At 39.4% G+C, this 144,179-nt stretch overlaps 1 protein-coding gene across 1 annotated transcript; it reads right to left on the reverse strand.

Moving 5' to 3' along the window:
• Positions 1–18,714: 18,714 nt before the first annotated feature.
• hs3st4 (heparan sulfate (glucosamine) 3-O-sulfotransferase 4) lies at positions 18,715–108,397 on the reverse strand. Its single transcript, XM_071518656.1, has 2 exons — positions 107,781–108,397; positions 18,715–19,369 (listed from the first exon to the last, which is right to left on the reverse strand). The coding sequence occupies exons 1-2, from the start codon at positions 108,395–108,397 to the stop codon at positions 18,715–18,717; spliced, it is 1,272 nt and encodes a 423-aa protein (XP_071374757.1).
• Positions 108,398–144,179: the final 35,782 nt, after the last annotated feature.

Raw genomic sequence — 144,179 nt, forward strand, 5'->3', positions numbered from 1 at the left:
GACTTTACCACTGAAAGCTATGCATGTAAATTATAATTGGGAGATGCACACAGTGTATCCCTGAAAACAATCTGCCCAATTGTTCACTTATTCCAGTGATAAATGAATCTGCTGTAGTGGAGTTTTCACCAGCCGCCTTTACATGCATCCCATGGATCGCACAACTTGCCTTCATTCCCCTACCAGGTTTCTCCATTTGCATTGTCTTACTATCAGACCTGTATGGGACGTGGTTATTTTGTGTCTTTGCCACAGCATGCCTCATCGTACTATCTCTGGTGATTTCATATGCTGTCAATTTTCTACGCAATTAAATGATAAGCCTTTCTTGCCACCATTCAAACGATGGTAGGGACCAATCAATTTTTGGGAATAGAACACGGTGGTGACTCTCACGGTTATTCTAGTATAATTTAGGATCTTTTGCTCAGAATATCTACCTTTAAAGATTCAAGTAAAGAACATTGTGACTTCTTCTTACCTGTGATGAAAGGTATCGTGTCAAATCTGTGGTACTGTTTGTCTCGAGAAAAAGTTGAATTCATATGTTTGTTAAATCTATACAGTAAATATCTCGGAGCACTCCATATGGGATCTCTGGTATTACAAATACACTTAATCTTTCTTTTCTGACCTTTTGGTTGATTAGAAAGTCAGTTTTTGAGTACTGGCTTCCACTGTAAAATATACAAATTGGTATATCTAGTAGACAGGAGATGGTCTTATTTGTTGAAGACATTAACATATTGCAGGTTGTTTGACAGCATGGACAGCAGGCTGGGAATACCGGCGCGTTGCAGTGTAATCCCAAGAAGGTTCATTACACTAAATCTACACAAGCCTTATTCCCAAGAGGACTCGCCTGAGGAACACACACACACACACACACACACACACACACAGCTACTGGATATTTCAAGTTGTGGTGTCTTTAGATTTCCCCATGTTTATACTAGAAATTTTTGTTGACTGTGTATAGTCTCTTTCTTATTGTCATTCATTCTGTACCTCACATTGCAATCCATGACGGTTTGCAGAGAAAACTGAAATGTATTTTATAAAGTAGGATGCTGGATGCGGTAAAAAAAAAAAACAAGTCTAAAGATAAGCCAGCATCGCAGTTGATGTGGGAGTCACTGATGACGTTGTTGTTGTTCACTGACCATACTTTTCACCTTGGTGTTGGTCTGTTTTTCTTTGCAGTTGGATTGCTTGAGGCACAAACCTGACGTGACTTTGACTACTGCATCATTTATGCATTGTCAGCATCGGGGTGAAATGGTTGCAACAGACTCAGTCCAGTGAACAAACGTATTGACAAATTGCCACCAACTAAAAGATTCAATCAGGGCCATGATTTCTCCATATCATTCCAATAAAATCAAATCCTATTTATTTAAAGTGCATTCCACACAAGTGTTTCAGCACACTTTAACCACAGAATGAAAACAATAAAGAAAGCAAAGTGACGTTAAAGTAATATCATAAAACCATTAAGAATAAAGAATAGAAAACAGGAAACAGGAAAAAAAACCTAGCAACATCCAGACACAAAAATAGCAGTGTAGTGGGGGAGTCTGTGTGTGCAAATGAATGCATCTGTGCATGTTTATAAGTGAATGAGGCATATGTAGTGGTTGCGGTTGTGTATGTGTGTGTGTGTGTTTGTGTGTGTGTATAATCAACCATAGTCCACACAATGCATTGGATCATGTTTGTAGCAGTGATTACATGGAGAAATTGATCTCCGGGAAAAGAAACAACAATGCAAACAGACCAGACTTTCACACCAGTGTGTTCTGTAGGAGAAAGTCCAGGTGAGTCTTTTTTAAAACCCCGAAACGGCTAATAGACTAGTATTCTATGACTGTAGAGTACGAATGGGCTGTCATCATACCATAAAGCTAGGAATCTCTGTCTGTATGTGTCCTTCGCATATCTCGAGAACCGTTCGTCCGATCTACTTCACACTTGGTGGGTGTATTGCTGGGGACCCAAGGACGTACAGTGTCGGATTGGACACGCGGCACGTTCAATATTAATAAACTTCGAATAAACAAGCGAACAGTTCTCTGTGCAGCAGCGGGGCTCAAAGCAAGCGACTGACAGCCTACGCCTATTGTATGTTTTTTTTGTGAATGGGCACTGGACTCGTTTATGTATAACGGTGCAAGGTCAGTATACATAATGGGTTAGGAGAAATACCTTGTCGTCGAACAGGAAGCCAGTGTAGAGATGATGAGGATAAATTGTGGCAAAAACTTCCTTTGAGTCTGGTGGCTGCATTCTGAACCAATTGCAGCTTTTAAGAGCAGAGAGTGGAGCATTACAGTAAAAAGTCTTAGTCTAACAAAGGCATGTATAACTTTTTTTGAAACCATCGAAGGAGAAAGAGCTCCTAAGCACGGGACGTCACTGCAGTTATGTGCACTAGGAAATATGTCAGGCGTTGAGTTTCTGCACTTTTTGTACTATAGTCTTATTTGCATTCAAGAGTGAGAAGCTTTTTGTCATAATACCAATGGGTAGTTTACAGTCGCTAAATTTACATGCATGGAGTAACCCGGCTCTTGGCCATACGCCGCTTATGGTCTTATTCGGTTTAAGCTGTGTACATGCGCCTTTGATAGCCTGCGATTGAGGATCCGTGTTTCCATAAATAAACCAGGTGCCAGAATATTCCTGTCTACCTGAGGTGTCCGCCCACAGAGAGAACAGTCCGCCAGCAAAAAATTTGTATGCAATATGAAAAGATGCGGCCGTCAGCTCCCCCCTCCCTCTTTGACTGAGCATACTTATAATACAGGGGAAATAAATGAATAGTAACAGTGATAGTAGCAATAGTAAGTACAGTTCGCTGCCGTTTTTTCAAAATGTAATGTTGTGCGAGTGTGAGTTTGCGAAGACGGTGAGAACCAAAAGTGAAAGGAATAAGATGTTCACATGCTAAAATAACCCATTTAATACCGTAACTTGGAATATGAGCTTAACTGAGTTACTATGACATTTACATGCACTGACCCAAAACGAGAAAGAAGAGAAAGAAGAAACAGGGGGACGGCATGCAGCAATCTCTAGAAGTTTTCAGTCATATATTATTACATTAGCTTTCCTTCTGCCTTTTAAATTTTTGCCAGTGTAAACAGGCTTCCCCTCCCTTTGGCTATTCCTGGAGCTCTACTCTACCACATAGCCATCATTCTCCTCCAAGTAATTATCAACATCAAAGTTTTACCCCCACTATACTATACTTCCCCTGGTCCTACCCTATGGTATGTTATTCATGAATATATTTACTTTTATTTTGAAATTCATGAGATACATTATAGATTCCAGGACACATTATTCATTAATATTTTACCATTATTAAATATATTAATTAATATTAAAATATATGAATATTTGACTAATCCCAGGATAAATTCTACATAAGTATGTTTACTTATAGTTGAAAATATAGACTCTGTGGTGTGTGTGTACATATAAGCAGCAGCATATGTATGTGTATATGTATATATATATATAGCACATGGGAATTTCAATTACACTCATTCTTCCATGACTTTTCTTAAATATTTAATATTTGGGCTTTGCATTCCTACATTTTCAGAATTTAAAAAACATATACTTGGAAAATAAATGTGGACAGTTTTGACAATTTTTTCCACATAAAGTACCCTCATTAGTGCCACACAATGGGCCGCTGGGTGTTGGTTCCCCGAAGTGTGAAAGTCTCTGCCTCCCTTAGCGTTCTTGTAAAGCAACACACTTTGGTTCTACCTCCACAAATTATTCTTCCTCCAACCAAACTCTGTCATCTGATTTCTAACTTTTCTAACTTTTAACTGTACAAATACTTGGGGACACGTGATATTGTTCATCTCCTCAGTGCTTTGCATAGTTTGTGATATTTTTTTATTGCTTATTATTCCACATACACATGAATGGTTGAATGTTCAGGTGAACTACAGTGGAGGAGGTTGATGACGTCACAATTCAGTCATTATGGAGGTCAATGTTCTAATACAATTCCATTCTAAAGATGATAGAGCCTTTGAAATTGTGATGCTCTTCCATTGGACTTCAGATCTGTGGACTCTGCTGACACTTTCAAAAAAGCAGTAGTAATCCTGAATTACTAGATAATTCATTAATCTTTGGCGGTTCATTGTTCTGAAACCACCGTAAGGAGATATAAAGGATAAGTTATTTAGTGCCATCATATGTATTTCAGATATTTACAGGTTAGTACTGCTATATTTGTCAATAAGGAAACAAAAAGGTGATAGAAAGCATTGAATAATTTTCAGATAAATTTACAGGCAGTGAATATGTACTGTAAGTAGATCTGTAACTGCAGGTTAAACAATAATTAATTTAGGACAGTGTTTTACAGTCCAGTCCTCACACATTTGTGCTAGCCCGGTTCAGGTAGATTTGTTTCTACTGCTCAACCAATCAGCATTAAGACCTTAATTGGATCAGGTGTGCAAAAGCAGAACTGGAACCAAAACTTGCAGGACAGGAGTTGGGAAACACTGATTTAGGATAATGATACTGAAGTTTACGACATTAAAGTTATGTTCTACAATTACTTACAGTGACATTAGTCGCTTATAATAGAGTGATTTCTATGACTGCTCAGCCTACTTTTCACAAACCTGCTAGCAACCTGCCTTAGATGATATCAGATATTATGTAGCAAGCAGCCTAACACAGTATAGACTACCTACATTTTGAAGGATTTACCTCTCCACCGCCCACTCCAGCCCTGCAAAAACAGTGTTTTTTGTAATAAATAGAAGAAGAACTGGGTAGTTAGCATGAGCAGTGATAGCCACCATGGCTGAACAGACAAGGAAAAGAGCGCCACCTACAGAAACTCAAACTTCATCAACAGAAAAATCCAAAGAAAAACACATAACAGTACTGGACACACTGTTTGATTGATCTCTGGGAAGTGCAGTGCAGAAACATCACAGCAATGAACCAAAGATGTTGCCAAAATAAATAAAAATACACAGATTTTGCAGATTAGTACGTCAAGCGTACTTTATACTTGTATACATTTTAACTACACTACTTTTTACACTAGATACATAGAACTCCATCATATATATACTATGAGTGCAAATAATTTGGAGCTCTTTAAAAATTCAGATTTGAAAATCCATTCCAATTACATGTTGCTATGTATCTAAAACATATTAAATTATATTACAATTGGAACTCTATTCAGTTCCATTGATTTTAAAATGCCTCTCTTTTTTTTACCCCTTTTCCCCTTTTTTTCCTCAAATCATACCTGATACCTGCATACTATGCCAACGCTTACTAAACTTGACAGCACCATACACATCAACAGCTACAAAGGTCCTACCATCCTGAGCACACAAATATACACATTTTCTTCTGGAAATTCACCATCGTCTCGTTTGTTTTTGCATTCCAGTCGTCTTGTTGTGGTTCCTTATGTCTTGTTTCTGTAAAACTCCCTTTTTGGTTGTGGATTTAGTGGCCCCCATAGTGGGTGTCTTTCAGAAAAGCCAGTAAAAATGAATGAGTGGGATGTTCTGGTGTGAAGGCCTATCCACTGAAGTGGGGATCGTGTGAGGAGCGCTGACAGGCAAAGACAGGCGGATGTGATTCACAGTGGATGTATTCACGGTTATTGTATACTATGTTTTAATATTATTTTCAATTGCAGGTGGCTACAGCAGAATGATCTCACAATTCCACTTGATTGATGACTGATTTGCAGTGAAGTATGGTTTGTGAGCAAAGATGCACACTGCAAGCACTTATTCACTCGGGTATGCAGACAGAGGATTAGCCTTTGCCCAAGCTTGCTTGGTGTGGCAGCCATTCTTATCTAGCAACGTGACCCTGTGGCTGTTACACACAGGCCACACACACTTGGGCTCTTTATAGAGTGAAATGAGTTGGCAGGGAGAGAGAATGGGAATAGATGTGGACAGAAGGGGAATTTCACGGAACTCACTGTAGTGACTTTGGCAACTGTAATTACTATTACTTTCAAAATCACTTGCAAACCATTCTGTATCCAGAATATTGATGTAGTGACAGTAAGCAAAAGTAATAGCATAGTTTGAAAGAACTTGTATACAATTTTGAGAGTAAGGGATGTTTATTGAATTACATTATTGACTTGCAGCAGCATTGCTGACAAGTGCTAAGAGGAGGCTGGTGGCAATTTTTCAGAGAAACAGAAACTCTGGTGTGAAACTTTTTGGAACATCCTGAGATGGAGCTTTCTGAAAGATAAGTAGGCTCGGCCTCTAAAAATCCTGATCCGTCCCTTTAAAGCATTTCCTATTTTCATATTAATTTACTGTGGATTAGAGCAAAGTTGTTTTCTGAGGAGATGAATAATCACTTGAAAAACTGATCTGTATAATTCTCTTTAGAGATGAGGAATGAACCTGGGAAAACAATTTTGATGGACCTGATGGAAACGGATAGAGCTAATAGCACAAGATTGATATGTGAAACCATGAAGATCATATGTCCAGTAGAGACTGTAGAGTAGAGTTTTGTGGAGATGAAGAAAGGAAAATCAAAACTTTTTCTTTTTGAGTTCTATCTTGAAAACAGCCCTTAGTGGGAGTTCATTCAGTCTATGTGGCATGCTGGGAAGCAGTGACCAGGTGCTACACAGTAATCCCTGATTGCCTGCTATAAAGTTATCAGTATTCAGAGCATGATAATTGCCCTCAAAATGCATGCATGACTAAACAAAACAACACAAATAATCCCCTTTGCCACTTTTGGGGCAAAACATAGTTTGTGTGAGGTGAGAGATTAGAATCGTTCTGGGGGAGATCAATGAATTGATTATTTGAGTGTAAGAAGTCAGCTGGACATCATGAAGGACCTCTAATGTCAGAAGTCTATTAATTGTTTTGTTTATGTAGCTCCAATCACAACATACACATGCCACACCTCTCTCACAGGAAAATTAATGATTACTGGCAAAAGGTTAATATCCACTCAGCTGAAAATGAATCAACAGTGAATTAATGAGACCATTACCTGCATGGATTGATAACGAAATTAGTCTTCTTTAGCGGGACTTACTTGGATGTCAAGGTATTGATTGGAAAAATCCTGCATATTTTATTGAAGCCCTTGACTAGATGGCCTTTGTTGGGTGATCCTTGACTGTGAGGGTCACATCCAATGTAACGTTGTCAGGTTGGAATCAAAGTGAATCAAAAATAAGACTCCACGCAATAGTTAATATGAAATGTGCATACCTCTTGTAAAAATATATTAAAAGTAACATGCTTTGCATTCTGATGTACTCGGATGAGCTTTTACCTTAGTAAACAAAATGTTAATGCAGTGTTATGTCCAGTCATGTCCAGATTTGAATGAAATTGTTCTGTTTTCTGTAATGTTAGAATATAAATAGTATGTGACATGTTTTGAAGAAATAAATTATAGCCTCATAGTAATTAATATCGTGATTTATAAACATGGAAAACTGTCTCCATGGACTGGAGACTGTACTGGATTATTGATTCTTAGGGAATGGGACACTATTTAAGTTCAGACTCTAGTGATGGGCCAAGTCACGTATCAATCGTTCATTTGAACGACTCTTTCAGGTGAATAAGTCGAATCGGTTCGCCAACAGAACTAAATTGAAATTTCAAATGGGTTCAGTGTCTGTGGTTGGACTGAGTTCTGTTCTATGTGAGCCGACACGCCTGTAAACCCAAAGCACGCGCCACAAATGCTTTGTGTTCATTTGGTCATCCTTACCTGTGCACAGTTACTGGGAGTGACTGTTTTCTTAGAGCAAGGTGAGACCCGTTAGCTAGCACTAGCTCACGCTCCTGCCGATCAGAATTTAGTTTACTTGTCCTGTTTTCCAGGTCTGTGTGCACCTGTTCATTCATGTTGGTCATGTCTGTTTGGGCGAGAGGGAGTGAACAAATGAGTTCATCTGCTGTGTGTACGGGTGCGTCTCCTATCTGTTTCGGGCAGTGGCTGCGGCTGGACAGTGCTGGCGTCCTTGTGAAATAAACAAAGACATAGCACAACAAATTCTCCATGGTTGTCTGGTGCAGTACCAAACAGATCTTGTCTACACAAGTCTTTCTTTCTGTGCGATGTATGAGTGTGTGTACATTTTCTCAAGACCTGGGGAAACTATGTAAGACTACCTGTCTTACATAGGTCTGCCCCACTTTCAAGGTGAAGAATTCAAGGTGACAGAGGACCGGCTTGTAGGAGCTTTGCTCTTGCCGCCAGTCATTCTTGTCGCGCTGGGCTTTGTAACCATTTAGCCTTGAGTATCACATAAAACAATTATTCTTAATTTCTCCCTGAAGAGTATGCACTTCATTATTGATAAGGTTTCTGTTAACAAAAAAATGTGGCCCTGTGCTGTTAATTGTTTTAAATCAAAATATTTAGGTATTCTATTTAAATGTTTTTTAATCCAACAGAGAAGGCAGGATTAGGGCAGAAGACAATATATTACATTCATTCATTCAAGATCTTTTCTCCTTATTATGAGATCTTTTCTCGTTTGTGTAAGACAAGAATCACAAGGCTGGCATTGGTTTCCAATTCACAGCTTCTTATTTGCAAGTGGGGGCAGTGAGGAAGATTACTGCAGCCCCATAGCACAAAATTACCATAATATATCTGGGGGCTTGATAGGGTTGTTGATCAATACCAATAACTCAACCATTACTTCACCAGGTACTGAGATTTCTGGCTTGAAAACTCTTTTCTGGCCTGTACTTTGTTTTGGAGCTGCTCAACAATGGACAGTGCTACAGGTGAGAGACTAGCATCACAAACCTGCCAGATACCTGTAGATGTTGTTGCAGTTTCTACTAGTTGTCAGATGAGGTCCATAGAAGTCATACATTAGCCTACTTAATGTAGCTTTAAGGAAAAATTTAAGGGACACCTAAATCCACCTCTATCGTCACACATTTTTAAACTTTATCTATGTAGAATATCATTGCCATTAATGCCCATGAGAAGTCTAAACCCACCAATATATTTGCCACAGTCAGAAGCTGCTACTGTCTGTTCTGCTGCAGGTTTGCTTCTGGAAGTCAAAGGCTCCCATTGTTTTCATAGCAGTTTTTCCAAATATGACTTAATTATTTATTATATAGCTAATTATCAAGTTTAATGGGGACTATTTTCACTTTTTCCATTACTGCACACTTACTTATTCTGGTGGCAGTGAAAAGGCAAAACGAAACTAGGAAGCAATACGTGCAACGATGATGCTAGTTTGATCAGGAGAGACACAACTTGTGATGCAAGAAATAATTCTTAATTTAGAAAATTGACTGAAAACATTGATTAGATTGTGGTGACTACTTATGTTATAGTTATTGATATACAGTATAACATAATCATGAACTGAATCATGTTAGAATATGTTGTCATGGCTGAAAAATTTTACAGTAAAAAGTTTTACTGGGTTAGAAATGGATTTATGTTTCCCCATTTAAGTTTTCCCTTAGCTTGCGAATAAGAAGCTTGAATGCAGTATGCTTATGTACATTCACAGTAAGTGGATGGTAAAGCCTTTTTGTGCAAGGAGGGGAGACAGAGATGCCTACAATCCTCTCACCAGGTCAAAGATATGGTGGAAGGTGAATCGCCCCCCGTTTGGTTTCCTGTGGTCCCCTGTATTCGATGTATTTTTCCTGGGCCGCGAAAAATCTCCTCTCCTTTGTAGCTGGGGCCCCTCCCACCCCTTTTAACTATTCAAACAAATATGACTACATTTGTTCTTTCATATTTTTCACCTGCAGGGGGTGCTACTTCACACAATTCTTACATAGTATACCTTTAACCAGCCATTCCCAAACTTAAGAATGCCGCGGCCCTATAGCTAATGTAAGATGCCAATAATCACCATGTAAAGCAGCTTTGTACGTTGAATGATATTTATACTGTATACTGTATATGTTCTGTACGTGTCCTATTTTTTATTTCATTTTTTTATTTATTTATTTATTTATTTTTTTACTGTGTGTTTGTGTATACACACTTTGTACTGTTTTTTTTTAAATACTTTATATAATTTGTATACACTGTTTACTGTTTGTTGACTAAAATACCAATAAACAGACGTTGAAAAAAAAAAGAATGCCGCGGCCCAATTCGAAATCTGAAAATCTTTAATCACAACTCTGATCAACACATGAAACTAAGATGAAGTATTTCCCTATATATTTTTTTATTTCATAAACAGAACATGTGAACGTGGGCATACGGCAATGCAGTGTAAATTAATAATCCATCCACATACACGTAACAATTTGTAAAGCAACAAATTGAGTACAATAGCTACTCACTTGAGTACTTTCTACGAGTCCTTCGTTTTTGTTATCACGGATTCATTTTGATCTTCTTATGATTCACTTGTGGAGGTTGATTCTCCATTGACAGCTTTCCTTTTGCAACCTGATAGCTACCGCTCCATTTTTACTCTTCCCCTGCCAATGATGAGGTATTCCCTCAATTACAATTCCCCGCCAATGACGAGATATAAGATACGTTCCGGCCGGGACAAAAGCAGGTCAGATAAATGAAGAATAACACGTAATTTAAATCCCATGGCTTTGTTTTATTAGTTCTGATTACATTTTTTAATGCAAATATTTAATCAGAAATATTTTATGGTAATTTCAAACTTAATTACAATTACAAATAAACTTTTTATTTATTTATTGTGAATGACCTCTCGCGGCCCACCTGAAGTACCTTCACGGCCCACCATGGCCCACACTTTGAGAATCACTACCTTTAACATTGTGATAATACATTTTGTAGGCTTTTACATTTACACTGTGGCAGCAAGTATTAAATATGGTTGTTTTCTTTAGACTCAGACCAAGCCTTTTGTGGCTTTAAAAGAGATTCTGAATTTATGTCAGCGAATGACTATTCTTGAACTCTGTTAGGACGTGCTATGTGGCAGTTACTACAAGATTTTCTTAAAAAAAACAGAACATTGTTATTTTTCAGGACTTTACAACCCAAAATGTTTTCTCATGGGCATGTCTTGTCATACCTTGGCTAAAATGATTTAAAAAAATAAATAAATAAATAAAAACAACCCAACAACAACTAATGGTATTACGATTTATACCAAGCAAAAGCCCCCAGTCCCTGACCTGTAGGCTCACACAGTGATGTGGAGGAGGTGTGTGGTGTTCTGGCACATTTGTATTGCAATTCAAGCACTGCAAGACACATATTGTTCTTTTTTCTGTAATATTCATTCTGCTTCTTCTTTAGGACCAATCTGTACCAGACACCTATTATTTTTTATATTTCTTCCAATGTCTTCTTCTTTTTCTTAATAAATTAGCCTTCATAAGAATACAAATGCAGTGGTCCTGCCTCAGCCCATATTCCGGCAATGGTTGAAAGTTCAAAATATAATAAAAAAGCAGTAAAAACAGTGTATGTACAGGTCTGTAATTTTCAGAGCATAAAGAAACTGTCTTGCACATATACCTATGGGTAATATACGTCCACCAACCTGTCAGTTAAAAACAGCTAATCCAATTAAGATCAATTCCTCCCGGACTATAAGTTCAATCACCATAAAAATCCATTAAAAGTTGCTGTTATGTTCTATTTTTCCTATTTCAAAAGTTGGACCCACACTGTTTATGAATGTTACTGCAATCTGAATGAAAATAACTGTTTTTTGTGGATGAAGGGTGATTTTTTTTTCAGAATGTTATCTGAAATTATTAAACTGATAAATCTCAAACTTCGCACCACATTGAAGATGTGAAATAATGTGCATTTCATGCCAGAACCTAAGGCTCTTCAAAGGCTGAACAGATACAGTGCTACATTTTCGTTTTAAGCGTTTAGCTGCTGCTCTTATCCAGCTCATAATAATTCTTGTGTCCCTAGTAAGTGATTATGCAGAGAAACACTGGTTAAAGAAATAAGAGCCAAAGAAAAAGGGTGGACAGTACTGTATGTATTTTTTCTTTTAACAAGACAGAGGTGGAATAAGGTGAGAGCAGAGGAGGAACATAGGTGAGAGGGGCAGTGTGATTTAAGGGGGAGAGAAAGGCGGGGGGGAAAGGGGGGAACATGAAGTACAGGATTTCTTGGAGAGAAGAGTTTTTAGGTTACAGCAGATGACAGCATCCGGCTCTGCTGTCCTGACTGGAATGGGAAGGTGATTCCACTGCTGGGCGACCGGGAGGGAGACGAGTCAAGGTTGGCTGGAGTGATGGCCGTGTTGCTGCAGGGAGAGGAGAGCTAAGCACTCGGTAGTAGCAGATCACAGAGCTGGAGTGAAGGGCTAGACCGGGGCCTGGGGACATGGGGGCGCAGCTCCCTTAGCGCCTACACACGGGTTTTACACCATTAAGAATTGAGCTGTTTATATGATTTATTAAGAGTCAACCTCCAACATTAGCTGCCCTCTTAATCTGTAGTTACAACAGGAATTCTGTTTTTAGTGTCTCATTATCACGTATTACCCACTCATAGTTTGTCTGTTTGACTAGGCTATGAAAATGAAAGCAAGTGAATGACACCACCATCGATTTCCGGGTCAACTAATATAGGTGGGTGACCAAACTCATAAAGGTGCATTTGTGCAAAAACAAAAAGAAAATCTTGAGCAGAAGTGAGCTTTTTTTTGTTTAATGACACTTTTTTTCATGTAGGGATGAAAACATTCACGAAATCAGCCTCAATCACCCCATGTGCCAGAAATTGAATCTGAGAGGTTTTTGACAGACTAAATATAGTGAGTGAATGAAATATTAATTGCAATGTGCTAATATATTGTGGACCGGTTCCTGTAGTTTTAACACACCTTAACCAATCATGCATGAGAATTGTCTGAATGGCTGATTCGCATCCCGGGAACTCTTCCTTCCCACGCAACAAAAGTAGGCGTACTCACAGCAGCAGAGTCAGTTCCTCTGTGTGTGTGTGTGTGTGTGTGTGTGTGTGTGTGTGTGTGTGTTTGTGTGTGTGTGTGTTGGTGGTGAGGGGGAGGTAGGGGGGCACTAGTAGTTTAATATTTGGCGGTTGTAACTGCACATTATCATAGCATAGTTTGGGTAGCCTATGTGATTTTCTGCCGATTTCATTACACACGTTTACTGCTTTAATTATGTATGCCTAATGTATTGTTGTACATTATCAGCATGTTTATCTTTCAGTGATTACTGTTTAATTGGTGATTAGATGGTAATTGTGAGCACTGACACTGATTGACTTTTTTTTGTGTTTAAAATAATCTTTGTCGAACCGGCCCTTTTAATATTGCACAGTCCCTGCATTTAACACACAGTTTCTCATAACCAAAATGGAGACAAGCGAATTGAGAGTAAACAGCCACAAGCAGGCTAAAAATAGCATAAAAATGCAAATACTTAGAGAGCTTGATTTTTCTGTGGCAACATTCACTTTCATTAACGACCCAACTTGTATTTCAGCAAAATTGTTGGCAATCAAACTGGTATGTCTTACTCATTTAGCTATTTTAATCTGAACACTAACCTCTTCATTGCTAACATCAACAACAACAGTAATTATAATAATACTAATACATTTGTAGAGTGCTCTTAAAGTGGCACCTCAAAACACTCAAGCCATGGCAAGGGGTTAGCAAAAACAAACACACAAAACTACTTAAAGCTTCCTCACTGCACAGACTAAAGAGGTGTGCACAGGACTGTATGATGGAGAAGGCAGGATCCATGGAGTACAGCGGGGCAGGGGAAATGGAGAGTCACGCTAAAAGCACAGAAGATACAGCGGGCTTTGAGTCGAGATTTATAAGGAGATGCTTTGCCTTTCCGGAGGTGGTTGGGGAGGAAGCTCCAGATTCAGGAGGGAGCGGCAGAGAGGGAATGATTGCTCGTGGTACTGAGTCTGGTGTGTGGGATGAGGAAATGGTTAGAAATGGTAATACTGAACTAGTATTGAGGTTACAGTAAAACTTTTTTGATCACAGTGTTTTTTAAGTATAGGTAGTGGTGTCATTATGGACTTTGTAATATTTATAATAGCAACTTTTGTAATATTTGCATTCATCGATTGGCAGCCAGTGAAGAAATGTTAAGTTGGGTGTGATGTGATCCTGTTTCTGTTAGGCTGTGTTTTAGTCTGTGGTCTGCTGCTCCTGTTTGCTACTGCAACCCTATCTTCAACATCTTATAAGACACTGAAATTGAGTGGAATATCATTTCTACTCCGCAAAGCAGGGCAACACTTGAATGAATTGAAGATTCATGGAAAAGGTGGGGAATGTGAAAATGAGGGTGTTGGTGAAGAACCGATAGTGTTTATGTTTGGGCTTAGAGTCTCAATATGTTCAGTCACCAATGTACGTGTTGTCCTGGGCAACCAGGGGATGCATTGTCCTCAGCGACTGACCCCCTCCCCCACCCCCACCCCCCCCCGGTTGACTTGGAGACAAAGATATTGGAAAATAGAGAAAAAGGGATTGCAGACAGGGAGGAGAGGATTGTGACTGCAAAGGATCCTGAAACCTATTGGAGCATATTGTGAATTTTGTGATTAATGTGGTAGAGATGGGCAGCAGCTGGGTTCAGTGAGTGACTAAGGTGCAGTCGCATTGGGTTCATTTACATGCACACAATATTGAGATTATTGTGAATAAGGGGAGTATGGCAATAGTAAACCAGTTTACATGCATTTATTTGATAGTCTGATTAGTTTACAGAGAAGGATGTGATGCAGTGAGATCCAGCCAGAGCCATCAGTGTTGCCAAATAAACTGAAAGGTTGATATAGGTGATATATGTGTGTTAATTGGGTTATAGTTACACTGATTATGACCTTACTCTGAGTAAGGTAATCAGACTAAGGCATTTACATGATTTTTACTGTAATCTGTGTATTGCCTTAATCAGGCTAAGATTGGACTATTGGCTTGTAAATGTACTGAATGTAGTAGTATCACTTACAAATGCCCAATCCATAATTGCAGTATTGCGTTACAAAATCACTGTTTACACAGTAATTTTGTGGATGAGGACATTTTTTTTCACAAGGACTTATAGTATGAGACTGAGACTACATACAGTATATTTAGAAGCTGTTTCTGTATTCATAGTGTTGATAAACAATGACATAATCACGCATCTGTTTTTAGCCTCTATACGTACCGTTTTCTGTTTATAAGAGGGAAGTGTTGGACTTTTTTTTTTTTTTACTTGCTTTACCCATCAGAACTCACATTAGCTTAGCCTCAATATGTACAGTTCTCTCTTTTTTCTCTTAATTGGGTGAGAATGTCTTTTTGGAAATTATTGACAGCACTGCACCTCTTTACACAGCTAGTAATCAATCAAGTGGCATTCAGATGAAGTGACCAATCAGACGATTGGCCACGAGTTTTGAGCAATCAAGACTTATGCCGTGTTCATGTCACATGGGAAGAAGCATAAGAATGGGTGACATCTCGTTGCTACAGCTTGGAAGCGGCCACATCCAAAATATTTTTCTAATTATTAATTTAAAAGCAACCATTACCGAAGTGCAGCAGTCATTACTCACTTTTTGTACATACAATCACAGTAATAGCATCAAGTAGACTTGATGCTATTACTGTGAAAATTACTGATAATTTTGTTTTTTATTGTCTTGGATTGCTGACATGGGTGGATGTGCTGCAGTGTTTACCACTTGTGTTGACACACAACAATTCATGATGCCAAGTGGGAGAAATCGGAGCCCGTGAAACAGTCCCATCGTATTTACGGTAAATCTGATATGACATGAATGCAGCATCAGGCTATGAAGTTCTGAACACTTTGTTCCCAGAGTCAAAATGTTCTTACACAACCAACTTTGGTTTGGTTCAAACTTTGCCTATTTTACTGTATGTTTTCATTATATACTTAAATATTATATGAAGGCATGTTTTTACCAGATATTTTTTTTAAAACACTTCTCGTTGCACAGACTCTACCCCACCAACCAATATGAAAAACCTAGGCTGCAATCGCACATTGCCAATACTAGGTAAATTCAGGCATCTTTTGCCAGTGATTAGACATGAATCACTGTTTCAACTCGTTGCCAGTAATGAGTGACAAACATTAATTTGTACATGAAAGTAAAACAATGGCAGTTCACTAATGATAGTTGTTGAGTGGGTGATCTTCTTTTGTCATTTGAATTTTCTTTTCTGTATGCTGAAACACTGATGAACCAGGTAACACCGCGTGACCCCCACTGGGAGACACATGTGGAGGACAGCTTAGCATGTCTTTCATGCGCTGAAACTCTCGCAGGATGTATCAAAGGACTCCACCTATAACGGTGTGTACCTGAAACAAGCAGGAGGTACAAAAGAAAAGGTGTGTGAATCTGTTAATGAGGTTGAATACAAGGTTTAACTTTGGCAAGGAATTCCCTCATGCGTGTGTTCTTGGAAATGCAAATGATGCCACTTTGGTGCACAAAGTGCATATTCATAGACGTTTGGCACAGAGGAAAATGGAGTCTTCAGCTGTCCTAATAACATTATAAGGTGTCTTCTGTGAATTCCTCTCAGCGTCTAAGCACAGTGTGTGTTTCAGAGGTGATTATTATGCATATACTAAAGCTTTGAAACTTATAAGAATTAGTAAAAAACAAAATAAATAAATAAATATTAACAAAAGACTTATCTTGGATGACTGGTAAGTTTTTTTCTTGAATGTATGATTAGTATTTATTGTTTGCAATTCAGACATCTTTTTAAAGAGCACTGTACTGTTTCATATTGTTGTGAAACCGCCTCTCAAGCACACCGCATCAGCTCAGAGGATGAAATGAAGTGTGATGTAGAGAGAGAGAGAGAGAGGGGAGAGGGGGGGATAGGGTAGAGAGAAACAGAGAGAGAGAGATTGTCAAGAAGACACCATGGGATGGCTGCACACAACCGCCTCAAAGTGGAAGTTGTGACTCTGGGATGGTGAGACTCAGCGGTAAGTGTTCAGGCTTGGTGCTACAAAGGGCAGCATAGTGCTTACTTTGATTGAATCAATTGCTCTGTGTAAGTAGCTGCTGGTGCCGGCTTCCCCAGGGTGACAGAGAGGTCTGTAGAAAGTGAACCAATCCAGCCTTCTGTGGCCAGAAAACAGGGAAGATTAACAGTGCAATGCATCATAGCTGTAGCAACCACTGATGTGTAGCAGACTGTGTTTATTGACTCATTGACTGTATTGATTGTCTCAATTGATGAAAAGTCCAGAGACAACAGACAGACGCACAGCGAGTTATGCAAAAAGATGATCGGTCATGTTACTCTTGTCATTTCATTGGATGAAACATGAATAAAGTAGGATTTCTAGAAAGGAGCATTTAACTGCAAAACCCTGTTATTTTCAACTATGCTGTAGCATGTGTATCAACCCAGTTAGTACTGCTGGTCACAAGTAGCAGGTAATAAACCTCAGGTACAGCACATTTCCCTGGCAGACATCAACTGATTCAAGTTAAGGACATACAGTAATGGCTTGGCAATTTACCTGGGCATGTATGTAGCTTTCCTTGACAAATTCTCACTATGACATTGACATTGTTCCGGCGGCAGGTTTCCTCAACAAGCCATTAATCTCTAACGACAGAAGACTGCGTCGCAGCAGATGTTTGTTAACAAACTTCTGCTCGGTCCTTCTGCGTATTCTTCACCCCCATTGACATGTATTACTCTGACAAGAGGAGGGTCGCATGGCAAACAGTTGAGGACTGTAAGATTTATCTAATCTGATATTTGAGTGTTTTGGCAATTAGAAAATTGTTTTTGTCAGGATGCAAAATTATTAAATGCACAACTAACCTTTGATATTTGCAGTACATGGATTCATTTGTCATATTATGCCAAAACTACTGATACTGTACCGCATCTGACTGCTTGGTCATCAGTATGCTAATTTAAACTATGCAGTGAAACAATCCAATTGTCGAAGTTGATTGATGGTCACTGTACATCCATTTTGTTATTGAATGTGTGTGCAATTAATGAGCGCAGAACAACTGAAATATTGATACTGAGTAAATTAACACTTTGGTAAACTTAGATTGACAAAAAAAGGATTGTCTCCACTGAGAATACAAACACTGACAACTTAAAAGATGAGTGCATGTCAAGGGATTACTGTACTATACATCTATCATTTTTCTCTTTTCTTTCTACAGCAGCAGGACAGTGTTAAAAAAAATAATACATAGCACTTCATGGCCTTAGCCATTTGAATAGAATGTCTTTTTGTACTGTATGCTGGTGAGTGGGTGTGAGGGCAACAAACTGCAAGGAAAGTAAAAGGAGAAGAAACAGGCAGAGTTTACCCTTAGGGCTCATGAGGTAAGGACACTTAACTCATCGCATGCATTGCCATAGTCAACATGATTTTTATATCAGCTCTATGCTTTAAAAACAAAAGGAATAAATCATCTCCTTTTCACAAATATAAATATATTTTATGTATAATATATACAGTAATGTTTTGCCATCATCAACAACATTAGTATTGAAGGAGAGAAAAAGCATGTCAGTAAACTCTTGCTTATGGGTACAGACACTGCAAAGACAGCCATGATTGATTGGCGTGCTCAAGCACTCTCTCTGAAGATGAAGCGAGACGATATTTGTTTTATTGAGAAGGCTGGTGGTGTGGCTGTGCTGTGCCATGCCGCAGTCTACTAGTCCTGAGAGCTACGAGATTCACTGCCCTCCTCCAGCTCCCATTCAAAGTTCTGGCCAGTCATTTGGTAGAACATCATGTTAAAGGGTTTGTAGAACTTGTGCAGTCGCCGAATCACGTCGGGGTCGATTTTAGGATGAGTTCTCCCTTTCGACTTGCCGAGGCATCGGGGAGTGCTGCTGTCCTCTGGCTTCTTCAGACAGGGAAATCCCTTTGTTTTATTAAAGTAAAAGTGTTTATCTGTGACGATCCGCTTGAGTCCCAGGAAGTCCTGCACTTTGGCCATCTCACCTGCAGGATCAACAATAAGCCTCTCCCCGCTGACAAAGTGCATTTGGGAGAGAGGGAAGTACTGCATCCAGCTCTCCAAGTGGAGTGCATATATTCCGATACGCAGAGCGCTCCACGAGGCGTCTATAAGACCCAGCGTCCGGTTCTTAAAAGCCAGCACCTCGAAGGTCGGGATCTCGGGTTTCTTGGACAAAGTCTGTGTATAGTCTGAAATGGCTCTAGTGACAGGATTACGCACCACAATAATAAGCTTGATGTCCCTGGCCATGGAGTGGATGCGCTTTGGGGCATGGTTAGTTACAAAGTAGCTGGGTGTCTTCTCCATGGTGATCTGTCCCTCCAGCGTTGAAGGCATCAGGTCTCTGTGAACAGAAGCAAGCAGAAACAGCAGCTTAGCACGGCATTGTGCTCAACACCTATTGCAGTGCGAATGAAATACCCAAGGACACGGTACAAGCAAATTCGGTACATTTATTAAGCAGTACATTATTTGAAATTACAAGTGAAAATAACTGTTATTATCACTGGACATTATGTTGCGAGGAGAAACATACAGCTAATTACATCCATGGAGTAATATGCAAGAGATAAAAGAAAGAAGATGAAACGGCAGGCAAGCAAGTATGCTCATTGCTTAATTGACTCCATCTGTGTTACTCCAGGAGCTGTTTTGGAACTTTAATAATGAGTTCACTGCATATCATTAATACTGGGGTGCCTGGGGTATTGTTTTGTCATACATTTATTATGCGCGCTAGGCTCCACACTCAGTGCAGGCAGTTTTTATTTCTTAGTATTCGCATGCTCTTCCCCAGCATTGTGTACAGGCACCTCTTTTCTCCTCCTGTCTGTACTACGTTTAAGGTTAGAAGCTGTTCATTGAAGGGGGCAGTGATTAATTATGAGATTCAAGGTGATAATTTGCAGTAGAATAGAAATGTCCCCGTCTTGAGAAATTTATCTCGGGGATAACGGGAAGCCATTTGCCATTGCCACAAATATTATGTTCAGCTTGGTCACGAGTTGTGGGATAAATCAATGCAGTGGCAAGTATAATTCATACGCACATAAGCGAGTCTTGTTTCTACAGTTTCTATTTTTTGTATTGATAATAAAGCATAGCATTTGCCTGAAGCAAATCCTTATCAAATGCTTACACTGATGTTCATTCCAATCCGTGCTGTTTTCTTTGTTTATAAGCTATGTGATTCTGTGCTAAATTGGTACATTAAATCCTCTGTGAGACATGACATTTATTTACTTACTGGCACAGGAACTCTGAGATATAATGTAAAAAGGAGTAGAATCCAAGCATGCAGAGTGTTTTTCCAAAATTAAGTAATCTTTGCTTGGAAATAAAGTTATTAAACAAACAACCAAGTCCAAAATGATTCCATTCCCAGGCTTACACAGTTAGTGCACAACATTCCCTATAATTCTATGATAAAAGCAATTTCCTTCCCTTTACAATATTTTTTCCATTAAGATGGCCGGCACAACAAACCTACAGTTGTAACAATATAGTCACATCAATCATTTGCATCTTGGACATATTCTAAATTAACTGTTCTCCGCAAAGAATCCAATTTAGTCTGCAAAACTGTTACGCACGTATCGACCACCCTCACACACATGCACCCATGGATACTGGGCTGCAAGTCTCACAAGTGGCCTGGTAATTGCATCTCAGTAACAGTATTGCATTCCTGATGGGTAATTTCCCTCCGGATTATGTTTGTCTCTAGACGCTATAGAACTGTGGTTACTTCTTGGTCTGTAATGGGATATTAAACATATCTACAGATAGCATAGTGACTGGAAAGAGTATTAGTTTTCATTATATTCCATCACTCTCCACACTTCCTCACTTACAGTAATGAATGGCTAAAGATTTTTCTAACCTTTCAAGGTCTTCAGCTGTTTTGCGATTTAAGCCCAAATCTAAAGTATGGTAGATGGTACAAGAGTGTAACATCAGCGTGTATGGGAATAAAACAAGTCAGAGGGCGATCTCGAAAACATACCACGACGAATCACCTTGAAACAACCCATGCAGCGCACATTCAGTGCAGACCTACTGTACGAGCAGGAGCTGGAGTGTCTCAGTGGTAATGTGCTGTGCATCTTTGGAGCATATCCAATTGACAGGACAGATGAACAATGTTCAAGGTTACCTTTTTGAAGGCTTGCACATAACAAGCTATTGTCCTCATCAGGCTCAATGCTGCTCATTATATGTTTAATTATAAAAAAATGGAAATTGCACAAGCCAGATACTTTCCTATGTGATTGAGGTCCCATTTTGATTGGGAATCAGTCATGGATCACGTACATCTAAAATGTCAGTGGGACGGAGAGGCGGAACAAAAATCAAAATGCTGATAAACAAGCTAATTTCCCTGTGCATGGCAAATGACTCCTCTGGCCTTGCAGTCTAGTGGAACTGGAGTAAACAAGAGCAAACGGTTAACTCTCGCTCCTCTCCGCATCAGCTGTTCAGCTCAACACAGGTCATTCAGGTGGGTAGGTAAATAAAATGCATAGCGCTAAAGAGGCCCTGCTTACCATCTGCTGTTTACTGGCTCAAACCAACAAATACACCACATAACATCTACTTCCTGTATTTTAACACACATCCAACCCTTTATTTACCTAGAAAAACAGAAAAACAGTGTGGAAATAAAGTTGCCTTGTACTTCTTTCAACTGTAGTACGGAGTAAGTCATAATGACCACTACTATGAAAAGCATGCTAAACTACGCTTGAATGAGAACTAACTTTGTTGTATGGAGAGACATAAATGAGTAAATAACATGGACTAATATAGCGACTCGTTTTCATGCAGAATGTGACTCTATGGAGCAGCCTATGTTTCACAGAGAACAGTTATAATGTGTTCTGTGTAAAGATAAACATAATCGGATATATTCATTTGAATCATTTAAATTTCTTTGGGATGCTTTGAAGCAATGCAAGCTAATTGGCTCTCTATGATTTAACAAAAGACGACAATAATCCCTTTCAACCACATGTTTAGAACTTAAAGCTGTTGATCAGAGACTGCTTAAATCTGAATTTAAATGGATTTTCTATATGAAGACACTACATCCAGAGGGTCTTAATGAAGAGTTGTCTCTCTCGTGCTTTCTGTAACCCCTTGACTATCTCTCTCTCTCCCCAGGGCCTTATTCTGTAGCCGTGCCCTCCATCCTTGTGGATTTGTCATAGATTATTTTGTATACTTGTAATGTATAGCTGCCTATTGTAATATGTATTTATAAAGTAAGTCCTGTCTGTGAATTGTATCTGACAGTCTTCTATAAGCCAATGTTTGATCTATTCTTAATCTATGTATATATATTTTTGTATGGGTTGTGTGTATTTCCTTGTAGGCCTCTTGGCCACAATCTGGCTAATGGGCTGATTGACTGATTGATTTCACCCATCAGCCTCATTCCTATTGGCTACCGCTAATAGGCTGGTTGCCTATTTAGAGCCAACATGAAAAACATGGAAATAGTGCTGATGATGGTCTGAGGACCGAAATGTTCACCTTTTTTCTCACTTAGTCACTTTTTTTATGTAAATAAATCATCTACTTTTGCATCCAATGAGCCTCAATAGTTTTGTCAGTGTGTGGGCTTTTTCCTAATTTAAAGCTAAAATGTTATCCAAGCCTTCCAAATAAATAATAACAGTACAGATTCAGCCTCTAAATCTACCTTTTATCCAGTTGTATTTAGGTCATTTACTATTGGGAAGGAAAGCCATTTCACAATGCAATGTAAAATTCAGATCCAGAAGATGGCCAGTTGGCTCCCAAACTTAATGCATCGTTCAGAACATGCAGTATACCAAATTAGAGTGAATTTTGTGTTTGTTGTGAGAGAAAGTAATCTTTGCAGATAATCACAATTCTTCATGCCACTGCATCCTAAATGCCCACTGCAAAAGTGCTCTGGAACATGCCCAAGCATTTAACTCAATGTTTCATTATGTTCTGTCAAACTAGTGAAAGGGGAATATTTTGAGGCATGATGAGGTGAGGGATCATGGTAATTTACATTCCAGATACTAATAGGTCTGAGCTGTTTCTTGAAGCATAGAGAGAACCTCTCCAGAGAAGCTTAGTTGTTTCTAATAAACACTGGCAGAGAAATAAAACTTCCCGCAATCTCTCATTTGGATTGATCATGGCTCTGTTGCAGAGTGATAATGCATTCAGCTTCCTCCACGTCATTTCAAATCCAATCAATTATTCTGGAGGAGGCTGCATACAAAAAGCTCCTGTGTCCAGGGAGGACAACTTTTGGAGACACTGGCAGTGATGGGGGCACTGGGCACTGTGCCCATCTAAATAATGTAGTAATGTAATGTAGTAAAATAATATTATGTTAATAATGTGAAAATGATGTGAAAAAGCCTCATTTTTTGTTCTCTGTCAAAATTAACTCAGTGACACAGAGCAATCCTACTGTCTTGGAGGTGTAGGAATCTTTTCCCTTTGCGGCTGGAAATTCAGTTTAAATATATTTAATTGTTGTAGCAGTCTCTTTCAATTCTATAAAACAAACACCGAACAATGCAAGCCTACAGTATAAGGACTAATGTGCTTCTTTCAGGGAATGTTTTTCACTGATCCTTTTCACTAATCACTGTAATGTCATGGAAATATATATTAAATTAAATGCCTACAATGTTATATTGAAATTAAAAGTAGAACCCTATAGCAGGTTTTTTTAACAGCTTTTTGACATTGTCGTGTTCGTGACATTTTGGGTGACAGCTACATACTCACTGGAATTGTCTTAAATGAGTGCCTTAACTGCCGGTGTGAACAGACAATGGCAACTGAAAAGTAATTGTATTGAGGTGTTCGTTTGTAATCCAACAGCAAATATCAATCGAGGGCGTAAGCAGCTAGTTTCAGCAGCAACGATCCGTCAAGACATTTGTAGTGAAAGATACTGGGATCAGTCCGCAGTGAATAATCCCCCTTATTACACCTAGAATGACATGTTTGTGATTACAGCCGGTGCAAAGAACACAGGCAGCGGTTTACTGAGAAGTGGAGAAAAGTCACTTGGTCAAATGAGTCATTCTTCACTCTGCTCACAACAAGTGGATGCGTATATATGTTTGGCACACTTGAAAATCAAGCCTAGAGGCCAGAGCAAAGGGTACTGGTGGGTCTGTTATGGTGTGGGATGCATTGTTCTGTCAGGGTTTAGGTGCACCTCTTACAAGGAGCGCAAACACAAACACAAACAAATACATTTCCATTGTATGATGAGCAGAAAAATGATATGAACTCTGCCAGAGGACACACATCCGGTGATTGACTGGTCGATGTTGATGTAGGAATATTTGCCTAAGGGCATGTCTGGATGCTAAAGATCCACCCATCTGTGTACAGATGGGTGGATTTTTTTTGACTGCATCACACTTTACCATGGAGAGCCATCTTCCCTGCCTTCCATGTGTATTGATAGGATCTATCGCCTAACCTAGGTCAAATAGTCATTTTTTTAGTGTTTATTTTAACTTTCATGGAGTACAAGATGGGTGGATTTTACTGCATAGACAATTAATATAGTGTATATAGAGTAGAAAACTGAATTTCAAATGCTATATGACTGAGCTCTGGCTGGTCACCGGTTAAAGCCGATCTTTTTTCTTTGGCATAAGTGGGTGATGACATGGAAAGGAGCAAGGACACAAAGCAAACACATTTAATTGTGATTCTTCCTGACACGTTTCTATCTTTGGAATCTTAGATTAGATATTTCAGATTTAGATAGATTTTAACGATGAGCAAAACATGACTGTTGAATGGCAAGTAGAATAAGATGGCGAGTTTAATTAAAACATAACACAGTCTCCCCACTGCAAACAAGCCTATTATACTTCTGCAGAACAGTGGGTTTCAACAGAATAGTTGAGGACAGAGCTGACAGCTGGTCCTGATCAAAACCCTATTCCCCACTCTCTCCCTGAGATCCCCTAAAGACCATTTCACTTCCAACAGTGGGCGAGCCAGGTACTTCTCTACCCACATCACCAGACTGCAGTGCTGAGATCTGAAGCTATGTTCATATGCCCTTTAGACATAGAACATCATGAAATAAAGCAAAGGCAAGGGGGAAAACTATGAGCATGTTTGGAATGCCATACTACACTGCAGCGTTAGTCTATAACAGTGTAGATCGACTGGAAAATTTGTCTATTTTTAACTGTATTAAAGCCCAGGGAGAAAATAGAGGCAATCTTATCTCAAATCAAAGATTCAAAGGATACCTGCTATTTTGAAGTTCAACAACTCTGTCAGTGTTTTAGACATTATTGGCTACAAAAAGGGAAACTACCCCTCCTCACAACCTAGAAATAAACATACAAGCCCCATACCAAAAATAATAATCTTATATAATGGCTCATCTGTGCTCAAATAAAGAGAACAGCAGTAGCAATCTGCCACTCCTCTGAATAATGATTTTGGTATTTTTAATGTTCTATGCTTGTTTGTTTATTTTCCTTTGGATGAGCTGATGAGAGTGCTTCAGGCTACACTCATACAATTTGATCACAATTGCCCTCAATATTCTGTTATTGATGTTGCCACTACAAAAACAAGCAATCATGATGCGCTGTGCTCTCCTCTACAGCAATGGCGAACAGACTCGTAAAAATGATCACTCACCTCCATGTCTTTCAGTGTCATTTATTTGCAAAGTTGGAACACTGTCAAAAAACTATTACCTTAAACAGAACATATAAACCGCGCGGCAAAAATGTTCTGATGCCACATTCCATCAGCGTTCAAATAGATAGGATAGCAGTAGTAACAGGCTACTCTTTGGAATATTATCGCTAATGCTCTGTGCTTTTGTTTATGTGCGTTTGGATGAGCTGATGAGAACATTTCAGACTACACATAAAATTTGATTACAATTGCCCTCAATATCCTATTATTGGTGTTTCAGTAAAAAAACAACAACAAAAAAACAAGTGCTGCGCTGTACTCGCCTCTATAAAACAATGAAATAATTGTCATTCACCTCTGCATCTTTCAATATTATTTACTCTGTGTTAAAGCACTATCAAAAATGTATTAGCTTAAAGAAAAGCACAAACAGTAATTGGAAGTCACACCTGAATACATCAGAGGCAAAGGCTAAAATTTACATCCAGGAAATGTTGCAGATTCAGTTCAGTTAAGCAGAACCAATTAATATGACAGTTTGAACATGATAGATTTCCTAGGCTGAGAAAAATGGCCAGCACTTATCCAATCACTTCAGGAGATTTTACTGAAGTTGACCACAGATACAACTCCACACTGACTGTAGTGCATGAAGCAGGACTTTACATGAATCCTGTTTTACTGCACATTCATAACGGTTACATGGCATATTCATGAATACTGATTCACTCCATATGTAGTTTTTATTAGGTGTTCATGTAATAGTTATGTTGTTTGAGACATAGCAGTGCAACAGTGTGCAATTTATTGAATACAATTTTCAAAATGAAAGCCTGCCCGGCAATTGCCATTTTTAATTGAAAAATATGCTGTATGCACCAACCCTGCGGTAATACCACATCTGACAAGATGACAAGAGTGAAGGGCATCTATTATTATGTGAATAAACATGTGGGCATGGAAGACATAAACTGCTTTACATCAGAGAAAGCCCATATGGCCAAAGCCATCCTCGGAAACAAGTGGCATAAAACCAGCCATTAAAAACATCGAATTAAAGAGCATCTGTGTCTGAATTCATTCTCTACAACAGTGTAGCAAGAATGGCTGTTTAGTTTTGGATATTTAGATTCTTTGCAGGTATAGAATGTATAGAATGGACCTCTGATATTGCTGAACTGGTTGCATTGTGGCAGCATATACATTTTTTGTTATGTTTTGGCAGCACTATCAGTTAAACACCTGAACATGAACATTTCCAGAAAATTACCTATCACAGTCATTTCCTTCCCCCCATTTTTTCCAATTCATTATGGAGCTGTAGGTCAGTGTGACACCACAAAGAAGGAGGCTGCACAAACTCTCGCCTTTGTCTATGAGAGACATTAGTGGATATTCAGTAATACAGACAGAACCTGACACAGAGAATGAGCTGAAATTCAGTGATATTCTCCTTTGAGAGAAATTTAGGGTAACTCACAAAATGTCAGGATGAATATAAGGGGGCAATTACAGGAGGCAAACTTGTTATTGTTGCCATTTCTCATATAGTAAAAACTGGACTGTGTGCCATAAAAACTGCTTAGAAATGTCAATGCCTGTCTCCCTCTGCCTAAAGCACATGACTGCTGCTGCTGGCTATACATATTATATCAACCTTTGGGCATTTACAATTTCCACTAAGGGAGGCCAAGCATTGCATTTTTTTTTTTACATTTACTGGTTATTCATTGGCTTTGATTGTACTGTAAATGCACTTAGGTGGCTACCGACATTATTTAAAGCTATCTTAACGTAAACTACTACAAATCAATAATGCAAAACATATAGCTGGCTGGCTGCTGTAAATGGAAAAAATTAAATCAATGTCAATGAAACATAAAATACAGCAATGCCACAAATGTAGTTACTGTACCTTGCCAAATGGATAATAAATATCCCAGGATAGGTTTTGAATAATACAGAATGTGCTTGCTGGGGTTTATTAGCCAAATGGTGACACTGAAGTCCAGTCTTGGAGGTCTGTGTATGGTGTTTGTCTCATTGTTACTGTCAACAGCTAGCTAGCTTAGCTAACTTGCTAACCCACAACTTTGAGTTCCAGCTAATCCTCAGCACATGTTGCTTCCAGAGTCTCTAGCTACTGTCTCCTCTAGACATGTGTCCCATTTACTGTATATAGCTACATAATAGGTTGTGTAGCCCAGTGGTTCTCCATGTGAGGCCCAGGAGTCTGCAGGTTTTCATTCCAACCAATCAATACAACAACTGATTTCAGTGATTAGCACACCTTCAACCAGAGAGGAGGAACTAATCGGTGAAACCAGCTCCTGTAGTGTTTGGTGGAATGAAAAACTGCAGACTCTTGGGCCTGAGTGGCACATGGTTGAGATCCGCTGGTCTAGCCATTAGTTTTAAAAGTCTGCCTCCTTCAGTGGATGTGACTAACAGCCACGGTGTTAAATGACCATCCTCAGCACTGATGAGAACTTGCCTCTAGCATGTAACTCTTCTCTCCTGAGCCAGTGAGGAAGAGGTCAAAAGGTAACAACAGTTTTGGCCTTGATCAGCTGCAGATTCTACCACTGCAGGCAAAGGAAAGTCCTGGACAAATTTCATAATGACTTGTCTGTTACCTTGTTGTTATGCATACATCGCAGTCATTAAAAGATGGGCCTATATCTATCGCTTCCTGTTTTTAATATACCACAATTTATTTCTATTTTATTTGCTTTCTTTCTATTATGAATCGATGAGGTGATTTAATGGAGAAGAGTAGTAGACTACAAACGACGTAAAACATTTATGGAATTGTAATTCCTCTGTAATTCCACTGCGATAACTGCCCATCACCAAAAGTGCAACCAGTGCGTTATGATTCATGTTTGACCCCTTGTTATAATGGGTGCATCTGCAGAAGCCCACTGACATGGAATAGCAGTGGAATATATAATGATCCTGCTGGTGAAAAAAGTGGTGTAACTCGATGCTGCATGCGGAGGGCTGGAGATGAGCTTTAAAAAGCAAAACATGAAAAAATGTAAAGATGTGATGGAAAGGTAGGTAAGCCACAGTGTTTGGTCAGCAATTAATGGCTGCAGCTGGCCACAAACTAAAGTCAACGTGACAAAAGAAAATTATTTTCTCTCTTGAGGAGGGCTGTACTTATCTATTCTAGAAGGTGAGTGTGGCAGCCTACTGGTGTGTGTAATCTTAGTCAGCTGATTTCATGCTATTCAAATTTTCTCAGTCATCATCATATTTTTTTATGATGCTGAGATGATAGTTCATTCTAAACAGAGTATTACAATTCAAACACGGTGTAAATCATGTATGATAAATTTTAGTATTGGTGTATTGGTGCCGTCAATGAATTGCTGGACTGTTATTATTATTTCTGATGCCATCCTCAGTATTGCAGTGCATTGCCGTGTATTGCAGTGTGAATATACTGTATGTAAATCAGGTGTTTTTCATATACAGTCGTAGCTGTATATGAGGAGTATGTGTGTCCTCCACATGTGCATGATTGAGAATATGTAAGTATGTGTGTATGTAGGCTGTGGGTCTTTGCATTTGGAGGTCTTGTGATATTTTTGTTGCTAACAGTAAAAAACAATTATGGGGAAATGCATGAAATGAAAAATTAAATTAAAATGAATGAAAATGAGATGCTTGAACTTCAAATGAACACTAAAATGGTTCAAAACGTTTTACGAAGTAGAGACTAATGGGTAGTCAATAAATAGTGTATTTTTTGCCTTTATGTGAGGGAATATGAGCAAATTTTGTAGATCTGTCTCCACCTCTTTGATGAATATGTCTCGCATACTGTGTGATACACACACAGGCAAACTCCTCCAACTGCAGTGTTTCTCCCAGAGTTTGTTCTTGGTGGAGTGCAAAGGCACTGTAAATACCAATCAGACACTGTGGCAAAAGTTTTTTTTTTAGCTGGTGTGGCAGGTCATCTGGGCAGGTTGGCCCACTATTCACTATAAAACATTGATGATGGCTGTAGCAACAGAAGAAATAAAAGGATAAGCAAAACTGGAAATTGATGAAATGACAAAAACGTGACAAAAATAATTGACTTGAAATATTAACACTGCAACAAAATCAGACAGTGTTAACAGAGTTCACACATTTAACACAAATGTCAAATTAGCCTGAAATGCAATTCATCCATCAGTCAGCATGAAACATTCGGCAATAAAGTATAAACTGCAGACTGTGGTGTTTCTTGTCTTCCAGCAAGGAAAACATTACCTCCTCTCTGGACAACATGCCGATAAAACTGATCAGCTATGCTTTGGGGCCATTGAGGAGGTGATGCTGAATCTGAGGTGGTGGCTCTCCTCCTGTCTGATGCACACCACATTCGCCTTATTTCACATTTTATTTATACATCATATTGTTGGCAAAAAGGCTAACAGTGATTCATTTGTCATGAAAAGGTTAGCTAGCTGTTTAGCTCAGCCTTGAATACAGACAAAAACTCTTCAAGTAAATCTTCATTCCCTAGAAGGTCTTACTGTAATAACACATATGGTGTTAACAAACAAACAAACAAAAACAAACTACATATAATACATACATACATACATATATAGTACATACTATATATATATATATATATATATATATATATATGTATACTACATATATACATTATTTTGTTATCAATTTTGTTTGGCATAGGTAGAAAAAATTAACAGCCTATAAGCTAGCTAGGAAGTAGGTGATAGATTTCATGCCATTTGATCTATCAAGCACCTTGCAATGTGAGGGCAAACTCTTTTGACTATCATCATATTTCCATACTAAGATCAAATGAATCCAACCAGGCTTTATGTCTCAAACAGGTCAGCAAAGTTTCAAAAGTAAGCTGACTACTGCAGGGGTCTTCAAACATTTTCATGTCACAGAGCCCCACACAGAGGAAGGTTTTTGTTGGTTTAGTATTGAATTGTATAACTGTCTGCACTGCATGTGGTGAGAGTGAAACCTGTGATCAGAATACTCATATCTCTCTACTTTCTATTGAACTATTACTATTGAATTAAATCATAGTGAAATTAAAAATGTTTCTGAGGTCCCCCTGGAGCCCCTTCAGGTAGCACTTGGAGAACCACTGTACAACAGAGCAGCTGCTGAATCTCAAACTGGAGTTTTCATTTGCAAGAAAAAAAATCTGAAAATATAACTGATAAATGGATTTTTATGGTAATCTACTTATTAAATAATTTCCCTCATTGACATTAACACTGCGGTCAATAACTTTTTCTTGACCTATAGCACGTTTATTGATTGATTCTCTGAGAATTATGCCGTGTACAATTATTGATGACTCAACGTTGATTCTTAAAGTGATCACACTGAAGTTTACACGCACACAATCACACAAACATCAGTAATATCCATGAAGTGGGAGGATAATTCACTTAATGCTCAATGTGTTTCATTAGAACAGCTGGAACAGTCTAGAGGGAGCTCTGATTCACAGTGCAGCAATAGAACTGTTGAAAATGAATTGCCATTGAAAGGTTTGGGAAATACTCTAGTTTTGAAGTAGTATTTATGGCAATTTACATGCACACAGTGTGCAAAATGACTGAGCCGCTAAATGTCAATTAACTAATAGTCATTCTTTATATGCCAACATCTCACCATAAAGTGGCAGTGCGGAAATGTCTGGTGTATCTGAAGTGGATAAGTATGTTTTTGGAGTAGGCCTTGGGGCGCTCTGATTCAGCGAACAAATGAAACATAATAAAATCATGTTTGAGGTAATAACATTTACAAAAGATTAAATGTGGCAAACAAATGAGCAATAAATAATATTGTTGAAATTACTAAGCATTATGTTTCCTCTCAAAACATATTTTATACATGCAAAAAATAAGTAAATAAAAAAATAAAATGGTGCATCATTTTATTTTCATGTCATAAAAAGATTAAACTGGTATCGGGTTTAAAGGGGGGAGGCACTGATGTTTATACTGGAACATCTGGACCCAAGGAAATAGGCTGCTAAGAATGTTATAATCATGCAGACAAGGCCTAAGCTGCTCCATTAACGGCTAAGCTGACCTATCAGTGGAGCTTTTGCTAATCCAAATTGTGCTTTAGCTGGCAGAGATTGCTCAATTCAGACAGTCTGCTGGAAAAAAAACCCCGCTAAAATAGTTCACCTGGCTTGTGAGCAGCTATCATTTATAGAGATATTTATCTCTCAATATCATGTGTGCACAAAAGCCGAGCTTTTAGTTTTTTCTTTTAGAAAAGCTTATTTTTTATAGCGGATATTCCATTTGCTTGCCATATAAATGCCAGCTATGACCAGTTTAGAATGCCTTAAGCATGCTTTCATTTGACACAAGCTTAATAGCCCCAGCTGCTGCACTTACATCATGCTCAAATGTGCTGAGTGACAGTTATATTTACAATTGTAGACGAGGGCAAGCGCAGAAAAGGTTCTCTTATGTAAGAATGATTATGTTTACTTGTATAAGCACATGAATGCTTTATGTCAGACAAAGAGCTCTTTGAGGGTCCTGCTTTAAAGCGTGTTGTTTCAAAGAATGCAGATGTACGGTTAGGCTACTCAAATTTCTTGGAGTAGCCTCATTTCTGTGACTGCTGTATATGGACTAGAGCACAGAATGTAGCTCTATGGCTGGTATGAATATGGCTAATATCAGCACCACAGAGTTGACTCCAAAGATACAGATGCTGTTTTGGAAGGTTCTGACATGACACGGGGAATTAATTTGCTTCGGTCATATAATGGTCGGTTATGTGAACGCTGTTAGATCCGATCCAACACCAACATCCCAAAAGGTTGCTTCTCATTGCTTCTGGGATTCCATAACTGCAAAAGACTGAAGGGATTAGATAGTGTATACTAAGAAAAGGGCCCTTGTTCCATAACATGAGGGCAAGTGGGCTGACAGCATTGTCAAAAAAGAAAACTGGAAAATGGCTACAACACAACCACTCCATTTAATGTCTCTCTCTGTACTGCAGAGGCTTTACATAACTGCATCTAAGCTTTTTTCGATGTGGTTTCTATTGTCATGTATATTTGATGATTCTCAGGATCAAAGCATGGCATGTGCCTTTCCACTTTCACTGTCCCAAAGAACGGTACTTGCAGCCATGATACTGGAAGAACTCCAGCCAACGATCTCAACCCTAACCCTCACTGCATCGAACGCTTTCACAGGACCCTCTAAACTGTTTACTGTGGATGCTCAGCATTATTTCTGCTGGTTGCAGTGCCAAACCAATCAAATATATTCTTTATCTTTGAGGAAATGGACAGACAACACCTCAGCAGTGAAATGGCTGTCCCAAGTCATTGAACAACTCACTGGTTTTCAATACTCAAGATGGGTGGAGATATGAGTGTAATCCTTGAATGGATCTTGGTGTAGCCCTTAGAGGCCTTGGAGCAGCTTGTTTAAGCACTTGCAGTAAACCCCTGTACACACCGTTAATCTCCCCAGCAGAGGTAGTCTGACACCGCAAGTGAATCTGCCGTAAACACACATCACAAATGCAGGATAATGTTTCTGAGATATACAGATTAACTTGTGTAATCCAAGCTGCCAAAGGGAGAGCTTAAAGAGAAATGTGTCAAATGTTTATGGGTGGAATAAAACCAAATATTAAACCTTCATCTCCAAAGGCTTCTTCTATTGTTGTACTCGCAAATTCTGCGCATATGAAAGATCACAGTTATTCTCCCTCTCACCAGGTCACGATCTTTCTTGTTGATAACAGGATAGAAAAACAGAGATATCTGAGGAAATTTACTGACAAAGGACACAATGTCCGAAAAAGTTACGGTGAAAAATGAGACAGTGAGTAAAATTACTCCTCTCAAGCCAATTTGACTTAAGCTACCATTCATTCATCAGTACACTGCTGAACCACAGAATATTCTTCATTCTCATCATCAGGACTTGATGGATTTCAATTTAAATCCGCACAAAGAGACAAAATGAATCTTTTCGAATGAATGTCGGTGATAAAAGGACGTTCCGTGAATAAAGCTACGTCACCCAAGTGATTTTTCCAAACCATTTTGTGCTCCAGTATCACACAACATTTCTTAATTAATTTAGCAGGCAATGGGGGGTTTAAAAAATGCCTGCTAATCAACACCGCCAACACTGCCCTAAACGCATAAACAGAAGATATTCTATTGGGAGATGTATTGCCTCTTCACAGCAGAGTCAGCTGTACGACTACTCAGTTTTCCAAAATGCATAACAAGAGGCACATACTGCAATGTAATGTGACAATGTTTGTTTCATATTCGGTGGTATATTAGGTGTTTAGTATTTTAGTATTTAGTATTCTGCATAGACCATTTGGGACAGGGCATGGGGCGGGGAGGGGGGGATGAATTCCAAAATATAACCAATGATTAACTCCTTGGCTGAAACGGTCACACTTCATTGATCCCACAAACTGCTTTGAGCAGTCATGAGGTTCCATTTCTCTGACAGCAAGTCAGAGGAATAAAACTCTGACTAAAAAGTTTCCTATTGTGTTCTGTGATGTTTTGTCTAAAAATATTAATCATAGCTGAGACCGGACACATTTTTTGTTTTCTCTGCTCTGAGGTATAATTTGCTTTTGATACTCTGGTCCAAGTGATGTGTATAGTCTATTGATTATTGCATGTCTTTCACTGCCCTATTGTACTGAGTGTGAGGTCCTGTGTGCCTATATTTACTGTGTTAAAGTATAAGATGACAGTATTTCTCTGTACCAAAGCCACCAGACAAATTCCTGTACATTTATTGTGCTTGGATAATAAAGTGGCTCTGATTTTGATGTAATGTACCTGGCTTAAATTGTTATCTGTTGTAGTAAATGATTCACTTTATTCACACCCTCTGCCACATTGGTTGACTCAACCAGGGTGGTAGGAAGTGGAAGCACCCATGCACTACAGTGTTATAAAAATACCACTCCAAGAACTGAAATAATCAAAACAGCAGCCAGACCACATTACTGTAATTATAGTCCAGAGTTTTTAACCATTGTGGTTTTCATGTTTTGGTTTTATGGTCAGTGACTTCATACCAAAGGGGGAAAACACCAACAAAATATTTGACTTGTGACTAAATGAAACAGTGACCAGTCTGCATGTAACCAGTCAGGTGGCATCAGCCCCATCAATATAGATCAATAGGGGCCTACTGCACCTACTAGTAGATTCAGAGGGCTGCCATCATCCATTCGTATGCTCGTCTATGGTTGATGTCTATGGTGAAATTAGTTTTAAGTTTAATATTGGCCAGAACTTTTCAGCTTCCATCCTCAATAGCGTTGTGGTTGAAATCTCTGAAAACTAGTAAACAATTCAACAATTCAGGACTGAGAGTCTGCAGGTTTTCATTCCAACCAAACACAACACCAGGTGATTTCACTGAGTAGCAGAACTTCAATCAGAGAGGAGGAACTAACCAGTTAAATCACCTGCCCTGTTTTCAGAACCGGATACTAACCTCCCACACATACTAATCAGTATGTACTGCATCCTGTACACTCAAGTGATGGTTGAATATACTGTTACCAGCTGAGCGTTCAGATTGCTGTATACTCAAACAGTACATCACATGACCAGGCCACGAAAAAAAAAAAAAAAAGAAAAAACAACAGATGAAAATCTAAGTTCGCCTACTATCCACTAATATGGTATGTGATTTAGAATGAGTATGAGAATGACCACTTAATTAATTTTCTATATTTAAGTCCATATTTGTGCAATGCTGACACACTAACCTACGTCAGACTTATAAGGTCTATGTTATACACCTAACCATACATTTATATTTTTTCGGAAATACTTGTTTGCAAATTCCACATTAATGGTGAATATAAACTACTATACGAAAAGAACGGCAGGCTAACTAATCGCTAATCTCTATGGTGAATTAGCGCAAGCAGGCTAAAAAGCTAGCAAGCCTGTGTAGCCTGTTCTGAAAAAACTGTGAGCGTTTTAATAATATCTGATGACACACAAACCATCTTAGTGAATTAAATATTGTTTACTTACATTTGTAGTCCTTTGAAACTGGACTGTCACCAGCATCAAGCACTTTCTTGTCCGCTGCTGAAAGTGGCGCACAGCCACAGAGGTTACACAGCAGCTGTGCATTATGGGACATCTCAGCATGTCTAGTAACACCGGGCAGCATACTCAGAAATCTTGCCAATGTACTATACATCCAGGCATCTTTCACGCACACAAAATCAACATACTATGCAGTGAAAGCACACTACAGTTACACTTAGTATGTTAAGTACGAGTAGTACCTGGTATCGAACACAGCACTGGAGTAGAGTTTGGTTGGAATGAAAACCATTCATGACAGTTTGCAGGTTAGTGAAAAACTAGTTTCTCACTAGGTCACATGGTATGAGGACAGGGAAACTACTAATAGTCAATCAGAAGTCAAGTGTATGACGTTTACTTTTCTTGCTACAGGAGAAACTCCCTAGCTATATTTAATCACTACCATTACGGAGAAAAGTTAACATCCCAGTCAACTGTAGACTGAGCGTTTCCTCAATATTTAGTTGTTTGCAATGAAGGACATCTACATGATGATGTCATCAACCTACCAAAAACATCTCAGAAAACAAGAAAAAATAAATCTGTTGTATTCAAGCCACACAATGACTGCGACCGATGCATGAGCTGCTGTGAGTTACCTGAAAGTAATTAAGCGGGAGGTGCAGCACTTATCACTTTGTCACCAAGTCTACCTGCTTAACCATAGCTCACTGTCATCTGCATTGCTGCATAATTCTGTAGGCTGACAGGTGTGTATTTGTGTTCCGAGACAGTTTAACACTAGTTAAACACAAACGTATCTCTGACTATAAGCAACACACAACAGGTGCACTTCCAAAAGGATTAAATGAGTAAAAACAAATGATTCATATGGGCTGAGTAGTATGTTTTAATTACTTGTGAAACCTGCCTCACTATCTCTAGCTGTCTGCCTTTCACATCAGTATTCAATTAAGCACTGTGATCAGATGATTTGGCACAGCAAACTGCATTGCGGCTTTCTGGTGCCTCTCCTAGTGTAATGTGAGGAATCTTACACTGACGCTATTTCAAAGACAGCACTTTTTATGATGAATTCAGAGGGAGGGACCTGATATGTGGGTACTTTACCCCCACCTGAACCCAAAAATCAGTTTCTTTTTGAAACATGCCCTTATCTATAATGCATGGCATAGGCTGTATTTATGGTTAACATGATGGTTTTGATTCTTTTTCTGTCTGTTTTAACCAGAACTATAAAAACATGAAATAGAAATACTAAAATCTCCCATAAAGAAAGAAACAGAGGAGCTTTTCTCTTATCTCTGTCAGTAACCAGGTCTCCTCCAGCATTGTAGTAACTCTATACATCATTAACCACTATGAGGTCTTTACTGATTTATCACCCGTGGAAATCAGTCTTTAGTCTGTACACAAGCGGAGCTGACCAGTTTTTGCACTAGCAGACTGCATGCTACGGTGCTGTGGACTTGGACCCACCCCTTACATGAAAGAAATGGTAAATTCATTGGAAGAATATAATTTCACTATCAATCCGCCCTCATAAATCCAATTGGACACCGGGGTGTGAAACGTTATACAATAAATTAATTGCCTAATGACTCTTGCACATACAAGCAATATATTCTGATGAGTGCAGCAGCAGCATAGCGGGCTTCTGAAAAGCTATACAGATGCTTTAGTAGAGGACTTACAAAAGCCGTGAGCAAAAATCCCTTAGTAGCTCCCAGTTAACAAGCATGTCTTGTAATCTTGCAATGACGGATCTGATATCAATCATGACAACTAGTGATGACTTCTTTTCATCAGTAAGGATGTGTTGAGGCAATAACTGCGTGAAGAATCCCCAGAAGAACCTAGCCGGAGGCCCTCTCCAGTGACTTCATCAACCCATTCAAATGTCTTAGCACCTCGCAAAACAGTTTGTCTCATAAAGTGATGTATGATTATCTCCACCAGTCAAAAATTTAATCAAAATGAGGCTCTGGTGTGAAGTAGAAGAGTCGGGGCAGGAATACACAGCTGTGCCTGTTTCCCTTGGCTGTGATAAAATGCTACTTCTATTTTTCTTTGGAAACCAATTTCCAGGAAGGCTTATATCAAAAATTTTGAATTGTTGGTGTAATCATGAAGTTTTGACTTATTTCCTATGTATTTATTTGCTGAATCAGAAAATATTATTGTGCACAGACACAGACATGTATTAGTGTGTCAGGTACTGCGGTATATTCAAAAACATTGCGTACACAATCCTACCAGTAACTACTATTGATACTGCCTGCTGTCTGCTGTTAATACCTACTCTTTAGAAAGATTATGCAATATATGGGAAAAGTGCTACATGAAAATTTCAACAGACTACATTCCTGTCTGAAGCCCAAACTGATGCATGTCTACATCACATTTGTTCTTTCACTGCCATAATTGTTGAACTTTACTGTTAATCATCATGTTGCAAATGTTGGACTTTAATCTCCATCCTACATATGTAAGGGGTTCTGTTCCAAAACGCTTTTCAATTATTCATTTTGGAAAATAAATAATAAATTTTACCATTACATATCTCAAAAATATAGAGGATCCAGCTTCGTCACTCATTCGTGTCACTTTCTTTCACACAGTGGCTCTCATTTTGGAACAAAAGTCTCACTTAATGCATAATTAATACAAATTGTATAGACATATCTGGACACGCCTCTCACCTGAAATGAATGCCAGTTATTGTTATAAAAAAAAGAAACATTGACTTTTGTTAAGATTCGGGGTAACAGGTAATATCACAGTTTATTCAAGTCACAGGTAGGCGTTTAAATATTACAAAGCAACTCTCCCTGGACTTTTCATACATGCAAAATATCTTGACTGACATACAAATTGAGCCTGTTGTATTTAGAGCCACAGACAAAATTTGATACCATACAGCGTCTCCAGCCAGCCTGCCTCTAGGTGCTTCACACCATCATTATACATCTAACATGGTTGTAGTTGTTCCATTTTTAGCAGGAGGTTTCTAAAATCACGGTGCCTTCGTTTTCGCGAGTTCCGGCAGTTTCTTAGAACAGATGGTATGGCGATGAATACGATCGCATCATCCTCCACACAACAAGGATCACAAGGATCTATGTTTCATCGTTTCAATCGGAAATATCAAATTGTTGGTCTCTCCAACCTCTTGGATCTTGAAGAAATTATGCAACGAAAACAGGTTTCAACAGGGATAATCTCAGATGAACTGAACTGGTTATAGTTATTAATGTTTTTAATGGACAGTTTTTATATCTGAGCACAGCACTTAAAAGCCTGTTGCAGGGAATTTTCTACTCAATTAATCCTCCGCTCGGTTGTTCACGTGATCGCATTTCAAATATGGGTGTTCAAGTCACCGGGCAAAACTAATCTATACACGCCAGCTGAATGTCGTATGCAAAACCTTCGTCAATTTGCATGATTCGTGTTAATATCCACACACTGCATAAGCATGTAATGTGCTGTTGGTTTTTCCAAGAGGTGCAGTGCAAAATGAGGTTAGGAAGAGTTCTGGTGCATGTCAGGGCAAGGTTTGTGAGCAAACAGTTTTACAGGGCATATTATGAGTAACAATATTATCACGAGGCCCAGCTTATGATTGCCTCATTATAAATGGTCTCCACATCGACTTTTACCTCACGGAGGCAGCAGGCTATTAAAATATGCTTATTTCTCCTCCTGGTTGTTCATTATTTCTCACAGCAAAGGATGTTGACATCTCAAACAAAAACCCTGAAGTGACCAGCCTCAGGCCTGTCAGAGTGAGTTGAGATAAGCCTCATATACTTACAATTTTTTCCATGTCTATATTTCATACAAATGGGCAGTAATGGTGAGGTACCATTCATTAAAATATCATTTTCAAAAGCAAGAATACAGTGCTGCAACTCATCACATCTTCTAGATTACAGTATAGAGGTGTCTTTCCATTTCATCAAGCTGACCTTTGATTGTCTAACCTGGCAGTGAAGAGGGAACAAAGTTCTCTATACAGCTGCTTCAGACATTTCTAGGACAATATGATGCAGTCATTTTGGGAAGTCAGAGAGGGACTTTTTATTATTGATAAAGATATGGCACAAGTCCCATTTGGACATCTCTGTAGTCAAGAGGACTTAATGTGCAGCTTGTGACAAGCACACACAATCTCGTGACCATGTTGTCAGACCATCCGAACAAAGCCTGTAATTATTCATGTTGCTTAAGTGCTTCAAACCAGACATTGGAATAATTTGGTAGGTGGAACTTGCTTTAGTGAGAGAAGCAGGGACTGTTAGAAAAGGATTTTTTTTTTTTTTTTCTCTTTGCAGTCAGAATCCTGATCCATTTGAAATTGCTACTTGAGACAAGACCCAAAGAGAGGCACTGGCAAGTTCAAGATGTCTAGAAAGGGATGAGGCGACGCCCCCTTTCCACTGAGGGCCAAACCTGTTGCTTGAACTTAGTTCCAGAGCTCCTGACCCCTTTCCACTGGGTCGACCTCGGCCAAAACCAGGCCAAAAAATTTAAATATTTAAATTGTATTAAATTGGATAGCATTTTTAAACATTAGACCCGTCTGTCTCTCTACTATACTTTTTCTATCGGCCATCTATCCGTCACAGGGTTGAAAAGGTGTTTGATTGATTCATAATGGATAGCCAATAGTGAGAGTACGGTTAGCAAAAATGGGTTTGATGTTTAAAAAAACATACTCGAGCCAACTACTGTCGGGGTCAGGTAAGCTTTTTACGAGTAGTAAGATATACAGTATGTGCAGGTTAATTCTGCTCTGTGTCTCAAATGAGGCTGGTCTGCCACACACTTTTGCTTATATAAGACTGTTATGAGTTTGAAACAACTTTTGTTTTAACCTGATACTGTACATTAAGACCGACATTGGCCTTATTTAGCTCTATAAAATGCCCCAATTACTATCACTCGCTTTGCAAGTTTGACACACACAGTAGCAAAGGAACAAACGTTAAAGGAAAAAAATGCCTTTGCCTTCAGTAGGCGTTTAAATCGTTGCCCAGCGATGACAGTTTGTTTTCTTGATGTTGGCCTCATCCTGGAACCTTCTTCTCTTTTTTAAAACTTCCCACAAAGTAAATAAAACTAGTGTTAATGCATATACTGTACAATTGGCAGCAGCCTTGTCTGTCATGTTTGATGACAAGCACTTGTGTAAGTTAGTTGTCATGGTTACGCGGGGACGAGGTTGTTCAGTGGAAACACTTTAACAAGTTTAGCCCAAGTGCTTAAATTCCAGAGTTCCTGGGCCAAAGTGCTTGGGCTTTTGGTCTTCAGTGGGGCAAAGACCCCTTTTAAGGGGAGCATGGTATATGACGTACTCCAAATGTTCCCAGGCAATTAAAATTTCTAAATACTGTGTTTGTACACATTAAAGGTTAATTTTATTAACCTTGGCTGTGTTTTTGATGTCCCTGACATGCTAGTAATCAAATCCGACACTTATTATGTTGATTGGATTAGTATTTAGCAACTTAGTGCACCCATGATACTTCCCTGTTATTCTCAGACCAGATGTTCAGTGCAATCTGATGTGGCAACCACAACAGAGTGAACAAAGCCTCTAAAACAAATATGTATTTTTTTTTTTAAATGAAAGAGCTGTTCTTTTAAATGTCTGTAGAGGGTGTGCTGTGCATATGAAATACTGACAAACTATATCTTTTGCATATAACTTTTATCAGTCTATGAATCTATGAAGATCTGTGCAGCTTTTCCCCATGAAACTACAACACATAAGAGAATCAGACGTGACTTGTCAGCATTTTATAAAATGTTCAAAATCTAAAGGGACGGGTTATCCAAGCTCAAAACGAATAGATATCATGGTTTTTGAGGCTTTATATATGAATTTGATTGCACCCTGTCAAATTTCATTATTGCCATATTATTTTTTACAAGCAGAATATGAGCTACATATTTTCAGTTGTAATGCTGAGACACATTGCAGTGGATGTCAAAATTAGGTACAAGAAGATTTACCAGGTTTCATTCATAAGGTCTCTGGCTCTAGTCCAAATTTATGTGATCTCACACTTAGAGTCAAGCCCGTTTTGTCTTCACCATGTGTCCGTCTCAGCCACTGCTCAGTGTTATTCAATTCATTTACATATTTATTTATTACATGGAATTAATACATCTATTATAAAAAAACAAAACAAAGTATATCCATATTTCCTCCATCCAGTGTATTAGGTTATCATCCTAAATATTTTAATTGGAATGCAATGTAATAATGTATCACACCGAATAAATACTGTTGTCTCAACTCTCATCACAGACTCAACTAGACTTGTCTAAACTTAATCTTTACTACCCATTACCTAAAATAAAACTAAACACTCCCTTTCCTGGCCTAGCCTTGACCTGACCCTAACTAAATAGCCATTTTACTTGCTTAACCTCAAATTAAATAATTAGATGTTTCGAGTTGTCCATAAGGCTAAACCAGCAAAAACCGGCGCTTTACCATGCAAAGTTTTGCGATGTTTTGATGATATGACTCTCCCTCCTGCAGTGTCTTCAAGTGCGTGTTTCTTGGCCTCAGACGTATCTCCACTGCAAGCTGAGTGACAGAGAGTCCCGTCTGGCTGTCATTCGGCCTGACCATGACAGAGAGGCACATGGCTGGGGGCTGTGCACACAGTCCTCTGCACCGAATCTGCCTAAAACACTGACACTCTATCTCAGCTGGAATGAGCTGTGTTTGAAGGCCCTGAGAGCCAATGCTGCTGTCTGTAATAGAGGTACTTTTGAGGAGGCTCTGAATACCTGTCAAGCCGTATCATTGTTGTTCCTTTTGGCAATTTTAGGCGACTCTTAACTAAACCAGCTACAAAAAGCACACGAGGCTAACAATGAAAACTCATACAGCCCAGAAAGACCCCCCTCCCCTCCTTCCTCCTCCCGCCCCCGCCCCACAACTGACAGACTCAACAGCTAGAAGTTTGATGGTTGTATTTTTTTTCTTATAGCAATAACAGTCACCTTCATGCCAATTATCTATATGTCACTAGAATTGTGCACATCTGAAATATGCTGGACATCTTAGCACAAAATCCAACTTAAAAACTTTCAAAGCAAATTGTCAGATGAAGTGCAAACTAATGTCATTCCCTTGCTTGAGTAATAAAAGGTGGTAGTCATTCTGGACCGCAATATTTTTATGTTTTCCAGAAGGACAAGCATCCACAGTTCTGATGTCTCTAAGAGCTTGTAGTATTTTCATTAGGTCCTCGATGAACTGCGCATGTCTGACATGCCTGTGGTAGTAACCTTTATTGGCCCGTACGATACTGCTCCTGGCGCCGAGTCTATTTTTCCATTCAGCTGCATTGGAAGATTGCTTTTTCTGTTTCAAATTACTCTACAATTCAAATTGCTTGTGGAAGTGTTGTGGAAACTTGCCAATAGAAGATTCATTTCAAGTTCTCTGGTTTCCTCACAAGGAAATCAGACAATAGATTGAACTTAGATTGTCTGATTTAGGTTTGCATGTTGTTGTTGGACTTCTTCAGTGTAAGTGGGCTTAATCCTTTGTTGATGATGTAACGTTACCATAGTAGACATTGCTAAGTTTGTGTTAGCAGTAATATTAGTTAAGTTGTAGTAGTAAGCTATTATTGGTGATTTGATATTAATACATTATTTGCCAAGACGCCTTGCAGTTGGCAAGCAACTACTGCTAAGCTAGTTGTCACTTTTTTTGTTTCAATTAACATAAACTGGCCTAAATATGCTGAACAGTAGCCTTCTTCAATACCACCCCAGGGGCAATGCCTTAGAGAACAAAATAATTAACAGCTGTGCTGACACTGATATCTGTGGTGTTTTACTCTTTTCATTATCTGTGTCAAAAACATTTAGCTGTGTCATCTCCACTGAGAAAGAACAGGAGATTGTAAACATTTAACTATTTGGAAATGGCTTATATTATTTTGAAGATATCTATCTTGACACCGTAGTTTGTCTCATCATTATCAGTAAGCTGAAAGGCCTTTGTCATAAATGAAACATCCACAGCACAAGATATGATTGGGCTTGGGATTTTTGTCTCAAAAGTGAAAATATAACACACCTGAAAGACATTGAACAGTTAGAACATACATCACTGCATAAACACGACCTCTTGGTATGGAAACACATTGATTGGCTTTAACAGGTTACATCCAGTAGGCTACCTTTGCCTAATATCTCTCACAAATAATCAACACACAAGGTAAAACAGAATAAATTGTATTTTGGTCTAAAGTCAAATTGAGAAAAACCCATGCAACAAAAACTGACGAAACATTTGCAAACTATTATTACTGCAGTACAAGTTATTAAGAAAGTATACCAAGAAATACTTGTACTGCCACACTCTCCAAATACGTTAGTGTCAATATTATGAAAGCCCTTGCAGCGGCCTCTGTCCAGTGTCATTTTGATTACACATGCATGTTTCGGTATAGCAGTTAAAAAGACCTCCCAGATCAATTTCATCAGTTGTACTTAAACAGCCAACTGGCACTCATTCAGAGGCTAAACGTTGTAAACATCTTCCCTGGTTAATTGTAGAAGAGAGAGTTGTCATGCCAAAGCTAAGAGTTGTGCACAGCCTCATTTTCCCTGCTCCTATAGTTATTTCAGAGGATGGACTGCACTTGTCGAGGAGTCTCATAATCATAGAAGAAAAGCCAGTGAGACAGATCTACAAATTCAGGATCCCGGTAGGGAATAGTACTATAAAGTTGTGTAAAGGTATCTGAAATAGGCTTGCTGTTCCACTTCAAAAAATGTAATCCATGAATATTTTTAAATCTGTCAAAATCTGTCTGGTTAAAGGAAAAAAATACCCATCGTTATGCTTTTGTTTTAAAACCATGTGTTTAAGTGTATTGACCATTGTTTTGCTTGTCCTGTACATGTTGTCTCGTGTTTTGTCTCTCTTGTGTATTAGAGGAACACAGCGGAAAAAAAACTCTGACTTTTCTATCTTTTTATTCTGGAAGGTTTCATCATTTTATTCTGGAAGGTTTCATCCCTGCACTTGCATGAACGACTTGTTGTATTTTAACTTAAGAATAAATCTTATCTAAATGGCTGTCATTCCCTCGGAGCAGAGCTATTTCAAAGGTTGCACAAAGGAGATGGTGGGGCTATTACCCACATAGGCAGCAGTGTTTTGATAGCTGTCTCGATAGGGTGGCCTTGCAAAATCTTGTGAATAAAAATGTGAAGAAAATGTCAGTCAAAGTAGTTAAATGTCATCTAAAATATAGCACAGATCAGGGCCTACGACGTCATTGCACCCAATTAAAGATAAATATGCCATGGATTGATATGAGAGGCGTTAGGTTATCAGGTCACTTCCATTTTACAGCAATTAGTCTGCTAGAGAGTCAAAGTTGCTCTGAAGGCTGAGCTGCACAGCGCAGTGTGAACAGTTCTGCGGACCTGGCACATGACATCAGTTAGCTGGAATCAAAGTGTCTGACCTTTGCTGCCTTAAAGATTGTTGAGTTTTCTGTGGAGTACTTCCTTGAATTGTAGTGATTACATATCAAAGCTAGGGGTGAACCTGTGACCTCTAGGCCAATGCACGGGCCACTTTATCCCTTGCTTATTGATGCCCTTCATGCCCTACGTCACATGCCCTTTATAAACTAGAAAAATAAAGAAATGCTTTGTATGACCTTTTGGATGTTCTACCATTACTATTAAAATTGACCTGCAGGCCTGTTATTCCCCTCCTTGCCTTCCAGCACATAAACAATTCCATTATCTGGGATGATAACAGGTTTGGGCACAAACAGCAGGTTGGGGCTTATTGTGTCAATTGATGTACAATAATTACAATAATTGTGCATTTCACAATAAAAGCAGCAAATTTAGCACAATTGTTATTTTACGTAGAAAAAAATATCCAGACATCACAACTTTTTCCAATATGGTTATGCACTGATTTCAATAGTAATATGACATGTTAGGCATATTTTTTATCAAAGCACATTCGATTTCACCTTGTAGTTTAGCTGTCGCCTGTGCCAGTGCATATAATTAACCTCTATTCCTGTTAAAAATATAATGTTAACTTTGCTAATATAAATACAGCTGAATGAAAACAGTACTGAGTAGCAAGTAACACTTCTTTCATGCAGAATTTGTTCCTTATAGTTCTCACATAACTTATGGAACTGAATGCCATAAAAGTGATCAGATATTTACACTGTTGTACCACCACATCACTGGTAACTATTACTGTTCTTATGCTATGAGTATATGCTAATTGATGGTTCCATTGAAATGCATTGGCCCCAGTACTTTTCATTGGACCTATCACCTATCATCAATGTGTCATGACAGTTACAATTTTTGTGCCTGATTGCATGATATTTCTCGGCCTCTTCTGGCCTTTATGACACATAGGTCAAATCTTTCGCTTCAGGGTTTAATTATATACTTGACCCCTTTATTCAAGCCTGTGGTTGTCTACAGAGCAATGTCTTTGGTGGGTTCCTGCAAAACACTCTACTTTTGGGGCGCTCTGAATGCTCTAGATGTAGCATAAAATACATTTTTGCAATTTTTTGTGTCATAAAACCTGGTCTTCCCTGTGTTATATCGATGTCTATGTAATAGCTACAACCAGGCAAAGAACACTGTTAATCTCCAGTCTGTAACAAATCTCCAGGTACTGAATTATTGACAGCTTTTGTCAGATTTGTGAGCCAGTCATCCCACTCTTCTTGTGAGTTTAACAGGTTGATCGCTCGATCACATTAAAGCATGTTCGCATACAAAGAATCTCACAGATTGACCCATAAAAAATGCAGTCGGAGTTGAACGATCTGATGCCATACATACTGCAAACTAACTGAGATGGCACTCTAGAGAGAAAGAGGGATGGAAACAAACAATATCATTAAATATGGATGTTTGTCTTCTCTTCTAAAACAGTGTATTTGACCAAGTAATGGATTGTTCACATGGCAATCCAGAGAGATACAAAGAGAAAGGCCATTCAAGCAAAACAATACAGAGCGGCCCTTTGAGAGGCTATGATCACAGTGAAACATCTATATCTTAAGCATTTACTACTGTTACTGCACAACAGAGGTAAGGCGGTGAGAGTGCCTGGGCTGTGGGAGTTGGGCTGTTGTAGTCTACAGCTGTTACAGTTCTGATGTAGTTCTGATATATCTTACAATAAAAGAACAACCCCGTGTTCATGGAGTCTACTGCTCAAAATCATCCTTCACATGCTGTAGCTTGAGCTTCAGAGCATTTCGGACGTTTGATGGTTTGCCGATGGTTGTGTCAAAGGGACCTGGATGCTGCAGCCTTTCAGCTCCTTAGCAAAGTTGTAGGTAGACTTTGAGTGCCAATCACTAATAGGAATAAGTGAATAATCCAGACTGATAGATGTGAATAGATTTTGAGTTACTGTAATGACAGTAATAGGTGTGAGTCTGTGATGCCTGCTCACTTGATTGAAAAGTAGAAAATACCGGCCAGTTTGGGCTGCTGTAGCAAAATAAATTGAAAGATATTGAATGTGTGTTTCTAAGAGCTAGTAAGGGATTCTGTGCACCACTGTCATGATGGAGCCTTGCTGAAATTCACACCACATACATTCAAAATCATGTCTGTTCAAATGCTACGCCATTGAGGTCAAAAGTCAATCGTCTCACTTTGAACAAGTCAATGCTCCAGTATAATTTCTTTGCAGGTTTGTCCTTTCTACATAACACTGTAACTGCTATGGCCTTCATGCTATTGGGCCACAGTAGCTTGAATTGAAAGAGGCTCAAACTGGATTATTTATTACCATTTTAGCCAACAATTACCCTGGAAAAATGATTATCATTCACATCATCCACATGTAATAATAATAATCGCCGACATGAATATGAATTTATCCTCTATTGGTTATCAGCACCATCCATAATACTTGTTTGTGAAGTCTGATTTCTGTCTTCCACAATGCAATTTAATATGCAGTAAGGAACAAGCCATATTCCCCCATCAAGTTTAGCTATAAATATTCCTCCTTTAATTTAATTTCTTCGTGTCAAGACAGAAAACAATGGTGTTCTTATTTTGCATTTCCTAATTTTATGATCAGCATCACACAGTTTGATGCGATATTGTTTTTATATAACATGTTTCCCAGACAAAATGAAGACTGGCTGCTTTCATCTCCGGGGGAGACGTAACCTCTGTTCAATTCTACTTTCAGACACTGTCTGAAGTGCATAGAGCTGCGGGGCTTATTTACTCCTCTCGTCCATCATCTACATGTCAAAACCACTTTTAAACTCTTATCACTTAATCTGGGGGAAGAGAAATGAAATGGCGCTGTAAAATGAAAAATGTGTTTGATAATGACAGCTACGGCAACCATGATAAAAGGCGTATGAGTACACCGCACTGACATGTCTCCTGACAAGCCTGGCCTTGTTTAAAAAACTGTAGCTCGTGTTTAAAAAAGAAGAACATATATATATATATATATATATATATACATATATATAGATAGATAGATAGATTGATAGACCTATGTGAGGGACATGTTTGCACCTGCACCTGAGTGGTTACCATGGCAACAATAAGAAAGGATCACATCAGGGCCCTCTCTTTATTCGGAAAATATGAAAAGAAAAGATGAAAAATTATATTATTATGACCATGAGAAAAAATGGCAATACAAATATTCAGGGTAAAAGCTCTTGTAAGGCTCAAACTGGGGTGAAATCCACACTTGGTGGACAACATGACCTCAGGTGAGGGAAGTTTTTGTGAGATGACCACTGTTTTGAAAATGACTCCTACTCATGAAAAATGATTGATAGCAGTAAACAAATAAATAACTACAGTACCTTTTTACAGGTATTGTACTTATTGTATTACTACAGGCCCTTTAAATTTTAGAGATGTTGAATGATTACATTTTGGTAATGACTGCTTTCCAAAATGAACATATGTATAATTTTGGAATACTCTTCAATTAGTAGTGACATATTCAGTGTACACTGTAGGCTACAGGTACATATACAGTGCCTTGTATAAAGTATTCAGACCCCTTGACTTTTTAGTATATTTTGTTGTGCTATTAAGTTATTTCAAAATGTATTTATTCAGGATTTTTAGTCTGAGTTCTATGCAAAGCACTTTGTTCTGTCAAAGTGAAACATTTGTAACAATGTATGTGAAAGTATTACATTAAAATAACAGAGAAATCAGTTTTGTATAAGTATTCAACCCTTTTGCTTCGTTTGGGCTAAACGAAAGATTTCTTATCATCTGTTACTCAGATGTCATATTTAGGTTGTGTTTAGTTTGTTTCTGAAAACAAGCTCATAGATATTTTAAATTCTGTATTTTCCCAAACTGATGGGAGGGTGATGATTTATATTTTCCCTTAAACTTAAAGAACTGGACTGTCATGTCGTCAATAAATGAACCGTATATCCCATACTGCACTTAAAGTCACAATGAAACCGCATTTTGAGAGCATCTTGCTTCCGAAATGTGATGTATTTCCTGTTGAGACAGGATGTTGGGGCGGGACACGCAGGAAGGCATCATTCAGAAGTGTGAACCAATGGGAGATCAGTTAGGGAGAGAAGGGCAGTTTTATTTGAGAGGCGGGATTGTGCAAAAATCTGTGATTGTTTCATTGGTTAGAATAAAAAAAAAATAATAATAAATATATATATATATATATAAAGTAGGTGTATGGTGTGATAGTAAGAATGAGCTAAAAAGACAAACAAGTCATTTTTAATTTCGGTGTGACTTTAAGTATTGCGACTGAGAGTCCAACCTGCACCCTAAAATCCCATTAAGTCCTATTAAGGTCTGACCTGTTGTCAGCTTTGTTAGCAGAAAGTTCAAAAACAACTTTGGAAGGAAAACATTGTTCAGAACAGCTAAATACAATCTGAGTAACAGATAAGAAATGTTTAGCAAATTTTTGCTAATGTTGCAGTTTAGCCCAAACAAAGCAAAAGGGTTGAATACTTATGCAAAATAGATTTCTCTGTTATTTTATACATTCACATAAATTTCTCCAGATTTGTGTTCTCTTTGATAGAACAGAGCGCTTTGCATAGAACTCAGTCTAACAATCCTGAATAAATGCATTTTGAAATACCTTAATAGCACAACAAAATGTGCAAAAAAGTCAAGGGTCTGCATACTTTTCCAAGGCACTGTATATCATAAATATTATTTTCAAAAATAATAAGTAAATAAATAAAAAAATCGGAGACTCATCCACACCGCACAAAGTGTTCATCAAATCATCAAATCCAGTTCTAAGATAAAAACAGAAAAAAATGTTGATAAATTATTCTTGACCCTCTTGACCTCATGAGGCTTTAACTGTTGCTGGGTCATTGAGCGAAGCCAACCACCATCTGGGGTTGAGGTATAAATATAAGCTAACCAAAGAACATGACCTGAAAGAGCAAATACCTGAGTCTTCTCCCTTTGCATTTTATTGAAACTCCCTATCATTGAAACCTCCTGTCATGAATTTCAATGAGGCTTTACCAAAGCATGTTTACTTGGCACATCTGGCTGTTTATGCTGAAAACATAACAACAAATGCTAATCATGAAGGAAAAAAACAATATATTACTTATCTCTTATGTGTGGTATGGATGATAGTGGGCCAACTTTATCTGGACCTTTTAAATGAACAAGCTTAGAGCAATGAGAACGAATAATAAAGCTCCTATTATTAAAAAGTCCTACTTTTTTCATATATGGGTGATATGGAAATGGCTCTGATGACCCACAAGACCACAGCAGCCACATACACTAATAACACCCAAACAATCATCATGAGTTAAGTGGGGGAGAAAACTTTATAAGCCAGCCTGCAATCAAACTCAGTGTGTAGCAAAACCTTGGTCAGCTTTTTACATTTTTTTGTTTCAGAGTTTGATGCTAATTAAAAGTTATCTGGATTCAGCAGAACACACTGCATCTTTTTAATATGTGCACTCGAGGTCTCTAAAGCTACAACAGTGCTCCATTACTGTAGCTTTCCGTCAGTGAGGAGCCCTGATCAATGTGAGAACACATTGTCCTTAATTACTACAAGATTAATACTCATCTTTAAAGTGATTTACAATTGCTGGAATATTACTTAAGATAAGACCACAAAGTTTCCACCAAACATTAATGAGGAATAGTGTAGAAGAGACATTAGATGGATGCTTGATAAATAATAAAACTTCAGGACTGTATACCAGTGGAGTTGTGAAGGATAATGTTCTCTATGAAGTTTATGACATTTATTTAAAGTTTCTCTGCAAAGGATTTCATTCCAATGGCCAAAAGGCAAAGACTATCATTTACCCCCAAGTCCAACTATTATGGAAATAATCTGTTTGCTTTCTAAAAAAGCAATTACTTTGTCATACAGCTGTCTCGTGAAATGATGGCTTACCATTTTAGAAGCAAAATCACAGATGGTTACTGTAACTATTTTACTCAGATATGATGGTTTTGTTAACCCATGCACAGGTGTTCGCTTGCGATGCACTGAAAAGTTTTTGGGAGGACGAATATTACATGAACCAAAAGACAAATTATTTGTATCTGTGTGTCAGTTGGTAGATTTCTCTTTCCCTTTTACTTCAAGATGGGTTTGACAAGAAAATAGCTCATATTATTTTATTATCAATGCACTGATATATACATTTTCAGTAATGGGGGTTGCTTGATAACCTCAAAAGATTAACAGATATTAAAAATAAAAAGCACCCACAGATAAAAAAAAAAAAGGCTGTTAATATCAATCATTGCAAAATCTGGAAATGATGGAGCACAACTGAGCTCTGTAGTCCCTATTAATCCTTTAAAACCCACCAAATTCAAGGAATTTAGGAAAATAATGCCATGCTTGACCACTTTCATGTGCCTCTGCTGCTTTAGCACGGCAGCGTAGCCAACAGTGCCGCTTTTGACATCTAAATCGCTGTTTGTCAGCAAAATGTGCGGAGAGACGCACTCAGTGATATATCAGTGATGTGCAGCCACAACAGTCTGGTGGAGAACACCAGACAGGCGAGATCACATGCAATGATCAGTTAAAAAAAAAAAGGTAGTACTGTGTAAACTATAATTATTTTATTTGAGAATGAAGCAGACAATAATTATTATTAAAATTAATGACAGCAAAAACATAGACAAACTAATTGAGCGTGTTAAGTGTCCTCAAACCAAATGAAGTATGACTAAATGCATCCTTGGAAATACAATGCTGCATTTGGTATTGGGGGAAAAAAACACAGAGTCATGGCATTCTTTAGGGCGCGCTGCGGAACACAGAGGCACGTCGCTGCGTGCCAGCTACATAAAATCAGCAATCAGTGGAAAACCGGGTGCCAAGGAAAAATCCATGATGTTTAAATGTGCTGTGACTACGATGGAAATCCTAAATAAGCCGTGTGCTGTGTTTGCCTATTCTTTTCATTCCTCTGTGATGTGCCGGGTGTTAAAGCTTCAAACAGCCATTGCCATTATGAATGCAATCAAACATACATAAGTTACGGCAATGAAAATACTATTACTAATTTACAGGCCTGATGTCAAACATCTGAGGTAGGTCTCAGGTAAGAAACACGGAACAGATTTTTTTTTTTTTTCCCCCCACATATTTCCATACTGCAAAATACTCGTCTCTTTATGTGTTCTATTAGTTTTACTTGGTGGTGACAATGAAAGACTGTAAAAATAGACACGGTGATCAAAGGCACATCTGGGACTGGTGAGAAGAAAAAGAATTCATCAGCAGTCGGAGAAAGCAGTGTCTGTTCACGTGTGTCTGAAAGCAGAGTATAAACCGAGGAGCCGATCCTCACACTTCTCCTCTGAGAGCCAGGTGCTCAGCATCACCTAAGGTCACCAACACTCTCCCCATATGGGCCGCCATGCTCTCTACAGCTACTATCAATGTTTAAAAGCTCTACAGGCACGGAGGGGAAGAGAGCGGTTTAGAGTTAGAGGTAGCCATGTAAAACGAAAAGTAAGAAAAACAATATTGGAAAGAGGATAGAGAGAATAGAACAGAGACTGGAGGGAGAGAGGGAAAGAGAGAGGGGATGGTCATTTTTGTTAACTTTTCCACCCATTTTTCTGAAAGCTCTTATTTTTGAAACCCAAAGTAGGTCACTCATTTTGGACATTTTGTGTCCGACAGATCTAACAAATCGACATACAAATCCCCCTCTCTAGTTAAAAGCAGAATATGACACAAGTATGAAAAATTGATGGGAAACAAAAGATAGCACTCCCTGAATGGCAATTAAATCTTGGGGTTCTTGTACTGAGGAATTTATAAATAAAGGAATACAAAGACAAAGTGTCCCCTTAAAGCTGGACAATAAGGGCTAATTTTATTCTAACATCAATTTAGCCAACAAGAGTACTGCCTTGCAGTGTGCGACTGTTGTAATTAAATACTCACTCACTAAATATGCCGAGGACTTAATTACTCCCCAAAGCTGTAGATGAAGAATGCACTACTGTGTTTTTTTTGGTGATTTAGCAGGTTTTAGGATGATGCTCAGCTTTGGTATGTAGCCCAGTCACCACATAACACAATAGTCTGTTGTGTGGATGCTTCATACAGGGAGTGACTTTTAGCTGTAATTGAGATCCAGAAGCCTGTGGCGTAAATTACGACAATCACAGCCATCAGCTAAAAGTTGGCTGGGTGGGAAAGCCATTACTCTAGACACTTGAAGTCATTACAAAGTGCTAGGCATTCTTGGTAGTAAGCAGCGTGTGCGTGTGAATAAGTGCTTCTGATTTGGAAAAGCAATAAGCAAACTGTGACATTTGATGAGAGGGTTGAAGCATATATTGAAGCGTATATTTTCTTTGAGAGAGCCTGAATCATCGCTTTGCCTCAACAACTATGGTATAATACACTGGGAAGACCTGTTTCTTCAGTTGAAAACTTCATCTAAATAGTTTTCGCAACAAGCAAGAAGTAGTATTATCAAATGTCCCTTAATGTTTGGTAACGATGAAGCTTCCTCCCACCCTGTGATGTTATAGAATATCATTTTACACACTTGACACAATGTTCGAGTCCTTAATAGACATGGTACATTCATAAATACTGACTTGGTCCTTATGAAGCACCATTTTGAAAATAAATGTATCCCTGGTAATTAGCATTTTTATCTGAAACTATGCCCTGGATTTAGCCATTATGCCATTGTGTTTTTCAGTACGCTGTTGGTTAAATGCACACATTTGCTTTATCCCCCTTTCCATACTGGCTGATCAGGTGTTATATGCATATACTGTATGAATTGGATGTACAGTAAAGTGTTCATATTCACTGGACGTAAAAAATGGAGCAATAGTGTGCCATCAAACTCTGCCTCATTAATGGTAGCATCATTAGGCTGAAGGCTTAGGGAGCAGTACTCAGCCATGTGACAACACTGCCAGAAATGTGAGGTGCCACTGTGCTTAATGAAAAATTTGCATCTCAAAACAAATCTTTTCTATTGAGCAGGCCAGCACGCCAGCTCTCGCTGTGCTTTATGTATATTTCAAGTTGTCAGTATTAGCCATGTCACATTCCTGAGCAAGGCACTGTGAAAGCACCCACTGTGCTGTAAACGAGATGAGATGAGTCCCGTTGAGAGGTGGCTGCGCAATCTGTCCTTTTTTGTGCGCCTCTGACCTTCTAATGATCGAGTCATCGGCCCAGGATGGCAACCCTGTCTAGAACTGCAACTCAAGGCGGCGTCTGAGGAGGGAGATATGAACGCTTAAGACTATAGAGTACAGAGACTCATTTCCCACCGCCATGCAAAGCTGATAATGAAATCCCTCCGACATTAGGGAGGTAGTTGGCTTCCCATTTTAATTACCTGGGAAACTGCAAGCCAAACAGTATTACAATACCCTCCTAATTCTTTGATGGCATTTGCCATTTTGGAGAGATAGGAAAAACTGTCAAGTAGGGCTAACCCCTCTCTAAACTGGCACATAGATTTCCCGCTAATCCGGGTGGGAGAGAGAGAATGAATGGATAAACACTGAATAGAACTGAGCAAGCAAACAATTTTAGCTGCCGCTCAAAGCATGCCTTAAAGTAAACACCCCCGTCCCAGCATGAAAGATGTTCCTAAATTGTCATACCTTGAAACAGAGGATGTACTACCAGTGATTTTAGCTCTGACTGGAGGGGGGGGAGACCATAAACTAGTATATGGTTTTATTTATTTATTGCGGTGTTTTAGTTGTTAGAGGATGGGGAACATTTTTACAGAGGACTCTTCTCATAATGGCTGAAAGTCTCCCTTGAAAAAGCCAGGGTCTATTTTTTTCTTTTTTTTTTTTTCTTTTTAGAGACATACTGTGTTCCGCCATTGTAAGCAATATGCCCCGGGTGAAAAGGCGCTAAAAGCTAAGGTCTGCTCAAAGCTTGTGTCTGATCCACAGTATACTTAATGGCACGGAAACATGTAAGGCCATGGCAGATGTTTCTTTAAGATGTTTGTGTTGGTAATGGTGGAGCGTCTCCAGTGGTATGGGCTAAAATGATTAATGAGGTCACAGGACAGAGTGCCTTTTAAGATTTCCACTATCCCATCCACACTTGGACAATGTTGCTTTAAAAGGGGGATTCCATCAGAAATGCACATTTATGTTGTTATTCTGCAAAAGTGGACATTTCCCTAAAGCCTCCAAAAGATTTGCTTTGTATTACAAGTTAAGAGTTATGAGATCTCAAAATGAGGGAAAATGCGACGTTATGGTATCATCAAATTGTACTTCTTGAGATGGTTGATCAAGGTTTTTACTATATAAACTGTCATAGTCTTGCACCTGCATTAAATATTTACAGTTTAAATTTCTAATTTAAAATTTCCTTTATACTATCTCAAAATAGAGGCAATGTCTTTTGATGATATCACAGGATTGCTTTTTCCTTGATCTTGAGAACTCATACCTCAAAATTCATAAAGCACCAGAAAAGGGGAGGTTTTTAGAAATGCACTATATCTGCTTTTGCAGATTAACAAGCTAAAAAGTCAGTTTTGGTGTAATTCTCTTTAAAAGTCCCTGAAAGAAAAATTCATATAGATGTTTGTTGTTATAAGTTTGAGCAACATCCCATCAATTCACATATTTTGAAATGTTGTTTCGTGTGTAAGTTGGGCTTTTTAAAAACACAGATGAAGAGTGGTTTGCTGAAGGGATTCATATTGATAACCTGGTATCAGTTACAAATGTTCAACTCTCAGTTCCAGAGGGAATTATGTTATTCCTGCACATAATGTTTCAACCGCTACATGTTCAGGAACGTGCTGCCTGTTATCAAAGTGATTGCCTGAAAGAAACTCTATAAATAAAGTGCTCAGTTTGCAGTGATGGATTATGCCGTAGGATTAATGAAGATCTCGGACACACAGAGGAATATTTATTGAGTTTAAAACTGAATAGAATCCAATGAGAGGAGGAATGTAATATAACTCTGAGTTACAGCAACACGACTATCTACATGCAGTCAAGGAGAGGATGCTATTCAAATGTCATCAGTCACTTAGCCTGATAAGCATGAAAACAAAATAAACCGTATGCTGTGGTAGTCTTAGTCATGAGATTTTAACCCAACTGAACAGTTGTGAGAGTTTCTGGAGCCGCAACCGAGACAGTATTTTCAACTGCTATCAACAAAACATGAAGTTATGGTGTTTGTCATGGAAGAATGATGCTGCATTCATACAGTGGAGGGCGAGACTCTCGCAGAATGTATCCCAGTGTGCATTAAAGCTGTTCTGGTGGTTTGTGGAGCCTTAATGCCCCATTAAGACCATTGAGACTTTATTCCAGTGTTTCCATTATTTTGTCAGTTACCTCTGTAGGTGGGTCCACAGTAATGGAGAAATTATAGAGATTTTGAGATATACTGATACAATCATTTAATCATTCTGGTTTCATAGAGATAGTGGGCTCCAAACACTGTTATTCCAAACTGTAATCAGTGTTAAGTATTTGCCACACACTGGCATATCTTTTAGAGGCGTCTGGAGTTTAAGTAGCACAGCAAGGTGATGATGAACGACTCTGTAGGAGGATCCTATTTGTCTCCTTGATCAATGTTATCTTTCGTTTTTCTGCAATGTTTTCTGCACTCCGTTCTTGTCCACTTGCAGTAAGTCTCACTTGAGATAGTGTCACTGGAAGGGTATGGTGAGCACTTTTACTTCCCCTCTGTTCTTGAGACACTCTTCGTTTTTCATCAAGTACCCAACCAGACATGGACAAGCATGCTAAAAGGTTATCAGTGGTCTTCACAGATCACCATCAAAGATAACACCTCTAGCACTCTGCCAATACAAAGAACTCTAGCTGGGTGACATGGCAGTATTTTCATGAAATACAAGGCAAAAAAATAAATCCATTCAGTTTGAAAAATAGAAATGTATATTTGTTTCATAAGATGTCAGAATTCTTCCCAAGGAGTGCTACTAACGCAGTAAACAACCCCCTCAAACCCTGACTAAACTGTATGATTTTCAGAAACCTGAAACAAAATATGTCTCAGGAGAGGAGAAAAAAAGAGGAGTGTGCTCATTTGATTTACTGCAGAGACTGCAAAGAAGAAACTTGAAAGACACAGGTTTACTAGAGTGAACCAAGGTTTCCCCCGGCACACAGTAAATTATCTTTTTCACTTTGAAATTTATAAGCAGAACTAGAACTAGCAAAACACCCTTTGGGGGAAAGATGGACATCTGTTACAGTTAAAGAGAGATCTAGCAGAGAAATATTGTGTATGTTTACATCAGTTGTCAACCCATCATGCTTGAAAGCAATGACCTGAAAATTGTTTGCTTATCTATGGACATTCTTCAAATGCACATGGAAACTCATACGGAAATAATACATTTCCTCATCTATGAAGCAAACGTCTGTCATCACATCACCATGATCATCATGATCGTATACTTCTTATTGTGCAACTACACATCCTGGTGCATCTACTGCATCTCTGTGTATCACAGTCTTATTCTTTGTCCTCATGTGGCTAAGCTACAAAAAAAAAAAAAAAAGGCTGGAAAATGCACCTGGCAGGTTTGGCTAATTAATTTCTAATTGTAGCCGTGAGCTTGACCATGCTGCAGCGACTTTGTTTTAGCTACATTAGGATTTTTTATTTATTTACAAATAGCAGAATAGCTTTTACTCAAATGTACTTTCAACAAAAGAAATACATTTTTTACTCTACTATATTTTACAAGGATTATTGCTACTTTACTTTCTGATCATTATCAAGTTGAAAAGGTCGGTGCTATATTCCACTGGTCTGTAACAAATCCTTCAGTAAGTGGTCCACAAATAAATTGTGCACTGAGTAATGTCACTTGTGGTGCAGTTGTTAATTACAGTTTTCTTGGAGGTTATTAACAGTCAATTGCCTCGTTACTAATTTTGGTTGAGCAGCGCAAACGCAGGAGAGAGTGGGCTATATTCTGTGTTAAAGTCTGGCCCTGGTCCAGAAAAGTGTCAGAGCTTGTAAACAACATTTATCATGGCAATAAAGATTTATATTTACCTTAAAGTTGCTGATATAGACTACCGGTCCTTTAATTTCCGTTCAGCCGCTGACCATGATGACTGGAGAAAGAGCCTGAAGAAGTGAAAAGGCCTGTCCAGTGATAAATTAAATTTGCCCTCTCTGCTTCTGACATGTAGTGACATAGCTCACGTTCTGTACATTTAACACTTTATACGGACTGTGGTTTCCAATATGTTTTCCAGAAGTAAAAGAGAGATAGAGAGATTGAGGAAAAAAAGAAACCCAGCCAAGCATTTTCTAGCTAGAGCAAATGGCTTTCTCTCTTACCAGGGAGGTGAGCACATGTATGCAGAGAGTAGCAGCACTTAAGTACATGCATGTTTCTGTTTTGTTTCAGCTGAGACTGGAATCAGTGTAGTTAGACAGGCGATACACTCATGCCAAAGCTGCTAAGAATTTCCCCTAGACGCCTCTTTAATATTTGAAGTGCAAGAGGAATACACTAGTGTTGCTCGAGATATCAGGTACTGCATCAAGATGCTTTTGTCCACGTTGTTACATAACAGCCTATATACTGTATACTGTGCTGAGTGCAACAACATACAGCAGCTTGAACTTTCAATCTCTTGCTTTAATCACTTGTATAGTTTACCAATAATGTGTCAGTTGTTCTTATTTCACTTAAGTGTAAAATGTGCAGAATCCATTTGCAGACTGCAGCATTGCATGCACTCGAGGGACGGAATGTTTGTGCCATGTTTCCAAATGTGTTTATACTGTGTTTCAGTTATGCCTTACAGTTTGCTTGATTTAATGAGCAGCATGTGCATATAATTACGCTAATTGGTAAGATCTTTTGACAGGATTTAATAGGTTACAATTCATAATAAATATTCAGCATATGCAAATTGCCATCCACAACTAATGTAAGACTGCACTTGGTATAAAGGGTATAAGTTGGGGTTCATTGCCCAGACAATAAAAAATGTATGAGCACACGCAGACACAGAACAAGAGAGTTGACTGGAAAATAAAAGCCTAATCTCTACTACTATAGAGAATATATTTATTTGGCTGGGGAAGTACAATGGGTCATAGTCTCTTGTTTGACCTGCTGTTACACTGGTGTTATCCAAGTCATCACAGCAAACTATTTTCCTCATTACCAAATATATACAGTATTTTTTAAACAGTCTATGTTTCATTTTTTTCAGACTCTAGTTAAAATCAGTACTCACGCATTCAATAACCTTGACCTTTAAAGGAGATAATCTCAAAGCTACAGTGTTGTACAAGGAGTAAATGAGGAATGTATTGATTAATTATACATTAACAGGGTTAATGTATTTCTATGTGCAGTGCATGACGGTACAGAAGCCATAAAATTAAAGGAATCCCATAATTTTCAGATAAAACATGTCCCTCAAGGAACTGAGAGTAACTGATCCATGGCAGATTGGGGGGGCCACAGGACTTCTGCCCCCCCCCCCCCCCCCCACGTCCCGGTCCTCATTTTAAAGGATTATGTTAAATTGATAGAGTTATGCCTATTACTGTCATTACAGCAACTTAAAATTGATATATTCGCCTCATTACGGTGCAAGTGCAGCTCAAACGAAGAATGCTTCAGAGTAGGAGGCTTGATGTTATTGATGCTACTTGATGAACCACCATAGTTCACCACAATTTAAAATTTAGCAGCTGTAGACTAGCCTACTTAGCCTACGAAAAGCTTCAGTAGTGGCGTGTGTAAATCATTTGAGATTTTTTTTTCTTTTTTATGAGTTCCCTCTCTCTTTGTGTGTCTTCCATCCCCAGCTTGAGAACAGGTTTGATCTCTTCAGCCATAGAGAGCCTGCCATAATGTTGTAGAGCACGCAACAGACAACGGTAGGATCATTTGACGCACAATAAGAAGTTAAGACACGCTCGCTCTAGACTGTAAATAGTGCACAGAATCCAAGGTGAATTGAGTGTTTCCTGGTTTAGTAAATCACATGCAGAGAGTCATTTGTATAATCTCCTCCTCCATTTTTCCGCCACACAACAGAAACCCACCACTATATATCAGCTATTAGATATATTAAGTGAAAAGCCCCTCTTCACCCTTGTTCCTTCCATATTGTACACATGCAAAATGCCTGTGTGCCTGGTTAGTAAAAGTATCTTATCTCTGTTAGTTAAGGACACTTTGACAAGGATACAATCGGGTTGTAATGGGGATCAAACTTGTGACATAATAATAAAAAGATAGTAATATAGATACACATGAGCCACACAGGTAATTGTGAGGTATAATAATACTACCAGTCTCGCCTTACACTGCGGTCACATCTCTCCGCTGGTTTGACAGAGACCGGAAGTCGTTCATTCCAATGGAGAATGATTAGTTGTTCATTCCAATGGAGGATGATTAGTTGTTCATTCCAATGGAGGATGATTAGTAGCACAGCGGCTGTCGGCTACACTGGCCAGCAGATGACGAATACTTTGGATTTTTCCCGAACTCTCCAAACCATCAAAATAGCCGGAAGTGACAAAAACATAACTCTTAGCACTGGTTTATGGGATAGCAAATTGTAAACAAAAATGTTCTCCAGTGTATAAATCAACAGAAAGTATTTTTAATATCAGTTTTCATAACAAAAAGTTTGTTGTTACCATATTGGTTGATGTTTGTTTGTTTGGGGTCGGAGATTGCATTGGGAATGACGTTACGCTAAAACAATGGAGAAAGATGTGAATGAAACGTTAGGCCTATTACCATTACAAAGTTATTCATTCTTAACATTTTACATTCTGCTTAAAGTGGAAAAAGGCAAATATGTAAAAGCTGACATGGTTAACATCATAGGAAAATAAATAGATGTTTAGATTTAGTTCATGAACAATCTAAAAATATGTGATTTGGACAGAAATTCACAAGTTAGGGAAGGAGTGTCCACAGCAAACAGGTCTTGTTTTTTCCTTCACCTACCCCCACCTCTTTATGTGTATCTATACTGACATTTGCCCATATTTGGCATCATGTGCAAGGGATGTTAGAATCTGTTTTGACACCAGAAGAAACCATGTCATTGTAGATCAGGGAGATTGCCATATCAGTGCCATAACCATGCCAAATGCTAAACACTAGAGAGAGAGAGCATGAGCAAATATCCTCCAGTAGGGAAAAAGTGTAAAACAGCTCATCTTGCTGTTATGAGGCAATATATGAGATTGCCTGTTGTCTGAGGCTTTAATTAATTGTCGCAGAATTCCAACTTGGATGCCTTCTACACAGGATGAGAACAAAAGACAAAGGGATAACAGGGCTAGTTGTCTCCGATATTGGATATTACAGACTATGCCCAAGGAATCGCTAATGAACTTCATCCAGTTTAATTCTAATGGTTATCAGGGTGATTTCATTCCTCTGGCCTTTGTGTGTAATTATTGATTGTCCCAAGAAAGGTGGGATGCACAAAGCCCAGTAAACAGCAGGTAATTAGTATTTCTGGACCTTTGGCAGGATTATTCTCAGTGTTGCTTTTATTTGTATGCATGAAAGCAGAGAATGTAGGCATTCCTTTCACTGAGACTGAGATAACTGTGGAACAACCCTCTCAAGCTTTTACCTGCAGCTCCCTTCTTCTTCTTCTTCTTTTTATTTTTTTTTTTACTTCTAAGACTTATTGTTTGCAATCGGAAATTAATGATGTTTTCAATAACAATTCAGTAAGATTAATCATCTGGGGGGAATTTGAACTTTCAATAATTCTAAGGGGGGAAATTCCTGTACAGTGGAATAAATCTCCCTTTGTGGTTTATCTCTGCAACATATCAATATGCCTGCATGCCTGAGAGACTATTGTACCATTACATATTATTTCAATATGCTGGCATTGTTCCCTTCATCATTATTTATCTGCACCTGCTCGAGAATATGCAATGTGCATATCCTACCTTTGCTAATGGGGAAAACAGCACAAAAGTGAAAATCAAATGATTGAGACTAGGCAAATGATTATTACAAGCCAAAATTCTTTAACAAAGTCATATGCGCATCAGCCCGCCTCTTAGGGGGCAAAGGGATGAGCATAATTAAGCCCAAAGTTTGTTTCATCGCTGTTGAAGCTCCATTTAATAATTTCCATTTAATATTCACAAACGCTGATTACCAATCACACTGCAGGTGGGACGCACAGTGTAGGCTTTTGCACCAGAGCATTAATTCACCATTATGGCAATCCCACAGTACGAGGGCATCAGTCAGGCGGGTCAGTGACTGCGTTTGGTAGGAGAGAGAGTAGTCGCTTTGTCTGTTGTTTATTGCTCATGGAAGTGGAATTATTACTTGTGTTTCCATATGGGAAAGTAGCCTTTTATCGACGGGAAGACATTTTTCACACAGCATCTTTCATGCAGAGTAAAATGGAAAGTTGATTTGTGCAGCCTGGTGAAGCATCGTCTCTGCTGGTATGGGAGGGATGACCTGGGTCAGCATGGAAGAATACAACAGGCTTGTATGAAAAGCAATACAGCATTAATGGGCATTTGTTGTGGATCACTCACTACAAAATGTCACCACAGTTGCAGGCTGCCACTTTTTCCCTTCCAGCCCTGGCACTGAGACAATGCAGGGTCACTATTAGAAAGGCCCTGCAGCTCTACATGTGGTATGCATGATTCATGTGCTGGCAAGGTGGATAAAGAATACACCCAAACCAAAAATTATTCCAGGAAAATAGGAACATTACAGCAGCTTGTGGAAAAAAGATGCCTGCGTATTTGTAAAACTGAAGGGACTTTACAGACCATAGTTTTGTACTGAACTGATAAAAGTATTATAATATTGCCAATCCAGTAGCCAGCTATTATTCTGACCCCTTGCCCTAGTGCTTTAGGTGTATACAGTCTGTCCTGGACCTTCACTGCTGGCATAGCTCCCAAATCCATGAAAACTTGAGCTGCCTAAAGGAACTGAGTGCTTGTCCTCAGAGCAAATATACAGAAACACCCACACACATCAGGTTTCCACTGAAGCTTTTGATTGTTTGACAGAAAGCTCTTTTTTTTCTACATGAGGTGATAGAAATTCATACAGATCATTTTCTCTCTCGTATCTCAAGATTTGAGGAGGTTATAATGTCTGACCTTTTCCATTGAAGGCCTAATCCCTAACTGCAATATGACAACCACCAGTGCTGGTATTGTTTAATTAGTGATTTATTGAAGACATTTTTTTGCACTTTGAATTTTCTATTGTTTCTGATAAAAGGATTGCAGCTAAACATAAATTGCACATGTATTGGAGGCTGTAAAAAGTTTGTTTACAAGTGTAGTATTTGGAAACACTGGAGTAAAAGACAATTGTTTTTAGTTATGATGCATTTAAAAGGTTAACTGCCCATCTACATGTCAGACTCAGACTTTGCAAAAACAAATGAGGATGTATCCAAAATGTAGGGTGTCATTTAAAGTTTGGATTGTATCTTTAATGGACTCCTATGCGGTGGAACACATACTCACTGAAAACAATCAAAAAAACTTGGCTGATGTTTTCATTATCAGTATTTATTTCCACAGCTGCAGCTACTTACAAAATATTTGCATTTTGTGTTTATTAAATGCAGATTTCAAAGTCGAAAATTGAGTGGAAGTTGTGATTGATTTAGTTTTGTGGAGACGCTGTTGGGCAGGTTCATAACAAACACCACCTGCAAAGACATATGTTGTCTCCGCCCTCCTGGTGAAATAAATCAAATGCAGAAATGACCACATTTAATGGGGATATTTTGAAACAGTAAAAGTGTGTAAAACAAATACCAATAATACAAAAATGAACAAGGAAACTGCTGGATGATTACAAACTGCTTATATTCTGTATATATCCAGCCTCATTGGGGTGCTTTAATGGTAAAGCCCAAAACAAATTAGATTTTTGTAAGAATAATAATAATAACTTTAATAATAACTTTATTTATACAGCACTTTTCTAAAAATAGATTACAAAGTGCTTTACAGACCAGCATAAAATCAAACAAGATGATACAGCACTATGAACTAGATCTATGTGAACTACTAATATGGCCATAAAAAAAAGTTCACGAGTTCCCTATGGCCCCAAGTAGGCCAAAACCATTCTAATGTCAAAAACTCGGAACAAACTGCTAAATGTTTCAGCGATGTTTGCAAATCCTCAGAGCGAGAGCAGCAAAATCTACTTTTCACTGTGTACCTGATGCATTATTTAACCACTTCGCAATGACACTAAGCAGTCTGAGAATTGAATAAACTTCAAGGAGGCACCAACTAATTAAAACAACCTTTTTATTTATGCACGAGGTTAACTTAACGAGGCTGCCGGCGATGGAGGTAGTCCGGTGGCCTGGGATGCCTGCTCCCTGACGGACAGGCGGCCTCTGGGCTCGGCTGTCTCCCCCTGACACCGGACGACCTGATTGATTACGGCTACTGCCAGTCTTCCTGAGAACTGCCAATATCCCCTATCAAGAGCCTGACGAGGAAGGCCTAGCCAAAATAAAGGCATCAAGTGTGTGTCTACAATTACCAAGCTGAGACCCTGTGCATGAGGACGGCAGATGGAGGCACCGGCGAACGATGGAGCGCGAGCCCCCGACGCCTGAAATTTCATATGCTCTGGGATCCACCATTCTCTTAAATTTGGGCCTCATTTCAGGACATTAAAGTCATCAACAGCTCGATGGTGCTTTTAGTGAAGTAAGAAGAGAGAGGGAGATAAGCTGGTAACATGACCGGATGATAAGAAGCTATCCATGGAACACGGCAAGAGAAAATCTTTTCAGCTCTACAAGGTATAGGGTAATTACTCCTCAGGTTTTTTTCTTTTTTAGGTTTTTTTTTTTTCATCCGCTGCAGTGTTAGATACAATATATATAATATAGAGCCTAATCCTGGCATACATCATGAAAGGATAAATAGAAGTCACTCCTTAAAAACAGCGGGGACTCTGAGTGAAATATGAATGTGATTGTTATTTAAAATGCACTTAATTTAAAAGACATATGAGGGACAATGAAATGTGAAGAAAAAAGAGGGGCATGTATCAAGACAACACACCTCTTTCTTTAATTAATTCTGCCACACAGCACTCACCATTGCATCTCAGATTACAGCGAGCAAATTGCTATGTAACTACATGCTAAAAGTTAGACAATTACAGCTACGCTCTCTTTTCTACAGAAACAGCTGCATAATCACATGTAAATGAGTTTGGGGGGCTGTTATTACTTACCTATGTGAATGGCATTCTGAAATCACTAAGGGGCAATTTCACTCTCAAATCACTTATTCCGCCATTAGGAATAACACAAGCTCATGTACAATATGAATGATAAAGAGTTTAAGCCCTTAATGCACCAAGCCGTTTTTAAGGTAAAATTCAGGGATGGGATTACAAAAAGGGTTACATTGTGTCCTCAAAGTTACAACAATGCATAATTAGCACTGATTTGGTTAGTTCAGTTTCCCGGACCTCTTACTGTAGGGAATATGAAATTATGCAGACTAGGTGGATAATCACTTTTTCTGTCTTTCAAGGAAAGGGACACAGTGGCCATTACGAGTGAGAGACCTAGTCTGGCAAATCCAGGGAAGACTTGGTTTGACTCTGTACTCTGCAGTACCTCCTGGTGATCACTTATCAGCAGGTAAATCAGCTTAGTCATTGACCCCGTGCCCTCTGGCACTCATTAGTGCAGCGTGTGACAGTGATGGAGGGGTGGGCTCGTCCCGAAGTATGGCGCTCACACCGGGAATACACGGGTCACAACTGGTGGGTGGCCAGATTAGCGTGTAGCAGAGAGCTCTCTGTGTACTCTGCCCCGGGCGAGCGAGCTCTTGCCTCCCGCGTGAGGGGGCTGCTCCAGGACTGAGGAACCAAGCAGCCCCCTGTGCCTTTCCCTCTTCCAGTAATCCCGTTCTTGTTACCCAGGATATCGGAGGAGAAAGTAGAATCGGAGAGTGGCTGCACTGAGTGATGTCATGTAGCTCAGGCAAGCACTCAAGGCATTATGGGCCCAACGTGCTGAGTGCACTGAAATGAGAGAGGATCAACTGCAGCTTTCTAGCTATTTCCTCGGCATGGGCCATGCACAACAGTGTGGCATTCTGGATAACACCCAGAGTCATTTTGGCAATGCATATATGGTAGCTGTTGACTAAAGCTATGCAAATAGCACAGTGTATTTCTTTACATATATGACACCACACTAACATGATAGATTTGAATCGTATTAGGGCTATATTATCCTGATTATGGTTGTACAATTCTTCAAATCCCGAAAATGTATCTTATGCTTACACTGGTAAATAACTTGCATCTCTGCAAAAATGAGTAAACTACAAAGCAAAAAGCAATTTGCAGATGCAAAAATAATACAACAATAATATAATTATGAAATATAATCCTTTGCCATTTCAAATTTTGTACGTGCTTGTATTGCTTTAATGCAGTTTATTAGTAATACAATAGTCGTCTTGCTTTGAAATTAAATTCAAATTATTACTAACTTCAATGCTGAAACACCACAACTCATATGGTAATCAAAAGAATCTCAGAAACTTGAGTGAGCTCCATACATTCGTGGAATCTGTTTTTTTACACATCAACTGAATTATTTTCAGATCCACACATCTCCTCCCACCTTTTCACAGTTCCACCTGGAGACAGGATTTACAGTGCTGATACTCGGCACAGACACTGACGCATTTGGAAGATTTTCCCCCTTGCTTTGGGCTTCTGTTGACTGCACTTCTATAAATAATACAAAGTGCAGTGTTAACACAAAATGATTCTGCTATAGATATGATTACTGTGTGTGTTAGAAGGAAAAAAAATAAAAAAAGATTGAGAAGAAAGACTTCAGTATGTGGGATGTGTGGCTAATTTCATTCTTTAGTATAGGCGGGTGTGAACACTATGGAATAGTGCACTTCACCCACATACTGTCCAGATTAAGCTGGTTGGACAGAAGCTCCCGTGGTATTTAATCAGCTTCCCCAGGCCATTACCCCAGCATGGGGGAGTGCAAACACCCAGTATTGTCTTTTCTCTAATTCTGTGCTATCTTTTATTAAACCAGCATGACAAGAGCAGGGATGGTGTGGGTGGTGTGAGTTGGAGGGGGTGGTGGGGGGTAGTGGTGCTGTCGGAGTGGGTGGGGTGTGCTCTCGCGATGGCGTACGGAATGACAAGTGAAAGGGAATCCACACTGAGAGAAGGTAAATAAAGGAATATCTCAACCTCTAACAAGGATTTTAATTGGCTATTCAACTATTTAATTACATCGAATTTGAATAACAATTACTCCAAATATATGACCTTCAATTCTATTAACAGTAACCAATTTGTCATACCAAATATATAGCTATGACATCCACAGAAAGAAATTATGGAATATTGAAATTATATTTCATCTGCAATGACAAGGAGCAGAGTTTCAAGCTGAGGAAGTTTTCCTTTTATTTCTTGCTAATCTGCACCTCTCGGCTATGCTTGCAGTTGCTGGTTAAATGCATCAGACTTAGCCTTGCTTGACTAGTTTTCTCTAAGAATGTTTCGAGTTTTCTTTGTTGGATCACATCTTCACACTATTCTTTGGGAGCACAGATTTTCTTTTTCAAAATCTCTGAAAGCATTTGCAAATGTAATGGCAGTAGGTTTTAGTGCAGAATGAACAGCTGGCCTCTCCTAAATGGACAGATGACCAGAAACAATATTTCATATAGTTTCAAAGGCTTGAACTTCACTGTGCACCACGTCAGAAACAGATGTAAATCAAGGTGCACAACTGTGTGTGCAAAACCTAATATTTTAAATACATTTTAAAATTACAAAACCTTTGGCTAAGATCAAGTGTGCCTATACCAAAAACTGCCTAGACTTAAATAATTTATTGTATCAATGAATATTGAAAAGCAGACCAGCATCCAATCGAGCTAATAAATATTTGCTTAACCTTAACTAATGAATCTGAGGACAATTTGGTCTTAATTCAGACATTAATTGATCAAATTTGAATAATTTATAGTAGCAGTTAACATTAAGTGGGACAAATTGTGTTGCTTACAGTGCCGGTGACACACATTCTCAACCCAAAACCTATCTGTGGTTCTTTGGATTCCTTCAAAACAGACTCACATCTTCACTGCAGAGCAGAGTGAGTGGAAAAGTCACAGGCAGTTAAGACTTATGGCAGAACTCACTCACCAGATCAAAGTGCAAAGCTTTGTCAGGTGTAAGATCAACTTGTGAAAATGGCACAGGGGTGAAACCTACAGGGATTGTCACACTCAGCTCGATCCCTCAGCACTGGGTTAATGCAGTTGTGCACTAAAGCTGTCAGGGCTTGTAACAGCAGCCCAGATGTACAGCTGCTAGCACCAAAATGCTATTACTGGTGCTACAGTGGAACTCAGATATGTACAGCTACAAGCATGATGTAGTGAGAGGTAAGGTTAGACAAGGAAATGAACATGCAGACAGAGTAAGAAATGAAACTGTGATGAATGAAAAAAAACATTTAACATGAAACTATTTTTGATGTGGAACATTATATCAGTTGAAAAAAGCCCTTCACATTATTACTTTCTGCAGAAAATACTTGAAAAACAGTTTCCTACAGTTGCATTTACAACTGCGATAAATATTTATAACGTAAATATTTACATTATTCATTTGTATAGTATATTATAATAACCATCAATTATGCAATCACACTCGGTTGTTATCTTTCAGATCCTTTTAGCATTTCAAAGTATTGAGGCAGTAATTTGCGGCGTATGCTTGCTAACTTTGGGCAGGACTTGCACACAAACAATGTCAGAGTTACTTCAAAATGTCGAATTTTATATTGTAGGATGTTGTGACTCTATTCTAAAAACCAGAAGGACGTTTGAAAGCCATTTCATGCTTTCATCTCAGACTGTCTGACTTCACAGGATACAGCCAATGAAGCGTTTCAGTGTACATCCATTTCCATATCCAAAACAGGGACATGTTAAGATATGACAGTAATGCAGGCAAAAGCTACAGAAAGATAACATACCCAAGAGCGTTTTTTCCTCCAACACCATTTTTTTTTTTTTTATCCATTATGTTCCTGAATCAGAGGCCCTCAGCAGGGAAAACAAAGAAGATTTACTTTATTCAATACAATGTAGGCCATAAGCCTTAAAGCAAGGGTCAAGCCCCATAGAGTATTCTCTGACCAGCTCTGGAAGAGAATCAGAGAATAAAACCAAACCCAGACTAGTCTACTGGGGTTTTATGCTCCACTAAGATATTTCATATTAAAACAAACACAACCACAACCACGAGTGGACGCACATAATTACTGCACGCTGTTATGTAAGAGTTTGTTGCCCCTTTTGATGACTCTCTTCTATGAGCTGCAGATAATGTCTCTAATTTCTAGTCCATATCTAAAAGAACAGAAACAGCGTTGAGTGATGTCGGCGGTATTATATCCCTTTTCCTGGCATCAGCCCTTGACTTTGCAATGGATGAGTGGAGCGTGTAACTCAAAATAACTAGATTAATCCACCTATGTTTATACAAAATTACGTTATACATCATTGCATGCTAACAATACTTAGTAAACCAATGTTCACACAGGATTTCAAGAGTTTTAAAAAGGTGTGTGTGTGTGTGTGCATGGTTGGGTGGCCTAGATAATTTAAAACACACACAGAATGATGACATTTAGCTGTCAAATGTGCGATAATATTATATATTCGTTGATTTCAGATTTGATCACACATAGCTCCATGTTTTGCTATTTTGGAATATTCCCATATAGCCAGCATATGGCATGCACCTGTCAAGAAGACAGTGAAGACACTTATTTCATACCACACACCACAGACTGTATTTCTAGTTTAATAGGGAGTTTGATGATGAAATTTGCTTTGGTGACCTTGAATTTGTCTTGCCACTTTAAAGACAATTAAAAAATAATAATAATCATCAATAAATAATAATAATAATGATTACTCATCGATGAACAAAGTTGTAAAATCACAAACTAGCATAGGCTAACTCAAGGTCATGAACTACAGGCCCATTAAATCATTGAAAAATATATTCTTTCTATATTATTTCCATCTTTGGATATCTGTTTTATTTAGCCAGACTTTGTTACTGTTTTTCTAAATGCCTTCAATTATGTAGACACCATGTATTGTCTTAATCATTATAGCCTAATCTATAATTACATGTTAATCCCTTCATGATTATTGTTTAATCAATGATTTATCAGTCATTGTTTGCACTGACATATTACTGAAAATATATGTTTTGAACTGACTCTTTAAATATTGTGAAACCTCCATGAAAAAACAAGCACCACCTTGAAATCAAACCAAATAACAGTGAATGGTTGTAGAAAGCTAAAAATAGCTTTAGAAAAGTTCAAAAGTTGAGCAACCTTGAATTTCCCCTTTCAGTGTCAGAGAGATTAGAGGCAACATTTAGCTTTATTTACGAATAGGGGAGACAGTCTGAGTCTTTTTATTAAAAATGTAAGCCCTTCAATCACACTGTCATGTCTGATCCAATGAGATGCCTGATTTGGACATGTCATGTTATCTCTAACAACATTATCTCCAGGAAATTGTTTACTTTCACCAAACACAATAAGCATGCTGCACATCAGTAAACTAAGATGGAACTAGACTAGCGATGTCAGGCTGATATCAAATCTGTTTGATCCCTAACATTTTTGCCCAAAGCCCACACTGCATTACATGAGTTTCACCTGGGGCCATCAGGAAACTGATACATTTGATATGGATAATGTCAGAGCATCCATCACCGCAGAGGTCGCTCTGAGCCAGTTTGATGTTACCGTAGTTGACCGAGTGATTCTACTTGTCACACGATTGTTAACAGCTATGCATATTCAAGAGGCACACCTGCACATTTTCTTTCCAAAAGATTAGTCATTATCAATGCTAAAATCAGCCTGTAATGGAGCTATCTAGGTGATTTATAATCTGAGTGAAATGGACTGGATGATATTGTGCATGTACTAAACAGATTTGAATAAGCAATCTTTAAAATTTGTAAACTGCTAGCAATCACTGTAATGTGCTTTGAATACTGAGATGGCACTCCACATTACATCAGAATTTGTGTTTTGTTTTTTTCTCTCCCTGGTAAAACTAATGACATCTGTAGAAGGCTTAGGACAACATTTTTGAATTTAATGTTACCATGGTAAAAGTTACATCAGTGCACTATAAGATACATTCAAAAATGCAGATTTTTGTGTGTCTGTAGAGGTAAATTTAGAAAGAAGATAGCCAGGTTCAAAAGGAGAAATTAATTATTTTAGTATCAGTGTTGTGGATTTATTAGCATTAGTATTAAGCACACACACAATCCCAGCAAGTGTTTTCCATACTGACTGTATAGTGCTGAACACACAGTATATTGTAGTGTGCATAGTGTAAAAAATATGAACACACCACATGACTGTATTATATTCACACCATTCTGATTCCCTAATGCTTTTCCCTGTTATTGCTGTTAGTTTCAGAGATTACTATCACTCATGCTGCGCACCATTATGGTCAGACTTTTAGCCTACTCTACTGTATAACTACTCTACTGAATAACCAATATCTACTCAGTGAAACAAGTATAACATCGTGGTATTTTTGGCACACTGACGCAGGAAAGGCAACTACATGCAGTGCTATCCAGCTGCCATCATAAAGTGGCAAATTACATTAACACTTTTCAGAAATAATGTAGCAAGCAGTAAGGCTCACTACTTTCCTTGATTGAAGGGTTGTTCTTTTGGCTAATCTGTTGTGCGTATCAAGAGCTGACTTTGATTAGCTGACTAGCAGAGCAAACAAGGCAGTTTACTGTTGCCATGGCAAACTGGGTTTCAAAGAGGTTATCGTTCCAGTAAAGTTGTAACAGTACTGCATCAAAGTAATCCTGATGAACAAAGCATTTATAAACCAGATAAACTGTACAAAAAAAAGAACAAGACAAAACAAAGTGCTAACACTTGTCAAACTTACTTGTATTATAACTGTATTTATTATATCATCATTATTATATCAAATACAGTACATAAGGTTTAGACTTAGTTATGAAATGCTGTATAAGTTATCTATCTATGTTATAATATATACATGTGTAACTGCTATCTAAGTTTAAGGCTGGGTCATGTAGGCTCGGTCTCAAACCCAAGGAAGATTCCTATTAAGGTCGCATTTCTAGGTAGGATGCCAACATTTTCAAGTTGCAGTATTGTCTCATTCGCGTACGACACATAGGAAGCATTCTTTTAAGGTGCCTTGTTTTTCCCGATTTTAAAGGAAGCATCCAGTGGTTCCTCAGGACATTCCACGACACCTTGCAACATCAGCAAAGAAGAACAAATCTTCCCCAACATCTGCTAAAATTAATGGCGGATCTCAATGAAAAGTTTTCCAAAATTAACATATGACCATGAAAAAATAACAGTTCTCATTTTACACTATAAGGCAGCAGTTCTTAGTCCTGGTCCTCAGGACCCAGAGTGCTGCTGGTTTTCTATCCTACCATCAGTTAATTGCATTCACCTGGCGTCCCAGGTGTAAAATAGTCACTGATTAGATGGCTGGAATGAAAATCAGCAGGGCTCTGGGTCCCAAGACTGGGACTGAGACCTACTGCAGTATGGTAATATTTTCATAGATACTTTGGCAATGTGAATCTTAACCATAAACAGCAGAAACATGTGGTTTGCTCTTTGCAAACCACATGTTACATAGATAGGCAACAGCTAGCTTTTAAAGAAAAATAAAAATCACTGTGTTGCTGCAGGACATAAAGTGCAGTACTTTAATGTTATTTGTAATTCAAGATATAAGTTAGTTAATACCACAATTCAACAATGCAGGAGACATTTGATTTTTTTTTTTTTTTTTACAAAATGTGACAATCAGCTGCCACCATTACAGTGGTATTGTGTTTTACAGTAAAATTAGTGCCATGCACTGCTGGTATTTTCCAGTGACACTACACAGTGCAGTTGAGAAGTTTTTATTTCCACACTGCAGGATCAGCTTTGCCCTGTGAGGGGCCGGCTACAGAGCTGCAACTGGGTGGCTGAGTGATTGACTAGATGATTTCTAGTTTCCCCCCAAAAAAATTACACGTCAGGTACTGCACTGCTCTAAATTTGGGGGGAGAGGAAACCAATTAGGTCTCAGCTAGGGTAAGTGCAGTAGCAGCCATGCCTCTGGCTCTGCCCTGTGTTAGTCTAACAGTGACCGGGCCGGCAGTCCACATCACCGGCTTCTACCAGGAGGGATGCAGCAGGCACCCAGGCAGACAGGTATCACTATACTCAGGATAAATGAGGACAAGGATGAAGGTGGATATTAACATATTCTCTCATTACCATATTAACTGTGTGTGTTAAAATGTGGCCCAAGCAATTGCCTCAATTAAACCAAAGTTAAATCCCAAGGTCACTGATACATTAAATCTGATCTTTCTAAATAGTCTAAATAAATCAAATGAATAGTTGTTTTTTTTCCCCAAAACAATATATACTGTATATATTCATTCTGGGGAAAAAAGGGATTACTGTATCGTTTTTTTCTTTTTTACTTTAAATCATTTCATAAAAGTAGGGGTCACTTTGCTCAGATGTATCATTGTGGAATGCGCCTCTCAAATATTAACAGAAATACAACACAGAATAATCATACCCTCAAATGACGAGCATTTCATATCATTAGGGGCGTTAACAAAACACTGTTGGGTTTTGAGCTGTTTTGGTCCAAATTCAGTAGCAGGCAGATTTGGCTGCTCTCTGCCCCCTTTGCTATTTTGAACGATGCGACAGCACAGTTTGACAGTTGGCGCTGAGAGACAGGGAGGACTGAGCAAAGGGGAGGTTAACAATGACTGAGGCAGGATTGTAATTTCCACCATTGAATCATATTCTAAAGGGAGTTTTGAACCACTAGAGGAGGCAAAAACCTGTGATTTTACATGAAAACATAAAATGACTAATATATATTTTCCTTAATATCATATGCAAACAGCTCGCTCCTTTAATCAGTGAGTCATGTATAAATAAAAGGCATAAGTATAAATATAAAGCATGCAGACAGGGTTAAGAGGTTGAATTACTGTTATACAACAGGTAGTTCCGACCACGCGATGTGATTGGTCAAGTAGGCGTTCTAACCGTGCTTTGCATCAGCATAACAGCACTCACCTGCACAAATGAAAAATGCCTTTTCACTGTGATATTTTTCTTCACCATTGATAAAAATTCCACAAACTTTTCCATGGTAACCGCATAACGTTTAGCCTACAGTTACTGTAGGTGTAGTTACTCTTCTGCCAGGTAGCCTTACATTGATGATCCGAATTGCAATATGTCTGAATTTTTTTAACTTTGATTTACTGGGCGGCATGAGCATTGACGAATGGATGTAAGAATTGGATGAGACTGAGACAAGAGAACATAGGATTAACGCAAGGCACGTGATGCTGTCATATGAAGACTGGACTGCCACCAGATTCTTCCTGTCTGACATGATTTCCCGTTTGAATAAACGGATCCATTTTTTTATACACCCTATCTGTATCAGTAGCAATTAAAAATCTTAAATAAATTGCTTCGCTGACAAACTGCGCAGGTTGTTAGTGACTAATGTGATGCTAGGGATCGTAACTTTTAACGTGGTGTGAACATTGGGGCAGTTTTTTGGGTGAAACGTCTCATTGATGAGAGTTCAGAGGAGAATGGCAAGACTCGTTCAAGCTAACAGGCGGTCCACAAGTATACAAGTAAGCATAATAAGAAGCTCAGTATAGGACAGTAATTTGCAGAAGAACTCACAATTCATTAAACCTTGAAGCGGATGGGCTACAGCATCAGGAAAGACCAGGTTCCACCTATATCAGCTAAGACCAATAATATGAAGCCACTCTGTGCATGTGATCAACAAAACTGAAAGAGTGTGGAAAAATGTCTCCTGGTCTGATAAATCCTGGCTTCTGTTGTGACATGCTGGTGGCAGGGTTGGAAACAACATGACACCTACCTGGTATCAACAGTACAGGCTGCTGCTGGTGGTGTAATGGTGTGCGGAAAGTTTTCTTAACACATATTAGGCCTCTTAGTACCAACTGACAGTTTGAACACCCCAGCGCACCAAGACATTGTTGCTGACCAGGTGCGTCCCTTCATGGCCACAATCTACCCCTTTCAAATGGATACTTCCAGCAGGATAACAAACCATCATCTCAAGATGGTTCCAGGAACATGACAGTGACTTTAGTTTCCTCCAAAGGCATGTGCTGTCATCAGATCTGAACCCGTTAGAGCAGCTTCAGGATGAGGTGGAACAGGATGTTCGTAGCATTAATGCCCTTCCAAAAACTCTGCAGGAACTGTGTGACGCTATTGACTCTCCTGTGGAACGTTTCCAGCACCTTGTTAAATCCATGCCTCGAAGAATTCAGGCTGTTCTGGAGGCAAAATTGGTCCTATCTGGTATTAGCTAGGTGTGCCTAATCTCGCATAGCCTCACCTCCAGCTCAAAAGATGGAGGTGTGGAGAAATTCTCATCATAAATCATGGCATAACAAGATCTTGCTGAGACAAAGGCAGCAATGTCTGGCTCTGAGTTTGAAACAGGATTCTTGCACAAGCTCCCAGAAATGGCACTTCTAGTTTGTTTTTCTGCATGGGTAGAAGAAGTTTCCATCGTTAGCTTAGCTACAACACTAGCTACTTCGCAGAGTACATTTTCGTATGGTTATTGTAGCAATTCTGCATTTTGAACAGAACTGTTGTCTTTTATTATGGCATGGCCAAATATAGTACATAGATTTTTAGCTGAAATAATTGAAGAAATTTGCACTTTAGGAATCTCCTGAAGTTTCACCATTCACAATAGAAATGCAATGGAATTACTCTGGAATTACTCTATGTTAGTCTGATATGTAGCTTGAAGGTTATGGCTTTTATTTTTGTTGATTGTAATGTATTGCTATGTTGCTATGCTGTACTACTGCTGTATGAATGAAAGTCAAAATGCAACATTTTACAGGCAAGTGATACGGATCTAGTACTAGATCTAGTATTTTCTGACTTATTATTTTACCAATTAACAGGGGAAGTTGGAAAATTAGGTCTAATCATTATATGCTCAGCTTGGCAAAGAAAAGGCATAGTCTCAAGATTTAGGGGTTGCTTTTGTGGGTTGGGGAGCGAAGTAGCTGCAGTAGCTGCAGTAGCTGCAGTAGCTGCTGTTCTCTATTGCTCTTTGAAAATAATGTCAGGTGCAGTGCACATTGGATGAAGTCAAAGTGTTTTTGTTTTTCCTAACAGCCATGGAACCGACCAATAACACAATGTGCATGGTACATGGTCTTTTGTTGCCTTATGCTTGGTGGAAAATAATAACACCTGAGTTTAAATGTTTTTTGTTCATACTGTGTCCTGACCCAACTGTGTCCTGTGTTGCTATTCTTCCTACAGATGAAGTATACCACATAATATGCAGAATGCACCTTTTCTTAGGCATATCTCAAGACTTTCATTATCATCTATCCAAAAGAAATGATCAGAAATAGAAGTCATTTTGCTATACAGTGCTTTCCTCGGCTCATCATATAAAAAGGACAATAAAACATAAAATGAGTTTCATTTTCAATTTCTCCCTTCTCTTTTTCTGGTGTACAATGAGCCTTCCTTTTTCCATAGCTAAATCAAATGCACCTCATTGCAGCCAGAGGATATATCCGATATAGACAATGAGCAGGTTATATATACTGTACATTACAGAATGTAGACACCTGTTAAAATATTGCATACCGGATCCAAATACACCTTATTTGTCCCAAATATTCAGTGAAATTGCACATTTTCGACATGTTGCGATGACAGGCTGTCAGTTTGAGGAATGGCTTGTCATTGTCATGCCCATGGGCAGTGCGAATTGAGTTGCACAGCTGGAGTTATGTTAAACGTAAGGCGAAGTGACAGAAATGCTAATCAAGTATCAAAACTGACACTGCATTCCCATCGATGCACATCAGACCTTCAATGATTTATTAGTCAAAGTGAAAGCATGTGTCAGTGTGTTGAGTGGCTCATGGGTAAACAGAGCCCTCGCCAAGGTGCACCACTTAGCAGCTCCCCCTTTTCCCCTCGAGCATGGACAGCACTTTCCACCAGGGCCGCTGACAGCACAGTTGAAGAGTAACTTTCAAAACAGGTAAGCCACACGCAATGTATCTAAGCAACTCACTTAAGAGTGTACTAAAGGGCTATTATAAGAGCGCAAGGTAGAGGGGGGGTATGCGCGTCTACTTCAAATGGGTTCTTCTGCTGAGTAAGCCTCCCCACCCCACGACTCCCATTCCATTCCTGTCCCCAGATCAGAGAGGGGAAGGAGAGCTCCAGCAGACCCCAATTATCTGACCGTCATTCACAATCCTTCATTTACCTCCTCAATCGCTGCTCACTACTGCATTAATTTTAGTCAGGATATTCCTGCCAGAGCCTTGGGGAACCAGGGGGTGGAGAGGTTAAACACTCCACAGCTCAACTGAATTTGGCGAAGGAACCAAGGGGATGAGACTTAAAAGACAGTTTGCTCTGCTTTTCCCATACTGGCTATTATTTGCATCGTGGACAGAGGAAGAAAGATATCTGTTTGCTGTGTCTCCACTTTGGTGTTGCCAATTAATGCTGAATTTCTTTGTGAGCAGAATGCTGGAACAGGGCCTGGCTTGATGCATAAACAATGTTTCAGTGCATAATTTAGTTTCGGCATGAAAAAGAAAACATAAGATCCATTCACTCTCGCTCTCCCAGTTGTGTTCTTAGCATTCACTTAAATTGACTGCAGAGATGTAACGAGATTATTTCTATTAAACAACTGAGAATCTGATAATTGGATATTGTTACTGTGATACAAATGCTAACCTTTATTCAGAAAAACCTTGATAATCCACGATGTAGCAGCCATCAATCATATTAAAGTATGAATGTGTAACTCATGTAATCACTACAGCTTCCCCATATGCATTAAATAATATTCACATATAGTGATAAATATTGGAATAGCTGGTTTCTGCATAATTTATACATCTTAACATCTGAGAGAATGCCCGCCCCCGCTGAAGCATTTCATTGGTTCCCTTGCAAATCAAGACCGAGTCCCTGCTGCCAAGTATTGCAGCTATAGTGGGTTTGTTCATTTTTAATAGCAAAGGGAGAAAAAATAGAATGGCTAATGATGTTGATTATTCACTGGGGCAGACCAACATGTTAGGTTTTTCCTTGAGAAAAGCATGAATCATCAGAGAATCACTGACTATCCATATAGAAAATATTGTCCTCATTCAGCATAAGAAAAACATACACACATACACGTGTGCACACACACGTACACAAACACACACACACACACAATTATTCTCCAAGGATCCTATTTGCATGAAGTAACTTTGATGGTGTTTATCACCATTAACAAGATTCCTTTGTTCATGTATGTAATTAATGCTAAGTCTTTGATTACTTCAGCTTCATTTCGAAAAGAGGTGAAATTAATATTCTGCTCTTGGCAAAATTCATTTTCACAACATCATAATTATGTATAATAAAACCTCTCCAACCGCGAACAGTGATGTCCTGTGTAATGCTATGGTTTGAGACAGATTCCCTTACTCTTGGGAAGTACTTAGTCTCCTGTGAATATGGCCCATGCTTTTCAGTGCTGCAGTATGGACAGTATGAACCATTGTTGCATGAGAGTAGCCTGGAGCAATTTATGCTTTCATGTGAAAAGTGAAAGGGAAAATGCTGTGGGAAATTAATGGAATATAAACAATATAGATGACAGTGTAAGCAAAGAACTGGTGTCCTGTGTATTTCTGGGGCATTTTTTGTCACTGGCAATTCTGTAAATCATAAGCCCTAATAGAAAGCCTGCTGAGAGGTTTACGTCCCCAATGTATCTGGAACTACAATATGGAACCTTGTACATGCAGACCTTAACCTCAGTGACTCAACACTGCGATAGATTTCTACCTAAAAATCCCTAATGGGGGAATATGTTGCGCTATGACATGTTTAATTTATGACCACAGTACAGCTGGACCTTATAAATACTTTCTAAGCATCTCCTGTCCATATATGAGTCCTTCAGATGTAAGTTTAGAAAAAGGTGAACATCCTTGGTTAAGCCATCTCTCCCTCAGTGGACTGGTGGCCCATTTCCAAAAGCTGTAATTTCTGATAACTTGAAAGTTACAGCAGGAGGTGGTGATATAAAACGATTGAGCTAGAGACTAGCTGAGCATTTAGTATCACAGCCGGTTTTGTCTCAACAAGTTGTGTCAGGATAGGTAATTTGTATGAAATGAAACAGCTTGTTTTTAAAGATAAAGCATGGATAAAGTAGTTAGCATTACTTAAAGCTCACCTTCAAAACGCATGCAAGGATTTTGACTGCAAATTTGCACTTGAATAAAATAAAATGTGCTTGCTGGGTAAAGTTGATTATTCCGGGCTACATCAAGATAAACACATGCTGACAACAATAATAATTCTTCTGTCTGACCACATCTGTATCATTTGATGAAAGGAAATCTGATATGTTTGTGCAGAAATCAGGCTGCTGCAAAGCCATATCCCTAGCACAGCGCTGCTATCTATTTTACCTTTTGTTCCATTTCACACAGGTTAGATTTCCTTACAAATCTGTTGAGTTGCACGTACTGTATATGGGCAGATTTACTGTTGTGTTAGTCGGCGTGTTACATGCAGTGTAAAATGTACATCCACTAAGGGTTGATGTGGGGTCAATGCGCTTTTGATTGCATTCTGTCATGAAACTGTGAAAAACACAGAAAACAAAAATTGTTTTTTTTCCCACCAAAAGGAAAGAATCAGTTGTTGAAGAGTTTGCTCAGAGACTGAACATTACATGGGCTTATGAATCTTCCACAAATCAATTTGAGGCCCTCAGAGAATTTCTAATGGAATGCAAATGTAACTATCGCACAGGGAATAGTACCTTTAATTAATTTGGACATGGACCACATGTTTTGGACTTGTGATTGAGGTGTAAACAGGAGAGTGTTTGGCGATATACTTCCTCTCTGTAATAAAGATGTCTCCATAGCACGTCCAAATAGCTCCAATATGCAAGGGAGAAAATATTCACAGTGTGCCCCTGATTTATTTGAGTTATTAATGGGGCAGTGTTGAAGGAAGTGGTCTGTGGCTGCCAGCACAATATCTGACCTCTGAGAGTGCATTAAATCAAGGCATTAGGGACTGCAGTAATAAAGAGGCCAGCTAAGGAACTGAACCCTCTCCAAAACAAACATACCGCAACACTGGCATAGAGGAGGCTGAAATCACACCCAGAGGCTTCTCTCATACAGAGGAAGCTATCATCAGTCCAGCATCATGCATCTATTCTGTGGCCGCACAACACCAGCAGCTGCAGCCTGCTCTTTCTCGAATATTGTAAAGTATTGCATATTGTGACACGAAACTAATGTCTCTGAAAACAACCGGTCCCCAGACCATTTTGTGTTCCTTCTGATGGTTGAAAGGAAATTGGAATTTTTCAAAAAATGCGTTTCATTCATCGTAGCAGTGGATTTGCATTAATGACGACATCTGTTTGGTTTGTTACTTTGTGAATCAATGTGTGACTGGGACATTTGTGATGTAGGGGCTTAAAGTGATGTTGAACTTTGGTAGTACCTTGGGTAGCTTCCTGGACATGATATAACCCCAAAACCTGCAATTTTCTGTTATCTGTTGCTCCGGTGCTCCAGTAGAGGTGATTGGTAGAGGCAAGTATTTTCTCCCTCCATTCACTGCCATTGTGTGGTGGAACAGGTCTCAAAATCACACTTCTAGCACATAAATGAATGCGAACAAAGCAGATTCTGACAATACATAAAAAAACTAGTCCTGTCACTGAATTGTGGTTAAGGGTTGCTTTCTTTATTGTTTATTAAACCTTTCAGTTTGAACAAGTGTAACACCGAAATTAGGTCGGAGGAAACTTATGCCGATGGAACAAAGAAAACAGTACGTTTACCAATAATTGTAAATAGGCGGAAAAAGTGAGAGACTCACTTTAACTTTCCAGTGATTCACTTTTGGATCATAAAGATCATGTGGAAACACAACTGTCTATTAAAAGTAGAATCCTCCCTTATTCAAACAGTGAATATGGAAGGGTGCAGCTGTATACCATTGTATCAGTTTCCCTTGAAAATCATCAGTTTGTTGTGTTCATAGTCTTTTGGTTTTTTAGTTTTATACTGATAACGAAGACAGCATTTTCTCTGTGGTAAAGTTGTCTGTATTTTGAGGGACGCAGAAATAGTTAGAATTTGTGAAAATATAGAACTAAAATAATGACCTTTCGTGTCTTTTCTCTTTCATGTCTTTACTTTCTCTCATCCTCTTGTTGTGAAGCGCTTTGTAAATTGTGTGTTTTAAAAAGTTGCTATATAAATAAAGTTTTACTTACTTACTAAAACTCATTGGTGTCATGGAGATGTTCAATATCATATCATGATCACAAAATGCATGCAACAGGCAAAAGTTGGCAACCCTATCAAGTTAACTTACTTGGAAGTTAACTTACTGGAGAACATAATTCTCCATAACAAGATAACATAAGATACATAATTCTCAATAATGTTTATCTGTCTCCATTGTCCAAACTATTAGCTTGCCCTGTTACTGAGAGGATCTAGGTTTTCATGTCGTCAGCCAGCGTACTAAAAACACAAAATCAAACAAAGCTGTAGCAAGTAAATATTGAATACATGCGACCTACATTACAAGTATTGAGAACACTCAGTGGTATTCGGACTAGAAGATTGTTAGTGCATTGGACTATCTGTCTGGAAATAATTTTTTGTTGTCAAGACTCTATGTTGATTTGGTCAATTTCCATCCACAATGCACACCCAGACAACCATCTGCTCCAAAAATTTTCCTCTGGGAGACGTGTCGGTCTATTATGACCAAGACCATGTGTCACCTCAACAGTTTCTTCCCAAGAGCTGGCACTGTATGCAGCCAGCACTCCTAACACTCCTCATGCATGCAATCTCTTGACTCCTCCTCACAACCCCTCGAACTGTCTGAAAACTCCCAGCGTTTGCTCAAGCCTTTGCACACTACACTTTTATTCACTCTCAGAAATGATGCCTATCTTCTATAATGCTCATGGTTTATTTCATGTATCTCATCCTATTCAGTAGAGTGTCTACTTCATGATATACTGATCCACTGCTGGAACCTTACCATATCTTATACAGCTGCAACCATACTGGATAACATGCTGCCTAAATGCACAGACTGAATGTTGAATGTATGCATATTTATAAAGTGATACTGTCTATTCTAAGTCTTGCACTCTCCATTGGCACCGTATGTATACATTCCCTTGTTTCCAGAATATAATGTATTGGGTTTTCAGCACATAAAATATGCATGGATGTCAATTTTCTATCTCTATCTCCTGCTCAAAAAATAAAATAATCTGTGAGGTCATTTAAGGCAAAACTTAGACTCCACTGACAATGATTTTGAGACTTTCTTTGGGAACTTAAAGGATGTGTGTTTGAGGTTTAACATCAAAATTAGCTTTATTTCACTGCAATAACATGTCTGAACAAGAAAACATGTCCATACAACCAAATCTGGTATGTAGCCTAGTGCCAGTCTGTCCACAAATATGGTCGCCCATTCATTGTTCAGTGGAGCAGCTCCATTATGTTCATGACATCACCAAGTATCTTCATCATATTATCAAGAGACTCCTGGCTTGCTTGTTTCTCGCGTTGAATGTGTATATGTAAAGTGATATGTATTGTCTACTATGTCATATGTCTTGCAGTGTCCTTCTACCACCCAAGGCACATTCCTGTGCATTTATTGTACATGGCATCACATATCATTGCTGTCGGGTGAAAACCCTGCATCTCCAAAATGTCAACTTTTCAGGAACTTGACCACCATGAATTTTCATGAATGAAAGTCTGTCCAATGGGGTTTTGAAAGGTTTTCATAAACCCAAAGCTCATAGAATTTTCTCAACCCATAGAGGAGCATGTAATCCTTCAAGTGAAGTTTAAACATGAAAATGACCCAAATTGGAGTTACAGTGTGAGGTTTTCACATGGCAACAGCGATAAGTTGCCTTTGTATAATTCTTCTCTAAAGAAAGGTTCTAAAGTGCTAGTACCAAAAAGAACAATGATATTCCAAACACATTACAAACATGAAAATAAATACCAAATATAGTTGCAAGCAGCCATTAGCGGGGTTCAAGGTCATGGGCCAAACACATAGAAATGCCTCAGACATTGCAATTTGTAAAATTAACAATTTACTGAGCACTTTGGGTCCCGACCCCCAGGTCTACTATTGTACTAACATACAAAATCAATCAGGCAACAACTTCTTGTCCAAACTACATCTACATTGAATACATAGACTATTGACTCAGCTTCATCTTTAAAAACGAAACAAAAACAAAAATAAATTAAAGCCTCAGATGTACTCCATGCTCACTTCACCGAAGGCAGAGTCTTACTTTGTCAGTTTTCTGATGTTGTAGTGTTACATGAATGAATCTCCCGCACCTCACAGATCTCAGTTTACTACCGAAGCCAGTCCCAAGACATAATTTGGTGACAGCACAGTGAGAGAGCCTCACCCTACTGTGACCAGCGTCTTCAACTCACATTAAAGACCCCATGAAATGGCATCTTTACTTCCTTGATATGATGCATTTCCTGTTAAAACAGGATATTGAGGATTATTCAGAAGTCTAAACCAATATGTGTCAGGGAGAGAAAGCCAGTTTATATTTGAAGGGAGGCGTGCAGAGGGGCAGGATTGTAAAAAATCTGATGGTTTTATTGGTTAGAAATTTATTAGATTAGTGCAGCATGAGGTCACTGTTAAAGATACTTTGTTTTCCAGGAAGTAAAAGTAATGTTCATTTCATGGGGACTTTAACTGAGAAATGTCCTCATTCACCAGATTTACCTTGTGAAATGAGTACATTTACTGCCCTGCTGGTAAATGTGCATATTTACCAGTAAATTAATTTATTATTTCCCCAATTTTCCCATATTTACCGTAACAGATGTAACATACAGATTACTTCTCTTTATACAATACTCCTTTCCAAATAGCCTGCTAACCCAAATATTGCATGTTCAAACAACTTTATACATATAAAGGGATTTTGCTGTATAAATAAATATGTAAATAAATAAATAATAATATAAATACATTTTGTTTTCACAGATATTCTAATGTATAGTCGGAAGAGATGGATCTATCCCTGCTTTGCACGCTCATAACTTCAAGACCTGACATTCTTTTTGGTAATTGCGTCTAAACAACAGGAGGTTGGATGATTACATTCATTTTCACACCACGATTTCTCTGGTGACTTTCAAAAATTGACAGAACGTGTGGTGGACATTGATGTGCCTTTCAATTTTTGAACTTGCACAGGTAAAAAAAAAAGACCCATTACTCACAAAACAAAAAGCAATGAAGCCATGTGGAAAAAGGGCTCTGTCTGACTCTGTGGGTTACCATTTATTCAGGGCCGGGGGCACGGCCTCTCTGATGTCAAAGTCTCTGCACAACCCACTGCTTCATTATGATTCACAATCATTTGCTACTTCACTACTGCAAATATTCCTCTGTAACTCTGTAAAGTCAACGACCGCAGGTCTCAGAGAAAATTTGAAAATACATTTTGCTGTTTTTTTGCTGATATTTTTCAGGCCGCCTTTGTAAAAAAAATGTATTAAATAATTTGTGTATTTAAGAGAAAAAAAAATAAAAAACAGTTTGATGAACTGAAATTAGACTAGATGTGTAGCTAAAAGCTTGTGTTGGCAGTGGTTCTCGATCCTGGTCCTCAGGACCCAGAACCCTGCTGGTTTTCATTCTAGTCATCTAATCAGGGGCTGATTAACACCTGGGACACCAGGTGCATGTAATTAACTATCTGGTAGGATAGAGAACCAGCAGTACTCTAGGCCCCGAGGACCAGGATTTAAAAAGCACTGGTAAGGTAATGAACAGGTGAAGCAGGAGTCTCAAACATGTGCCATGGAGGACCAGGAGTCTGCAGGTTTTCATTCCAACCAAACACTACAGTAATTTCACTGATTAGCACATCTTCAACCAGAGAAGAGGAACTAATCAGTGAAATCATCTGCTGTAGTGTTTGGTTGACACAAAAACCTGCATAGTCGCGGCCCTCCAAAGTTACTGAAAATTAGTAATTAGTTACAGTTACTAGTTACTTCTCTCAAAAAGTAATTCAATTACTTTACCAATTACTGCATAATAAAAGTAATTAGTTACTAGGGAAAGTAACTTTTGCGTTACTTTTAAATGTCTGCTTCAATTCTCTTATTACACATAGCTATATTATTTTAGTGTTGCTGTGGCACAGTGTGGGACAAGACAACTGTCAAATTTTATCTATCATTGTATGCATTATCACTATGATGAAAAGTAAATAGTGGAACCATAAAACACCATAGATATGTTTTGATAGGAGTATTTATTGTAGCCTCGACAGGCCTTCAAATCAAGCATTAGTACACTGTGTGGGCTAAGTTACCGGACCGATAGCAGTGTTGCCAACTCTTTTCCAAGGAAAGTAGCTATTGGCTGTTCAGAAAGTCGCTAGAAGTCGCCAGATGATGTCATACGATAATTTGCATATCAATATATAATGCTGCACTTGTTATGCACGCCGCGACGTAGCCCACCCGGTCCAGTTTCAGCGTACGCCGGTAACAATTACAAGTGGACCCTATCCTACAGTCCCTGCTCTCAGCAGAGGGAGGGAGCTACACTGTGATCATCAGACCTCTCTGGATTAGACAAACAAGTAGAGAAAACCGGCATCAGCCGTACCAATTTATCGCCAAATGCTTTGGGATTCAACACATTAACATTGCTTCCCATGGTCAGAAAAAGTCGCCAGATTTGTTGCTAGTCGCTTTTGAGAAATAAAGTCGCCAGGGAGGTTGGTAGTCTTTTGATTCACTTGCGCTACCGTAAAGTCGGATGATCATAAACCAGATAATCCAGTAATGAGCAACGAGCCCATTTAAATTTCAGTAATTGCAATTGCGTTATTAATTTGAAAAAGTAATTAGTTACATTACTAGTTACTGCCAAAAGTAGTGGAATTACAGTAACGCTATTCCCAACACTGGTCACAGCAATGTTAACGATAGCTAATACTGCAGTTGGCCTGGCAATATTAGTAATAGCTAGCTGGCAGAATCTAATCGTTTGTTGTTGGTGAATTTTGGGCAATGATTATCTACTATTCTGACTATCAATATTCCTCAATCAGATCAAAACAGTAGCTGAAATGTGCTACAAGAAAAATTGTGTCTTGGCGATGCTATTTAAAAATTATATTTTGTCTCAAAAACAGAAACATCACAACTGAAATGGATTTAAGACTTGAGTTACAGACTCTTGGCTATCAGATGTATGCCTTGATATGTATGGAATCAATAGAGTATTTCTTTAGTTTTATCATCAATTTTATGACAGTATCAGTATAGGCTTATAGGAAGTGGTGAGTGTACTGTGCACATTTCTTATAAGCCCAGGACTTTAATCCTGATGTACTAGATATCACATGAGAGTGTATTACTTCATCCATGTACACAAAAGGTTACACTATATTCCTCTTATATATAAGTGGCAGCTTATATGAGGAAAAAGCTTTGACTTTGAACAATACTTAGAGCAAACTTAAACAGTGTAAAAAGTGTAGACTTAATTGAAAGTTGTGCAGAAATATAGACCTTGAGTTCTTTGATTGACTAACCTTCCCCATTGTTATGAAATATAAAAGAAATTCATCAAAGATGCAGATTACATTTGTGCACCAACTGCATCGGTTAGGAACTGCAACAATATTTTGGGGTAACTATTGAAGCTTTGTTGTTAAGGTTGCCTCATGTAACTATTTGCTGTATAATCTGGGAGAAGTGCAAGCATGCTATCAAAGAACTTAAAATAAGCGTCTATAACAATCATGAGAAATAGAACCTAGATTAAAATAGATCCTTCCAAACCATCATATCCTGAAACAAATAGCTTCCATTGGGTGAGTGTGTGCTGATCCATCTGTTTAAGACGACAGAATGAGCTAAACAAGACTGGAACCATGAAATAACATGGAGAAACATATGCCCATTACAACCAGGCAAATTAAACTATATATTATTAAACTCAAGGTGTGAAATTTCTTCCTCTGGCATCGCTCCGTTGCTTAACTAATTATCATGGCACATTAATTTTCAAAACCCTGAAGCATTTGTTGAGTTTACCCAAGGTACAGTGTGTACATGTTTAGTCCTGTAAAAAGTAGGTGTATTACAAAACAGATTTAAGAGAAAGAAATCTGCCATGAGCTGAGACAACACAGCCAGGTGCTGCTGGGATTGCTTCATTTGTATTCTACAGATTGTATCAGAAATTTGGAAACTATTAATTGGAGACAATGTGGCAAGAAGCAGATATGGTCTGACGTGGGACCACCAGAATGGTATTAAAGATTAATTAATTATTATAATATGCTAATGGAGAAAACAGAATGCCATACACAATCCATAGAAATACATAATGGATTGAAAAAAAAAACATAGGCATGAATGTTAAACATTGGCCTGGCAAAATATGCTGGAGTGGCTTTTGGCTGGCACATTTGAATCAAAAGACATTGCTCTCTTGCATCCAGCAGTGGACATGTTTACAAAGCCCTCATTTATTACAGATTCCCAGCCTAGCGAGCATAGCCCCAGCGTGACGCTGATTAGAAGGCTTGTAAGAAATAAGCTTGAGAGCCCCATTTCTCCACAAACCTATATTCATTTAGTTCTGCAGATTTATACATCCCGCTATCTAGGCACGAAAATCCAGCATGACATGAGAGTGTATTTTGCCCTTTTGAAAAGGAGGTTAATCTCTCTTTCTTTCATGAAGAAACCTCAATCTTACAGTGGCCAGCATGTCTCATATGATGCAGGGGCTGAAGCAATAAATTGAATTAAATAAACCCATTAGTTACAGCAGCTACCTTCTCACCTCGGCCCAGATGCACTTTCATGGTAAGTTGGTCCTTTAAAAAGACCACAGGACACAGCTTAAGACTGCGATGGCAAAGTGACCTTGAGTCAAAAGACAGAAAGCATGTCCTTGTTCATTACTCAAATCAATTAAGATAGAATGTTTGCTGCACAGCGCAGCGCCCGTGTGTTCTGCAGGTGTTTAAAAGTAAATGTATGCTTATTCAAAAATCAATTCATACTTAGGATTCTGCCTCCTCTTGTCTTGTAGACATGAAACAAACTAGAGGTCGATTAGAGTGGAAAGCGACTATTGGGAGAGTCACCCTGGGCATACTTAAAATGCATGGAATGAATAACCAAGTGCAGCTCATATCTTATGAAAAAAAAAAATCAGACAGACAGAAGACAGGGAACAACAGCCTGAAAATGGACTGGCATGTTTTCATTTTTTGTCTCTGAACTGCACCTCAATAGAAACTGATACTGAACACTGGTCATATGTAGTTTGCTTTTTATCTATATTTACAATATGGCATCTTTACAGTGACAAAAAAAATCAGCTATTATAGGCTGTACAATAGCAAAGTTCACATTGATTGTATTTTTCGGTAACACTTTACTTGAAGTGCACAGTGATTAATCACAAGCAGATTGTGAATCCATTAGAAGCACAAATATTTTTTTAATTAAAAAACATAATCATCAGACAGACCTCATACAAATATAAGAAAATTGCATTCAATTTATTATCATGTCATTAATTATACAGTGTTTATGCATTGTGTGTATTATATGGCGCTCTGATTATAATAATTATCTTTGTAATAATGTTATAATGTCTTTATCATGTGTTTATGAGGCCTTATAGTCAGCCCCGCCCCTCCCTAAAGTGGCCTTGGCCTTTGCAGCCAATGCAGAAATCTTGGGAGAGATGGTTCCTCTATTGCCCTCTATTGGTTGGCTGCAAAACAACTTGAACCTCCACCCACCTCAATGAAAGTCAGTGGGACCCCAGCCCATCGTGTATTTAGAAATATAAAGTCAATTAACTGTTTCTACCAAAAGTTATAGTTGTAATAGCTCATGTATTTTTTTCTTTCTTCCCCTCATGGTGATTTTTAAGCAACTGTGCTGTTAGGAAGATATTTGAGTGAATTTCTCCGCATATAAGGGGGCGTGTCTGCATAATCGTGTTGGCAATGACAACAGTCTGGACTACATACGGGTTTGTGACCATATAAGGTAAGATCAGCTGGCTTTTTCTGCAGCTGTGGGCTTCAGCCTGGCTCCACCTGCTCCACCCTTTTACTCCAGAAATATGACACGTTATCGTATGGCTTTGTTGAATACTTGATTCTGATTGGCCGATGAAGGCCTTCTGAGCTTTCTTATTTCTGAATAACAGACCGCTGTTTCAGATCTACCTGCCAAGTTTGTTCGATTTGTTTTTCTAATTACCTCCGCCAAGGAGGTTATGTTTTCGGTGCCGTTTGTTTGTTTGTTTGTCTGTCTGTTTGTCCGTTAGCAGGATTACGGAAAAAACTACTGGCCCGATTTTCATGAAACTTCGTGGAAGGGTGTAGCATGGGCCAAGGAAGAACCCATTCAATTTTGGAGCGCATCCGGATCCGACTCACGAACAAGCAATAATAGCACGAACCTTGGCGGAGGTCTGCGCCCTTCTAGTTTCTAATCAAAAAATGATTAGCGACACATTGAGTTTAAAAGACGTTACTCCTGCGGACAAACACTCACGCTAACCAAGTTTAGAAACATATGGAATATTTTTCCAATATCACATTTAATTCATTCAGAGAGCGCAAGACTTTTGATTGCTGGTTAGAGGCTGAACAGCAATCTTACTGAATTTATGTTACTATGGTACTATGGTTACAGGGAGCCAGTGACGGACTGGCCATCTGGCAAGGTGGGCAAATGCCAGAAGGGCCGCCAGACTATGGGCCGCTTGGGCCACTCAGAATGGATTACTACATTGATCTAAAAAAGAAAAGAAAAAAAGAAAAACAAAATAATTTTGTCTTTGATCATTTTCATTGAAAATAACTTATTTCAGCGGCCCAAAACATTTTATATTAGCCCTCATATATTTGTACGTTTAAATAAATACACCCACATTTTCTCACGATCAACTCGTTGCTACGCAACGCAACGTTAGCTAGTGGAAATGACAAGGGATGATGGGAGGTATTATACGATAGACAGAACACGGTAGAAAAATTACGCCAGGCTAAAAGAAAATGAATCGGGGCACCAAACGACAAAAGGGGCAGAGAAAAAGAGAGAAAAAACAAAGAAAGTTCTGCTGGCTGAGGGTGAAAAATGTGCTAAAACTAGAAGGGCACTCGGAGAGTGCAGACTGCAGCTCCAAAATTTAATGGGTTCTTCCTTGGCCCATGCTACACCCTTCCACCAAGTTTCATGAAAATCGGGCCAGTAGTTTTTCCGTAATCCTGCTGACAGACAGACAAACAAACGGCACTGAAAACATAACCTCCTTGGCGGAGGTAATAACAGATTTATTTTCGAAACAGTCCGCCGGGGGCCTCTGCAGGTGTTGCTATCAGTAATGTCACTGCTTCAGCTAGCAGGATTGTAGAGTCCTTCGTAGACTCCTTCGTAGTTTGCTAACTGGTAAGACACATTTATTATTATATACTGTGGCTGTGCAGTGCTCTTTTCATGTTTTGGTGGAGCTATTGTAATATGCACTGTGGCTGATGTAATGTTCATGGCTTATAATACATGTTATAATTTGATAGTGCTTTATTCTGTCCACGAGGAGGCGCCTTTGGTTCATTGTTATAGTATGGGGCGCTCTTGGTTCACGGTGGTAGTGCTTGGAAAAAACGCAAGACTGAGAGCCTGGATATAGTTACGGTAGCAGAGAGAGAGAGAAACATGTACAACTGAAGTTGAACTAAAGAATTCAAATATTACTTTGCTGTGTTGGAGTTTGATTTCAGAATTTTACAGCTGGCAGTGCTCTTTTAATGTTTTGGTAGAGCTATTGTATTATTATTTACTGAGGCTTAATAAGTCTGGCCTATGTATTTGTGCCGAATGTGCCTTAATTTACTAGTTGCGCGTATTATGTCGTAGCGCTCTGCTGCTCACAGTGTTGTGTGCACTGTTGTCGGCATTCATCAGCGGTTGTAGTGTGTGTCGGTTGCGTGTGTGGTCTGTGTTCCGAATTTCTGCATTCTAGTCAGTCTGTATGGTTTTATCTCAAGCTTTTTATGCTAACAATTGGGGTGTTGAGTTTGGAAATAGGGCCGTTGTGTCGGAAATGCCAGGGCCGTTTTTTGATCCCAGTCCGTCACTGCAGGGAGCTGGTCATTATGCAAAATAAGCCCCTTAAAGGACAATTCAAGCGTGACTTGAGTTTTTGCTAATTTTTACATTTTCCATCCCTTTAATGCTAACAGTTTTTACATGCATGTGCCACAATTAAAGATATGTTATAATCAGTTTTGCTATATTCACTCCCAGTCAATTCCAAACGGCATAGAAAACAAGTCTGGAGACTTTTAATTTGGCCATAAAAGTAATTCATCACTGTGAATAAGAAGCTAACAATCGTGTTTTGAAAAGTTGCATCAGAATGCTAACATCAGGATATAAACTTTTCATTCAGGAACAACACAAGAGACGAGACAGCAGGGGGCGTCTTACTTACACTTTCTGCTTCTCTGATTTCTGTGTTTTCCTTTTCAAAATAAAACTTTCTACCATAATGTTCTTTGCGGTTACGTTAGGACCTGCTGTCAATCACAACCCAATCAAGCAAACAGACAAACCAAAGCAAGACAGCTATAGTCCGTAAAATTAAAGGGAAAATAAAACTAGATTTGACACAATTGTGGCTTGAAAGTGGTGCCCTCTTACTGCAGGGAATGAGCAAAAACTCCAATCACAATGGAACTGTCTTGCGTCAGGGTCTTGATTCCCTCTGTCGGGTCTTATTTTGAAATAATGACTGGCTCACTGTACATTATCTCTTCCTTGGCACCCAGAAATCCTTCTTCCCAGGCTTCAAACAGACCACTTTGTCCATTATTTTCTGCAGTCTATGTACGCGCTGCAGACAGGACCCTGCCTCCCACAAGAGAACCCCGTCTTGGCAGCCGAGCAAAGTTGTTGTTTCTTTTTCAATGAAGTATTAATGTGAAAGCATTTAATTGGTAATGAAACATATCAATTTACAGCCCGCTAATTAACCCTTGTTACAACTCATTAACGGCTCCGAGATTGTTGCTGAGAACTGAGAACCTCCAATCTGGCCTCACTACATCTCCTTAAAACCCTAAATGGAGACTACATGCAGACATATTGCATTTATATAACATCATTAGTATTGTACTGTTTCTCATTTTGCAGTGTTTGAGACTGGAAAAACAAGATTTAATTAATTTATGTATTTATTTTCATTTTATTTATTTTTTTTCCAAATCACAACCATAGTGTTACTTATATATTTTATTGTACATTACAGTGGTAAATCTGGTTTGTGAATGGCGGGTTCACAGCCACAAAATGAAAAGAGTTTGTGGGGCCCAAATCAAATTCTGCCCATTAGGCCTGGGGTAGCTACCAATTTTTGTATCTCTCTGAAGCACATTTTGTTTTATGCTGATTTGTGTGTGTGAGAGTGTGCCTGTGTGTGTGTGTGTGTGTGTGTGTGTGTGTGTGTGTGTGTGTGTGTAATCATACCACAGATCATATAAGACAACATATCACAGACATCAAAAACCCCATAAGGTAAGAGTTGGCTTCACATGAGGAGAAGGTAGCAGCCTCATTTGAGAGGCAGAACACGTCAACTCTCTCCTAAATCTTTAATGCCAATAATCCAAATTATCCAGGAAAAACAATCACCTCCTGATACACCAATTAGTAATTAGCATAATCCCTAAAAGCGTCCTTTTGCATTTCATTGGCTTAATCCAAGTCTCAAGGGAGTTTGGCAAATGCCACAGCTTGTATAAAAACGACTTCCAACACACCAAAAGCAATGAGAGTATTTCTGTATTGCAGGGGCAGATTAATAAATGCTTGATGGTGGAGAAACCAAAAATACATTTCATCAGAGTGCTCTAAAATCAGAATCACTCCACGTGAAGATTTCCTCTTCAAAATCCCAATCAATCCACAACAGCAGCGTTTCTACTGTTTGTAAGAACTGTGTTGAGTGCAGTTTACACATCTAATACTCAACTCATACACTGTTTCACACTGTGCTAAAATTATGCTAACGGAATACCCCATGGTGATTTCAGGGAAAGAAAGAGCATGAATAAATAAACAACATAAAGCGATGAGAAACTTCAAAGGCGATGGGACAATCACAGCAAACAAGCTCCTGGAAGCCAATGAATGTGTTTGTCTTTGTTTGTGACAGTGACTCAGGGGTGTAAACAGAGGAATTAGCTCACACCTCCGGAGTCTCAACACATCACACTGCCATAATTGAATAAAGTCTGTCAGGTTGTTGTTGAACTGTGGATGGCATGAAGAACACAAGAAGAACACAAGAGGCATATGGCTCAAAAGATCACGTCTACATCGGTGGTAGAACTTTGCTTTTTCATCACCTGGAAAATAAGAGTGAATCAATAAAAAATGAGAATCCTCAAAAAAATGCTTTCAAATTTCGCTCCTTTTTTTTTTTTACCAGCCAGCATTGCTTGGTAATTTCTGTGATAAAATGTTCAAGTTCTTCCTGTAGAAAACATATATACTGTATAGCATGTTATGGGCACACAGGCAGAATGATAATACCGCTAATTCTGGAGGGAGAAGCTACGATTTCATACTCCCTGTCCCTCGGCGTGACATACTGCTGAAATACATATCAGCTCATGGACACATATTTGAAACATACTCCCCTCCCAGCAGCCCCTGCGTCTTGGCTTCATGGCCGTTGCTGTCAGGGTTTTCCTCTGACTGAACAAATGCATCAGTCTGCTTTTGGGTTTGTGTCATGAGACCGTATTCCTCACAGCCAATAAGCAGCATGCGCAGCGCAAGTGCTCCAGGAGATGCGAAAGGAAAATTGGAATCTTGACAAGTATGATTGACATGCTTATTTGTCCCAAGGTAGTCTTATTTGCAGAGATTTAAAGACGTCTGTAAACCAGCATTCTGCCGAACAAAATCATTGTTCCTTTAGACTGGGAGCACATCATGGCAATTCTGTGGCACACAAATAATCTTTTGGGAGATACGAATCCCTTTAAGCTTAAAATGACTTCAGCTTATACTTTATTTTTGGTCCAAAATAAATAATTTAAAAGGCAAAGCTGTGTTTGTGTCATTTTCAGGCGATCCATCCGTGTCACAGAACAAAAAAAAACTGCAAAACCCAAGTCGCCCCTTCTATCTTACTGACAATGGAGGAGAAGGCAGATCTGAATTTTATCCCGCTCTTTTGATGGACACAAAAATAAAGTGGATATGAGCCTTGATGGTGAACCATACCCCACGGCCACTTCACAGCAATGGGAAAAAAAATTGGTGAATTAAATTCTAAGCATAAGTAAAGTAGACTTCCACTTGAAAGCATTGAACTGTAGCTACAACAGGGCAGGAGAAAGAAACAGAATGTGTGTGTGTGTGTGTGTGAGAGAGAGAGAGAGAGGGAGAGAGAGAGAGAGAGAGGAGGAATGCATGTGAATTCTGAACAGGACCAAAGGCAGGATGAAATTGGCTATACTAACCCATTAACTGCTCAAGAGGGTTTTTTTTCCCCGTATGCAAAAGAGGATGGAGCAGTATTACTTCTTCCATAATTCTTGTGTTACAATAGAGATAGCTAGAGTAAGATCAAGCCAAAGCCTGACCCTGGAATGAAATGAAAAACGAGCCCACATTCTCCCAACACAAAACACCACGGCAAAGGAAAACCTCCCGTAAGGTAATACAGCGCTGTGCTGTGTATGTGGTGACCCATTGTATTATGATATCTGCTGCAGAAAATATTAAACTTGAAGGATAGCATTGTATTGGCTGTGCCCACTGAGTAATTGTGCTGAAATATTTGTAGCTTTGTGGATATACTTATGGAAATTTGATATTTGAATCTATAATTTATTACAAAAGAGTCTCAGTCTTTTTCATTTTGTCTTTGGACTGTCTGTCGCTGTGTGTTTGTCAATATCATTTATTGCATAATGTTGCTGTAAGTAAATGTTTACATGTTTGCTAATAATCATGTTTTTATGTTTTTGTTTCTTCATATTGAGTCCTGATTTGTTGACCAGTGTTGACACTGCAGTCTTTTCCTTGTATGTGTACACTGTGTAGATAGAAAAGCTGGTGGGCCAATTTCCAGAAGAAGAAGAAGAAGAAGAAGAAGAAGAAGAAGAAGAAGAAGAAGAAGAAGAAGAATTTGAGTACAATTAATGATCTATGTGACTTCGCACAAGTGCATCAGGATCTTTGTGAAATTCCCTATACTTATACGAGAGACCACTGACGTTGTGAGTGTAATTCTAGTTAAATATAAAATAAATAAGTGAACATGCGGTTTTACTTTTGCGATTGCACAGGCACTCACTTGTACTCTACTGTTATATACTTGACAATCAAGTGCATGTTTGATAGTCACAAAGGAGTGCCTTTTTAAGGGGGAACTCACTTCACGCACATAATGTTGATTATTTCATCATATTGTACATCCATCAGGCTGGGCAGGAATAACATGGAAGCGTAGTACTTAGGCAATGAGTATTGTTCAATACACTCATTTATGTGAGGTATGGCACCAGACAAAAGCTCTACTTTTGCGCTTTCTGGCTGTTGGATGTGATCTGGTTCATTTTCCTGTGCTACGCTTGCATCTACAGAGAAGCTCAAGCAGGAAATAAACATGATTGCTCCTGTGGTCACTGGTCGGACCTCGGAGCTCTATGATGCTTGGGAGTTTAATCAAGCGGAAAGGGGGTGGGCACCGAGAAAGACCTGACTGAAGCGGTCCACTCTCTCGACAGGCGCCGAGGTACGCTGCTAATTAAAAAGTTTAATTCCACAACTGCTGCACTGGCATCAGAGTACTCAGAGGTGCGTCCTTGTGAGTCTTGGCGCCGTCTTATCAGGCATAGGCAGATTCTGCCATGTTGGGGAGGCGTGGGACAGGGAGGCACAGCAGCAGCACACAGGCCCAGCTGGAAGATGCGGGGATGGCATCCTGCCTACTCAGGGATCTGGCCCACCTCGCTCTCTCCCATCTCCCCACTGACTGGAGTCACGGGCCCCCAGTCAGGTGGCAAGAGTCAGGGGCTAAGCTGCCTGTGGAGCAGCTGAGGGAGGGAACGCAGGGCTAAACAAGGGATAAACGCTGGATTTAGACTTTCTGCTGCCGGGCTCGGCAGTGGATCCATGTCTCCATTACAAACTTCCTGTCAGAGGGTCCTGTCTTACGGCTGAAGGTTGCGGGTACGGTAAAGCCTGTGCCGGAGCACACATTGTTCCTTCTTCAAAGTCCCACAGCAGCTGAATCAGACATGATATATTGACACTCCCTCCACGAATAGAATTTAATATTTCAAAAAGAAAAGACCATGTGAAATTCTTTGCAGTAGCTTTTCACAATGCTGTGCAAAAAGAGGGATCTTTTTCTTTGATAAAACAGAGAAAGGAGCGAGAGCACTTCACTGTGTGACCTTGGCTGGGATAAAACTTTGGTACGGGCGTGAGAGCTGTGTAGGTTCTATTGATTAGAGCACATTACGACTCGCACAAAGAGAACAGTCCTTGGAAGTGGCAAGGCTGATTCTGTGACATCTTTCTGAAGGCCACATCAAAAAGAGAAGATTGAAAATGCTTGCAACAAAAGTAAAATAGTTTGTTGAACGCGGAGTGTGCTGCAATATAAACAATGCCAACTGGGACGAATCGCCGCAGCATTGTAGTACGGCATTGACTATTGCTGAATCCTTTTTCAACGTGGGGATGTAGCGCTGAAAGGGTAAGAACACTGCTCCAAGAGATTTATAGACACATCCCCTCTGCTTTTATTGCACAGGGTTAATAACACAGAGATATTAGTGCCTGCACACTTTAAAACACCTGGTTCAGAGTTGCCAGACATTTCACATGTATGAACATTTTCCAGAGTAGACAAAGGAAAGGAAGAGAAAAACGTTATGCACATTCAGACTTGTGCAGAGCAGGCTATTACCTTAAATTTGGATGTTGCATCAGAGATATCTAAATATCCTGAGTATAGCATCTTACCCCTATATCAGCTTTTAATGCACTTTGCACATCACCATTAAAAACCGCCTGTCTTTAATTCTGCAGTTTAATAAAAACCATGCCAACAATTAAGTATTAATAGGCATATTTGCCCATTCTAAACTGTATTCGGCTAGTCCGTGGCCTACTGTTCCTCTATGAATGACAGGAGGTGATAAATTATATTATTTTATGGCTGTTGTCTTTTTCCACCTGAAATAGCCTTATTTTTCCTAGAAATTAGGTTAGCGCTGCCCAGCCCATAGGACTACGATTTTGATAAATGATGTATTCACTTGATACAATAGGTGAGCTAAGCAATAAATGTGATCTTTTTCTATCGGGTCAAGCCCAATGTCAAAGAAGGTGACAGCTTCCGTGTGTCAGCAGTAGGTTGACAGAGCAGCGGGTTATTCAGGGCACCGAATCTACCCTGCCAAAATTATAGATTTATATTTTGTAGATTTGGATAATTTAGTATCTCAAGTTTGTGCATATTTTCTCTCTATCAAATTCTATTGTCTGTGTTCTGCCTCTGGCTCCTGTTATCCATTTGGATAGCTTAGGGCTACTCTCAGTGATTTGTGATGACAGTTATAAGTATATGGGTCTATTTTATATTCTGTGAAGTCTTACAGTGTGACATTTTATGTGTGAAGGATAATTTATAGCAGTTGGTGAATTACTGTGAGGTTGTACGTGTTTGCAAATCATACAAAACGAGTAGCATTTCACAGTTCAAGTAACCTATATTGTTGTCAATTATTGTGAATCAAACAAATAGCCTTGTTCATATCCATAGGTCATATGGATGGACAGCTCATTTTAGTGTATTAAGTACTAGGGATTGTGTTTTCTTTGAAGTACTACTAGCTTCGCTATACTACTACTACTTACTACTTATTTTGTTTCTTCCAGAGCAGAGCATCAACAAAAGGTGTCAGTACCAAAGCCTAAGCTCAGAATACCAACGCATACAGTTTTGTTATTAAATGCCCTTTGCACTAACTTTAGCTTTGAGTCAGAGCCTTTATACTGTACAGCGATTGCATAGCTGTTTGATGATACATTCATGAGTGGTCAACATTTTGAATTACTTTATTACACGTTTCTGGGACTTTTATGTTGCCATGATTACGTAGTATATATTTCACAATGCAATTATTCTTGACCATGTGTTTTGAAAGCCTGGAGAAAGGCATTCTGATAACCCCCCCCACACACACACACACACACACACACACACACACACACACTCTGGTACGGTCACTGTTCAGTTCGGATAACACAGTGCAGAATTCTACTGAGCCTCAATAGATGAGAAATTTCATGCAGTCTTTTGTATGATTTGTCCTTGTCACACATGCTTTTTAACTGGGATTAAGGGTGGAAGACCTCACTATTTTCAAAGTTGTTTCACTTTTAAAAATTGTGTATGCTTGTATTGCCATTGTTAATGCGCCGAACAAATGATAAAGTGCTTGAAAAATATTTTCAATTTCCCATTAACTACTCCTTTGGAGATTTTTGCAAAATAATAAAAAAAACAGCTTCACTCTGTCAAACCACGTTCCTTTATAACCAATCGTATGTGATTTTTCATCAATCTCAAATAATTATTAATACATTGCAGAGTTTGCCAGGTCTCATGCTGTCATGAAGCTGTCATTTTAGCCATGGAGAATTGGTGGATTTTTTGACAGGTGACTGCCTATGCTGATGTTTAATCAAACCAGTGTGTAGGCTTTGTTTTATTTTCATACATTTTGGATCTAAACGAATGAAGGAAATAATATTTTTTGGTTCCTTTGAATTTACAGTTCTCAGAAGACATTCATTTTGAAATCACCTATAAGTTTTAATGAGACTCCTCTAAAACTCGACTGCCATTTGGGGCAGCAGGGAGGCCTAGGGGTTCGTGAGACCGTCCTTCAGCCATATGATGGATGGGTCCGAGCCCAGTGTCAGAAAGCATCTGCACTGTGACTTGCTCAAGTGTCCTTGAGCAAGTCACTGATCCCTACCAGCTCCAGGGCTGCTGCTCTGTAGCTGAACCTGACCTCTGACCTCCCTGAAAAAAGACAATTTCCCTACTAAGTCTGTTATGGATGTGCTTTGTACATCCATTACAGAGAAAGGTGTTACTTCTTCATAGGTACTGAACAGTTGAATCTGTTTCACTGTCCATTAACAGAGCATGATTTCTACACATTGTGAAAATCCAAACAATCTCAAGTAGATAAATTAGTATATTCAAAATGATGTTCATAAATAAGAGCACAATTTAACCTTTATCTTGTTTAACAGTACCTATTCAAACCAGGATTGGTGTTCCAGTAGTTGTGCAGTTCCTCTAATGATAGCAGACGGATCAATCATTCATTCATTCATTCATTCATTTACTTTCTTTACTTTTTATCAAGCATAAATTTCCCCAATGAGCCTGTTTTGCAGCTGTTTACTTGCTGTCATCTTGAGAATGCAGCACAACTTTAGCTGTAACTTTTTTGTAGCACGGCTGATGGGCATTTACATTCCTTTAAATTATCTTTTCTTCTACCTAAACTCTGGCTCTTTTGTTCACTCCTTTGAAGCCGTATTTGTTAAGACCAAAAATTTTACAAAGTAGTCAACCTCAATCTAATCCCTCTGTAGACTGGTGCCTATCCAGTATGTAACCCTGTGGAAAATGCCTGTACAGAGCAAGCATGAATCTTATCTATGATCAATAAACAATGACATTCCTTTTATCACAATTTATGAGGCATATTATCTCTCCACTAATGTATGTGGACCATTGGCACAGAGCTGAGCAGAGCTAACAGTGTGCTGCACTCAATTGGCTATCGTGACAATTGTCCTAAAAATGCATGAGCTTTATGCCAAAAGTTTCCCAGGTCAGGACAGGGGTTTGCAGCAGGTGGAGAGGCGCTCTAGAGAAACAGATAACTTCAAGCCTTGTTTTGGAGGCTCGTCCTCTTTAGTCAGAAATGGAAGCAGCATTAGAAGCACCAGTTGGCTTTCATTGGTCCTCTGTGTATGGTGATGATGGCTCTACATTGTTAATGCTTGTTCAGTTAAGCCCAAAACACATTGGAAGAACTGTCCATAAGTGCTAAAAATGGGCAAACAGCAAGAGGCAACTGCCAATCTGGACCGGTCTTTGGAGGACCGTACCAAACTCACACCAACCTGTGAATCCTGATGTGATCGTTATGTGGTCTGAGTTTGCACAAAAATTAGCACTTTTCATCGACACAGAACTTCCTGAAAAACTTGTTCATGCCACATCCAGAATTGATCACTGTAAGACATAAGTGTTTTACAAACCGTATGTTTATCTGTCCAAACCTCAGCCAAAGCCAGTTGATAGAATTCTGATCAGAAATTATATACAAGGTCTGAACACATCATTCCCATCCCACACTTGTTCCACATAAACAGGCATAGGAAGATAACTTTCAATGTGTAATCTGTTAAGGATGATGGATTACCTGCTTAAAATTGCAAACCAATAACCAATCTATTGCATTAATCCAACTCAGTATTGTAATCTTACTACTTTCAGTTACTTTTGCTTACTTTGCTTCAAAATGCCCTCAAGCCATCAAAGGATCAGTCATAAAAGACAGCGCAATCCTGAGAATCACTACTCTCTCAGAAAAGCCTCAGCTACTTCCTCTGCTTTTTCCTTTGGCTTATGGAATTGTCAGTCTGCTGTAAGTAAAACAGAATTTATCCAAGCACTTGCAAACCTATCTGACATTCAGGTACTAGCCCTGACCGAAACCTGGATCCGTCCAGAAAACACAGCCACACCAGCTGCGCTTTCAGCTGACTCTACTTTCTCCCACACACCTCGTTCCGTTGGCCGTGGAGGTGGCACGGGTGCCCTCATTTCCAAAGACTGGAAATTCACTACGCTTTCTCCTCTAAGCAATAACTCATCCTTTGAATACCATGCAATCATGGTTACCGCCCCTGTCAAACTATTTGTGGTTGTCATATACCGCCCACAAGGGCTACTGGGGCACTTTGTAGTTGAACTGGACATGCTACTCTCAGCCATTCCTGAAGATGGCACCCCACTGATCGTCATGGGGGACATGAATATCCATCTTGACAAACCCCAAGCGACTGACTTCCTTTCATTTCTGTCCTCAATTGACCTCAAACAGGTCTCCACCGCTCCCACACACAAAGAGGGCAATACACTCGATCTGATTGTGACTTGAAACTGCTCCACGGCAAATCTGACTGTCACCCCCTTACATCTGTCAGACCACTTCTTTATTCAATTCATGGTTTCCTTACCAGAACATCCTCACATTCCGCCGCAAATGGTCTCCTTCAGACGAAACCTCCAGTCCCTCACACTGGCTCAGCTCTCCAATGAGGTCTCGGCTACCGTGCCCCCTCATAATGAGTTCTCCTCACTCATGTCAATGAGGCTACAGACACACTCTGCTCCTCGCTAGCTGCCTCTCTAAACAATCTCTGCCCACTCTCATCCAAACCTGCTCGTAACACCCCCCCCAGTCCATGGCTCACCAGTGTCATCAGAGAGCAATGGGCGGGGCTCAGAGCAGCTGAGAGAAAATGGCGCAAATCCAGAGACCCCACTGACCTCAGTGACTATCAGACTCTCCCATCTGCATTCTCCTCCCATCTAAAAAGTGCCAAGACCACTTATTATCAGGAGAAATTCAGCAGCACCAAAGACGCTCAGAAATTATTTTCAGCTTTTAACTCACTCCTCAACCCTCCACCATCTCCACCCTCAACTTTGCTCACTGCTGACCTCTTCACATCCTTCTTTACTGATAAGGTTTCTACCATCAGTATTCAGTTCTCTGAGTCTGACCAACTCAGTATGCTGCTGCCAGCTAACAGGGCCTCACTCCTCTCATTTGCCCATCTCACCGAGGAGCAAGTCTCCAAACTTCTGCTTGACTCTCATCCCACTACCTGTCCATTGGACCCCATACCCTCCAACCTCCTGCAGGCCATTTCACCCACACTTATCCCTGCAGTCATGGACATCATCAACTCCTCACTTACAATGGGTGTGTTCCCCACTGCTTTTAAGCAAGCCCGGGTTACCCCCGCTGCTAAAGAAACCTACACTCAACCCATCTCAGGTTGAAAATTACAGGCCGGTTTCACTCCTCACCTTCCTTTCCAAGACACTTGAGCGTACAGTCTTTAATCAAGTCTCTGAATTCCTTTTTTAGAACAATCTGTATGATCCTAACCAGTCTGGCTTCAAACGCGGACACTCTACCGAGACTGCGCTCTTGTCTGTAGTGGAAACACTGCGATCAGCTAGAGCTGCCGGTCAGTCCTCTGTTCTAATGTTGCTTGACCTATCTGCCTTTGACACGGTTAACCACCAAATCCTCCTCTCCACACTCGCTGAGCTTGGCTTCTCAGGATCTGCTCTCCGCTGGTTTGAGTCCTACCTCTCAGGGAGATCCTTTAGAGTGTCTTGGAGAGGGGAAGTGTCTAAATCCCACTGCTTGTCCACAGGGGTACCTCAAGGCTCAGTGTTTGGACCCCTTCTCTTTTCAATATACACCACCTCACTTGGTGCAGTCATCCGCTCACATGGCTTCTCTTACCATTCATGACGATATGCTGACGATACCCAGCTCCTCCTATCGTTCCCGCCAGAGGACCCCACAGTCTCGGCATGGATATCGGCATGCCTCGCCGATATCGCGGCATGGATGAATGAACACCACCTTCAGCTTAACTGTCAAAGACTGAGCTCCTTGTCATCCCAGCCAGTCCCTCTGTACAACAACAGATCAGTATCCAGCTCGAATCAGCTCACCTCATTCCCACAAAGTCTGCCAGAAACTTGGGTGTCATGACTAACTAACCTTTAAGGAGCATGTGGCTTCTGTTGCTCGGTCATGCCGATTTGCCCTGTACAACATCAGGAAGATCAGACCCTACCTGTCTGAACATACAGCACAACTCCTAGTACAGGCACTTATAATATCACGCCTTGACTACTGTAACTCCTTACTGGCAGGGCTCCCGGCATGTACGCTCAAACCTCTGCAGATGATCCAGAACACGGCGGCGCATCTGGTCTTCAACCAGCCCAAAAGAGCACAGGTCACTCCGCTGTTCATATCCCTCCACTGGCTCCCACTTGCTGCCTGCATCAAGTTTAAGTCCTTGATGCTCGCCTACAAAGCAGCAACCAAAACGGCTCCGACCTACCTGAACTCCCTCATTCAGGTCTACGCTCCCTCCCGCTCACTACACTCTGCCAAGGAGCGGCGCCTGGTGCTGCCAGCACAAGGCCTTAAGTCTCTAGCCAGACTCTTCTCTTCTGTGGTTCCTCGGTGGTGGAACCAAACACCATTCGATCCGCAGAGTCCCTCTCAATCTTTAAGAAAAGGCTAAAGACCCAGCTCTTTAGTGAACACCTTTTCACCTGATGGACTGTGTAACCAAAAAAAAAAAAAAAAAAAAAAACTCTTTATCTGCCTCTATGCACTCTATGCATTGCCTCTATGCATTGCCTCTATGCATTGCCTCTATGCATTGCCTCGTAGTACCTATGTCCTGTTGGACCAGAACTTAGCTTTATGGCACTTACTCTCGTTGTTCTCTCCTAGACTAGAACCTTGCTTGTGTTTTATTGTGGGTTATTAAAATCTCTTGTGTACGTTGCTTTGGATAAAAGCATCTGCCAAATGGGAAATTATAAATTGTAAATTGTAATTGTAAATGTGGCAGTAACAGGCCCATTTTCCAGCGAGTAAAATGGTGTTGTATGTATCCCCTCCCTCCACCACGCACACACACACTCCACCCCCCCACCAGAAAGCACTTCAGTGGCAATTCTGAGAAATCCAATATATAATCATAATTTTTTTCTGACAAATGTCTGCAATTTAATGCTTGATACAGGTCAGCTATGTAGGACCAGTTCTTCCCTACTGTACATATCAGACTTACTGTAGCCTGCGCCACATGCTCCTGAAATCTGACCATCCACACTGTGTCTTTTCATTTCATGGCAGGTTCTTTTAATTTAGAGCACCAAACTCAATTGAACTTCCCTTTTTCCTACCTTCTTTCCTTCAGAGTATCAGACAAAGTAATAGCCTTCAAGTGCCCCTCAACCACATACACACACACACACACACACACACACACACACACACATGCACACACAAACACCATGCCAACTCCTCTTATAGATGGTTAAGCATGTGATTATGTGAAGCGTCACCATCATTACGGTCACATAGTATTAGCACCAATCAATACCATCCACTACTCCACGATTCTAAAAGCATTACAGACATCTGTAGATTCAATGTGTTGTGAATTGGCTTCAAGAGCAGTCGAGTACATCTAAGCACTTACAGTATGCTTTTGCATATTTTCTCCCCCACAGTCTACTGTATCATTATTATCCATCAAAAAATTTAACAAGTGTCACTAACATAGGTCCGAAATTACTGGGCTCATCTATCTAAACCAATATCAAACGGTCGTGAACATCAGTAATTGATCAAAATTTGACTTCCAGTATTAGCCGCACATTAGCCAGTATATCACAGACAGAGAGGAGAGATGCAAAGGAATACAGCTTTCAGAAACAAACAAAAAAACATACGGTTACAATGAATGTCTGGATGAATTTATATAGCTGTTCCACTAGCATTGTCTGGTATCAGGAATAGTGACAAGACACATAATTATGCATTTAACTATTTTCCATGTTGCACTGTAATTATTTCCTCACTGGCCAACAGAACAGGCAGATATCCTGCCTGGGCGCATCCCCCCCATTGGTGCAAAACCCCTGGTGCTGGAATCTTTCCTTCCTACACCAACACGTCATTCTGAGGTTAACGTTACACCCCGGACAATCACAGATATAAAATTAAGGGTGCTTTAGGGATTTTTTTTTGGCTCAGGGGCACTAAAACACACAAGCGCACTTATTATTATTTATGCAAGCCTGTCATCTTCCTGTCTAATGAGCCTTGCACCATAAGTGTAATGAAAGAGTTCACATTAACACGGGCTAAATGAACAGCCGAGAGCTCCCATCTCTATGCAGCAAGATGAAAGCAGATGCTCTCCAACCCAAATTCCAATGTAACAGACCTGGCTCTGTGGAGAAACATAAGGGACTGGAGTCGGCGTCATTCTCATCAGCTCATTGATTCCATTAGAAATCTTCAGTCCCCCTGGTCAGGCACCATCATGCGAGAACAACGTGTAACTGAGCCACTGGCACATTGACCATGATTGAACCCTGGAATTGATTTTGCGCCCATAAACACGGCACTGATAAACAAAAAAAAAAGGTTCATCGCTGGCCAATATACCTGGACGAAAATTGAATGTCACCAACACGCTGTTGTGAACTGATGACAATAATATCCACTCCTTTGTGAAGCAGATAGACAAAACATATTTCAGAAAATGGCACATTTATAGGACTGTGTTATTCTATGTTATCAAAATATATGGTGTTTAAGTGACATATGTGTGGAAGTGGTGTGCTGATAGTTGGATGTACTGCTGAGACGGAAGAGAGAATACGCTGACTTCCATCCAGTATGAGTCACTGGTAATTAGGCTGATAAGAGAGTATACTTCATATAATCCTTACACCCTAATATACCTACAGCTATACCAGAAGATATTCAATATACAATACAGCACTTATCACATACAGACTTACTGCTATTTTAAAATATAACAACTCAAATCTATTGCACTCTGTCTTTATCTGTGAGGGTGCGTTCATGTGTGTGTGTGTGTGTGTATGTGAGAGAGAGAGAGAGAGAGAGAGAGACGAGAGAGAGAGTGAGAGACGAGAGAGAGAGTGAGAGAGTGAGAGAGAGAGAGAGAGAGAGAGAGAGAGAGAAGGAAACTAAAACAGAAACTAAACTGAGTAATCAGTCAGTTTCAGCCTATGGTCAATGTCAAGGGGGTCATCTAGAGATTAATATATCCAACACTTCCGATACATAGATACTCTATATGCAGTATATATATATATGAACATATGCTATGTATACTATGTATACTAGTATATATACATATACTATGTATATGTATATATATACTATGAACATCTACACATTGTGGGTGAGGATGTTCATAGTATATATATACATATACATAGTATATGTATATATATATGTATATATGACTGTGTGTTTCTCGTGGATACATGAACAAGCTAAAAGCACACATTGCCAAAATACTCTGCCATAAAACTCAAATGAAATTATGCATAATTTAAATTTAATTTCTGAATAATGGGAACTAAAATGACACTGTCTAGCCTTATCTGAAGTCCAAACTGAAACTAAACAAACTGGAATCAGAATTAAAAATACATCTAATGCAAATAAGAAAATGATAACCTTGTGTCTATCTGTGTCTACATGTGACTATACATGGGTGACATGTGCATGTGTGTGGGTGTGTGTGACACCCTAATAAAGGTCTAAAGGTTTGATCTGTGATAGCAGGTGACATGCTGCATGACAGGCCTGTTGCACAGTGTAATTCTCAGCATCACAGAGACCAGACTGTGGCTCCAGGATGGGGTTCAATAGACTAGACGCGCACACACACACCATGTTCCATTATTGGTAATGGTTCAGAAAATAAAGCTTCCAGTGAATAGTGCAATTGGTTTACTGGGTCAACCAGGTCCACACTAATAGAAAGGCTAATGGAGGTATGTTGTGATGACGCTTTTCACATAAACTGCTGCTTTTATGATTTTGCACCAAGACTCTCAACAACACTAGATACTTTGTTTCCTTTATAACAGCGGTGGAGTTGTATTATGATAATGATGATTTTCGGGTTTTTTTTGTTTTTTTTTCTAATAATAGGTTAATAAGAATTCAACAAAATTATACTAATAAATTGGAGCTCACCTGTACCAGTCCAGCCCCTTCTCGTAGTTCCTGTCGAAGAAATGTGGCTCATTTCCAACGGCTCTGACGTCCGGGTGGACTCTCAGAGCCTCCAGCAGCGCCCTGGTTCCTCCTTTTTTCACCCCGATGATGATGGCTTGGGGAAGTTTCTTCTCCCCATAATCCGACGTGCAGTTCACCCTGAGTTCGCTGTCCGTGGTGCTGAATTCCTGGTGCTCCCTCTCCAGAGCGGTGGTAGTGTGATACACCGACGCCGATTTAGTTGGAGACGCCTGAGTCCTAATCCACTCCACTGTCCTTTGTTCGGCTTCGGCATGATCCTTTACGGTGGAAATCGCAGTGGTTTTCTCAACGGCAGCGGCCTCGGTAAATTCCTCCTCGGCGAAGCCCTGGGATGAAGCGGAATAAAGTTTTTCCCTTAATGTCACAAAAGTTGTCTCCTCCGTCACCAGCCTCCCTTGATACACGTAGTTCTCTTGCAGGGGGAACTGCAGCGAGTTGTAGCAGCTCATCAAGCTATAGAACAAGTAGGTGACGGAGAGGGAGAGGGTGAACATGAATAAGATTTTCCGGGGCACTTTAGAGGTGAAAACCGAAGTGCTGGACCAAAATGCCATCTCTGATAGCAGTGATCCTCTCAAAGAAGTGGCCAGACATGTTTCCACCCCGAGTCTTGCATGGACAAATCAACAACAATAATCAGTCACTATCAGCACTGCTCCAGCTGAAAAGGCGTGAAGCTGGACCACAGCAACCTAATCCAACCAAATCGCATATTTATAAGGATAGTGGGGAAATAGATCGTTAAAATTCCGGAAGAATATCGCGTCCCTTTTCTTGAGTATCGATTTCTTATTCCAAGGCTGACAGACAATGTCACAATTTATTGGACTGAACTTGCAGATTTGAAAGGCTGGGGGTCTGGCGTCCTTCCAAATGAGCAGCCTGGTTTGAACTGGACAGAGTATGATGGACGAAGTCCTGGCATTTTATGGGGGAAAAAAAGAAAAAGAAAAAAAGCGAGCAGCAGAGTGTTTGAAGTAGGCTGTATGCTTGTTTTCATCAGCCGCTCAGCTCGGAGTCCAGTCCAGTCCTCGATACACTGGCAAGCACAACAGTGGATTCACATCCATCCAGCCAACCTACAAATCCATTGGATCTTTCCAATAAGGGACGAATGGTCACACAATCCTCTGTCTTCTCTCTACTTACTTTGTGCAGCCCGTGCACATATGCATTCACTCTTCTGCTGACTACCAGGATGCTGCTTCTGTCCTTGTGCCTTCTCAGATTGGTAGGATCCTACGATGTGCGCATCGGCTGGGTGAGCTCATCTGAACTGAAGCACTGTGGAGCCACACAGCACAACTAAAGTGTACACCCACTTTTTCCTCTATCTGTGCACAAGTAGGCTATAAACGTCAGATTTCCAAATCTAAAATAGTAGAGTAGAAAGCTACTCCTCCCTCATTCGTGTGATACTCAGGAGAATGGGGAATGTACTGCTCACATTTGTAAGAGCTTATTGTATTGGGAATTGTTTCATACACTGTAAAGTTCGCTATAAAAAAAACTATATCTCGGAAAGATTATGTTGACAGATATGTTACGTTTCTACACGAAGCTCATGTCTGCACCCTACTGGTTTTCTACGGAGCATTACAGAAGTTAATCAACAAAAAAAGAGAAAATGAATTTGATCTGGGTGAAATGAAAGCAGGCTATAGGAATCACAGTGGATAATGAGCTACAGTATGTTTTAAATTGAAATGATGGGTCATGGGGGTTGTGAATTCTCCACTCCACAAAATTGAATGCAATAAAGCACAGGCTTTCCATGCAAAAAACACTCCATATAAAGGATGCTCTGGTATATTATGCAGTGAATTTATTAACCATGGTTACAGACTGCATTTACTGATGAGAATTTCCACTAGACCTTAACTTGTACACTTTTCTGCATCAATATGAGGATTCAAGATTGCATGCCACTGAGAAATGTCTCCCTGTATTAGAGAGTCTCATTCATCATACACCTCCAACACACCACAAATGCCAATGTCACACTAAGTACTAGGTCACAAATAATTTGCAATGCCTGGCTCTCAGAACAGCATGCTACTGATAAATTTAAAGTTCTGTGTCTGAAATAAGAAAAAATTAAATTGTTTGACCAAATTTGTGCTGTTTCAAACTCCCTTTAGCCATCTTGGCACACTAACAAGGGGTGACAAAGTCATTTTATTATAAAGTATTGCACACTGCAAGCTGTGCTACTAAACCACAAAAATATAGTCATATAGCTCTTTTGCATTCATCCAATGCACTTCCACAGAATCAGAAAATCTATGCCATCCAATGGAGCCTGTCTGTACAGAGAGAAAATAAATAGTTCCCTTCCTCACTTTCCTAACATATAGTCAAGATGCAGCCTTTTTACCCAATGCAGGTGTAGAATACATTATGATTTGTTAGGACATATGCATTGCCCAACCGTTATTATCACAGGCATTGTCTAAACATAAAGACAATATCTTGCAATTAAATTCATTCTTTTCTTCTCAAGTAAGGCATGATGAATGCTGCTATTATGACTTGTGTACAATTGTGGTTATTTTATAGGGCCGCCCCCTCTTAGTCACTTAATCAACTGATTGGCCGTTAGTCGAGTATGAAGTTTTCAGTCAGTTAGTCAGTTTTAATGATTATTTTTCCCCAGATATGAGTTATTGCTTGAAAAATTTAGATTACATCTCTTGCATTTTTCACAAATACATATAATTCTTCTTTTGTGAACACTTGATCCAAAAGTTTGTATGACTGCAATGATTTGCAGGGGGGAATATAGGAAGAACAATTTTGCAAAAAAGGATACTAATAGGAGGGCTACAGCGTTCTAAGACAGGTAAAACACTACTGTAAGAAGGTGCTCTCGAAAAATAGGGAAAAAGCAAGAATTGTCAAAAAAGGGTGAATCCAAGGCACTCTTCATATGATTAAAACGCTTTAATCAAAGGCTAGTTCATGGTCGAACAGATAAAATCAAGCCAACATGTTTCGGCCACACACGGCCTTCATCAGGGCATAGCAAACTTTTTACAATTTTGCAAATTTGTCTATTAAAGATACAGTGTGATTAGTCAATAAAATCTCATGACAATTAGTCAATTCTGATTTTTTTTTGGTCCCAATTTTATGTCCGAACCAATATCAAATTATTGGCAGGGCCTATCCATGCTCCACAACATTTCCTGACACATTTAAATAAACAAAACCTAGGCCTTGTGGATAGGTGTCCGGCATGAGGGGGCATATGAAACGGCACAGGTAAGGGGGAGGAAAGCCGGGACAAGTGTATCGAGCATAAGCTGAGCTACAATGGGTACTATGGGTGTTTGGCACTGCAGAGAGCCTGGGAGCTCAATGGGCTTGTTGAAATAGGTGTGATCGTAAATTGCCACTCCGAGAGCCAGAGTGCTCTCTGACACTAACTGCCCTGTTTGTAAATTCCCAATGTTATCAGACTTCCTGCCTGTCTGTGAGAGTCACCCTCTCTGAGGTTTCTGAGCATGCTCAGACACTCTGCAGCAGAATGTTCCACTGTTAACAACAGTAGTGAAATGGTATCCAGATAGCTGCCAGTCCACAACACTGAAGGTACATTTTGGTTTGAGCACAACTGAAAATGTATTGACCCTTTTTTATCTTCCCTTTGTCACACCTGCTACCTGAACCATCCATAAATCCCTCAGATATTGTCTGTCCCAATGGGAGCAGGATGCCCAGATTACGTCTATTTGCATTTACAAACATACAGTCAGTAGGAAATAAAATAAAAGTTATTGTCTGGATGAAATATATTGAGGTGTGGGTTTCTTGTTGGTTTATTTTTCAGTCCAGACAGCTTTTCTGTTAAAAAGAAAATCAGGTAGTAGAGAGAAAAAGTCAGTATTAAGTGTGCATGTGTATTGCACATGCACAGTACCTGTGGACAACATACCTACTGGACATAGAATGTTTGCCAAGCAATGTGTAATAATGATTCAAACTTGTCTGTTTTTCAAATAAAGCCCAACTCAGGCGAACAAGAGAAATTCGCTCAATCCAGGAGGCAATCACCTGCTAATCGTCGGTTTAGCCTGCCTTGCATAAGCTAATACAGTGCTTTTGTTTCTCTCTCTCCCCTTATTTCTCACCCTGCACACTGTTGCATCTCCCCAGGCACAAACCCAACCACTCTGTCACAATTTCCAGCACATAGTCATGGCAGTGTTCATCACGGTGAGACACCCTGAGCCACACAAAGCACACAGTGGGCCTCTTAACACCTTGCATTAACATTCAACTCATACCCAGATAGTATCCAGATATGATATTACACCTTGCATTCAACATGTGTCTGAATCCCCTTGCAACCCCTTCAACCCTAACAACTTTCTCACACAGTAAATGTTAAGTTATTAATTTCAAGTGTTAGAAATATAATCTCACAGGCTTTAAGGAGGTTACAATGCTGAATCCCCTTCCTTTACTTCAGAAGTTGTCTGCAATAAGCATACTGCAGGCAACATCTGGTCCACCATGTTTCAATGCCCTCAATTTAGCTGCCAGCCATTGTTTTTCCTCTGCAAGTTTGAATAATTTTTTATTGCAAAGAGAAGACAAATCCCCCCCAAAATCAACTGAGGCAATACAGCTGAGTACACAATAACAAAAACCACTTATGTGAGTACATACGTCCACCTACAGAGGCTCCCGTCATACCTGGCATTAACATGTCTTTCAAATCCAGGCTGTGTACGATTTCACCAGATTACATTTACACCTGCCATTAAAGTGCATCTCCAGTGTCCACATTGAAATCCAATTGCTTTATCCCAAATGCAGTTTGCTGGATCTTCTTGTAATCGTTTAATCTTTTAGAGAGATGGCAAATGTTTGGGAAAGTGCGTTGTTCTAGGCAGTTTTTCTTACTTTTAATATCAGAGGAAGATGGCAGCAGGCACTTGGTCTCATTTGTTCCCCGTTCACAAGTATTCTGACTGTTAAATCTAGCCATTTTTGCAATTTTGCAACTTTTTTAAAGTATATAGCAGACTACTCTACATGTTCAATCAGTCAGTGGGGCCAGCACACTGTTCTTTGTGTCGGTGTGCTGAAGTCACAGCACCAAGGCCGGGGAGGCAGGCAGGATAAACAAACTGGTGAGAAAGACTGTGTGTGTTAGAGGGCCGAGCCTGGACAGCCTGGAGGCAGCAGCAGAGGGGAGGATGAGGACTAAACTGAACTCCATCCTAGACAACATCTCCCACCCCCTCTATGGTGAGCTGATGCAGCTACAGAGCACCTCCAGCCTCTGGCTCAGCACCCCAAGGTGCAACACGGTGCGCTTTAGGCACCCTTTGTGCCAACAGCCTTCAGACTGTACAATAATTCCTGTCCAAATGGCCCCAGCCAGGAAGGTGCTGAGGCGGGTTTGCCTGTACTGGCGATACGGATTCTCATGGACTCCCTATACTCTGGACTAATCTATACAGCTCTGATTGGACAGTTCATGGGCTCTATTTTTCGTGAATCATTGGCGCACGGCGCTAAGCGCAGTCAAAGTTGTACGGCACAGGGAGCACAGGACGTGGCGATTGATGTTTGGTAATTTTGTGGCCAGAGGTGCAGTGCACCTGCACCACAGTTATAAACAGAGTGGAATTATAGTAGGAATACATTATCAGCAGGTGTGGTAGTGGCTGCCATCTGTCATAACCGATCAAATTACCTCTTTTTCTCCCCTGCAAAAGCAATACGCTCTGCGCCACACCGCTCTGACAATTTGGTGCTGGAGAGAAGAGTCCAGAGCGGATCTGCCACCAAAGATTCTCTCAAGAGGAAACTGATGTCCTTGTGCAGGAGGTACAGAAATGCCACAAGCGAATATACTACACCTTGAATTAAATTAGCTTGGGAGGAGATAACACAATTGGTTAATGTGTTGCTCTGGTCCTCGGAGAACTGTTGCCCAATGCAGGAAACAGTTCAATGACATTAGGCGAAGAGCCAAACAGAAGTTGGCGGTGAACCTCAGGGACAGTTTGGCTACGGGAGGAGGGCATCCACCAGCCAGTCCTTGACATCTATAGAGGATGGCTCCGCCTCCACAATCCCCACTCCGTGCGTCATGGTGCATACTGACAGTTGGCTGACAATCATTCACACCACAGCCACATGTGTATGTAGTTAGAATGAATGAAAAGGGATTTCCACAACCAATATGTTTGTCCATTGGAGATTTCTCTTGGCTCAGGTGAAAGCTAAAAAATTTGCTTTGCTTTGTTTGGGTATCAAATCCTGACTGGCAGGTTAAAATTGATTTAGTTGCTAGTGGCTGGTACTGCATCGATAGTTACTATGATTTGCCTGGGGGCTCAAATGTAAAACTTTGCTTTCAGCACCCAGTGTACACAAAACGGTGGAAACAACCATATGCATATATAAATCACTGTGTAAGCAAGGTCCATGTTTGTCTTTTCTTCATAAATCACAAACAGCGGTGGATTTGGTGGAAGTGAACGAGCGTAATATCCACACTTCAAAAACTCTCACAATTCACCATAAAACATTGAGTTTGGACAAGAAAAAATAAATAATGCACAGCAGCAAACCTAAACAACTGAACCTTCCCAAAAAGCAAGGGCATTTATTGGCATTATAAATTTGTCATGAAAGTTGTGAAGTAATGGTGACAGTGATAAAGGAAATTCTGCAGGGAAGTTGACCAAGCCTGGGGCGTTGCGTATAAACAAAATCTAGGAGAAATTTGTAAACACAAACTCAATGTACAAATGCGTCTACCTCTATGCATTCACTATACCTACTGCTATGCGCATCTGTCAGGTGAAAACCCTGTATCTCCAAAACTTTTCAGGAGCTAAAAAAGAATCCATGTTTTTTAGCTTGATCACAACGCATTTCTGACATTATCAAATGGGTTTTGAAAGGGTTTTTTAAGACCAAGAGGTCAGGGAATTTCCTCAACCCATAGAGGAGCATGCAATCCTTCATGTGCATTCTTACAAAGACAAGATGCTTTTAATGAACCCAAACTTTGCCTAGAAATGTGCAGCATTTTTGTGCATAGTGTGATTGGTACAGTATCCCACACCCACAAACATTAGTAACTATGATAATTCATGACTAATCCAATTATGGAAAAATACATGGGACTGTAATATTGCATTTGTAATGAATTTGTTCCTTTTGGAATAAATTATATAATATTTGCAAGTTAAGACTTTGTGTGAGAGTCCCATCACTTCTTTGGTGTTAAATCCTGTGAACTTTCTCTTTTTATCCCACTAGAGCTGGAAACTTCCTGTCATAAGAGATGTTGTAAAATCAGTCAATCCAAAATCAATCCCCACCTGGTCTCCGAAGTTGGACGCTGATTTCATCTACCATAGTAGAGTTGAATTGTGTCCATTGTGTTCATTGAATTCTAATGGTTTTATCAAATAATTTAAAAATGAATAGACTCACATTACTCTCACATCACTTTAGTTTTTCAAGACATACTCTACAGTAGGTATGTGTTTCCACACATCTGATTTAGGGTTTGAAGCTACAGCGATTGAAGGGATTTGGCAAAAACTAAACATTGTCATTATGAAATAACACCAAGAGCACTGCTCCTTACAGCTGCATAGATAAGCTCTTTAACACATTAGAGTGTGGTTACATGAACATGGGTTGCACACTTCAATCTCATTGTCTTCACTACTTGAGGGTATTTTCCTCATGCATTCCTCTGGAGAATTTCTCTACAGTAACACAGGAAAAGCAAACATTTCTTACATTGTGGCAAAGAGCAGAAGGATTGAAAAAAGAGAACATCTTTTTGGTTACAAGTGAGTTTTAGCTTTTTAATGTAGAGGGACAGATCAGTGTGGTGCAGAAGATGCTGAGAAAGGAAGAAATCAAGTGAAACACAAGCACAAAAAAACAGGAATACCACATTTTTTTGCAATGCTTGTTACACACCACTTCAACGACACACCGCACGCCTCAAATTCAACCAGCCAAATGAGAGATGCAAGATTTCCATGCTTTATTCCTGGACCTGGCAAATGCATTTGGTTCAGTACCACACAAACCTCTGTGGGAAGCGTTTGGTTTCGTTAGCAAACCAAACATAATCAGAAATCTGGTTAAAGCATATGTGAAGGCAAGCTGAACAACAAAACAGGCCAAGTAAAACCATGAATTCCATGTATCCAGAGACCTCAAGCCCGGGGCCTTGCGTATAAACAAAATCTGGGATTTATAAAAGCAAACTCAATGTGCAAATGTGTCTACCTTTATGCATTGACTACACCATGGACATTGTCACTATCAGGTGAAAACCTTGCATCTTCAAAATGTCAACTTTTCAGGAACTAAAACAAAGAGCCGTGTTTTTAGCTTGATGACAATGCATTTTTGACATTATCAAGGGGGTTTTGAAAGGGTTTTGTAAGACCAAGAGGTCAGAAAATTTTCCCAACCCATAGAGGAGCATGTAATCCTTCAGTTTAAGTGAAAACAAGAAAATCAATCAAATTTCAGTTGCAAGGTTTTCACACGACAGTAACAATTCAATTCAATGTGCTTTATTGGCATGAAAGTTCACAGACAATATTGCCAAAGCATCAAGATGAATATCAGTCTAGGTGTGTGTGTGTGTGTGTGTGTGTGTGTGTGTGAGAGTCAGTGCCTGGACAGAGGAACTAGGTTGCTGCGTGTTCAGCTCCCGTACCCAGAGCCTCCATCACAGAGTGAGGATCAGTAAACTTTGATGGGAATTCTGGTGTGTGATACGGCAACTCCAAGAGTTAAAGGTTGGCTAATGAAAAAGATATATATCATACAATGCATCTGTCTTAATTTAAAGTGGTCATTACTAACATGCTAAAACTGAGTTTTGTGGTGTTGCAGCCTGAATTCCTTTTAAACTGACATTTTTTGTCAACAATCCACACAACATACTGCATCATGACAAAGTTAAAATATGTTTGTAGATTTTTTTTTTATTGAAAATTAAATACAGAAATGAGTATCCAACCTTCTGAGTCAATACTTTGTTGAGGCACCTTTGGCAGAGATTACAACTGTCTGTGTCAGCTTGGCACATCTGGATCTGGGGATTTTCTCCCGTTCCTCCTTGCATATTTGCTCTAGCTCAGTCACGTTGGATGGGGAGCAAATGTGAACAGTTATCTTCAAGCCAGTCTGGGCTTTGCCTGCATGGGCCACTCAAAGACTTTGACATTCTTGTAGCGTTATGCTGAGGGTCACTGTCCTGTTGGAGCAGAAGTCATCGCCCCGATCTAAGGCCTTTGCCACTCTGAAGCAGGTTCTCCTGAGAAGCCCCCCCACCGCCACCCCACCCCCCACAGCATGATGCTGCCACCACCATGCCTTACAGTAGGAATGGCATTGCATGGGTGATGAGCTGTGCCTGGTTGCTGACAGATATAACGCTTTGCATTATAGCTCAAGGGTTCAATTTTTGTTTCATCAGACCACAGAATCTTTTGCCTCATACTCAGAGTTTTTCCACATGCCTTTTTGCAAACTCCAGGCGGGCTATCTTGTGCTTTCTTCAGGAGTGGCTTCCTTCTGGCCACTCTGCCATACAGCCCAGATTTGTGAAGTGCTGCGCTGACTGTTGTCCTTCCAGATAGATCTCCCACTGCAGCCAAGGTACTCTGCAGTTCTGTCAGAGCAGTTCTTGAGTTCTTGCTCTCCTCTCTGACTAAGATCCTTCTTGCCTGGTTGCAAAGTTTGGTCAGTCGACCAGCTCCAGAGGGACTGGGTATAGTTTCATATTTTTTTCATTTCTTAATGATGGAGCTTACTGTGGCCTTGTGAAATCGCAAAATAAATTGTTCTCTGACTCCTAACAGTTCTGCCTCTGAATTCTCTGCTCTGATATAAACTGTAGAGCCGTCTCTACGACATCTAAAGGAATTTGGATGCACCTTAATTCACAAAAAGAGGTTGAATACTTATTGACTCAAAACAGTTTGGCTTTTCATTTTTAATTTTGTAAATAAAAGAAAAAATAATACAATTTGACATGATGGGTTATTGTGTATAGATCAGACAAAAATCATAATTAATTTTGAATGCAGTTTGTCGTACCAAAAGATTTGGAAAAAAATCAAGGGAGTCAAGGAAAATGATGGCTTGCATGGCTCACAACAAGATGTATGATTTTAAACAAAAGTAAAAAGGGCCTAAAGGTAAAATTGAATAAGAAAATAATGTATTATATGGCTGGCCTGATGCCTTAGACACCCTGACTGTCATGTAAGTTCTATGTATTTGAGATTATTTTAATACAGTTGTTGCTGCATGTAGTGCTTCTCCTTGATTTGGACATTTTTAACTCAAACTGTAATGAATTATGACTAACTGGCTTTACGACAATAAAGTAAGCCGCAACATTTGTGCTTGTACTGAAATCAGTTGTCATTATGCTGTGTTATGTTTGTGAGTAATAATGTGCAATGACTGCTTTGCCGCTCTTGGAAGACAATGGCAGAGTTTGGCAAGAAAGTGTAGTTAGAGATCATGCTGAATTTTTTTGGTCCTTGATAGAGACAATGTGGACTCTCTTCCACTTGCCTTTCATACTGCCACCATCACTTTGACAAATTTGACAAATTTTGGAGCAAATTCATAATACCACCAAATAATGTTCTCTTTTTTCAGGACTCATATCTAATCCATAATAATTTTGTTTACAGCAAAGGTTTGGTTGTTTCGGATTGCTGCTCTGTGTTATTTCCATTTTGGTGACAGAGACATTAAGGCTAAAAAGGTGAAAGTCAGGGCATTTTAAAAACCATTTACGGCTAATTGTAAGAGCTGACAGAGTGGGCATTAAGCTTGCTCCTGTGTCTGGAAACTTTGAAATTTGAAGGAATGTCAATAATTGAATATTATTCTGATTTATAACAAGAGTGATGGTATCAATTTGGAAATCTGAGAAAATGTGCCTGTAGAGTGTTTGTTTTGTGTACACAGGTCTTTATTGGTCATTCCACGCAAAGTTTTATACCCAAGGCCCCTGATGAATCCCCTGATGACGCATTAAATAAAAATTGCTTTGGAGCACAGTTTTGCAGACTATGCACATTTTCCTACAGCTGGACTGGATAGTTTTACACTGTCCACTGTCCTCTTGTTGTAAATGTTGCATAGCTGCAATACTGTTACTCTACACTGCAGAAAATATCCATCTGAGCAAGCCAACTGATCTCATGTTGAGTCTTAAAATATTATTGTTCTTATAACAAGTGAAGAATTCTGCCTGAGGTAATTCTGAGGTAATTCTACTTGTTTGCATTGAAGTTTCACTTGTTTCATGAATTTACTAGAAACAAGTGACAATATTTGGAAACAAAGCAGAATATGGAAGATTATTCCACTCGTTTCAAAAATGCAGTGCAGTGTTTTTGCAGTGTATTGTCTGATGATGCAATGTGGACACTGAATTCCTGGTGGGCTGTTTGAAGCTGTTTGAAGCAAGGTTACCTGTCGCTTTAGCCTCTAATTGTTGGTAGAAAGCAGTTACTGAACTGCTAAACTCACTAGTACAAGTCAGCGGGGTCAACTGTCGAAATAACTCATTGATGTTGAGATTGACAATATTGATTTTTCAGCGTTGTTTGTTCAGTGTTGTGGCAGGTCTAAGTGTAGGTGACTGTGTATGTCTTATCATGGCAGGGAAGGGTATAGACGAGGTGGTTACAGGATTATAGAATTTGCTACCGAGCCTGGTGGAGGAATTGCAGGACTAATTTTAAAGAAAAAAAAATCTGTGATAAGAGGTTCCCACTCATCCCTTTCCTTCATCCTCTAAGCAAGGTTTCCCAGAATTCACCCTAGGTTATGGCATAAGGAATACTTACAACAGATCATATGTGTTAGTAATTGCCCAGTAGTGGAAATGTGTCTGCTGCTGTTAAATATGATGTATACTGTAAAGCAAAAATATTGACCAAGGAAATTATTTAAGGTCAAATTGCATGTCCTCATTTGAGCATAATGTCTTGGGAAGGACTATTTACTGCACTTTGTTGCCCACAACAACATAAAGATAACTTACCAATGTATATAAATATACATCTAAAACATGTTAAATATAAATGTTTTGAAGTGTTTCTGCATATGCATGCTTTTCTACATATGCATGCTTTTCTTGCAATGTCTCACCTCACCACATCCCACTGCTCCCTACAAGATGTCCATCATTCAAAACAAAACATCATACCTTTTCATCTCATGGGGTTGCTATCAGACAGGCAGTCAAACACTGTAATATGCAAGAAGGAAAAACCCTTTATTTATGGATGTAATGGGGAGAAAATGTATTGCCTGAGGGCAACCATAGACGATATAGGGCTATGAATATCAACAACCCTTTCAGCTGTATGAATATCAGTGACAATCAACAAAAAATGTGATGACATGATTTCCTTGTATATATTTCTCTGCAATTACCTTGTTTGACTGGAAAGCATACTGTGAATATCAAAAACTGACAGTGATTTTTCAATCTCAGTGAAATTCTGCAAATGCAGATATTTATATTTAGACTGATAAGACTACAGGTAAGAATATTTTTCTTAATCCCATAGTTATGATGGTTATTATTACATTGGTAGTTGTTTTACTGCAAAGCCAGTGATTGAATTGCATTAGGGCAGGCAGAGACAGGATGATTACCTATCTGAGGAGAACAAATGGCCACTGGTTTGAATGGCACTCGTGATGCTCAGCGTACTTTGCTGAAGCTGTAATGTAGTCCCTCTGTTCAAATGGCTAGAGTGTCGATGCTGAGGTGAAATGATAGATACTATCCTTGACTTGATCAATAATTCTGCTTCCTTCCAATGTTGACCAGGCTGCCACTCTGTGGACTAATTAGATGATAAAAAGTGATGGATGCGTATTAAATTCAGATGGCCCTTAAGGAGAAATCCTTTGGGCTTTGCTCCATTTCCAGTTGACCTTTTAGATCCTTACTTTATTGTATGTGGATGCAATTATATCAATTTGTTGGAAGTTTGAGATGCAGCAGTTGGCCACGAGATTGGATAGATTGGAAATGCTTGATTGTGGCTGAAAAAAACATATGATAACACACAAAGCAATTAAAAGAGTGGTTAATTATGATGAATCTAGCAGTAAAATGAGACCAGTGCACCAACATGAAGATAAATAACTTTGAAAATGGACAATGGGTCAATTTCCACATCTCACCTTTATGAATAAAACAAAGGATAAATCCCTATTGATCCTCATTTCAAAACAGAAGATAATGAGATTTCACAAATTTGCCCCCAGATAAGTCACAGTGGCTTTGCTGCAAAAAAAGGGACAAATTATCCATAGTGGGGTTTGTTGTGCTGGAGAATCCAATAACCTCTCTGAATGGGTCATATGTTCAATAGCATCCTATGAGGACATGAGGACCAAGAGACCATTACTGGAGGGAAAATAGCAAAGGTGTAAATCAAAGCGCCTTGGAGTTAACATGGATTAGATATTCTCCACAGGATCAGGAAGAGACCACCACAAGGCTCTTAATAGTAACTGCTAAATTTTTAACATGGTCTTTTCTTCAAGGTGATTGTCACGGGCTCTGCTGCCTAAATTTTGACAATTTGAGACATATTTGGTATATATAAAACCAATCTGTCTTTAAGCAACATATTTCATCCTTAAAGTTTTTTTTTCTGCTCCACAGCACAAAATGACCATAATACATCTCCAGGGGGTTGATAGGGTTATTGATCAATACCAATGACTCAACGATTTCTTTGCCAGGTGCTGAGATTTCTGGCTTTCAAAACTTACTTTCTGTCCCGTAATCTGTTTTGGAACAAAAACTCCCCACCCAGTGGCATTTCAAGACACTCCCAGTCTCCTCCCCTCGTCTACTCCCCACACATTTTCAGCTGCTCAGTGATGGTGGACGGTGCTTCAAACAGGCGTCTGGAATCTCAAGACGTTTCACCTACAAAGGATGAAAAACCTCGTTCTCAAGCCAAAAAAGCAAATGACAAAGCAGTATTATTATTAGAGTATTTTGCATGGTGATATATTACCTCTCCACTAGACATTTATCTAGCATCTCTGCCCTAATTAGCTATAGCTTACTCATCTCTATTGTGAAAATGTGACTTTATTTGTTTGTCAATTACAGGCCACTGTAAGGGTAGCGGCTGCCAGAGACTTGTGTAGGAGGAGATAGGTTCTATCAATGTTGTTTCAATTCCTAATGGTGGTCAATATAGTCAATAAAGGCTATAGATTACTTAATGGCCCTTTAAAATGAAGAGACCTACAGTAGTATTTCAATGGGATAGAGTTTAAAATAGATGGCACAGCTGTGGACTTTGGTTGGGAGGATGGTGTCTATCTCCTTTTCTTTGGAGTGTCTTACCAAATATTTTGCAGAAGATGTTGTGTTTTCTTTTCCCCATATTATGTTTAGTCCAGTTTTGATCACATTTTCTTTTTCATTCTCCCTCACATTGTGCCTGTGAGCTATCTTTAGGCTGTCGATGTGAGGCTGATGCAACACTTGGCCTGCTGTGCTCTTTCTTTAAACATGTCAAAGCACTGCCAAATAATGGGATGCTGTTAGAGCTGTGGTGAAAATGTTCTGTTGGAAGCCTAATCACAGAAAAAAGAAAACTTGTGAATGAGTTTCCTTCGGAGCTGGCCTAAAAATCACTTCCCTTTAATGACCTATCATTGGAAAGTGTCTTGAATTGATGACTTCCATTTGCCCTTTCCTCAACTTGTGCTTGGGAAGCCAGTTCCTCCTACAATGCCCTCTGTGGAGTTGTTGTATAGACTCACTTTCCCCAAGGTGGAACAGTGGAGCCTGGCCTGTGCAGTAGCTGCGTGGAGCGAGCTGCCTGTGGACTGCAGACCTTCTCTTGAGTCGTTGTTCCTGAGTTTGCAAGACGTCCCCCAGTGCCTCCCAGGTGTGGCTCCCTCAGCATAATTAAGGTGGGATCTGCCAGGGCGTCTGGGCCAGGGTCATTCATCAACTGGATCACCCGCAAGATTAATGTGCACTTGCTGCAGCGCTGCAATGGATTGCTGCCACTTGCTGAGATCATTAGCGTTGGCCTGCGTACCACTGCAGAGGGCTCCGCTCAGTGGAGGGGGAGATTTGCAGCTTTGCATACTAAATGAATAGTCCATCATCGCCTAATTAAGGGATTATTGGAGACACTTGTGTCCAGTCCCCCGGACAGTAAACCATAACTGAAGGGCAAACTAGATAGATTAGCTCCACCTGCTTAGTAGCAAAGTGCAAAGTAATGAAACTGCTGACAAAGGTAAGCTCAAAGGAGAACGAGGAGGGAGTGCATCATTACACAGCATGTAAAGCCCAAAGGGATTCAGAGACACTATTTAATAACCCAGAGACTCCGTGGTGAGATTGCAACATTGCAACATTTCACCATTCAACCACTTAAACATTTTTAGCTAACATTATTCCCCCTGATAATTATGTACTGTCACTTTTACATGGACACACTTGGCTTGGGAGTCTGAGATAAGAGTGATACCTATTGATCATACAGCGGTAGCCATCGTAGAGATCCCCCATCATGCATCAGTCCTAGATTACTACCCTGGTGCTAAAACAAAACCATATTTCTCTCCATTGACTGATTGCTAGACCAGACCATGAATCGAGATAAAAATTTAAATTTTGACAGTATTTGTGAAGTGAATATACTGAAGGAACAGATCACATTGAGTCAGATCAAATTCCTACTGTTTATTATGAAGTTCTTATTCTAACTTCTAATCAACTGTTTAAGTTTAGATTAAATTAGAAATTTTAAGTTTAACTCTGCCAAATGAATTTAATCAACCTCATCTGTTCAATTTCATCCTCAGAGATTAGATACATTTCATTCAATAATATAAAGCAATTATTTATTTAGTATAAAATTATAATTAATTTCTGCAACTACACACTTGGATACTGCTTAAAAGGCTCTGATTTTGGTGAGAATATTTGTTATCTTTCCAGAATTGACTGATTGCACTGAATCCAAACCAAATTTAAATTAGCCTAAATTGAAGATGACCTATGCTGTGCCATGAAAATAAAAACGATTGGAGCATCCACTTGTTGTGTAAACCATTATACAGTTTCACATTCAGAAGCAGGGGGAGGGCTGAGCATGGCTTTTCTGGCTGTAAGCCTCCCTGTATATGAGGCTTGTTTTTCATTGACTGTGTCAGGAATCAAGAGGGCTAATCCCTCAGAGACTTCAGATGAAAGTTTCAAAAGAAATAATGAAAGGCATACTGCCTGAGGGTGCATATCAGGGTGAACGTACAGCAAGCTGGAGAGAACAGCAGCGGCGCACGACAAGCAGCAAAGGAAGAACATAACAGCTTCCCCTGCCGCCACCCCCACCAGTCTAACTATAAATCACATATTCTGTCTCCAAGACATAAACAAATAAGCAGCAGAGCACATCAAAAACTTGGCACGGCATGAATACTTAAAAAACTTAACATTTTTGCAGTTTGTACTTCTAAAAAATCAGAATGATCCGTAAAAATGACTACAGACTATAAATGGGAACTAGAGACCACTGCTTGTTGCTATTGGCTATGCACCAGAATGACTATCTTCCAGTATAAAGTATTTGCATATTTTATGACTCAGATATATGTAATTATAAGGATATGCTCCATATGAGACAATACCAATACCGGCTTTGGTGGCCAATTTCACATGTTGTTTGGAAAATATCCTGTGTGTGTGTGTGTGTGTGTTCATTTGTGCCTGTGTGGGTGCATGTATACATGAGTGTGCGGATGCCATGTGGATTCTGTCCACATTCCACTGCCGCTACATATGGAATTCAAATATTATTTGGCTTCACACTTTGGGAAACATAAAAACAGTTTACAGGAATTTAACAGGATTATACCTTATGAGTTTCCTGTTAAAACAATGGATGTTGTTTTTAAATTCATGTTCATTTTAGTTTAGCTGTTACATTAGAGTGATAAATCTGGCTTGTGATAGACGACCACGGGGCAGATCAGGTGGGCGGCTCTTCCACTCTTCCATCCATGCCTAACCTCAGCAGCATGGCTTTTGACTCCATGCCTATTTGAAATTTACTCATTTATCAGAAAGATTTTTATGTCGATCCCATTGCTATTTCTCCTCTCAGACTGTCAGTGTTACCCCTGTTGGATGAGTGCTGTTAATGCATGCCATCTGTGGAGTCGCAGCAGACCACAGAGTTGCTCAACAGAGGAATGGGCTTCGGGGTGATTGCATGTGATTCTTTGGCAAGCTGGCCCTTTTTCAACCTTAGGCTGGGAGTCCTACAACTCCCAGCCTAAGGTGTGTGTGTGTGTGTGTGGGTGTGTGTGGGTGTGTGGGTGTGTGTGTGTGTGTGATGTGTGTGTGTGTGGGGGGGGACCATATGTTTCTTTCATGACTCCCATTGGAAATACAAGATGAGCCACCTAGAGACTCAGACATCATAAATTTTACCTTGTCATTACTTGTAGTTTCAGAATTGTTTAACGAACAATTAATGCATGCGCCCTCAACTTCTTTAGGAGATGAGACATAGAGGATCAGATTTGCTAAGGGCTTGTGTTGCATAGAGCGTGCACTACACCTCTGAAACGACCAAATTAGAATGCCATACTGTTCACGAACCATGTGCAGTGAATGGAGAACACCCCTAATAGCACTGGCAGAAAAATGCATCTGCATTCTGCTGGTCATGCATATGCAAAGCTCTTTTTTTTTTTTGCCTGCGCACAATAATGATTTGTCGGTGGGTCCATGCAGCTTGGCCAATAACTCTTGCAATTATTAAAGTGCAACTAAGATTTTTTTTTGAAAGCTGCCAAGTCAAATATGTTTATGCAGTGAGATCAGTTTGGCTATTCAAAATGGTTGCTATTCCTGGTGCAAGAGACAGTATTCTATTAGCCTATCTCTTCCAGCTAAAAGACCCATGAAACGGCATCTTTACGTCCTTGATTTGATGCATTTCCAATTGAAACAGGATGCGGGACATAACGTGGGGAGGGATCATTCTAAAGTGTAAACCAATGGGATATCAGTTAGGGAGAGAAAGGCATTTTTATCTGATGGGAGGGGCGGGATTGTTCAAAAATCCGTGATGGTTTTATTGGTTGGAATTTTTATTTATGCCTGCTGGTGCAGTATGAAAGATAAACTGATTACCAGTAAGTAAAAGTAATGTGAGTTCATTTCATGGGGACTTTTAAGCTTAAACTATTGCTCAAACCTGCATTAGGTCTCAGTTTCCATGCGACACACTAGTATTATTATAAAATAATAATACTTAGGATAAACCATTATTGCAGTGTGCAATGTATCATGCCTCTCCAACTTCAACCATCTTTGCCTTATAATAATAACCGTTTTTTATGGCACTATGAAAATTTTCTGCATTCTACTCACTCTATATAATTTGCCTTCTACCCAGCGTTCAGTATGCAGCCTGCTTATAAAGCACAATGGCAATATGTTTTCAAGTGGGAACAGGTGCAGGGTGACTGGTCAAATCAGCTCTAAACGTGTTTCTATAATCGCATGTAACTGTATGAATACTGGTTTTGACATTTAAACATTAGTTATCAACAATTATTTACCTCCATGATCTCTGAACCTATAGGGATAATCACTTCTTTGAGTGTTCTGCTGTTGCCATGGATTTAACGCCCAACAGGGTTGGACTAGGCACTTGCTATACAGAAGATGCTATTGGAAAATCTGTATATTGTGTTGGCATCGCTGTAGCAACAAGCTGTTCCAATGAATTATTATGGTGGTTAATTGTTGCATTATCTTCATTTTACTCAGGACCCAGTAAACAGGAGAAGCAACACAAGAGCTGGCCCCCTTTTTAATGATGAATTATATCCACAGTATGTATAATGGATATCCTAAACTGTTGTTTTTGGGTGTTTTGGGTGCATAACATCCAGCTGTTTCCCTTTGTCAGATGAGTCAATAGAGAGTCTTAAAGTCTTAACAGACCCAGATTAGAGGAGGGAAAACCATTCCCATGTACAAAAAGAATATTGTCTCTAATTTTCTGTCTGATTTACGAGTAAGTGACATGCGAAAGAGGTTAACACAATTTTAGTGCTCTGACAGGCTTGGATTGAGTTTCAAACATGGCATCAGATAAGGACACACAGTATCATAGATAGGCTAACAGTGAGTGAGTGAGTGAGTGAATGAATGAATATATGAGTCAGTTACTTTCTGAGGTGCTTCACATCTAAAAAAATAAAATAAAAAAGAGAAACAATGTTTTATTGCAGGCAAATTTCTGAATCACATCTCCACTTCCACATCTCTGCCTTCCATCCCCAGCCTGACATCATCCTCTTCACCTCAAACCACCTCCTCCACACCCTGCTTACCATAGGCATTCCTCCATGTAATGCAGCGCTGCAGAGCATGAAGCACAAAACAGTAAGCAATTTTGGCACGTTGAGAAGTTCTCTAGTCGTCATTTCATGAATCTCCTCCATGTTGTGCGCTTTACAACTGGACCATCTCAAAATACATATTAATTAGGGTTAAAAGTGCAAAGCTCTGTGCCCCAGTTTCTTCCAAAGTACTGGTTAAGACTGATGGATGATAGGGCTTTTGCCACGGCTGCTCTGAGACTGTGGAATAGCCCTTTCCCAAAGCATCAGATCAGACAAAATTTTAAACTCGTCTTAAAACCTATTTTTATTCATTGGGTTTTCACTGTGTCTGACATGTTCTTCTATGCTCTATCGCTCTTATGTCATGCTTTTAACCTCTTATTTCCCTTCTGTCTTCATTTTGCTTTTAGTGTTCCATATTCTGCTTCCCTTTTTCCCTGTTTTGTAGCCCCCCTGTTTTGTGAAGCAGTTTGTACTGGCTTTGTGTTTTCAAAGTGCTATATACTGTAAATAAAGCTGACATGACTTGGCTTGTATGCCTGCTTTGTAGATCCATATTTTCCATTTTGATGAGTGCGAAGGCATTAGAACTTGTCTGTGCGTGTGCTTGCAATTCGAATGGGTGCACAGTGCTGTTTTGGGGGCATGTTTGCACCACAACCTCGATCTGTATAAATTTTTTGGTAAATAATGCAAAGCATCTGCGCTATTAGCTTTAGCAACTGAGGAGCACAGATTTGTGCGGTTTGCCCATGCTACGCAATCAGGGCCAGAAGCTTTACTTTTCAGCAGAGCCGGTCTTTCTTCTGCAGATTTCCTGTGTGTATAGGGAGAAATGTGAGTATAATTTTATTTTACTCCTCATGAGCAGGCGTGCAGTAATTTAAAGTATTTATCATCACAGGCAAGACACGTTATGTGCAAAGGGAACATTTGTCCAGAGATTCAGGATATACCTCTCCATTTAGAGAAGACCAGAGGGCACGGGCAAATGTTCACATGGACTAGAAATATGGTCTTGCTCACAGGAGTTTGATAACACCCACACAGAGGTTGAGTTCATCCACTATGTCAAGAGATAAAGATTCTGGTTTGGTTTTTCCATTTCTTCCAGGATATACTGAGTTCTTATCGCTAAAGTGTGACATGGTGTAATTTTGGAAAGACAGAAAGCCTCCTAAAGTTGTCGAATTGCAGTCTTAAGGCAGTGAAAGCTGTGATTATATAAACAGATCATATTGGTCATGACTCCGCCAGGATCACTGCGGGTTTGTTCTTTGAAACATAAAAACCCATACCAGTGCAATCCCACCCAAGACGACAGATTTTCTTTTTATAAAATCGGACATAATCGCTGTGTATTGAGGTAGCACAGGCAATATGACTGCTTGTTTTATAATAGAATTTTCATGCAAAATTAAAGCCAGATCAGAACCTTGGCTCCACATTTTTACTTTACATGTTTGAGTGAAGTGTACCAAAAAGGCCATTCCCCAGTTTCTGAATGGCACACAAATTAAAAGGAACCAAAAGAAGCCAAACAAAAACATTATTCCAAAGCACACTGAAGGTCACAAAGAACCCAGAGAAGCGGCAGAGGGACCTTTATCAATTCACGCCACGTTTTGAATGAAAAGCAACTCAAGCCATACCATCAATTCAGGAGCCTCTCAACTGTCCAATTAGTCTTATCTGTGCTTTGCAAGAACAAAAATGTGTCATTTAATAGAAAAATGTGATAGAAATGTGTGAATGTAACTGTCCAAAGAACCAAGAACAGAATATATTACCTATTTAATACCTAATTATATAATAATTTCAATGCACTGCTTATGTCAGTGCCTGTTTTATGGGGTGCCATGGGTGATTGTACCCAAAATGACAAACGGAGATTTCAATTAAAGATGGCTTTCATGAATGAAAATGATCCTGCTCTGTCATATAGACTCAGTGTTACACAGCCAGTAGGTGTGTTATTTAATCCTTAATGATTGACTGATGCATCAAACTGCAGTGCGGAAGTGTCATATGAGCAGAATGCTAAGATGAATCAACACCCCAAAGGACAGGACAACATTTAGAGAGGATTTTAAAGGAGGTTTTTTGTTTTTGTTTGCAATGCATCATGTGGTAACCTATATGAAGAAAATCAGGGTTATGACTGCACAGTCTTTGCAGAATGTTATACATGCCATCATAGCTGTGTCGAGGTCCATCTGAACCGTCACCAGCATTCAGCCCTGCTCCCATGTAATAGTCAACATGGGCTGAATGTTTTGATGATATAATTAATCGGCAGTGGTTGGAGTGTTACCTCCAGTGACATCCGGTGTACAGCTGTAGAGCCTGAATGATTAAAGAAATAGTAAATGAGATTGCATTGTCATATGTCCGAAATGTTTCTGGCAAACGTTCCTTACTGTATGCACAACATTCCAGCTGTTGAATTTGAGGTATCATCCGGTATCATTACGTCTTCAGGCATCAAGGACACCTTTCGCTGAAACAATTCTACACTCCTCCACAGGCGAGTTGTTTCCTCTCGGCAGGTGCCTGTTGCTATTGGAAGTGTATAAATCATAGAGCGGGAAGGCTGTCAGCTGTGATGACACTCCTCATAAACACTGCTGACCGCTGGCCATGGCATTGTACTTCTTCATCAGCTCTCCCCATCACAGAGGAGTGCTGAGGGCATCGTCCACATCCTTACTGCCGGGGAGCAGCAGACTCGCTGGTTGACGGAAAACTGTGTTATACACTGGAGTGTAGCATTGAATTCCAGTGATGTTTTCCTTTGCACAATTTAGGCCGTAGTGCCCACGGCGTAGAGGTAAGAAACATAATTTGATTGCAGCAAGTTTACATCACACTGTAATGTGGCGCAGGCTTTTATCAACATAAGCAAGCTGGGCTACTCTGATTGGATGTCTGGTTCACATTAACATTTCACTCAAGGCTATTATTTTAATGAATATGGAAGCAAAACACTGACTATATGTAGTTCCACACAGTTAAAGCAGGTTGATAACTCAGCAAGAGAGTAATAATTTGATGATGATGATGATGATGATGATGATGATGATTATTATTATTATTATTATTATTATTAGCAATAGTAGTAGTAGTAGTAGTAGTAGTAGTATATAAACCAGTATTATTATTATAGTACTTTGTTATAGTGCTTTACTCTATGGTACTCATTCTGTTTCTGTTCAATGATGCAGTAAAGGTATATTGACATGCTTAGTGTTATTTTTCAACAATATAAAATGTGTATCCAGAATATAAACCAATAGCAGCGATAGTACAATTATTGAAAATAGCCCATATTCTGAGGATATGGAGATTTTCTGAGTACCTGCATCATCGGAACCTGATGCTGCCTTTAGTGAATGAGTGTGAAATTACCTGGTTCACCAGCATATTGGTGTAGCCTTTATTTCTTTTATGTTTCAGTGATCAGTATCTCAGCATATTTGTCTACTGTGTTTTACAGCAATGGTATAACAATGTGACTTCAAATTTCCTGTGACACTAGATGGCCCATTCAAATCCATGTTCCTGTTTTAATATATAGGTTTAAACCCATGTCATTATACCTTCTCTCCGTGGCATTTATTCAAATGCTACACTGACTGGAACTACTTCTACTATCTTTAGACTAGGCTGAGCAGAAATACACAATTTTCACAAAGTGGACCAACCACACTTGATTATCAGGTGTATGTTTTGAAAATCCTTGTAAATCTAATGTAAATCTAAAATTGTTTGTTTTCTTTTGTGAAAGAGAGTAAAATACGCCTTCTTTTGGCCATAGGTTCGCAGTAAATTTCTGATTGCTTGCTAAAAGCCACATCCGCTTATACCAGGGCTATGACATTCATTATTTTCGTGTTTTCCTCTTGCACCAACCATTTGATCTCAAGTATATACTTTAATAACTTTCCATAAAATAAATGAGATGTGGATTGTGTTAGCAGTAGCCTTTTTTCCTCGGGGTATCAGGGACAAAACGCTCGTTATTAATAATTCATGCGCTCTATTTGATCCCCATCATCATAGAAGCAGTTTCCTCCAGCTTTATCCCCCTCGGTCCAAAAATTGCCGTCTCTGGAGGACAGTACACCTCACCTATCCTGTAATGTTTCTATTGCTCTCGCTACTTTGATATGTGCTGCATTTCTAAGACCATGTGTTGTTAGGTGGAGACAATATCATTTCAACTGTGAGTGCAGACTTCAAGTAGCTGGATTAGATTTTGGCTGGCGGAGTTGTTAACAGAAGTACCCTCCTTGTGTTGAAAGCACAGAAGGGAACCGACTGCAAAATGAACGCAAGCCTAACCAGGTTTCTCCGCAACACTTATTCACTCTGGGGGAACATTTCGGCTGGCGCACCTCAAGGACCCATGACATAGTAGAAGGGTGAAGATGAAATGGGCTGTAGAATGAAAAGTAAAGTTTCATTACGAGGTGTGAGCATCATATTGCAGCCTGCCTTTATGCCAGACACGGCTGTTCCATTGAAATATTAGATGATACTCCTATTCCTGTCTATGCGCTATTGTAAGAGCATCAATCGCTTTATCCAATTAGAAAGATAGTTTCATTCTTTCACGTTAATAAATTCAGGGCCATGAATTTATGGCCTTGTTGTACTGCAGGCATGACTGAGTGGCACACAGATGTCTATTTAGAGCTCCTGCTACCGCAATGTGCCAGCTATCTGTCCGTCTCTCTCACGCTTAATGGAACGGCATTATGGGAAGGCAGGAATAGGGGATTAAAACAAATAGGTGTATTTAAAAAACAATCTGAGTAGGGTTTGCAGCATATTGGTTATCTTGCATTAATTTAGGGCTGCACTTCTATAAACCACAGAGGAAATTATGTGTCAGAGTGTGTGAACTCAATTTTTAGACAGCGAAGCATGGCTTTATTGATCGGTGTCCTACACACTTAATCAAAGCACAAAGGAATTCAAACTGTCAGGGGACATGTATAATTATAGTATGTCTCATATTTGTGAATTATGAGTCTTTAAGGAGGTCCGGAAAGTAGGAAGATACGTGCTAATGGGTGGCTGTTAATATTCTTGTGGCTGATTTATCCTACACTGTGTATGGTAAACAATCAAAAGTAATGGAGCTACATTCAAACCACGGCCACCCAAAGGTCTACAGATATCACACGTATCTTTCCTATTGCCACAAATGTTTCACAATAGAATGATGCAGTAAGAAATGCATCCACCAGATGAATACTGTACAGAACCACTTATCATGTGAAATAGAGACATCAAACACAAAAAATTCACAGAAATTGAACCTCTTACTTCCGACACATTGAAATGTCAACAAAACAGTCTCTCCTCTCGTTTTGTTAAGCATGTGAACGAGTATGTTGTGCCATAATGAAATGAATAATGTCAGGAGCTTTAGAAAGGATGGCCATGGCAGAACAACATAGCTGGGGGCACCATTACAGTGCAGGGTTTCCATGCTGCCCACAGGATTATCACTGCAAAGAATTAAACACCCTGAACTCTCTGATTAATGTCAGGAGCTTTACAAATGAGAAATCATAGAATTGTAACACAGTCGCGAGCAGAGTTATTGTGCAAGGTTTTCATGCTGCCCCCAGTATTATCACCGCAAAGCACTGAACACTCTGAACTCTCCGACTGACCTAATGTTTGTACAGTGCCTAACCTTCCGCTCTGGCAGTCGTCATCTTAATTATGCTTGCACTGAACATCTGAGTGGCTGATTTGAAAGGGAACATAACAGGCTTCTTCTGTTTAGTTTGGAACTTTTTCAAAAAGATAAGCTCTGTTTGATTGCAACTGGCAGATGTGCATCTCCTTTGTTGAAAGTGATCATAGGGAGGCCATGTGTCACATGTTGACATCAGATTATTAGAGCATGTGGTAAGGAACGGTCTTGAGCAGTACAAACACAACTGAGGTGGGATTACCTTGTATAAAGCTTCTGTTTGATTCAATGATATGGAGAAACAGAAGAAAAATAAATCAGTGTAAGTATTCACAAGACGAACAGTTTATACAGGTTTGATTTGTTGGTGGGGAGGTGATTCATTTGCAAATCTTTTGAAGAATCAACAGTGGTTTTGTATTATCACCAATCCCATGAAGTACCTTCTTGCAGAGCGAATAAAAGCGAATGTAATAGTAGTCTCCATTTACTTGTATTGGTATGCTAAATGTAACTCTTATATTGAAATATGGTGTGATAGAATGACTTATCCCTCCTATAATGACTCAAGCTAACAGCCACCTACACATGCAGCCAAAAGGAAACATAAGCTTGTGTCACTAATGGGGAAAAATATCTCCTGATGTTGTAATCTAGGGCAAACAGAAATGGCTTCCAAGTGGTTGTTAACCTGAACGAAGTTATCTCATATTGTTCTGATATTAATGTCATGAGAACAACACAGAAAAGGGCAGTGTCTGTCTCTTGCCGACAGGATTAATTCTACCGTCCCCTGAGCAGTCAAGCTGATTGGGGATTTTCTACACTATAAGCTGAGCCCTACATAATTGCCTATGGTAAAACAGAAATGGCTGAGTTGTATAGCAGGTAGAAATACAGTTAAGTGTGTGCAGATGTGCAGGAACGCCAAGGTATTCAGAGCAGTAAAGTAGCGTTGAGAGCGCAAATCCTCTGTATACGAAGCAGTCCTGTTCTGCTTATACATTAGCAGGCAGCCACTGGTATTGGCATTGCTATGGCTACAGTGTCAAGCTGTGGAGGCACCTGATCCTCTGTGTGTGGATTCTGCAGGGACTGGATGCAGTTGAGCAGCGGAGAGGAGCTGACATGCACCTTTATCACATGGCTTAAGGAGACTAAGGCTGAGGAGAAGACAGGGCGGGTGATGAATGGGCTGCAGGCCTTGCCTCCCCTCTTCCTTTTGACAGAGCTGCTGTAATCTGTTACAGAGCCGCCGTTGCCTCCATTAACTTCTGACACATGCACACCTGCACACTCACTGCCACTGACCTTCCACTCCTCTGCATTCAATCCCGCTCATTCAGACTGGGGAACGAGACAGTCCCAAAGCTAAACATTTGAATGTGTTTTATAGGTGCTTTTGGGAATGAATGGTAGGCACAAGCGAAGAGCCAGACTTGAACCCTCCTCTCAACCAAGATCATTCTTAATATTGGAGAATATAGTAGAATATAGTTTACTTGCTGCCCTTTTACTTACTTGCTGCCCTTTTACTCTGTTTTATAACATGCATTGTTCTATGTATCTTTAGTATTTTATTCTATTCTATTTTTAACTGTCTATTGTCTTTTACTGGTTGTGAAGCACTTTGTAAACTTGTTTTAAGAAAGGTGCTATATAAATACAATTATTATTATTACAATTATTATTATAGTATGTGTGAATATACAGTATGTGAGAATGTCCATATTCCCTGTCCATATCCATGCAGTTTAAAATGTACTTTCCTTGGACACTGACATTTGCTTGTAAATCTCAATTGCATATATATTCTCAGTCAGTTTACCTGGTAATCTGAGGGTTTCAAGATCTGTATGATTTATCTTAAAACTACATGGTGTTTATCTCTACAATAAAGGCTATACATATAAATTCATGTTATAAATAAATGTTAAAGGAAGAAACCTCCCCTCATTTTTTTTCATGTTGTTGAGAATGGGCCAGGTTTTTGCTGGCATGGAAACCAGAATGATCATTGTGTTGACAACATCTGCATCATCAAAAACATGTGTTGGAGGTATTCGTTAAAGAGAAATCGACAACTGCCCTTTCAAGATTTCATGGCAAAATTCTCCCCAGAATTTAACTGCTGATGGAAAAAAGAAGAAAAAGATTGAAAATTTCATGAAGCGACAACATCTTTTAGGATGTTGGGTGGACTCGCCACAAAATGCTGGAGCACAGTGTAGAATATGAGGTTCACCAGCGGTTGGCACTGGAGTCTAATTTCAGGGGTTTCAAAGACAAAAAAAGACTTCCACAATAAGATGAGACAAAAGAAAATCCCTCCTCTGTATTTTTTGTATTTATTATGTTGTGTTTTCTTTTACAAACCTCTGACTCTGAACCCAAATTTCATCATTAGTGAATCATCTATTCCTCACTACGCTTAAGTATTCTGAGGTAAAGTCCAACCTACACTCTAAAATCCCACTAACATGTATGTTAGAAAATAAAACAAAAAAACATCAAATCTGAGTTGTTTGAATTAAAGGCAGAATAAGGGCTATTTTGAAAGGAAAATAGTATTCAAAACATCTGAGTAATATGTAATATGAAATGACGAACAATATTTTTTTGGCCAATTAACCCAAATAACACAAGAAAACTAGATTACAAACAAGATTTTTCTGTTATTTATATTTTATACATTCAGAAAAAGTTTGAGAATGACCTTTTCATTTTGACAGAAGACAGTTTAGTGAATCTAAAACAAAAACAGAAAATAAATTAGTTAATTTTAAATCGTTTTGTGATACTGCAAACTTTGGAGTGAAAGGGTTTGAACACTGCTTTGAGCAACTTCATAAATCTTATAACCATACATTCAAGCAAATGAAAACTGCCTTCTCTGGTGTAAAGTCTCATGTAAGACAATATACATAAAACATTCAGATACCTATTGTCTATTTTGACTCTACTTTGAATCTATTATCTCCTGTTAGTAAACCAGTGTGCCCACCAGGTCTGGTTAGCTTACAGTGAGTGGGGAATAGGAAGAAAATCTGATAGCAGTCAATACTCAATGGCCTTTAAGTACCTTATCTATCGTCTTAATGGGATCGAGAGCATATCCATCACTCATACAGAATGGCAAAAGGGTCAAGGAGACAACCATCAGCAAGATCTATGTAGTGAAACTACAGAAACCTCAAAATGGCTTCGCTGTGGTTGACTTTTGTTTTGAAACTCGCCTTCATCATATCACATAGATAGGTGATTAAGCTGCTTTATTATGAAGCATGTCAAAAATCTGTTACCCTATAGACCCATTGGAAGAAATTATCATCAACTATCATTGATTGTACCTTCTTGTGACCTATAGGAGTTACATCAGCAGTATAATCCTGTGTTGATTAGCAGATGTTTGCAGTTCAAGCCTCGGTAAGAGCAGCTGATGCTCATACTGATGCTGCTAACTTGCTGCTACTAACAACTCTATGGTGCGTAAAGGGGAAGTAAGTAAAGTTTTTACCGCCCCATAGCACAGAATGACTGTAATATATTCTGCAGGAGGTTGGTAGGGTTGTTGATCAATACCAATGACTCAACGTTTTTCATCGGGTGCTGATCTTTTGTGGCTTTGAACGCCCTGCCTCCCTTCTGCTACCCAATGCGTTTTCAGCAGCACAACAATGGAGGACGGTGCTACGAGCATCTCAGCAAATTTCATCTATGAAGGCTAAAAAACCTTGATCTCAAGCCAAGAAAGCAAATTAAAAAGCGGCATTATCAGTGCAGTATTTTGCATGGTGATATATTACCTCCTCACTAGACATTTCTGTAGGATCTCTGCTCTAATTGGCTAGCTTACTCTCCTCTATTGTGAAAATGTGATCTTACTGTTGGTGTCAATTACAGTCTACTGAACCTCAAGGGGACAGGATCTGGGGGGGAGGGGAGACAAGTTCTGCCACCAGTGTCATTGCAATTTCCTTCTGGTCACTGATGAAGGGCATAGATTATTTAATATCCCTCTAAGCAGGGATGAAATAGGTCTATATCATCATCGCACATGTAAAGCTATATCCTTAATCCCTGTATTCATGACTATTCATAGGACAAGAGGTGCGCCGAAGATGCATCAGCCTGCTGTCAACATTACATACTGAGCCTTCTAGCGGGCTTAAACAGTGCAGTTTACCGCTATCTACACAGGACCACCATGATTACATGTGAATAATGTTACACTGACACACCCTTTGATGCCTTGTAATGAAAAGAAATTAAAAGGGGGCACTTGTGGGCGGCGGGTGGAAAATGGTGATGACAATGTAATTTGGGAATACAAAACAGGATTTGATTGTTAGGCTCTAGGATAAAAAAAAAGAAGTCATGGCATTTAATAGATGCATAAAATTATGACAGCATTGAGGTATTCAATCAATTGTGCTCTGATGTTTCCCCTATAATTACGTTATGGAACTGCACAGACGCAGCTGGTCTACTCCTCTACCAGGTTAACCTAATCCCCAAAGCCTATAGAGGAAGTCAATCATGGCCAGTAGTTGCAACAGATCCAGGTTACAAAGGCCAGTACCTGCACTTATTTGAAGACGTAAACGTAATTAACCTGAATATGAACTTGGGTTGTTTAGCTCATTCTGTTCCACACAACACACCAAGACAAGTTTAGGCATCCCAGGCAGCTGATTCGCTGATATTAAGCCATCAAAATCCCCCAAAAATCCCTCAATGTGAATATAGTGTGAATGTATATATATGTATTTGTACATATACTGTTTGTATTGTTTTCCTTGTTCAATTTTTGCTTTTATGTGAAGCACACTGAGTTTCCCTGTGTAAGGAATGTGCTATATAAATACATTTTTACTTAGTTACTTACTCATTTTCACCAGCATTCACAAAAAGCTGGATCGAAGTGTTTATACACTGAATCCCATGTTGACCTTTTGGTGACTTCATGTCTAATTCAGGATTGTTGACCAATTCACATATTGGAGATGTACAAGCTTGTTAAAGTTGAATTTATTCCAGTATATACAAATCTAAAACATGTGAACAAACCTTTTATATCTCCTATATATAGAAGGTTTCTAAAACACATACAGTACACATGCTCAGCTCTCATGTGCTGCACATCAGAAATAGAGTTACCATATGTCAAAAGGTAAGTTATTATAATTTTACAGCACTGGATCTTCTATATGACATTTATCATTTTCCTGTTAGTGTTGTGTAAAGTATTTCACGCATTACACATTCATAAACTTGATTCAACTATATTGATTCAACTGCATCGCGCTGCTGTAGAACATGGTGAGAATGCTCATCCAAATCACTCTTATGGAAGGGGAAAACACAAACATAAACATGACAAATTTTTACGTGGTGGACAGAAATATTGATAGATGAGGTTTTAATAGTCATGGTTTCTCTTGGGCACTGTAAATGCACACATAAAGATGACGGACATGTCTATCCCACAGTGTTTCAGCCACCGGCCACATGGAAACACTGATAAGGACTTGAAAATCAATAGGCCACCCAATGTTTTATGATCTTTGTGCAGCAGGAGTGCTTATGCAGCATCTGGCCTCTGACCCTCGAGTGAATTTCCAACACTTGCTTTCTGTTACTGTCTTTTATGTAGTCCACAAACCCTTTAGGCCAAACATCACTGGACATCAGAGGTCACTAAGTATCATTCACTTTTATTTTTTCACCCCATCCAATTTTACTGGAATCCAATCACAGGCGTAGGGCAAGCCGTATCCGCCCCTTAGGGGGTGGTGTTCAAGAACTCATAACAACCCTAGCATCCTATAATGAATCGTTGCCTCTAACAATGTTGTGCGCTTCCTCGCTGTAGCAACAAAGGTGAGAGTTCATTTGTTTTCATGAGGTGTGTCCAGAGGAGGAGGAAGACAAATTGCAGCGCTGTGTGGCGGTGCTATTTGGCCGAACGCCTCGTCCTGCTGAAGCCTCCCCAGAGTGTCCTGCTTCTGGCGTCAGGTTCCACAAGGGGAGGGCAGAGCAGAGGGGGTATCAGCTGCTGCCCACACAATCAAAATATAACATGCAGCAAGCCTTTCAGTGGCTACTCAAGTAACTTGGTAATCCAACACTCCGGCGCCGCGCAGATCATTAAGGTCATGCTCTGATCTTCGAGACGCAACAAACAATTCGTCTTGGCAGTATGATTTGACTATGTTTCATTGTGACAGATTTAGCTGGGCTGCATTTGACAGGACGGATAAACTTTGATTCTACAGGAGTGTAAATCTTCAGCTCTGTCCTTTGAATAAATCTTCCACGCTCCGGCTTGTCTAACTCCTTTAAGAGTCTGTCATTTTGTTTAGTTGACCCCTCATTTGTGGCCAGTGTTGACTTGACTGATTGGCTCCTCATTTTGTGAACCCTTAGAAATGGGCACTTAATTGGCTTTAGTTTCTCTTTGCACTGCAGCCCTTTAGTAATTCAACACTGTGTGTGGTTGGGTGCTTTATGAAACTGTTCTAATACAGTAAGCTATTTGAAAATGAAAGATTGAATGGATATGTCATGTGTAACGATACACAGCATAGGGGCGTCTGCAGTATAAGGGCATGATGCAATATTCTTCATGCTTGGTGTTCTCTTGAAGCAGCAGCAAGTGTTTTTTCTCTTGTCAGATGAAGGCCTAGACTTTTATGGAAATAAGGAACCCTGCCACAGGGTGTACATGTTGAATGAGGCACTAGATAGAGTCAATCTATATTTGCTATTCATCATCTTTTTTTCTTGTCCTGTTTTAAGTTCCAATTTCAACTTTCTTCAGTTCTGCCTTTCATCTCTCCTGGAGTTGCCGCAATTTACACTTTGTCTTTCAATTCATTCCCATCTGATGTAGTGCTTGGTTATCAGTTCACCTCATGCTTTTCCACACTCAGACTTCTAAAAGGTTGTGGGATGACTCACAGGGGCATTCACTTCGGTGAATATGAGGCAAAAGCCTTTTTCTATCACCCGCCAAAACACCCTCCTCTTTATTTAATGTCTGCACACACATTCTATTTCATCTCAAACAAGAAGTAGGAAGAATTTTCCCTCTGTTGACATCATAAATCTGGACTAGATTAAAAGTACTGCTACAGTGTTGGGGTGGTTCTGAGTTCTCATCTGTCACCTGTGGAGGAGTAAACATTTGAGACAAAAAAGGTGTACCCCACTGACCCGGATATTCCTGTTCAACTACTGCCATCTGCTGTACATGACAGTCACAGCCCGTTCTCCTTTTACTACTCAATTACAGCTCCAGGATATGTGCAGTGGCTCAGTCATCAGTACCTCTTGTATGCAGAACCAACAAGCATGAAATATAGATTGCAGCAATTACAGCACAAACTAACTAGACCTCAGGCACAGTGTACAGAGAAATACCTTAGCTACAACAAATATGTAGCAACTAGGACTTTGGCTGGGAGACGGTGAAAAAACAAACAGCCCTTATTATGTCCATTTGCTGTGTCAGGGCAATGTAATTTGTTAGTGTGAAACAGAATGAGAAGAGACATGCCCTGTAATGGTATAAGAAAGACAACTCATTGGGGCATTGGCTTCTCTGGGGTAGTGCAGACATTTTGCTTTACGCCTGGTAAAATCCCACAGCAAATGGTAAGCAGTGGGGACAAAAGATGTTTATTCTGGGGGAAAATTCAAAAACTCATATAGCAAATGACACCAGCATCCCCTTTTTCAAGAGTGACAAGAAATGCCTCTTTTCACAAATCATGGTCTCAAGAAGAAGACAATATAAATTTTCAATTTATATTCTGTCTATCACAGAAATAGGACTAGAGTGGTGCAGCAATACTGTGGGGATACATGAATCAGAATAACGGAGCTCTGTGAAACTAAAAGTGTCTGAAAATGTCATTTATTGTGCCTGTGAATTAAACGCTTAACGATGAACAGATTCTGTGCTTATGAAATTGATAATCATAATTGTCAAATCACCCATTTAAAATGCCAACTGTTTAGCGAGCTTGATGCCTTAGCTTGATATCGTTAATATGAAAGTAAAACCCTTTATCTTTGCTTTTATTGACACCTATCATTGTGAATCAATTCTAATGGGAAGAAGAAAGTGATCCACCCTCCCCGGGAATTTAGGATCTACCACCACTGTATTTACTGTAAGCCCCTGTGTGTTTAAGGTTCCTCTGTACATGCTTGGGTTGAAAGAGCAGGTCAACATGGCCAGGATCTCATCTAAGTCTGTCAAATCTCTAGAACAGCCAGCTGTCTGACACCAACATGGCATTTCTGGCACCTCCTCTTCTTGGGACTTAAACCCTCTAGCCTGGATTTGCTCTTATTCCACCATCGCAGACTTCGTACAAAGCTTGCTGACCGTTCATCTCCCATACGTACGGTACATGTACTTTGACATCTTAATATTATACGCCCGCTGTCTCTGTGTCTGAAAATAAAAATGGCACTTGGTATCAGAGAGGTTAATGGCTAGCTATGACTGACAGATTGAAAAGATAAAATCTGTGTTATTCATTGGGTGTGGAGGTCTGTCAACCCTGGAAATCCTACATGTACCTATCATCTACGACAGGTAACAGATATCATCCTTACAAGTAACAAGGTCTAAATCTCTAGACCTCGTGCAAAAACTGTGTGCCACCACAACCACAAAACGTATTTAACCTTATACAGTGCGTTTCGAAAATAAAACCTTGAGCAATACTGATTATAGTTTAACAGAAAGGCATCAGTTTGAACTTTGCTCCTTGCCAGATTTTTCAGGCCCCCAGATATAATCAAATTACCTGACTCATGCCAGCCCCTACAGATTGAATGAACAAGCACCTGCTGTGCCAGTCTGGGAAAGGGACAGAGCTGGCAGCTTGTAGATTAAATAAAGCTGTCTAGTCGGTGCCAAGGTAATGGCTTCTCAAACCAGAGTTAAATGTAATACTGATTCCATGTCAGCGTTGCTTTGTTGGATAGCTTTCTCAGGAGTATTGAGGGGGAAGACTATTGCCAATGCACAGTGCCTGCACAGAGCACGCACTGCATGTAGGGCTCCATCTGAGACCGTCTCAATTCTGGGTCCACAGGGGCCCCAAAATCTCTGCCTCACTTGCACTTGTGCACCACACAGGCAGCAGACAAGTGTATCGTATGGCACAGCCTAATGGAAATGAAAAGGAAATTCAGAACATGCTAAAAAAAAAAAAAAGAGAGAAGAAAGTGAGTCTCACTTGCCTGTACATGGGGAATGTTGTTGGTTTGTGCTCACAGTACGACAGAAAGGTGTAGTCACATCTCAAAGTTTTGCTTTTGATTTATAGTGAGCCACAGAAAATTCAAACATCTGAACACTTGATATATTTTCTAAAGCTATTTTTTATCCTATTTGTACCCAATGCTCTCATTTGGCAGGGTTCCAGCATGGTCATGAGACACTATTGCTCATTTTTAGGGATTTCTAATTAAGTGATGGCTGATTTAAGTCACATTAACAGCAAATGTAAATTCAGAAAAAACAAAAATGTAGAGAAGGTTGTTTATATTCAGACCTGTACTTTGCAGTTATTAAACTCTGAACTTTGGCAGCTCGTCAGAATTATATAAATAGCCCCTCTCCAGTATCTACTCCCTGGGTTGCCAAGTTTTTGTCTTTGGAAATTTTGGGGGAATGGGGTGTTCACTGCATCCCACGCATCCCCTCTAAAAAAAAAAAAAGCACTTGCCCTTAATGCTAAAATTTAAAATGGATTTAGGCTACTTGCAGTTGGCCTATCACAGTAAGATTGCAATGAGAGCTTATAGGAAGATTGGGAACATCTGATTTTTTTTTTTTTTTTACAACTTCCATGAAAACATCAACTATACGCATAGCCATATTTTTCCATTTGCAACTGCAATAGGCTTGGCCTCCATTTATGCATTCATGTATGAATGTTGTGATATGATAGACTATATGAATTTCGCCTTGAAATAGGCTTCTTTTTACCAGTGATTGGGTTAAATGTGTTTTCTACATTGTCTAGCAGATTCAAGACAATTCAGTGTAACGTGTCCACACTATTGGTTATTTGGGGTTACATAACAAATACAACGCACATGTATAGAATAATAATGGTTAACCAGAACTGTAGTTTTAGAAACTGTAGTTTCTGGTTTCTACATATTTGATAGTCTATACTATCAGTGATGTATGATGAGAGTGTGTGTGTCTCATTTGAAAATCATAAGAATGTCAATTATGGTGATAACTGAAGCATTTGCTAACATTTCAAATAGCTCATTATTATCATTAAATCATTAGCCCAAATAGGCTTAGGTATTCCTGCCCCTAGGCTACAGTGGGCAACTCATTTAGCTTCTTATAACTCAGAAAAATAATATTGATTATCTTTATCCTCGAAATACTGCTAGATTAGCTGAATTTAATCTGCCTTTACAGATAGTCTATCATGCATTCAAAAATAGCTACGGTCTAAATTCTGAGTATTCTAGTTTAAATATTTTGTAGAAACCTCCACACCCCAAGCTGCCCCAGAAGAGCTTAATACCAAATGTCTGATGCCTGAATACAGATTTACACAAGCTAGCTGCAAGATTTGGCTAATTGTGCCCTTTGGTTTTAATGAGGATTCTTAAAAAATGCTAACAAGCCATTTTGGGGAAACCGAAAGTATAAATATTTCCGCATAATGGGATGAATATCTGGTGAAGAAGAATAACTAACTGAAATCAAATGATGGTCCTAAATGTCAAATTATCACTTTAATGAGCCCATGGCTTAATGTTTTGCTTTTAAAGTTGATTTGTGTAGTTGAGTTATGCAGAATTTTTTACATCACTATAGGATTCTTAACTTTATTATGATACAATTGCTTATCAATTTGTAAGTTACAACTACATCATTTCTACAGATCAGTAATTTCCTAAATGAGTGGCAAAACTGGCTCATAATGGGTAACCAGTTGCTGGCTGGATTGATATCCACAGGCGGAGTCAGATGGGGAGGCCCAAATCAAATTTTGCTTAGGGCCGCCAAAAGGCCAGTGGTGGCCCTGCCAGTGCACACAATAAAACCTTTTAAATGCATTGGGAGACAATGTTAACATTTACTCAATTTTTGAAACACA

The sequence above is a fragment of the Centroberyx affinis genome, unplaced genomic scaffold, assembly GCF_046629955.1.
Source record: "Centroberyx affinis isolate AG114_WGS23_722 - 3 ecotype Tasmania unplaced genomic scaffold, CSIRO-AGI_Caff_v1 ptg000618l_1, whole genome shotgun sequence".
In the NCBI taxonomy this organism is placed as follows: domain Eukaryota; kingdom Metazoa; phylum Chordata; class Actinopteri; order Beryciformes; family Berycidae; genus Centroberyx; species Centroberyx affinis.

What these genes read in the sequence shown, in the direction of transcription:
- hs3st4 (XM_071518656.1), bottom strand. Translation starts at nt 108,397, where the DNA reads ATGGCATTTTGGTCCAGCACTTCGGTTTTCACCTCTAAAGTGCCCCGG. An exon ending in AAGGGGCTGGACTGGTACAG is followed by an intron (nt 19,370 to 107,780) that starts GTGAGCTCCAAT and finishes TTCTGTTCACAG; the next exon opens with AGACCTGATGCCTTCAACGC.